Raw genomic sequence first — 126,658 nt, 5'->3', positions numbered from 1 at the left:
CGACTCACAACTTCTGAGGATGCCCACAGAAAGAGGGCTCTCGTCACCATCTTGCCAACACCTCCATCAAACAGACCTGTAGCCACGGGCCAGGTCAGCCCGGCTGCTCCCCTTGAGGCTCGGGGTGTGTGTGTGTGTGTGTGTGTGTGTGTGTGCGCGCGCACATAAACTAGGGGACGAGGTCAAGAATGGTAACCATGGATAATGTTGGGGTGAGTGGGGAGAAGGCAGCAGAAACCATTCAAAAGCCTAAAGCCTTGAAATGGCAAGGTCGAGAGTCTTCTTGGCTGAGTGTGCTCGGGGCAGCATCTTTATTCTCCATGTTCACCTTTGAGCTCTGCAGAGGAGAATTAGCTCTCCTCTTCCCCGCTTCCCCAACCCTCACCCGCATCCTGCTGGGCCCCCAGAGCCCAGCCCTCCACGGCTAGCAGCCACCGCGCACCCTCCCCTCTGCCCCACCTCTGCCACGCACGCACAACTCCGCCACGCACACGCGTATTTCCCAGCCTCACTCACCGGCCCATCGACTCACTCTCAGGCGCCTCTGTGCACCACGCTCCCTGCGAGGCCCTGGGGCTATGGCGGGGACCGGACTCTGCATTCCCAGGCTGGTGGGGCAGACGCACACGAAGGAGGACACTGGAGTATGAATAACTAACTGCAGGAGTGATGACAGGAAAACCAGGAGAGACGGCTCTGGGGGCCGCGACCAGAAACTCAGTGCTTCTGGAAAGTCTCCTGGAGAAAATGACACCTGAGCCTGAAGGAAGAGCAGCAATGAACCAGGAAGAGTGGAGGAGAAAGGCAGGGAGGCGCGCTCAGGAAGACCAAGGGCAGCGGAGCTCAGTGTATTTCAAGAACCAGCATCGGCCCGTGGGGCTGGAAGTGAGGAAGAGGAGGGTGGACAGGTAGCCAGGGGCCAAGCTATTGCAAGATCCCTGGGCCAGGTGAGGAGCTCGCGTTTTAGTCCAAGCCCCAGGGGAAGCCTGTGAAGGATTTTAGCTGGGCAGGCCGGGGCTCGGGGGAGGGGAGCGCAGCCGTGGGAACGTGGGAACACAAGGAAGGAGGCTGCTCCAGGCGTGCAGGCCTGGAGGAGGTGACAACAGCCGGGCATGAGACACGCTGGTAGGATCAGCAGGGCCCACCGAGGTCTGGCTGAGGGGAGGGGAGTGCCCAGGATCTCTGGCCCGAGCAAGAGAGTGGATGGTAGTGACATCATGGGGTGGGGCGGTGGGGGGCAAATCTCGGGAGGAAGGCAGTGATCTCCATTTCCAGCGGGCTAAGTTCAAGGCCATGGGACAGGCGGTCAGGGAGGCAGGGGGGTTTCCGAGGAGCCAGACTCAGGAAGTCTGAGCTGGAGGTGCTGCCGGGGTGTAAGGTGGGAGTGGGTGGGATCCCCTTGGAAGAGGAATAAGTTAAGGGGTTTCTGGGGGTCCCGGTGTGTAAGAGCAGGCAAAGGGGCCAACGAGGTGAGGCCAGAGGACGGGGGGGAGGCCAGAAGAGTGGGCTCCCGCGGCAGCCGAGAACCGGAGAGCGTTTGGAGGCAGGAATAAAACCAACCAGGTCGCATGCTGCCGAAAAGTCAATGATGTTCAGAACTGAACGGGTTTCAGTGTAGTTGTTAACTCTTCTCCCACTAAAATAAGCGGTCAGCAACTAGAGAACAGGAAGCATGACTGAGACATATTTGTGTCCACTACCCTCCCGGGGGAAGGGGCAAGAAACTGACACTGACCTGGGGAATGCACTCGCCCTCTGACTGTCGGGGAACCCGCCACGGCCGTAGGGAAATGAAATCCATCCCTCCATTCCTTGATCCCCCTACCAGCTATCTGGAGGCACCCCCGTGGCCTCTCGATGGTTGTCAATAGCGCCACGGCAAGGCAAGCGTGTGACAGACACACGCTTAGGGGACACAGACATGAAGCCTCAACCCAAGCCGAACCCTTTCTAAATACCGTTGCAGTGAACAGGGCCTTCGTCCACAAATTACACGTCAGGCTCCTCCACCCCGGCTCCTGAGAACCCTTTCTACTGCCTAAGATCTCAGTACAGTTCCCACACCTTGTCTGCATCTGTCTGGCCTGTTGCAGCCTATTCTCGTCCCCAGACCTGAAGCCCACCAGGAGGTTCCAGAGAACGAGCAGGCTCCAGAGAGGGGGTGGAGAAGTAAGGGGGAACAGACCTGCCCTCGCCCGGGTCTAGATAGAGGCAGGATCCAGGACTCCCCACCATCTCAGCCTCACCCTTAACACTCACATCTCCAGAGCGAAGAGCACAGAGAGCCTGGGATTTGCATCCAAGGCTCTGCATTCAAATCCTGACTCTCCCACCCGCCAGCTACGTGACCACAGGCAAGTTACTTAAGTTCTCTGCACTCTGTAGCCTGGTAGGCTCGTCGGGAAAATCGGAAAATGATGATACATACTTGACGGGTGTGAGAGAAATGCTTCTATACACTGCTCAGCTAGTAATTAGTTAAGGAATTAATATGCTCTGGCTCAGGGTCGCCCATACTCCAACCCCCAGACACTTCCTCTGAGACTTTGGAAAGAGGTGGTATAAATAAATCCTGCTGTTTGTACTACTAAATAAAGAAGTCACACACACACACACACACACACACACACACACACACACACACACACACACACACACACACACACACAGCCTTGACCAGAACCACTTCAAATACACCCAGGAGGGAAGCCGGTACCATTGTGTTTCCCCTACAGATAAATTTCAAACCAGACAAGAGTGCCAGCCCCTCCCAACCCTTTGTTCCGAGCGAGCGACTCGGCCTGGAGCCCCTACCTTCCTCCCAGCCCCGTATTAAGACCCAGCATACACCCTGCTCCCCTGGCCCACTTCACCAACCCCCCCACACAACCCAACTCAAGGTGCCCCAAAAAGCATCCAAATGTGCTCCTCCTTCCCCTACCAAACAGAGGGACCAGAATGAACACCCAATTTCTCAGACCCTTGCCTGCTGTCCCCTCAAGTACCTGGGGAACTAACCAGAATCTGGAGAGGCTGGGGGAGGGACGGGAGGTGAGTGCAGACAAGGGGAGAAGTGGCCCTTGTTTCATCAGCTCAGGAATCAGGGGTCTGGAGGGTCTCCTGGGTGGGCGGGTTCCCAAGGAAGAGGGTGGGGGAGGGGAACACTGGATGAGACCAACAAGTGGAAATGTCAGAGGCGGACCTCCAGGGCAGCAGGACCCGGTGTGGACCGGGGGGTGGGGGGGGGCCCTGGTTTGCGGGCGGGAGGCTGGGAAAAGTAATGTGTCCCATTGCATACACCTTGCCCCCACCTCCAAGACACACAAACACACTCACTCAGTCCCCTGCTCAAACCAACCATGGATTATCTGGGGTTAAAAGGAGGCCAGAGAGGAGAGAGAGAAGGAAGGGAGCCTGTCACAAAAACAAGACCCTTCTCCCCCCAAAGGCCTTTCAGAAATAAAATTAATGGAATGTGTCTCAGTACCATCCCAAGGGGACTGGGGGGGAGGGGTGGGGGGGAATGTGGGGGCTTTTGTCCCGGCTGCCCAGCTTCTCCCACATTGATCACCATGGCAACCAAAGCCCCCTGTTGCCTAGGTGATGGCAGCCGGGTCCTGGAACCCGTACCCAGCATCCAAAGCGAGGGAGGTTGTGAAGGTGGGGGGGGGGGTTAGGGACAGAGGGGGAGAGAATGGGGTTTCTCCTCTGGCAGCCCCAGCTTTTGTCTGAGCCCTGGGATCAGGTTTCTTCAGGAAACAATCAGAGGCCTCTGGAAAAAATACACTCAGAACCTGGCAACAGGCAGAGGGAACAAGGCCTTGGGGGGGTGGGGTGGGGTTACAGAGGGGAAGGCTGGTGTTGGCCAAAATGCAGACTGAGACTGGACCCTTCCCCATGGCCCCCCTCGGAGGCGCGGCTCAGGTGGACAAGGCGTTGGACAGAGACACGGGCACCCCAGTGTGGGGCAGGTGCTGGGGACCGAAGGCCAGCCAGCAAGTGGCGAGGATCACAACCTCCTTCGCCTGCTCTCTGGACCGGGGCCACCCCACCACCCAGTCCCAGCTCCTTCAGGCCCGGGATGGGGACAGGAGGCGGGGCAGAGGTGAGGGTGGGGCTGGGGGAGTGACTCAGCCAGGAAAGCAAAGGTGCAGAGGGGACCGGACACAAACATGTACCTAAAAAGAGCACCTGTTATTCCTCATCTCTATGGAAGACGGGGCTGGGGGCAGCAGACCAGCTGCGCTGCGGAAGGCACTTGGGTTGGATCTTCCGGCTGCGGGGAGAGGACGAGACACCAATAGCTTTCCTGACTCTGACGGGGCAGAGCTCTTGATAGGCCCACTCTTGAAACAAACGGCCCCCTCTTCTCAGTCCGAGATGGGGAAGGCTGGTGCTGCCGGACACAAGGGAAGGGGCACGGTCCCCTCCGCGGACCCCTCCTGCAGAGCCATCTGTGGACACCTGCCATTTAAAGGTCTGTGATTCCTACGCAAGAGCCCGGGTCCACCTGCCGCTGCCTCCGGGTCCCCACTCCTGCCCACAGAGCGGCGTGGGCGTGTGAGCGCCCCTGGCCCAAGGCCCCTGAGCTTCACCCACCACAGCCCCGACGTCCAAGGACATCGATGTGAGTCCACGCACCATGCTGGTTGGCCACCCTCCTCGGTGCCACCGGGGGTCCCACCTCCCCGCCCGGTGTCCAAAGAACTAGAAATCTGCCCAGCAAAACAGAGCGCCCTACCACGTCATCAGGCTGGTGGGAGGAGGGCAGAGACTCAAAGTCACAGCTATGCTTCTCCAGACCGGTGGTTTTCCCTCTTTGCCATGTGCTCAAGCCAGGCCCTTACAGCCACCGCTGGTGGCGAGAGGTGTCCAGTGTGGGAGCAGATGCAGACACCTAACCGGCTGCCTGCCGAGGCCAGGAAGGTGCCAGAACCTCTACCTGTGCCCACGTATTCCCCGAGCTCCCCCTTCTCTCCCCACCTCCTGGGAGGAAACTGCATGGACCCACCCAGTTCTCGGCAGGTCCCAGCACTCCCCTGGAAGAGGCCTTTGAGGTGCAACCCTATGTTTTCCAGATAAAAACATGCACCCCAGAGAAAGACGCCATGGTCGCGTCTCAGGCACGCCTTTCTGGCCTCCACTGTTGGACCTGACTGACGCTCTGGCTTTGAGGTGTGCTCCTCTCAAGAGCGAGACCAGGTTCCTCCATGAGACTCTCGGGCCTCGGAGCAGCCAAGACTATCAGGCCAGGATGGAGAAAGCTCACGTGGAGCCCTGCTCCAGCCCCTCTTCTCACCAGTGTCAAGGGACACACTAGACAGGCCCAAGCTGAGACAGTCGAGACCAGAGCCCTTCCCCTCCCAGGGATGGTTTCTGCCCCACCCCTCCCCCACCCAGCTGAGGCTCTCGATGCTTCCTGATCGTCCCCATCCGGCCTCCCCATCCGGCCTCAGCGGTGGACAAGCCATCCGTCCCAGGAGGCCAATCTGGGTTTCCCCACCACAAAAAGAATTAAGGTGAGAAAGGCCGGGGACAGCCCCAGGCCCTAGACCAAAAATGGGCTGGAGATTTGCTCCCGCCCTCACTCCTGCACCCTGAAAAAGGTCCCAGTGTCCTTGGCTGAGACCAGAGCTAGCAGCTGGATCTCAGGGCGCTGAGGTGGAGGAAAGGGCCGGCCTGGGGAGCCCGGGAGCCCCCGCCCTGCTAACCAGGCACACTCCCAGGACAGCCCCAGACATGAGCTCACCATCCTTCGAGCCCCAGGGCAGGGGCAGGATCCTTCTCTTCCCTGGGCTGAGAAGCAGGGGACGGCCGGGCTTGGGTCACCTTGGTGACTGAGCTTCCAGAGCAGCTGCTCACGGCCAGACCCCGGTGCAGGGAGCACCACTGGGGAGAGAGCCCGCACACTGGGCTGCCGGCCAGGATACCTGAGCCTGCGTTCTCACAGAAAACGAGCTGGGGGAGCCAGAGCCAAGCCCTGCTCCTCTACTTCCTCAACTTCCCTCCATCTAAAGCGGGGGTGATGTGGGTACCCTCCAAAATCCACAGACACACCGAAGCGCAGACACACACATACACCCACACTCCTATCCCCCTCTGAAACCTGGAATGGCTCCTGCCCGCCCCACCCAGCTCCACCCACCCTGGCCGGGCAGGTTCTGTAGAGACCTGCTCTGCTTTCTCTCTGGCACCCCCACCCCCACACCAGCTCGCAGAAAGTCTCTGTCCCCCAACACACCATACACCAGTGCGCACGCATGCACCCCCACCACGGCGCCTCATTCCCTAGCCTCCCCCAGACCCCATTCCCAGCCAGGGGAGAAGGGAACCCTGGGCAGGGGGAGGGTAGACAGCAGTAAGGGTGAGTAATCTCTTTGGCAGCTGTCCCAGGTGGGGGCCAGAGGGGAGACAGGGTGCGAGGCGGGTGAGAAGGTAACCAGGGCTTCTAGATGCCTGGATGCCCTGTTTAATTTCCACCAATGGGCTGGCCCCACAATTCCCACCCACCAGGCTCTGAACTTCTTCCTCCCTCAGCTGGGGCAAAGGACTGGCCCCTACCTGCCCATCAGGTGAGCTGTGGAAGAGCCAAGAAGGAAAACAGGTACCTCGAGTTGTCCTCAGGGACAGGAGAAGGTGGACCATGGGAGGTGTGCAGGCGGCTCACAGATCAATTCCTGTGCACTCCACACTCCCAGCTTCGAGGAACACAAAAATGCCTCCCTCTTCGTAGCCTACCGTCTCAGGGAGGCGCCAAGTGACCCTGACTCCAGGAGGCCCTCCCAGCCTGCTTGCCTAGCCTCTGCCATGGAGTAGGAGGTGGCAAGTGGCTACTTGGGGAGGGGAACTCAGCCACCCTTGGGCTCACATGCGCTGGGGGAGCTGGGGACACGGGGCATGAAAGCCGGTTTATACGGGAAAAGTAGCAGGGTGGGCCTAAGGACGTGACGCAGCATGACCGAGGGTGCGGGTGGCAGGCCTGGTTCTCCCCACTCTGGAAACCTTCCCCTCACGCTTCAGCCCAGGGCCCCAGATCTGGCAAGTGACCCAGCTCCTGTACAGGAAAACCGGGCCAGCTGAAAGGCCCACGGTACCCACCGACCTCCACCACCTTGACTAAGTCACCACCCGAGGTTTCACTCTTCCGAAGAAGTCCCGACATCCTCCGGCCCTTATATCTGCCACCTCCAGTCCTGGAGTATAAAGCAGGTGACAAAACAAGTATCTCTGTTCACACTTGGTTGTTTTTTAAGTTACCGCATTCACACCTTCCTTGGGTTCAGCACCTGTTCCCGTCCAAACCCCACTTACCCTAAAAAGCCAGAGGCCCCTCCCCAGACACACACACAAACACACACTCTCTTCTGGCTGGGGTCGGGGAGCCAGGAGCCCCCTGGTGAAAGTGGGGGGTCTGAGGAATATTTTGGGGGTCACTGGAAAACACTACAGACAATGAGGGCCAGGCCCCTTCCAATCACAAACAAGACCCCATGGGCTGGAGTGGCCAGAGCCCCCCCATGTGTGAAGGAGCCCACAGAGAGGTTCTGCCCAGGGCGCAGCCCTGCCCCAGGCTTGTGACCAGGGGGTGCTCCTCTTGGAAGACCCCCTTCTCCCAGGAGATTCCCCCTGGCCCCACCCTCAGAGGTAGATGTCTCTACTCAGGCTGACGTGGAAACTCACGTCCGCCTTTCAGGAGACCGGGCAGTGATTCAAGTTCAAGATTAAAGGCAATAATGAGCAAATCGGATTCAACAGGAAGGAGGCAGTGGCAGGCGGAAGGAGCATTATGGAAAATGGAAGATCAATGCAGTCATGGGATCTCAGGTGAGCTGCTTACCTTCTCCAAACCTCAGTTTCTGGGCCTGTAAAATGGAGTAACAGTGCCTACTTCAGGAGGTTAAGAGTTTCCAACAAAATAACGTACGTGGAACGTCACGGAGTCAGGCACATAACAGATGCACAATACGACGTTAGCTCCCACATATTTGTCCTTCAGGGGGTGCGCCTCCAATCCTCCCACTTCCAGTTCCCATCCTCTCCTTGTGAGAAGACCCCACCCAGAATGAGATGGAATCACCTCGAGCTACAGTGCTGGCCCCAGCCCCCCAGACGACGACCCCACCCTAACTTCCACCACAGCCGAGCCCTGCCTGGGAGAGCAGCCTCAAGCCCCCTTCCCATTCTCTGCCTCGTTCCTGGGTTGGGGGTGGGGGGCTGGCCCCAGGGGCCCCACCCCTCTCTTCCCCTCCCTCCTTCCACACTTACAGAGGCAGGACCTGGGTGCCCCCCCTCCTGCAGGTGTTAAGCCCAGCTGTGTGTGCAGTAGCTGGGGAAGGGGACCCCCCATCTGCCATCCCACCCCAGCCCCCAGCTTCTCCCCCTCTGCCCTCACCGCCCCACCCCGACCACCAGGAGGTCCTTGGCTCTGCTGATTCCAAGCCTGCTTCTCCCAAACCCGTTCCCAGCTGTCACGTAATTACCAGCCTTGCCGGGAGCACCAGACAAGCACAGCAACACCTCATTTCCAAAGGGCCCCACCAGACAAGGCCTCTGCCTCCTTCTCCGCACCAAGCAGTGCGGAGGAAGGGATGGAAAGATTCTCCCTGACCCACCTCATTTCTCTCCAGATCACAGGAAGGCTGCCCAGGTCAGATCACCAGGAGGCAGGCTAGAGAAGGGAAGGCTGCGGGGGGCGGGGGAGGGGGGGAGGTTTGAGCAGGATTCACGCCCAGGCTTTTCCCTCATCTGCTACTAAAACCTCCCCGTGAAGAAAGCTACCAACCTGGAGAGAGTGAGAGAAGAAATGTCAGGTCAATTCAGAGACAGGGGAAGTTGAAAGACAGGTACCCGCAGGAACGAGGATAGACACATACAAGAGGGAACCACCAGAGAAAGATGAGGAAAGGGCAAGTTAAAGTCCCATCCTCCACCCAGACCCTGAGAAGAAGCAATAGGATGCCAGCCTCTCCCTCCCTATTACCCACCAACCTCATGGGACTTCCTTTTACAGGCAGGGAAACTGAGGCCAGATCCCCCACCTTATTCTAAGATCCAACAGTACCACGCTGCATGCAGCTCACCAACACCCCCAATCCTTCTGGCACGCTCAGCCGGTACCTGCAGAGCCCTCCGCAGGCCCTCCCTGTCTGCCTAGCTCATCCTCTACATCCCGCTAAAGTCCATCCACACAGTGGAACACAATTCGGCCATGAGAAGGAATGCGGTTCCGATGCCTGCTCCCATGGGGAGGAACCTTGAAGGGATGGTGCTCCGGGAAGGCAGACAAGACAGAAGAGGTCACGCGTCGTATAATTTCATTTCTATGAAACATCCGGAACAGGTAAATCCACAGAGACAGAATGAAGACCGGTGGTTGCCAGAGGAAGAAGCAGGGGATGGGGAGCGCTGCTTTGTAGACACGGGTTTCCTTTCGGGGCGGGGAAAAGGCTTTCAGAGGCCATGGCTGCACAACGCTGCCAACTACCAAATGCCAACGCACACTTTAAAGTGGTTAATTCCAGGGGCGCCTGGGGGGCTCAGTCGGTGAGGCGTCTGCCTTCGGCTCAGGTCATGATCCCAGGGTCCTGGGATCGAGCCCCGCATCTGGCTCCCTGCTCAGCAGGGAGCTGCTTCTCCCTCTCCTTCTGCTTCTCCCCACTGCTTGTGCACTCTCGCTTTCTCTAGCAAATAAACAAAATCTTTTTTTTAAACGGTTAATTTTATATTATGTGAATTTCACCTCCGTTTAAAAAAACTCAGCCAGCGAAGGGCACATCTCCTCCCTGTGCCTTCCCTGACACCCCCCCAGGGCCAAGCACTCCGGCTCCAGGCTTAGGTGGCCTCCTGAGCATACCTCCATACAGCATTCACTGGGCTACAGAGAATCGACGTGTTTCTGCATGTCTCCCTGGGAAAGCCCGCCTCATCCGCCCCTCCCGCCCCGGTGCTTCACACGGCCCCCCGGGCAAACAGCAGGCAGTGCCCAACGTGGTCCGCCAGGAGAGCAGAACCAACACCAAGCTCCGCTCCCCAACCCAGAGCTGCCTCCCATCACAGTACCAGGGAGAAGCCGAAGCACTCCGCTCACGTGGACCGAGCGCTCCCCGCGTGCCAGGCGCCGGGTGGGGGGCTCATGCTCTGTTCCTTCACTTAACCCTCATAAACCGAAGCGGTAGGGCGTACTATTAACTCCGTTTTACAGGTGAGGCTTCAAAAAGTTCTCTCTTCTGTCTGAGGTCTTGGAACTAGGAAGTGGCAAAACGAGAAGGTAGGAGCAAGTTGAAACCCAGGCAAGGAGGCCACTGGGGGGACCTGGGGTTCCTGGAGAAACTTCCCATCGGGGTTGGAGGTTGGAGGAAGACACTCAAGAGGCTAAAGAATGGGGTTTAAGAACTTGCCCCACGTCATGCCACTATGAAGTACTAATTCCAGCCGATGCTGTCAGGGTGTGGGGAGCTGTCAAGGGCAGAATGTGCAAAAAGGCAGACAGGAGTTCCTAAAACTCAGAGGCGAGGAGGAGAGTCCCAGAGCTCATCCCTCTGCCCCCCCCAAAGTTTCTGTTAGCCAAGTACATGCCCCCCCCACCGGAAGGGCCTCTTGGAAACCAGACAAACAGATAAAAGTCTGTCCTGCTCTAGGGCCAGCAAAGGGAGCCCCTCCTCAGACTCTGAAGGAGCAGAAGGAGCCGAGAGCCACACCGGACAGCACCGTCTTGGAGGAACCAGAGGAATGACCAGGCAGAAGCAAGATAATGGGGCAGGAGGAGCCGATGTGTCCACTGGTTCCAGACTAGAAGTACTTCCAGAGATGGCACCTCCCATCCTCTGAGCACAACACGTCCTCCTTGGAAGAATGCCCCCACCAGCATGGTGTAGCAGGTATGCACGAGGGCCAGAGCGCCCCCATCCTCGATTCAAGAGCCTCGCTCGCCACAGGAGCCCTACCCATCAGACAGTGTCTGGCTTGGGGGAATCATGCATCTGGTCCTTCCTGCTCTGCCCCCAGCCCTAGTCCCAACATGTTCTAACTTCCACTACCCTTATTCCCCCAGTCTTAGGAAAGCCAGGGAGCCCTGGAGACTAAAGAGGGAACGTTCCAATTGCACATGCCCTTTAGGCACTCAGACATTGCAATTCCAGTTCCTCAGAGACCCTGATAAACCTGTGCTGTCACAACCTCAGCCCCTAAAACTGGGCAGCTCACCCTAACCCCTGGCAGCAACAGGAAAGCGTCCGAGAGGGTGACGGAGAATAAAGCGTGCATCCTAAACAAGGAGACGATCAGCCCCTTCCCTTCACCCCAAAAGAGAAAGCACGAGAGGAGAGGCCAAGGGGGTAACCACCGCTTCTGTGGGGAGAGATACACCCACTTCCCCGACAGTGGTGACCTCCCGCCAACCTATCAGGATGGTGAGGATGGCCTTCGAGGGATGCCCACGCTCTCCCCAACACATGGACTCATTTGCCCCCTCACTGGCTCAGCTCCTGCTCCTCACCCTCAGACCCGGCCCCAGACCACAGCTCCGCCCCAGCCATGCTCCTCACCAGGGAAAAAGGAAACTAAGGGATCCGCACAGACACACCTGCAGAAACTCTTGAGGAACCCCCCACCCCCCACCCCACCAGCCTCCCCAGAGCTCCCACGCCACCTTCTCAACCCCATGGACAGACCCCGTTGTACCACACCCCATTGTTCATCCCTCCAGCAGACTGCCTCCTCTGGCCTCCGCCCCATACCAAAATCCCAACTCCTCAGGAACTGTAGGGTCCTGGAGGAAGAGCAGGGTTCGTGGGCTCATAAGTCAAAGACTCCAAGGCGCTTTCCAAGACAACGGTGGCCTGAGGGGGCTGAGCCTGGGCCTGAAAGCCAAGAATGTGGCCTCTCCATGCACCGGAACCCAATCTATGATGGTGGGGGAGGCCCCTCTTCGTTCTCTCCCTGACTCCTCCAGGGCCTCCGATTCCTCTAGGACTACAGCCAGAACCCCTGTCCTCTATTCCCCACAGCACACGCCCTTTTCTAGAAAAACCCACCTCCCAAACAGGCATCTCTTAAGATGGCCCACTCACTCCTACATGTAGGTCTCAGATACTTAAAGCACTTCCCTTGCACCCTGAGAGAGCCACATCCAAGAAGCTGCAGAATCATCCAGACAGCTGTCCTTTAGGCTTTCTACCAGGAAAATCTGCCTGCAGAGGCAAGAGATAGTACCCCCAACACACACTCAGAAACACACGCACCACCTAAGGCAGCGCACACACTGGTACGTACCCATCAACGCAGGTTGCACACAAGAGAACAGATTCGCTCACCCCCTTTCCACCACACAGGCGCACGCACAACTATCCAGGTATGCCCCATTCTGTTCTTACACACCCACCTTCTTCAATACCTACACCCTTCTTTCCCAGAAACCCCTCCACAGTTCGCACACGTAGACACACACCCCTTCCCCCGACTATACACGTAAATGCACATCCTAGCACACAACAGATACAGGGTCAGCTGCTCCCTGGGTGCACACACCTCCAAAGAAAAACCCCTACACCTCCAAACCCTGGGGTCCACCTGCAGGAACACGCAGCACATCACGGCGCGCGCGCGCGCACACACACACACACATACACACACACACACACACACACACACAAAGAATCACACACACTGAGCCTCCACTGATGCTTTAAAACTCACTAATGCAGAGCCCCCAGCCGCCCAAATGGGTAAATCTGAGTGGGGAGAGAGATGCCGGCGCCTGTCCCTGGGCCCCCATACACAGTGCCCGGGTACCCGGCCCACCAGCCCCGTCCTCGAGCAGCGCACACACACCCTCTACTCTCCTCGATCGGTCCCCAGACTCCACACTACACCCGGAATGCATACCTGCCCCGTCCCTCCCCACACTCCTGAAGGTGTGTCTGCACCCCTAAACACCTCCCCCCTTCCAATACCTCCAGACTCCGATCCTTGCACTGCCTCTCCCCCACCCCACCCCCCCGACCTCCAACACACACTCCCGGTCTCCGGCTTCAACCGGCTCCCCCGGGATGGGCCCCGGGCCCAGGAAAGTCCCTGGCTCTCCAGGCCCGGGCTCCGCCCCCTCCCCAGGAGCCCCCCGGCCCTCCGCAAAGTTGGGGGGGCACTCCGCCGTGCAGAGGGAAAACGGACCGGAAGGGGGGTGCCCCGAGCCCCCCTTCCCCCAGCAGCCATCCCGCCCGCCCCGGGGGCCGGGCACCCCCTGGCCCCCTGCACGATTGTCCTCCTTTCCTGTTTCTTGTCCTCCTTTCTTTTTCTGGCAAACTTTGCCCGCGCCCCCGCGGCCCGGCACTCACCGCCGCCGCGAAGTGCCGGTGGGCTCGGCCCGGCGCCTTTGTATCCGCAGCGCTCCGGGTCGCGGCGAACTCGGCGCTCGCGGACGGGCAGCGCGGGCGAGGGCGGCGCGGAGGGGGCTCCGGAGCCGGCCACCCCCTCTGCGTCCCAGACCGCTGCCTGTCCCCCCCTCGGGGCCCCGGGGGCAGGGGCCGGGGGATGGGGGCGCTCAGGCTCCCATGGCGGGGCCCAGGAGCACGGAACCGGGGGCCGGGAATCGCACCGGAGCCGGCGGCGGAGCGGGGAGGGGACGCGCAGGGGAGCGGGCGAGGGGCGGGGGGACGGGGGGGCGGGGGGCGCGCGCTCCCGGGCACCGCCTCCCGGCTGTTCCCGCCGTCGCGCCCCTCCCGCCGCCGCGCCCATTGTCTGCGGCCCGGCTCTTCCCGGAGCCGCCGCTCCCCGGCCGGCGGGCCTCCCCAGACGCGCGGGGCCCTCCCAAGCCTGGAAGAAGGCCGCGCCCCGGCGACCCCGGCCCCGAGCGGTGACCGGGGAGGCCTCGATCCCCGGCCAGGGCCCAGCCCGCAGCCCCTCCCTCCTGGGGCGCCTTTTCCCGAGCCGCCGGTGAGAGACGGAGCCCCCGGACCCCCGGGGATGGAGGTGTGCGTTCTTGCGGGCCACAGACCCGGCTACACAGAGTCCAATCTGGGACGTGGAAAGATTGATTTCCTCCCCCACCCCCCCAGGGCTGCGAGAAGGGAGAGTCGTTTCTGATTTTAATTAGTGGCAGGAGACGCTCCGCGCCTCCCGTGCATACGGGGATTTCCCTGACACCAGCACCACCGCATCCCCCCTCCCCCCCGCTTCCAAAAATAATTTAATTACTCGGTGTTCTAGCTGCGAGCGGCGACCGCCCAGTCAGTATGGGACGCTCCCTCATTAACACTTTTCCTCCACTCGGGTTTGAGCGTTGGGATTAATTACAAAGGGAGCCCTGCCCTGGGGGAGTGAGGGCGGGGGAGGCGCAGGGGCAGGGAATCTGGATGTAGGGGAGAGGGGCGCTTCTCCCAGGAAACCTCCAAAGGCCTATCAGGTCCTTAACCCCAATCACACAGACTCTTGGCCCTAGGGGCTTCAGATACCTCGGAGTTGGGGGTACTAGACGGGATGTAGGTATCCCAAAACATCCCACACAATTGGGGCAATTCTGCCTTGGAGCATTCCAAGGAACCAGCTGGGCTTCCTGAAGTGGGGCAATAGCTCTGAACCCACCAAGAGTCTCCCCCATCATAAAAGCCTGGGTTGTGGGAAGTCCCTATACCCTTTGGAGTGCGCAAAAGCTTAAAGTATTATTATATTATCTTCTTATTGCCGCGCAACCTTGCACTTACCTAGAATAGTAATACTTCAAAAACACCTTCGCATACTTCTCCCTTGCAGGTCCTCTCACCATCTCAACATCTTCGGGCTTTCAGTCCTGATACCTTCTCACCCAACCCTGTGATTAAAAAGTCCCAAGGGAAAGAGGTTCTCAGCTTGCTTGGGATTTCTGCTCCTCCCTAATGAAATTTTTTCTCTGAGACTGCAGCTTATCCTTCACAGTTGTCCATTCTAACCTAACCAACCACGAGGACAGAGCCACGTTCTTCTGCATGGTTAACACTCAAAAATGGAAAATCTTAGGCAACACTTCCCTTCTCCTTAGCCCTTGCCTCTCCTCACCACCCCCCGCCCCCATCCCACATGAGGAGTGAGCAAGTGACTCAGTACCAAGACTGCATGTGATATGCAGAATCATTATTTCCGGTACCCAAGTCCCTGTGTACTGAGTCCCGGTGCTTGGTGCCTGTCACGTGCCCGGCACCAGGCTGCACCCACCATCCTGGCGGTATATGAGGGACACGTGGCAGAAGAGCTGGGAAAGGGAAAGGGAGGAAGAGCAGGCTTAGGTGTTCCCAACCCTGCCCCGAGCACACCCCACCCCGTGCCAGGCAGCGAGTGTATAATTTGACCCCCTGTTGGGGCACTAGCTTCAGCATGAAGTATGTTCACATGATGCTAGCCTGTTTCACAAGACTCAGAAAGGCCCAAAGAATCAGAATTACAGGTATTTGGAATAACAGACAGTTCTGTAGACTGGCCCCACCCAAACCCAAAACCTAAGTCAGGATGTCAACAGATAAAGCTTCAGGATTAACAGATATGGGGCATCGAGCTGGGAATAAACTCAAGCTCTCCTTTCTCCTCTCAGGGTGTGATTGAAGGCTTTCTATTCTACCTCTGCAGCAAAAGCACTGGATTACAGAGGAGAGGTCCAACATTCGTTCTAACCGGTGTGATGAGTCCCATGCAGCAATTCTCTGGGCTACCTTCCATGCTCACCCCTAGAATGGAAACCCGTCTGGATTCACAGAGTGAAGAAATGGAGATCCAAAGAGCAGGTCCGTGTATCCTAGGGCCCAAGGGACCTAGCCTAACGCTGGTAGGGGAGAGGACACTGAGGTGACATCCAACGGGGATTTTCCCAAGGGGTTCAACCCACAGTGACAGAGGGAGGTCAGGAGCCTGAAGGACAATAGAATGGAACAGATTATTATATTTATTATTATTTATTAATTTCGAAAACACAGCTTTGAGGACATGGGCAAGTTTCTTCATTTCTTAATTTCTTCCAGGCTCGATTCCTGTTTATATAAAATGGGACTAATAAGGTAAGTCCACATACACATCATGCCCCAGTCAATTCTCAATCAAACTTCCCCTCTTTGTTAGATACCTTACAAGATTCCTAGTGCTTTCTAGAACCTCACGGGCCTCAGGCAGTAGGGATAGAACAGGCTGACCAGAGGCCTCTCAGGAGCCGTGGAGGTTGCACCTCCAGGGAGGATGCAAAAGGCTCATGAAGTGGCGATGGACACTCTCTAAAGGAAGATCCCAGCTGAGAGGAGGGCCTGCTTCCGGTGCAGATGAGGCTGTTCCCGGAAGTCAGGCCCAGACCCCAGTGGCAAATGTGAGGCCTTCCACTTTGGTGGAAAGTAGAGCCGTTTCCCAGCACCACTGTTGAGAAAGGGGTATCCTTAGGACTTTGCTTAACCACAGAAGCTTCACCCCCTAGCAGGATGGCCATCAAAGTCTTTCAATGTTTAGTGATGGGCAATTTCAGCCAACTGCCAGGTACAGGTGACCCCAGTCCTGCCCACATCCCAGCCACAACCACCATCTTCTTAGAGCCCTGCTGATAAAACTGGGCACGGTTCTTTTTTTTTTTTTTTTTTAAGATTTTATTTATTTATTTGAGAGAGAGAGAATGAGAGATAGAGAGCACGAGAGGGAAGAGAGTCAGAGGGAGAAGCAGACTCCCTGCTGAGCAGGGAGCCCGATGTGGGACTCGATCCCGTGACTCCAGGATCATGACCTGAGCTGAAGGCAGTCGCTTAACCAACTGAGCCACCCAGGCGCCCGTTTTTTTTTTTTTTTTTTTTAAGATTTTATTTATTTGACAGAGAGAGACACAGCAAGAGAGGGAACACAAGCAGAGGGAGAGGGAGAAGCAGACTTCCCGCGGAGCAGGGATCCCAATGCAGGGCTCGATCCCAGGACCCCGGGATCATGACCTGAGCCGAAGGCAGGTGCTTAACGACTGAGCCACCCAGGCGCCCCAAAACTGGGCACAGTTCTATCTCCCAGGATAATTAGAGCTCTTTCGCTAGTACCCAGCTTTCCTAGAAAGGCACCTCGCGATGCTTACAAAAGTATTTCCGGATCCAGTCTACACTGTGAAACAGCTGGATTTTTTTTCCTTCATTTTTAGTGAGAAAGGGAATAAAATAGCAAACCGTCTTAACTGGTTAAGAACGCTGTGTATCATAAGGTTGTTGGGAGGTGTCTCTCTCTTCACTAAGCTCCTGGTCTCTTTGAGAACAAGGACAGAGCCTCATTCATTTCTACATTAATGGCACATAAGTCATTAAATTGGTGTTAGCTCCCTTCTAACTTCCTTCTCTTTCTCTAGTCCTCACCTGTCCCAAACTTTTACCATCCCCTGTCATCCAACCTTTATCAGGTGCGAGGTTCCTCAAACCCCATCCTGTTATCACCAGTCTAAAGAGTTCCCTACAATTAAACCAGTGGTTCTCAAACCTTGACTGCAGATTTTAATCACCTGGGAAGCTCTGACAACATACCAATGCCCAGGACCCATCCCAGAGTAATTAAACCAGAAATTTCCGAGGTGCACCCAACTATTGGCGCTTTTTAAAAGTTATCTCAGTGATTCTAATGTGAGAACCACTAAATCAAACTCTTTCCGATTTCCTTCCTCCCTCCTCACCAGAATAAATGCCCCACGTCCCTTGCCAAGGATACTTCCTCCAGGTTTGCCTTAGATACTGTCCTTCTCTCTCGTGCCTTCCATCAGCGCTTACTTATTCATGCTCCTAAATCCAGATCCCTCTTCTCAGCATCAGACTCCTATTTCCAGCATCCTGCTGGACATTTTAACTTGGCTCTTCTTTGGGTGTAATAGGTTTAAAGGGAACACATTACCTTCCCTCCACCCCCCGCTCCCTTGGCTTATTCAGACCTTTCTCACTTCCAAACTTGTATCATACCCTTCCAATGTATCTTCCCCTCCACGGCCAGTGTGCTTTTTCCGAGAAAGAGAAATCAGACGGTCACTCACTTGCCTAAAACAATCCAATGGTTCCCCACTGTCAAGGGGTGAAGTCAAGACTTCTTGGCACTCTGTGTGAGGGCCTTGAGTAACTGACTCACCCTCCCCTACAGCCCTCTCTCCTGTTACTTCCTGCGCATTCAAAGCCCCAGTCTTCAACATGCATACATTCAAACTATCCTCAGGTATGGGCTGTTCTGCCAAGTTGGGACTCTGTTACTGCCTCCCTCTACCTTCATATGGTGTTTCCCTTGCCTGAAATGTCATCCCTCTCCTTCTCTGCTCAGAAAGTTCTGTTCATCCCTCCAGACTCAGCTGTGGTCTCCTCTTTGAGGCCTCCCCAACTTGCCCAAGCAAAGTTAGATGCCCCTCCCTCCCCCAGAGGGCCTCCTTTGTGCTTCCAGATCTCTGCATTTTATGACATTGTATGGTAATTTCTCATTTACATATCTGTCTGCCCAGCTGGTCTGTGAGTTTCTGAAGTGGGAGAAACAGTGCTTTATTTATTTTCTAAAGGCAGAGCTTCGCTCAGTGAACGGCACACAACAGCAAATGTTTGTCTAGTGGAACAGAACAGAGAAGAGCCTGAGAGGAAATAAACTGGAATAGTTGATGTTAAAAGAATCTACTTGTAATTAATAAAAGAATGACATTTTGAGACTGGAAGTGATCATTCTCTATTTTACAGATGAGGAAAAGGTACAGAGCAGGTAACACATTGCCCCCGATCATACAGCAAGTTTGTGGCAGCACCAGAGCTCGAACCTAGGTCTCCTGATTTTTTTTTTCCCTTGGGGGGTGGGGAGAGGCAGAGGGAGAGGGAGAGAGAGAATCTTAAGCAGGCTCCACACCCAGCGTGGAGCCTGATGCAGGGCTTGAGCTCACGACCCTGAGATTATGACCTGAGCCAGAATCAAGAGTTGGACCCTTAACTGACTGAGCCACCCAGGCACCCTAGGTCTCTTGACTTCTTGTTCAGTAGTCTGTCAACTGCACTACATTAACTGAACATCCGATGTCTCGTTTGAAATAAAGATACAAGGCAGCCACTCTTAGCTTTTTGTGGACTGTTGCTGTCTTTGAGACTTTAATGAAAGCTACAGGTTTCCCCAAGAAAAAACACACATAGAATTTCACATCCATTTTCAGGGGGTACAGGGAGTTAGTCCCTGTGTGAAAGATGGTGTGAAGGAAGACGAATCTAGAAATGGAGAGACCAGTGAGAAGGCTAATGCAGTAGTTGAGGGGAGAGAGAGAGAGAAAAAGAGAGAGAGAGCACAAGAATGAGAGCAAGCAAATGCTGGCTCCAAGACCAGGGGGATAGAAAGGAAAGTTCAAATTGGAGAGGTGACCTGGGGCGGGGGGGGATGGATAGAGTTGAGGAACAAAGAGGCACTTAAGATGACTCAGAGGCTTCTGGTATAGATATTAAGGAAAATGGTGATGCCACACATCAAATTATGGGCTTCTGAGAGAGAGTAGGTTTGAAGGCAAATAATGTGTTTGATTTGACAGGTGGCTTAGATATCTGCAGGCCATCAGGGTGGGGGTGTCCATAGGAAGCTGGCAACAGCATACGTACCCTCCACATCTTCTCCTGCCACTTTTCTTCTGACCATCTGCATAATCCATTTTCTGCTGAACCACACACATACTTTCCTGTCTCCATCCCCTTTGCTCATCTTATTCCGTCAAGATGGCGTGCCTCCCATCCACCATCACCCTGATCCAAAATATTTCAAGGTCCAGATCAAATGACATTTTCTCTATCTTTTTTAAAAGAGAAGGTGGTCAATTTAATAACATAGAACAAAACAAAACAGAAAAAAAACAATCACCCTGAAGCCCCTCTTACTGGTCAAGGTATTAATTCCCACCACAGCTTCTTACCCTATCATCTGGCTCTTTTACACATAGACAGTCTTACACTTTTCCAACAAGTATTTATTATTATTTAAGCCATGATTCAAGATCACGGGGTGGGGATCACCATGTGCCCAGGTCCCCCTTTGCCACCCTGGGAGAAGGATGGAGGATAGGGGAGGGGGGGTGGAGCCAGTTCAGATCTTCCCAGGAAATATGCTTTCAGCCCAGCAGTCGTCCCAGGCTGACACCCAGGGTATGGGGTAGAGGGACTTGTATTCACACACAGAGACATCACCCGTTTAGCAATCGCTGCCTTCTCATGGTGGTGGAAGTCCAGGTAGTTCTGCCAGCAGTTCCTAGTCTGGTTCTGGTTGGGGAAGTGGCTGTCAAAAGGGGCAGTCTGGTAGTTCTTGATTTTGGTCTTGAGGTCTTCTGCCATGGTGCTGACTCTAAAGACATCCCTGCAGCACCTCAGAGCTCAATGTGACCCTCAGCAAAGATGCCAGAGTTGGACGACAAGCAGAATTAAGACCTGATATTTTCTCTATCAAGCCATTCCTGACACCACCAGTTTAATCTGCAAAATCCCAAGTCTTTCTCCATATTTTCTATTTTGAATTTCAGTTATTTACATTATTGAGAAAAAGGCAGAAAAGAAGGGAGAAAAAAAGGACAGATGGTACAAATAGATGACAAATAGCAAGATGGAAAATTTAAACCCAACTATGTCAATAATCACATTAAATGTAAATAATCTAAACACACCAATTAGGAGCGCCTGGGTGGCTCAGTTGGTTAAGTGTCTGCCTTTGGCTCAGGTCATGATCCCAGGGTCCTGGGATTGAGCCCCACATTGGGCTCGTCTGCTTCTCCCTCTGCCTCTCCCCCTGGCTGTGCTCTCCCTCTCACTCACTCACTCTCTCAAATAAATAAATAAAATCTTAAAAAAATAAACACACCAATTAAAGGACAGAGCTTGTCAGATTGGATTGTAAAAGCAATACCTAACTATATGCTGCCTACAAGAAATCCCTTTCACTATATAAAGACATGAATAAGTTAAAGGTAAAAGGATGGCAAAATATATATCATGCTAACACTAATAAAAATAAAGTTGGGGGCGCCTGGGTGGCTCAGTTGGTTAGGCGACTGCCTTCGGCTCAGGTCATGATCCTGGAGTTCCAGAATCGAGTCCCACATCGGGCTCCCTGCTCAGCAGGGAGTCTGCTTCTCCTTCTAACCCTCTTCCCTCTCATGCTCTCTATCTCTCATTCTCTCTCTCTCAAATAAATGAATAAAATCTTTAAAAAAAAATGTTGCTGTGCACTTTAAAAAAAATAAAGTTGGAATGGCTATATTAAAACTAGATAGAGTAGATTTAAGGGCAAAGAGTATTACTAGGAATAAAGAAGGTCATTTCATAATGATAAACCTGTCAATTCATCAGGAAAACATAACAATCTGAGGGGCACCTAGCTGGCTGAGTTGGTAGAGCATGGGACTCTTGATCTTGAGGTTGTGAGTTCAAGCCCCACATTGGATGTAGAGATTGCTTTAAAATAAAATCTTTAAAAAAAAAAAAGACATAACACATTTTGAGTATTTATGTACCCAATAACAGAGATGCAAAGTACACAAAGCAAAAATTGATAGAACTATAAGGAGAAATGGATGAATCTGTGATTATAACCAGAAATGACAATACTTATATCTCAGTAATTGATAGGACAAGTGAACAAAAAATCAGTAAAGGTATTTAAGGACTTGACCAATACTATCAATTAACTTGACCAAAATTGACATTTATGGAACATTCCACTCAATAATGGCAGGATACACATTCTTTTCAAGTGTGCATGGAACATTTGCCAAGATAGACCATATCTTAGGCCATAAAAAGAAGTCTTGGTAAATTTATTTATTTATTTATTTATTTATTTATTTATTTATTTATTCATGAGAGAGAGAGAGAGAGAGGCAGAGGGAGAAGCAGGCTCCCAAGGAGCAGGGAGCCCGATGCGGGACTCGATCCCAGGACCCTGGGATCATGACCTGAGCCGAAGGCAGATGCTTAACCATCTGAGCCACCCAGGCGCCCAAGTCTTGGTAAATTTAAAAGGGATGCGATCTGGGGTGCCTGACTGGCTCAGTCGGTAGAGCGTGTAATTCTTGATCTCAGAGTTGTGAGTTTGAACCCCATGTTGGATGTAGAGATTACTTAAAAATAAAATCTTTTAAAAATAAATAAGTAAGTAAATAAATAAATAAATGGAATGAAATCATACAAAATATATTCTCTGACCACAGTGGTATTAAATTGTATGTCAATAATAGAAGGGTATCTGGAAAATCCCCCAAATACTTGGAAACTAAACAACACTGTTCTAAATAATTCATGGGTAAAAGAAGAAATCAAAGAGAACATTTAAATTTTTGAACTGAATGAAAATTAAGAACCAAAAGCTGGTTCTGTGAGAAGAGAAGAAAAATAGATAAATCTAGCCAGACTTATCAAACAAGCAAGAAAAAACCATAAGTGATTAATATCAGGAATAAGAGAGACTACATCACTACAGATTCTAAAGATACTAAAAGAATAAAAGGAGAATTTATGCAAAACATTTGACAGCTTAGGTTGATTGTAAAAGCCCCTTGAAAATAATAAAATAGGGGTGCCTGGGTAGCTCAGATGGTTAAGTGTCTGCCTTTGGCTCAGGTCATGATCCCAGGGTCCTGGGATCGAGCCCTGCATTGGGCTCCCTGCTCAGCGGGCAGTCTGCTTCTCCCCCTCCCTCTGCTGCTCCCCTTGCTCATGCTCTCTCTCTCTCTCTCTCTCTGTATCTCTGTGTCTCGAATGAATAAATAAATAAAATCTTTTAAAAAAAGAAAATAATAAAATATCAAACTCACTCAAGAAGAAATAGATCACCTATATTACCCTATAGCTATTAAGCAGATTGAATTGTAGTTAAAAATCTTCCCACAAAGGGGTGCCTGGATGGCTCAGTTGGCCTTTGGCTCAGGCCATGAGCTCAGGGTCCTGGGATCAAGCCCTGTATCGGGCTTCCCTGCTCAGCAGCGAATCTGCTTCTCCCTCTCCCTCTGCCTCTCCACTCCCGCCGCTTGTGTTCTCGCTGGTGCTTTCTCAAATAAATAAATAAAACCTTAAAAAACAAAATGAAACAAACAAACACTTTCCCACAAAGGAAACACCAGACCTAAATAGCTTTACTGGTGAATTCTACTAAACATTTAAGAAAAAAAGATATAATACCAATTTCACACAAACTCTTTCAGAAAATTGAAGCATAGGGAATACGTCCCAACTCATTATACATAGCCGACATTACTCTAACGCCAGAATGAGACAAAGACATTACAAGAAAACTATAGACCAATGCTGCATATGAATATAGATGCAAAAACCCTTAATAACATTTTAGTAAATCAAATCCAACATTATATAAAAAGGATAGTACATCATGACCAAAAATGCAAAGTGGAGTAAACATCTGAAACACTGAAAACATTTCTAACAATCAAAAAAGAAAAGACAAAAAGAAAAGAAAACATGATCATCTTAACATCTATCAAAAACACATTTGACAAAAATCCAATATAAGTTGCTGATTAAAAAAAGTCTCAAGAAATTTGGAATAGAAGGAAACTTCTTCAACCACATAAAGGCATCTACACACACACACACAAATACAATAACATCATGTAAAAACATCATAGTAAAAGATTGAATGCTTTCCTCCTAAAATCAGGAATAAGGCAAGGATATCTGCTCTCACCACTGTTCTTCAGCATTATACTGGAGGCTTTAGCCTGTGCAATAAGGCAAGAAAGATAAATAATGGCATCCAGATTGGAAAGGAGGAAGTAAAATTGTTTTTTTACTTTATTTTTTTTAAAGATTTTTATTTATTTATTTGACAGAGAGCAGGAGAGAGAGCTGGAAAGAGCACAAGCAGGGGGAGCAACAGAGGGAGAGGGAGAAGAAGCAGGCTCCCACCCAGGTGGCCTGAAGTAAAATTGTTTTTATTCAGAGATGACATAATCATCTATACAGAAAATTCAATGAGATCTACAAAAAAGTTACTAGATCTAACAGCTGAGGTTAGCACGCTTTCAGGATATAAGATCAATATGCAGAAATCAATTGTGTTCCTACCTACTAGTTGCATTAGTTTCCCTTGGCTGCCATAACAGTCTCACAGACTGGGATGGCTTAAAAACAGCAGAAATTTATTCTTTCACGTTCTGGTTGCTGGAAGTCTGGTACCAAGATATTGGTAGGGCATGCTCTCACTGAAGGATCTAGGGGAGAATCCCTCCTTGCCTCTTTTAGCTTCCAGTGTCTTCTGGCAATCCAAGTGTTCCTTGGCTTGTAAATGCATCACTCCAATTTCTACCTCCATTGTCTTTTCCCTGTGGGTTGTTTTTTTTTTAAGATTTTATTTATTTGACAGAGAGAGTTAACACAGAGAGTGGGAGAAGCAGGCTTCCCGTGGAGCAGGGAGTCCGATGTGGGGCTCGATCCCAGGACCCTGGGATCATGACCTGAGCTGAAGGTAGATGTTTTAACAACTGAGCCACCCAGGCACCCCTCCCTGTGGGTTTTTATATCATTTTCCCTCTGTGCATGTCTGTGTCCAAGTTTTCTTATAAGGACACCAATCTTAGTGGATTGAGGGCCCACCCTACTCCAGTATGACCTCATCTTAACTTGGATTATATCTGCAAAGACCCTACTTCCAAATAAGATTACATTCATGGGTACCACAGATTAGGACTTCAATATATATCTTGGGGGCCCACAATTTAATCCAAAACACTAGCAATGAACACTCAAAAGTTAAATTTAAAAATATTATTGATTATAGCATCAAAAAAACCATAAAATACTTAGGGATAAATCTGACAAAAGATGTGCACTGAAAACTCCAAAACATTGCTCAGATAAGTGAAAAAAGACCTAAATAGGGGAGCCTGGGTGCTCAGTCAGTTGAGCATCGGACTTTTGATTTCAGCTCAGGTCATGCTATCAGGGTCGTGAGACTGAGCCCTGCCTCTGGCTCTGTGCTGAGCAGGGAGTCTGGTTGGGATTGTCTCTCTGCCTCTCCTTCTCCCTCTGCCCCTCCCCATGCCTGCTTGTGCTCTTTCAAAAAAAAAAAAAAAAAACGAAAGAAAGAAAGAAAAAGACCTAAATAAATGGCAAGATATATATTACCCATGGATTGGAAGACTCAGTATTATTAAGACTTCAATTTCCCCAAATTGATCTAAACATTTAATGTAGTCCCAAACAAAATCACAGCAATGTTGATTGAAAATGGCGATCTGATTCTAAGCATCATATGGAAATGCAAAGGGCCTAGAGCAGCCAAAACAACTTTGAAAAAGAAGAATACAGCAGAAAGGCTTGTATAAATTCAAGATTTATTTCAAAGCTACTGTAATTAAGATAGTATGGTATAGACATAAAAAAAAGACAAATAGAGCAGTGGAGCAGAATAGAGAGTTCATAAGTACATCCACATACATATGGTCAGTCGATTTTTGACAACCGTGCAAAGGCAATGCAGCAGAGAAGGGACAGTTTTTTCAATATAGGACAGTTGGGTAACTACATGCCAAAAAAATAAAAGAAGAGGAAGAGGAGGGCATCAATCCCTACCTGGCATCACACACAAAAATTAACTCAAAATTGATCACAAAATTAAATGTAAGACATAACTTCCGGAAGAAAACATAGGAGAAAATCTTTGCAACTTTCAGCTAAGCAAAGATTTCTCAAATATGACACTAAAAGCATGATCCACAAAAGATGGTTAATCTTAAAAATAAAAGTCAGTTATACCACCAGCCCCCCAAAAATGGGTTTATTCAATAACAGAGAATTGAAATTCAGGACATGCAAACATGGCAAAATCATAGGCAAACCCAACAAAGAGGAAAGTCATTTTATGGAGAAGAAGGAAGTTGAGGGGTGCCTGGGTGGCTCAGATGGGTTGAGTGTCTCCTCAGCTCATGATCTCAGGGTCCTGGGATTGAGCTCCGTGTCCTGCATTGGGCTCCCAGCTCAGCCGGGAGCCTGCTTCTCCCTCTCCCTCTCCCGACCGTCCACCCCTCCTTCGTGAATGCTCTTTCTCTGCTTCAAATGAATAAATAAAATCTTTTTTAAAAGAGAGAGAGAGAAGGGCGCCTGGGTGGCTCAGATGGTTAAGCGTCTGCCTTTGGCTCAGGTCATGATCCCAGGGTCCTGGGATTGAGTCCCGCATCGGGCTCCCTGCTCCTTGGGAGCCTGCTTCTCCCTCTGCTTCTCTCTCTCTCTCTCCCCCCGCCCCCGTCTCTCATGAATAAATGAATAAAATCTTAAAAAAAAGAGAGAGAGAGAGAGAGAAGAGGGAAGTTGGGAGAGGTGGTTTTGAATCAAAGTCTGTGGAAGGAAAGAAAGAGTTGAGGGTGATGAGGGTCACACATTGGCTGCGTCGCAGGGATGGCTGATTTCTTGTAGAAGATTCAATGTACATCTTTTCCTGTTGGGACTTGTCATTGATAATTCTTTCCCATTGATGATTCTTCTGCTGGGATCTGTAATTGTCAATTCTTCCAGCATTTGACATTGAGTAATATGGCTCCCCCTTCTAGCCTCTGGATTCCACTCTAATAAAGTTTCCCTTTATTAATTTTCACAAAATATAAAATGATAAATTCGACTTTACCAAAATTGAGAACTTCTGTTTTCAAAAGACACTTTTAAGAAGTGAAAAGACAAGTCACAGACTGGGGGAAATATTTGCATATTGCATATTGCATAAAGAACTTGTATTAGATTATATAAAGAACTCTCAAAACTAAAAAAAGAAAAGAAAGAAAAAGAAATAATATATAACTATGTTGCAAATGAAAGAAAATTGTTCTTTCAATAAAGAAAAGACAGACTGTTCCATAAATGGTATTAGGATAACTGGGTAACTATTTGGGAAAAATAAACTTGGATTCTTATCTCATTTAAGGTAAACAACATTACCACCAAAGCAATAATAATACTTTAAGTATTAGAGGACAGTGTGAAAGAAGATTCCTAAGTGAAGTAAGCATTGCTAAGAGTCATTCAAAGGTAAGGAAGATACTGAGAAAGCAGGGCCTGTGGCTTCTCCTGTCTCAATTCTTGGAGCATCACAAATTCTTGGTTTTGGTCAATTGCAACTTGTCATTTGCACTTGGACCACCTCCTGGAGCACACCCTTCTCCTTCTGACAGAGATGGAGATAATGCAACACCTGTTGGCTGAACAGCCATTCATGCATTAGGTAGTTTCATCTCTGCAGCACCAGTCATAATTATTTCAAAACAAGTTTTGTGGCTTTTGTCTTTATAAGCCTGCACTCCCCTCTCAAAATTAGGAGCACGATTACAATTTCGGTCAACTCCCAGCTTTGTGCCTTGGGAATTACAATCCCTAAGACCCCAAATGCATGCTTTTGGTTGCTTTATAGACTCTCCACTTGGTTGACAAAAGCCATGGAGTTTTTTCTTCTTTTTCTTTCTTTCTTTTATGATCTTGAAGCAGGGAAGTCCAAGGCCCAAAATACAGAAGCCATAGAAGAAAAGATTATAAATTTGACCCAATAAAAATGTCTGCATGGCAAAAGACTCACTATCCATAATCCTACAGATCCTACAATGCTATAATGCTAGAGATCATACAATCAGTTGGAAAATTCCCCCAAAATCAGACCAAACAGGAAACAAATACCTATCGCTACAACTACATCAGCAGCAAAATTTAGAAGTTGGTGAGTGTCAAGTGCTCATGAGGTGGTGGGAAACAGGATAATCCTGGGCTGCTGCTGTAGTCTAAACTATTAGTTTCTGTAGCACATTTTAGAAGTGTCTAATAAACTGAATATGTGTATAGTCTCTAATCTGGTTCCATTCCTAGGATAACGTTACAAAAATAACCCTACAAAGGATACATAAAATGACATATTCAAGGAAATTCATTGCAGCAAAAAAAAAATTGGGAAACAACCTTGTATATTAAATACATGGTAGAGTGTGCACAAGATATATGTAGATAAAAAGAATAACCGAGGGGCGCCTGGGTGGCTCAGTCGGTTAAGTGTCTGCCTTCAGCTCAGGTCATGATCCCAGGGTCCTGGGATCCAGTCCCAGGTCCCTCCATCCCTCCTTCCAGGCTCCTTGCTCAGCGGGGAGCCTGCTTCTCCCTCCCTCTCTGCTGCTCCCCTTGCTTGTACTCGGTCTCTCTCTGTCAAATAAATAAAATCTTTTTTAAAAAAATTCAAAGGTATATTCTTTTTAATACAGCAGTTCCATTTCTAAGACTACCCTCCAAAAATGCTCACATAAGTGCACAAATATGTATGCATAGAAAGATGGGGTACACTGCAGCATATTATTCATAACAAAAGATTGGAATTACCCTAAATGTCCATCAGCAGGAGGATGGTTATATGAATTACAATACATATGTCCTAGTGAGAAGTTTAAAAAGTGAAGTTATTCGGGCGCCTGGGTGGCTCAGATGGTTAAGCGTCTGCCTTCGGCTCAGGTCATGGTCCCAGGGGCCTGGGATCGAGTCCCGCGTCGGGCTCCCTGCTTAGTGGGGAAGCCTCCTTCTCCCTCTGCTTCCTGTCTCTGTCTCTCATGAATAAATAAAGAAAAAATTTTTTAAAAAAGTGAAGTTATTCTATATGTACAGATATAAAAAGATGTTTATAATGTATTAAAGAAACAGTAAGTAGCAGTACATATTAAGTTAAACTAAGTCTAATGGTCAATGTACAATATAATTTTAAATGCATGCATTTATACATTTCTATATATTTGCAAAAACTGAAGAAGTCTGAAAGGATACAGACCAAATGGTTAATATGAATTACTTTTGGGGAGGGATGTGCAATTCATACCTATACAATTGGTATGTAGGGGTCATACATTTACTTTTTTTTTTTTTTAAGTAGGTTCTACACCCAGCATGGAGCCCAATGTAGGGCTTGAACTCACGACCCTGAGATCAAGACCTGAGCTGAGATCAAGAGTTAGATGCTTAACTGACTGAGCCACTCAGGGTGCCCACCCTTTAACTCTGTGTAATTTAGTATTATTTGAATTTGTTATGATAGGCATATCTTACTTTGGTACTTTCTGAAACACTTTTTCAAAATGAGAAATCCGGGGCTCGCTCTCTCTCCATCTCAAAATAGATCGATAGATGATAGATCGCTAGATGAATAGATAGAGAGATAGAATAAGAAATCCTACGGTTTCCAGTGAAGTGAAAAGATAAGACAAAGCTTCTGGAGGGAAATAACTTATGAGAAACCCATCTGAAATGTCAAACGGACTAGAATATATGAACAAATACGTATTCTCAAGGCAAAACGGTAACAGGTGGTGGGGCGCCTGGCAAGCTTAGCCGGTACAGCGTGTGACTCTTGATCTTCGAGTTGTGAGTTCCAGCCTCACGTCGGGTGTAGAGATTACTTAAAAATAAAATCTTTTAAAAAATTTTTAAAAATAAAAATAAAACGGCAACAGGTGGATGTTGGGAGGACAGTTCAGCAAATTGAAGAGGAAGGTAATAAAAACAATAATTTCCTAATATAACCACCATTTATTGAACATTGTTATGCACTAGCATTGGGGTAAGGGCTTTGCATGCTATCTCTGATGAGGAAACAGATGCTCAGAGACATTTCAAGTAATTCAACCCCACGTCACACTAAAACCCACATGAGAGTTGATAGATGATTTCAGTAGACCTCAATGTGGGGAGGGCAATCACAGAGATATGCATGGAAAGCTAAGGGGCACAGGAGGTGCCGAACTTGGGGCTATAGGAAGGCACACCACGTCAGGAGGTGTCCCGGAGGAGAAGACGTCTGCATTGTGTTGAAGGATGATTAGTACTTACATAGGTGAAGTAGGAGGAGGAACCATATGGAGTGTGCCAGAGAGTTTGGGACTCGGACTCGTTAGAGCACAAAGTGAGAAGGTGGGGCCGACAGACTAGCAGGAGCTGCACCCTGAAAGGACTTCCATGCCATGTTGAGGAATTTGGATTTTATTTGAGAAATAATGGGGAGCCATTAAAAGAATTTGAGTATAGACCTGTTCCGATTAGACTTGCCTTTTGGGTGGGCCACTCTGATGGCAGTCTGGAGGGCAGATTTAAGGGGAGGAAGCCAAGAGGCAAGGAGGCCAGTGCAGGAAAGTGGGGGTAGACTGGTGGAAATAGAGAAACAGCTCAGAGACATGATTAGAAGTTAGGATGGATAGGGCGCCTGGGTGGCTCAGTTGGTTAAGCGACTGCCTTCGGCTCAGGTCATGATCCTGGAGTCCTGGGATCGAGTCCCGCATCGGGCTCCCTGCTCGGCGGGGAGTCTGCTTCTCCCTCTGACCCTCCCTCCTCTCATGTGCTCGCTCTCTCTCATTCTCTCTCTCAAATAAATAAATAAAATCTTAAAAAAAAAGTTAGGATGGACAGACGATGATGGATCGGCGATGGCAGGGGAGGGACAGAAGCATGACAGCCAGGGCAACTGACTGCGGAGGGTGCCATTTATTCATGTGAGGAACACCCAGGGAAAGGTGGGGTTGAGAGAGGAGAGGAGAGGGAGGCCTGTTTGGGGTTACGGAGTCGCAGATTTCTGGGAGACGTCCCAGTAAAAAGGTCCAGCTGTTCGACGAAAACCCAGAGCAACTTCCTTCCGGACTACACCACGGAAAGCTCCTCCATGCGTTTGTCCCACTCTCCCTGGGATGTCCCCACTATGGCCACCGTGCCCCCACAGTTCCCTGCACGTCTCTCCTCCTCTGTGGTCTATTTTGGAAGGGAGCACCTCTGTCCATCCAGGCTCCCATGCCGGACCCCTGGGCGCCCATCTCTAGCCCACTGTGTTTAACCCATCACCCAGCCCTACTGAATCTAGTTTAAGTAGCTTTCCCCAGTCTGTCTTCTCTTCTCCATTCCCTCTGCCACTGCTTCAGTACAGACTCTTGTCTGCCCTGGCTGACCTTGCCCTAGCCTTGCCTATGACCTTGCCTATGAACTTGCCATAGCTTCCTAAAACTGTTCCCGCACAGATCTGAGCCCTAGCTCGTCTCTCTCCACAACTACTCCCACAGTGACGTGTCTACAATGTCCATTTGATGGCGTGTATCTGCCCTACTAGGGAACGGCCGTCCCCTCTGCTACGTGGCCACATAGGGAGCGTGACACCCGGGACCTGTCCTGACCCACCCCGGCTTACCTCTCCAGGACGCTCTCCTCCACTCTTGTGCCCCACTAGCCCCTTGCGTCTTACATGCCAACAAAGCACACTGCTTAGAGAACCTCTTGTTCCGTGCCTTGTACTTACAGTGCTTCCTACTCGGAATATCAGGGCTTCGCTGGGGTTCTCTGGGAAACGGATTCTCAGGCAGGAGAGCCCTCTCAGGTGCGCTCTTGGGAACACCTGTGAGGTGTAAGAGAGGCTGCAGGGAGCAGAGGGGGGAGCTGAAATGCGATGCTCTGGGCATCACGGGGCGGGGGGGGGGGCGGTCTCAAGCAGAGCCGGCCCTTCTTGGCTGCCGGGCACAGGGACTCTGTAACCCCACAACCAGTCCTTGCACGCAGACTGCCCTAGGGAGGGAGCACGACCTCACACAAGGCAGCTGTCTTCCTCCAGAGGCAGCTCCTGAGGAGCGACTCCGCTGCAGCTTGGGAAGTGAGTGCCCCTGTCCAGAGAAGGAGGAGATTTGTGAAGGGGGTTCCTGGCAGCCCACCACAGAATTGTCTGCAAGCACCTATGCAGACCCGGCCAGCCCCCGCTGTTTTCAAAGCCCGGCTCGGATGTGACCTGCTCCCGCCCTCAGCAGCACGGCCCCTGAGCCCATCCTTCTCCTTGGCGGGACTGCAGTCCTTGCATGTGCTTTCCCCTCTCAGGGGGGTGGTGTGTTTACACATCTGTCTCCCTACACGCCCTCCCTGTCGGACAGCCTGGTATTTCAGCACCTAGAACGGTGTCTGGCCCACCCTGGCTATTAGTAAATGTATAGTGCATTGAATAAAAGGGGATTGACTCATGAAGGAGGTTAGCCACAAGGTAATAAAAGAAGGTGGGAGGTTCCATGCCAGTAAGGACGAGAGGGAGGTAGGTGGCTCTGGGTTCAGGGCCACCCCAGTCATCTCCAGCCACTTGGGCGTCAAGCCCGAGGCCCCACTTAGGAGGCTTAAGAATCCCGCGTAAAGCCGGAGCGAGGCTCTCAGCTTGGTCCAAATGAGGCAAGAGCCACCAAAAGACTGTCGCCTGCAGGTGGCCACGTGGCTGGTGGAAGGGAGAGGTGTACGGTGGAGGGAAGGAGAGGAAATGAAGCCACTTCTAGCGCTCCCCCATACGTGAAAGCCAGCACTCAGACTCCCACATAAAAAAGGACATAGAGGGCGCCTGGGTGGCTCAGATGGTTAAGCGTCTGCCTTCGGCTCAGGTCATGATCCCAGGGTCCTGGGATCGAGTCCCGCATCGGGCTCCCTGCTCCTTGGGAGCCTGCTTCTCCCTCTGCTTCTCTCTCTCTCTCTCTCTCTCTCTCCCCACCTCTGTCGCTCATGAATAAATAAATAAAATCATTAAAAAAAAAAAAAGACTGCAACATCCTTTAAAAAAAAAAAAAAAAGGACATAGAAACAAGCACACATACGTTCTCCTGGACAGCGGCACAGAAGCAGGCGAGCACCCCAGAGACAGAATACACACACACACACACACACACACACACACGGACACACACACACACGGACACACACACACACGGACACACACACACATACACACGGACACACACACACGGACACACACACACGGACACACACACACACGGACACACAGCAAATGAAATGGACACAGGCAGGAAAACAATCCATCTGGAAATGATACAGCATTAACATACATAAATGAAACACCCACGAGTTCTAGACCGTAGTCATCCCCAGTCAGCAAACCCCCCCCATGCACCTTCCAGAAACTCTGACAAGAACAGAATTCTGGATCGCAGCTCCCACCACATCTCCCTCACCTTTTGTCCCCCTCTGGAGGGACCTCTCCCAGTTTGGTGGCGGCTCCCGCCCGAGAGGGAAGTGAGACGGCTCCGCCGGGCGCCGGCAGGGGGCAGTGTTCAACAAGCGATCATCAGAGCGGCTCCGCGAACCTTGCTTAAGTGCGGACCCGGGAGGAGGACCGAGAGCCAGAGGTCCTTCCACCCACACCGCGTTCTCATCTCTACCCACCGACCCTCCCAGGCTCTCCCTCCTCTCCTGCTTCTAAGCTCCCCACCCCTTCTCAGCTGCAGGGTCTCCTTGATGGGTGTAGCAGATCTCATAGTTCAGCTTTTCCCCACTTTCCAGGGAAGACGGAGGTAAGGGACCTCCCTTTCGGGGCTCGCCATAGCCTCTCGTCCCCTTCCACTCTGTCTTGGTTTCCAAGGTTGTCAGGACTCTGAGTTTTCGGTTGGACCCCTGTAAGTTCATGCCTGGGAACCCACCTGAGGGGTTGGCTCCAGGGCCCCCTCTTGGGGGATGCTGCACCCTCACTGGCACCACTGGCATGGCCAGTGGCTCTGGTTAGGTGTCAGGCCCCTTCACTGCCTTGGCCTGGCACCTTGTACAGTGCACAGACTGTACAACAGTATGGGTTGGCCCTGCTACTAACTGCTCCTCACTGTGCCATTTAGCGGGCATTCATCATGCTGAGCACTGCCGGCATGATCTCATTTCATGCTCAGAACACCATTATGAGGCAGGTCTTGATCCTGAGACCCAGGGAGCGCGTGTGGTTTGCTTGTTATGGCGCCACGAGTGAAGGTGAATATGGAACTTGGACTCAGGTCCTCTGGCTGCCAGCCGCCGGCTCTCTGTCCCCTCCATCCCAAAACTGCCTCCCTTCTCCCCCACTCCCGCTCCACTTGCTTCCTTCTTCTCTCCCCGAACCAGCCTTCGAGGGCTGTGGCCTTCTGTCCACTTCTTTCTTCTCTACACAGGCTTCGCCCAGACTTCGGGGGCTCAGGAAAGGACGCAAGCAAGTGAGCAAACAAGAGGCAGAAAGATGGAGGGAGGGGAGGTCCAGCTAGAGGCAGAAGAGGAGGCACAGGCAGACCCTGCGTGGGGGATGGAGAAGGAAGGGAGGTGAGCAAGAGGAGGGAGAGGAAGCCCCGTGCCCAGCCTGGAAAGGGGCATGGCAGGGCCTCCATTGTGTGGCACAAAGGGGCCATATGCCTGGCAGCCTACACAGAGTGTATGTGTGTGTGTGTGCATGTGTGTGTGTGTATGTGTGTGTGTGTGTGTGTGTGTGTGTGAAGGCAGGAGGAGTGGCTAAGAGCTTCCCCTCCACTCTCAAGCCCCTGGGGCCTGCTGGGGGCTCTGCCACCAGGGGTGGGCTGTGCTGAGAAAGGGGCATGGACAGTTGGAAGGGGCTGGCAGGGGTGAGGAGGAAGTTGGAGGAGGAAAGGGGGTTGGAGGAGGAAGGGGGGGTGAGGTGCTCAAGTCCGACTCGTGCCAGGTGCCCCCCCCCAGCCGGTCGCCCAGCCCACTGGCCCACCTGGTGGGTTTTGGAGGACATAGAATGAGGGCCCCAGATGCCTCCTCTCCTGACATTCTGTCCCTCCCTCCCTTGGTGTTAGCTCCGAGCTCCCACTTTCCCTCAGTCCTCAGCCTGGGGACTTGGGTCTCCCAGACGGTCCCCTCTCCCAGCGCCCTGCCCCCTGTCCCCTCCCCTCCTCCTCCCCACCTCCAGCTTCTCCAGTCCTGGTCCTGTGGTGCAGAGCGGCAGCCGAGGCCAATTGATTATCTGAAGAAATTTGGAGCTAGCAGAACAGCTGCGGCTGGCCCCCCCTCCCCACCCCCAGGCCCTGAGGGATCCCTGAGCAGAGGGGCCCAGTAACCCCTTCTGCTTTCCAGCAGGGCAAAGTGACAAGGGGGGAGGCAGGGAGCTCCGAGGGCCAGGGCTGCTGTGCAGGGGAAGGCACCGAGCTCCAGGGTCAGGAATGGAGAACACGGTTCTAACCCCAGTCCACCAACGTGGGTGAGTCACATGCCCTTTGTGGACGGTGGCTTACCTGCCTTCAGAACAAAGGTGTTGGATCCGGTGACGGCCATGCTCCCTTCCAGCTCCAGCCCTATAGTCCTCAGGTTCTCCCTGGTCTCTGTGCAGCCCTCCCTCCTGCCAGGCTCTGGGCAGAGCACATTTCCTCTAACGCAGATGGGGAAGGGAAGATGTGTGTGGGTTTCTCCCTGTCTAACTTGAACCCCCCTTGCCGCTGATGTCAGGGATGAAAACAGCACCTTCAGAGTCCAGACATGTCTCAGCATTTCCCTCCCACTGCTTGCCTGCAGACTTCCCAGAGGGCCTCCAGTTTGGAAAGGATCTTTGAGTTTACCTAGCCAGTGTTCCAGGGAGGCAGGAATGGACTCGCTGGTTTCTGTCTGTGGTCCATGCTCCAGCCCATCTATTCGGATTCCTCCTCCTCGAGGCAGGCACTTCCGTTGCTGGACAGCTCCAGGTGTTGAAAGGTTTTCCTTAGAGTTAAAATCTGTTGCCTGTAACTTCCCCCTACTGGTCCTGGTTCTGCTTCCCCGGGGCCGCGCAGCGTGTCTTGTTTTTGTTTCTTCTCTCAGTATTTGAAGCTAAGGACCATATCGCCCCCCGAGCTTGCTCTTGTGAAGACACATAGCCTCAGTTTTTCAGCTATTCCTTCTGCAAAGTTGTCTCCAGACCTTTTGCCTTCTTGGCCACAAAACTGAATACTCTCTGGTTTACTGGGGTTCTTGTTAAAATAAGAAGAGTCCCACAGAGTCTCACCTGGCAGGCTGGGTCATTTCAGGGAAGTGGGGTGTTGGCATTACAGGATGTAAAGGACCTAGGTTTGAACTTTACTTCTGCCCCCCGACTAGCTGTGTGACCTTGGGCAAGGCCCCCCTCATCGCTGGGCTTTAGTGTCCTCATCTATAAATTGACTGTAGGGTCTCTTCCAGGAGTCCTTGGATATTCTTTCAGAGCTCCTTTTTATCCCTTTCCCTTTCCTGAGTCCCAGGTTGTCCATCATGTTCTCCCCCATATCCTCAGGTTGCGGAACACAAAGTGGGCCAAGAACAAACTGCAATGAATGCTGACCCAGCTCAGAGACAACAATGAGGAGAGACAGACTGTATGTCATGGCTTTTCCCAGCAGCATGGACCTACAGACACATGTGTTACTTGGGTTCCCCTGGGAACTCAAGCTCTTCCTCAGGCCCAGAGAGAGCAGAGCAGAAGCACAATGCCAGAGGGGTCAGAAAGTGTCGCTCAATGAACACCAAGATGGAGGTACCTGGGACTCTCGGTGGGCAGGTCTGGGACCGGTGTGTTACACCTTTCCCTGCGCCTCTTTACTCTGTGGCCCCTCCCTCTCTCTCTTTGGGTACCCACCACACTGAGCTCTCATAGCCCCATCAGAAGAGCCTTCAAAGCCTAGGACCCTCCATGCCTAGGCCAGCTTCTCAACCCAACCGAATGATCCACAGCCATACCTGGTGCTAGAACGAGGTCACTTTAATTTTTCTTTTCGTATGAAATCAGAAATGCAATGGGAGGGGATCACACACAGGACACAGGACACAGACGCCGGGGGGCCCGCTGTTGGGGCTATTAGGAAGAAGTGCGAGGTCATGGGAGAGGGCTAGAGAGAGAAAAGAGGCAGGCAGGACTGGGGTGCGACTGTCTGGGGGTGGAGAGAGCTACAGAAGGGTCCAGGAGCCCTGGAGCTGGGGGAAGGGCACCATCCCAGAGGACTGGGTGTCCGGACAGATGGATCTAAGGAAGGGATATGGGTATGGTGAGCAGGGAGGATCTCCCCACACACCTGGAGCTTGCAGAAGGAGTAAGAAAGGGAAAGGAGTAACCGGGGAGGAAGCAAGAGAGACCCAGCTAGGACTGCCAGGAGCCCCCTCGCTCTACCCCAAAGTGCACAACTAGGCAATAAATAGTAATATTTATAAATAAATAAGTAAATAAATAGATGAATAAATAAATAAATACGTAAATAAATAATATCCTTGTAGAGCGCGGAGTCTGGTGTCGGGGAGGAGGGAGCATGGGAAGGGCCGTGAGCTCACTTCTGCACCTGCCCTCTGGCCCTTCATTCCACTGCTGACCCTGGGCTGCCGTCAGCAGAGGGGGGCTAAGCAACATGTGGGGGGAAGTGCAGAGAGCCTGGGAGTCGGGAGCGGGGTGGCGGTTGTCTTCCCTTGCTGAAGCCAAGCTTAAGGAAGGAGAAAAAAAATCTATCTATAATGAACTGGCCCTAGGTCCAAGAGAGCTGAGCATTCCCAGAGGGTAGGAATAGAGCCTCCCCGCTGCATCTGAGGGAGGAAGGCGGGTGGGTTTTGCACATTTTCCCAGTGGGCTGGGATGGAGGAAGCAGATGTGCGATCTGGCTCACCCACTGCCTGGGCCCTCTGCTGATTCTCTGGGCTGGGTCTGGGGCCATCATCCCCTCCTCCAGGATCTAGATCGATTACCCTTTCAACAGCTGCACACAGAGAGGGAGAAAACTGGGATGCTGGGTGGGAGGGGGCGGGGAGCTTAGAGAGGGCAAGGCACTCACTACCAAGTAAGATCGAGGTCCGTCTGTGCTGAGCCTCAGGAACGAGAGAAAACAGGTAGCGTTTTTCCCGGATTCCCGCTGCTAGGACTCCCCTGGCAGGAGCTGTCTCAGGAGCCCCGTGCCTGGCCGCGCCTGGCCCTCGGGCCACCGGTGCTGGGCCGAGATGTCTGAGAAGAAGCCCCCCTTGCACTCGGAGCCCAGGCTTCCCCCTTCCCCTGACGATGCCCCCTCCCCCCCCGGGGGGGGGGCAGGAGACGCTGGAAACAGGATGGGAGACAGACAGGATCTGGGGTCTCCGAAAATTTGGTCTTGGGGGTAGAAGAGGCAGCAGCCCTTGAGAGAGCTAGGGGGGCCGCTTAGGAACCCCCGCAAGAACTGTACACCGACCACCCAGGCAAACATTTCTGACCAGCTGGGCCCCAACCACAAACGGTGGGAGGCACATGAGATTCGCCCGGGGCGGGGGTGCGGGGTCGGTAAGAAGAGGTGGGGCTCCCGCTATAGCCGCCAGCCAGCAAGCACCTGCGGAGGGCAGCCTGCCTGCGCCCCGGGGCCTGCGCGACTCCGTGCGGGGGTGCAGGGGCGGGGGAGAGGGGCCGGGGGACTCCCGCGAGGCCGGAGGCAGGCCCCGTCAGACGTCCAGCACGTGGTTCAGGTAGGAGATGTAGCAGATGGCCAGGCGCAGGATCTCGATCTTGGACAGCTTCTTGTCGGGGGGCAGCGTGGGCAGCAGCTTGCGCAGCTCGGCGAAGGCCAGGTTGAAGGCTTCCACGCGGATTCGCTCTCGCGTGGCGTGGGCCGTGCGGTACTTGGCCGTGGCCCGGCGCCGGCGCCGCCGCTCCTCCCGGCTCAGGTGCTGCAGGTCTTTCCGGCCGGGCTCTCCGGGCTCCAGGCCCCGGGCCTGGCCCCCTCCGGGACCCCCAGGCCCAGCCCCGTCGGGGCCCGCCCCGCCCCCGCAGTCGCTGAAGCCTGACTCGGTCTCGGAGTGGGTGGGAGGTATGTCCAGCTCCACCGTGTCTGAGTTGAGCATCATGATGGAAGCCCCGTGCCCTGCGAGATCAGGATCTCCTCCCCACCCCTCCCTCTGGGAGCCGGCAAGCTGTTGGTGGGAGGGGCAGGAAGGGCCTGGGGGAGTGGGGTCTGCCACTGAGCTGAGGAGGTCAGAGCCACTTCAAGGTCCCATGGTCAGGGTTCCAGTGCGGAGCCTGGAGGAGAGAAGAAGAAATTGATTGGGGCGGAGGGAGGAATTAGGGGACAGCTCGGAGATGGGGAGGGCAAGAGGAAGGTCGGAGATGCGTTGGGAGCAGGGAGGTGCTATGGGGGGGGAGAACAGCAGAAACATGGGGAGGGGTGGCGGTCTGGGAGAGACAGGCAGGCGGACAGGCGGACAGGAAGGAGTAGGGGGAAAGACGGAGCATCAGGAAAGGAGGAGGGGGGCGGGACGTAACCCAGCCGCAGGATTAAAGACCTGAAACTAGACAGCTCCTAGAAGAGAACACAGGGGAAGTCTTCCCGACGCTGGACTTGGCAGTCAGTGGTTTCTTGGATATGAGGCCAAAAGGAAGGCAACAAAGCAAAAAGGGACAAACGGGACTAGTCGAACTTGGAAACGTTTGTAAGTCAAAGACCACAATCAGAAGAGTGAAAAGGCAAGCCGTGGGGGAAGATACAGGCGAATCATATATCTGATGAGCGGTGAATATCCAGAATATTATACAGAACCCCCACAACAACGAAACATCGGATCCCTCAATTAAAAAATGGGCCAAGAACTTGAACAGACATTTCTCCAAGGATGATACACAGATGGCCAGCAGGCATGAAAAGATGCCCCCCATCACTCATCACCAGAGAAAAGCAAGTCAAAACCACAATGAGCTAAAACCTCACCCCCCCCCCCCCCCCCCCCGGTGAGGATGGCCACTGTCAAAACAAAAACAACACCAAATAACAGGTGTTGGTGAGGATGTGGAGTCCCTTGTGCCATGTTGGTGTGTTGGTGGGATTGCAAAATGGTGCAGTCACCATGGAAAGCCTAACGGAGGTCCCCCCAAATTTAAAAATAGAACGACCAGATGATCTAGCCATCCCACTTCTGGGTGGTATCCCCCCAAAATGGAAATCAGGACCTCAAAGAGATATCTGCACTTCCATGTTCAAAGAAGATATGGACACAAGCCAGACGTCCATCGACAGATGGCTGGATAAAGATTTGGCACATACAGTCGGGGGAATATTATTCAGCCTTAAAAAGGAAGGAAATCTTACCACGTGCTGCAGCATAGACGAAACTTGAGGACATTACACATAAATGAAATACAAGCCTGTCACAAAAAGACCCATATTGTATGATCCCACTTATATGAGGGATCTAAGCGGTCAACTTTAGAGAAACAAAGTACAATGGCAGTTGGGGGAAGTGGGGGGAAAGGGGAAGTGTTGTTCAAAGGGTGTAGAGTTTCAGATTTGAAAGAGGAAAAAGTTCTGCAGATCTGTTGCATCACTGTGTGAATATACTTAACGCTACTGAACCGTATGCTTAAAATGGTAAATTTTATGTTTGTGTTTTTTTAACCATAATAAAAATATCTTGTAATAATACAAAGAAAGAAAAAGAAAGCTGAGCAACACTGCAGTCACAGCTTCAAGAGAGGTTGGCCGTGCCTCAAAACCTTCCCCAGTTGTGATGGGACAGCCGCAAGCCCTGGCCCTGCCCTCTCCTCCCTCTCAGGGCCCCGCTCCAGCCTTACTGCCTCTCTTGGGGGGAGGGGGTGCACACGCGGGTTGCCCATTGCAGACTGGGCTGGGACATATGGAGCTCGGCACAGCTGCCCCGGCTCAGTCCCTGCCGGCCCCCCACCCCCCCAACACGACCACTGCAGACACCTGATCCTACCGCCCCGTCCACTAGAGTCAGGGCATGGTACCTCTTCTGGCCATGATGACCCTCCTCGGGGCCAGGGCCTTCCTCTAGCTCTATCCCCAACACCCTCAGCCGCGGGGCGCCATTCCCTGGTGCTTTGGGTGGCTCCACAAAGAAGAAGAGGGACAGGGGTCATCATCGGTTTCCCACTCGGGGTCCTCCCCCAACCGCCCATCTGCTCAGATACGGCCTGCAGGGGCAGGGACGTGGACAGCTTCTTGGGGACACCATTATGGGACTTGGCTAAGGGTGGTTTGTCCCCGGGACCAGAGGAGGTCAGGGTGAGGCAGCAAGGAAAGGTCTGGGAAAGGCTTGGCTTCGGAGGAGTGTTAGGGGGGAAGAGGGGACCGCTCCCCGGGAGCTCAGCGGGACCGAACCGCCTGAAACAGAACCACCGAGGCTCGCGTCCCTTCCTCACCAGCCTGGTTCTCCTGCCTGAGGGCCCCCCTCCCAGGGGTCACGACCCCCCCCCCACCTTGCCCCACCCCACTGCAGAGGAGGCAGGCTCAGAGGTAGTTGACAGATAGTTACTAATTGCTGGGGGGTGGCGGGTGCAAGGGTGTCCACATCTAACAGACACACACGCACAACCACCACACAAAACAGAAGGTGGTCAGTGCTGAAATTCAGAACACGCTCCACGTTCCGGACTCCGGAGGGACAAGAGGGGTGGCAACAGCGTGGGAGGCCCCGAAGTCGGCACCTTCCAGGACCAGGTTCCCACCCCTGGGCTTCAGGAGTTCAGCTGCACGTTCCTCCGAGCCCATCTATCAGCCCGCCGTCCCTCTGCCCCGTGTCCGTGTTCCTTCACCCCTGACGGCTCTGCCATACCCTCCCCTCCCCTCCCCTCCCCTCCCCTCCATGTGCTCCCAATCTGACCCCCGTCCCACCTCCACCGGGACCCGCCGTCCACCCCAGCTCCAGTCCTGGCAGCAGCTTCTATTTACCCGTGCAGTCCTCACCCCCAATCCACTTCTGGTCCCAAAGTTCCAGGCTCCAAGGATGAGGGAGAACAGCAATCCCAAGCATCGGGGGGTGGGACCTCCAGCCCCACTTCTGCCATGCTCCACCCGATGGAGAACAGACAGGCACAAAGAGTCCAAGGGGAGGAATGGGGAAGAGGGAAGGGCAGGGACACAGGAGGGAGGCTCGGGGAGGGGACCCAGCCGGAGTGCAAGGGACACACCCACCCCTCCCCAGCCCACGGTTCTCCCTTTACCTAGGAAGACCCTGTGAGGGGATCCACGCTGGCAGGACAGGGGGCCGCGCTGACAGCCCCAGTCTCCTCTGGCTGCTCAGAGCTCATCCGTCTGCAAAGTTAGGGACCAGCTTTCTAGAGCCCTCGGGGGCAGCAGTGCGGCGTGGCTGCCCAGGCTCCAGGGCGGATGAGAGGGGTACACATGGTGAGGATATAGGGCCCAGGTGGAGGGGGTGGGCTTGGGGAGGTACGGCGGGCCAGCGGCTCGCACGCACACACATACACACACACCCCCACAGACACATACACACCTGAGCTGGCCCAGCCCTGTGTATATATATATATATATACATGGAGATACGCACGCACACCCCCAGCTCTCCATTGGCTGGCCCAGGCCCCCCCCCTCATCAATATTAAACAGCCAGGCCAGGCAGCCATTGGCAGAGGGAACTGGGAACACCCCCCCACCCCACCTCCCGGGAGCTGGGGGTGGGGGCTGGCCCTGGGGGGGGGGCAGGGAGTAGGGGAGCAGGGACATCTGTTCTCCATGCATATTTCATAAGCAAGAAATGGAGAGCCGGGGGAAGGGGTGGGGCTGGGGCGAGAGCCAGGGCAGGACCACAGATGAACCCCTCAGTCTTCCACACCAGGGGCGGCTGGGACAGCGGCCCCCAGCACTCCAGGTTTAAGTGCCATGGTCCTATTCCGAGTCCCGGTGTGACTTTGACGGCCCCTTCCCCCGTGTCCTTTCTCCTGGGAAGAAGGCTCTCCGAGGTACTAACAGGGAAATCTAGAAAAGTGCAAGTGGACAGCGCTAAAACTCGGGAGACGGCCCCAGAGTCCTTGCCGTCCCCAAGCTCTCGTCCTTCATGAAGCCGCGGCCGAGCGGCCCCCGTGGCAGGCTGTCTGTGGCTCTTGTCCAGGCCTCTGCCCCTCGTCACCCTGGGACCCCGTCACCCCACAGCCTCTATTCCAGCCCTCGTCCTCCTACCTACCTCATCACCAGGAGGAGCGGGGTCAGACTCCTGACACAGAGCCCACGAGGAGTTTCTCTAGGCTGACCCACTGGGAATTAGGGGCCCTTGGGAGGAAAGGAAGGGCTGAAGGCGGAGGAAGGACGTGGGAGAAGGCAGGGCAGCCTGGGCGGCTGGGAGCGTGCCGGGGCAGCAAATGAGCAGTGAGAAAACCAGATACAGAAGTACATGCAAACAGGCATTGATTAAGTTCACACGGGCAGCTCAGCTGCCTCCAGCCCCAGTGTGCGTGTGCATGTGCATGTGTGTCTGAGTGCGCGCCAGCGTGTGTGTGTGTGCGTGCGTGCAGGGTGGCAGGGGCCGGGACCAAGGGAAGCACAGAGAGGACGTGGGCTGGGTTTCTGTGTCTAGTCCTCTCCTCCAGCACAGAGAGGATGTGGGCTGGGTTTCTGTGTCTAGTCCTCTCCTCCAGCCAGCGGCTGGGTATCTTCATGGAACCTTTGTGCGTATCCAGAATGAACCGTGGCCGGGAGCCCTGCAGAGACAGGGTGCTACGGTGAAGAAAGCCCTGGCAGCTGTGTGACCTCGGACAAGTCACTTAACCTCTTGAGCCTCAACTGTCCTTTTCTGTAAAATGGGGTTCATTGTAGCTGCTTCTTAGGTTGCCATGGAGATTGAGCTATTGCATAAAGGGCCCAGACCTTAGGAGGAGCACACCCCACCTGCAGGTTGTTGGAGGCATTTGCCATTTCCCCGGTGCCAGATCGACCTTTTTCTGGGCTTTCTCCAGGGTGAGGCATTCCCTAAGGGGAGTCCTATAATCCCTCCCCAAGCTCCCCCACCCCTCCTCACCCCCAGGTCTGGGAGGTGCCAACTCCCACCTGGGCAGGCCCAGACAGGTGCCCGGGCGCCAGCAGATGGGCTGAGCTGGAGGGGAAAGGAGGCTTGAGGAGGGGGGCTGGGGGGCAGGGGATCAGGTGGCATCTTAGTTCTTGCATCATCATTGCCATGGTGCTGATTAAAAACCAATCTCCACCTAATGAGCCCCCAGCAACAGCAATGCTACCTCCCCCACCCTCCTGCCCTCCACCCTGTCCAAGAAACTGGGAGACAGAGAGACCCAGGAGAGAGTGCCGTGGGGAGAGGAGAGATGCCCACCAATGGGGGCTGAAGAGGAAGGGGAGACAGGCGGAGATGTGGGGCCAGCGAGAACACTGTCAGTGGGTAACAGATATGGGGCAGGCACGGGGAGACGGACGTGCGGGGGACAGAGAGATGAGAGACACAAGAGAGATGCTGCCAGGATGGGGAGGCTCTGCGGAGACTCAGAGATACAAGATGGGGGGGCGGGGGGGGAGACACACAGACTCGAAGATACACGGGAATTCTGGGGTGATACTGCGTGGTACTCGAGAGCCCTGGGGGAGGCCCCAAGACAGGGTGGAGACACAGACGTGGAGGAGGCAGGGAGCCAGGGATGGGGAGACCAGATTCACAGAACTCTAGGGATGAGGGACTGTGACTGAAGCGGGGAGGCCCGGATCGCACAAGGGGAGATGTTCGAGGGAAACAGGAGCAGAACCTAGAGAGAACCCAGAAGCAGAAGCACCCCATGCGGGGGGTGGGGTGGGGAAGGCAGGGAGGAGCAGGGTCCCTGTCCTCAGCTTCTCTCCTTGTAGGCTGTTTGGCTCCGAGAATTCAGGCCTCTGATGCCATCCTTGTACCCAGCCCCAGCTGTCCCCACAAACTGGGGTTTGATCGTGAGGGGGCTGAGAGGCTGCACTAGGGCCTCCTCCTCCTCTGCATCTTTCACCCAGGACCCTGGACTCTGGGGCCCCCCCGGCCCCAGTCTTCACTCAGGGATTCAATTTTTGTTCTTCAGGGGAGTAGCCAAGAACACAAGCCTGTGATAAAGAGGAGCCAAAAGCATGGCGTATCAGAAAGAATGAGTAATTCCACTGAACCGGGAGCCCGTGGACCAAGTCCCGGTGACCTTGGCCAGGTCATTAATCTTGACTGAGGCTGTTTTGTCCTCTGTGAAATGGGGATCATGCTGCCTTCCTCATAGGGCGCTTGTCACACAATGCGTGGGGGAGCGCGAGGCCGAGCGCTCACCCCACGCCCTGACTTTTGTGCACGGCGATTTGAAGGTGGCAAGACCTTCATGCATGCCTGTATTTGAGGCATTATAGTTGAGGGAGCAGGGAGAACTCTGGGGTCAGCCCAGGCTGCCCGCAGCCCCAGCCTGAGGGGGCAGGAGACCCCCCCCCCACAAGCTGTGTGAGGGTCTCTGCCGCAGGGAGGGCAGGAAGGGCAGGAAGGGGGATGAGCATGGCCCTATGGCTTGTTGTCATTAGCTTGTGTGTTATAGGTGTTCACTTTCTCGGGTTGTCACCATGTGTTCATGTCTACACAGCCTTCAAGGTGCATTGCTGGGGTGGGAGGTTGGAGTGTGGGGAGGACACAGGGGGCCGGGGCCTAGTCCTTAAGGGTGGGGGGAGGCCTGGAGGAGCTGGGAGGCAGTGGGTTTGGCAGGAGAGGGGGTGACATATGTGGGGAGCCCTGGGGACCCAACCAGGCGAGCGGCTGGCAGGGAGAGCAGACGGCATTAACCCTCGCGGTGCCACGCCGCCTGACCCTTTCCCGGGAGTGGCCCCGGCTGGGCTGTTATGCGGGGAGACACTGGTTCGCGCCCTGGCTCACGGGAGCAAGGCCGGCAGGAGGAGCCTGGGCCGGGGCCTCGGTGTGGCTGGGAAGCCTTGGCCCTTCCTCCACCTCCGTGTCTGCTCCCACGCTGGCTCTGTCAGTCGGTCTTTCTCCGTCTCCCCTCTCGGTGCCTCTAGAAGGTGACAGCGGGTCTCCACTCTGGTGAACTACGCAATCTGTCACCCCCTTCGCTGCCAGCCCGGCTGCAAGCCCCCCTCTCCAGCGGCCGGCCGGGCCCTCTCCCGCCCCGGGCCCGGGCCTCGCTGCCTTTGTCCTCCCGGGCGGCCTCGGCTTTCTTCTCTCCTCTCCGCTCACCTCTCCGCAGCCCGAGCCCAGCCCCAATCTCATTAAGGCCTCCAACCACTGCCCCTCCAGCCTCCCCTCCTCCCTCCCCCATCCATCTGTCTTCCCCGCAGCTCTGCTCTTTGTGTCCACCCATCTGTCACCGGCAGCTCCGGGCCCACTCCCCTCCCAGCCACACCCGCCGGGCTCCCCCCCACCCCCGCCGCCTCCCCCGCAGGGCTGCCGGGCTCCTCACTCCCCCTCCTCCCCCCTTCGGCCCCCAGGCTTCCCTACTTCCTGTTTCCCTGTACTAGTTTATTCGTTTCAGGACGCCCGCTTTCCTCTCCGTTTCCCCTTCTCTCCGAGACCCCGCTTGAGGTGTGGGCGGAAGGGGACCCCAGGGCCCCAGCCCCAGCCCACGCGGCCGCCTGCAGGAGCCGGAGCCTGGAGGCTTACTCGCAGTTGCATCATCCTAGGCCTCCTGAGGTGGCCCCTGCGCTCCTGCCCGTGTTTTCCCGACTCGGGGTCGGGGTTTCCGGCCGCCTGTCTCCACCGCAGGACGGTGGGGCCCCTGTAGCTTCTGCGTGTGGATTCAGGAAGGAATACAGATCAGACCTGAGGCTCGTTTGAACCCCGACCTTGAAGGGGCTCTGCTTCCCAAGCTCAGCTTCGGGGAGGCCTGCCAGGCTCTGTCTCAGGACGGAAGGCTGAGTCTCCGAGTGGCTTTGCAACGACTTGATGCTGCAATCCCACCCCCCACCCCCAGACTCCCAGGGTCCTGGGGTTCCATGACAGTAAGTGCCTCCCAGGCCTCCCTCTCTGGGAGGAAAACTTCCTAATGACCTTAGAAAGTTCAAGAATTGATCAACTTTTTTTTTAAATTTTATTTATTTATTAGAGAGAGAGAGAGAGAGAGAGAGAGAGACCGCATGGGGAGGGAGAAGGACAAGCACACTTCATGCTGAGCTTGGAGCCAGAGCGACGGGGGGCTCCATCTCACGACCCTGACATCACGACCCTGAGATCATGACCTGAGCCAAAACCAAGAGTCTGCCGCTGAACCGACTGAGCTGCCCTGGTGCCCCAAGAATTGATCAGCCTTTTAATCTCCCCTGCCCTGAGGAGTTTAATATGGACGGGGAGGCCACCTGGAGGGCGGCTTTGAGAGCCAGCAGGGCCCCGGGAGAGCAGCCCCTTGTCTGACTCCACTTCGGGCAGGCAACGCGGGGGCCCGGGGCTGGGATGCCCTTTCCGGAGCCACACAGACCATTCATGGCACGCCAGACAATCTGGTCCTGAGCTCTTTCCACAACAACGGCCCCGCCCAGCGCCAACCTTCTGTGCTCGGAGCACAGGTAGAACCTGTTCCTAGCACTGATTCATGTGCTGCCCTGCCTGGGTATTTGTGTTCTGTGCCATCCTACCGTCTAGACTCTGGATCCTAAGTCTCTAAGGGAAGGCGCCGTATCTCACCACAGCCTTTTATGATGCCAGGCCAGAGCGCCTTGCCCACAGCCATGCTCAATAAATGTTTATTACTGCCATGGCTGCCAGGGCAGATACAAGACTTGTTCTAGTCTCAGCTCAGCTCAAATTTGCCGTGACCTTGGGCGAGCCACTCACTCCTCTGGGCGACTGTTTCCCCCATGTATTGAGTGAGTTAGACCCTACATACAATTTTTAAAGGTCTTATTATCTGGTTCCATGGAGAAACAGAGTCCTACTGAATAAGGTGGGATCTTGGTACAGACCAGACTCTGGATGAAAATACCTCTTTCCAGGATGGCCTTTGGGAGCAGTTCCCACACTCTCTGTGTGGGAAACACAAGAGTAGACCCTTCACTCAGAGAAGTAGGGGCAGAAATAGCAGCCGTCAGGAAAGCCCTCAGTGCTGAGACACAAGGGGGCTGCAGGACACAGAGCCGGGCTGGGTCCTGGGGCAGAGTGGTCAGCTATCCAAGCCCGGCCTGGGTAGCAGTAGGGAGGGGAAGCGACGCATCCCCAGGGGCACGGGGGTGAGCAGGGCCCGAAGCAAGGGTGGGGGAGGCAGGCTGAGGAGTTGAGGTCTGTGGTCCCTAACCTGTTGCCAGCCAGTCCCGTGAGGCCTCCGGGTACAGCGGGTGCCTGGGGAGGAGCCAGACCAAGGTCTCAGAGAAGGGGCCCCAGAAGGGGCCGGCCGGGGGTCTGTGCCCCTTCTACGGAGCTTGGCCTCCCCAAGAGCCATGGAAAGAGCCCGTTTTTGCTTTTGTGTTTGGGGGTGGGAGGGTTGTGGGGTCGGGGTGGCAAGGGAGGCGGAACACAAGCTGGTGTGGAGGAGTCGTCCCCAGGCTGAGGAGACTGGGCCCCTGCGTCTTGCACCGGTGCCCGCCCCGCTCAGCCCCCTCGCTGGTACCCAGCCACTTCTCTGCTTCCCGAAGCTGCCAGCAGGCCGCGGGAGCTTACTGCCCTGTCCGCCGGGAGACCCTGTTGGCCAAGGGAGGCGTGCAGAGTCGGCCCAGCGACGAGGCAGCTGCGCCCGCCTCCCGCCAGCACAGCGTGCGGGCCAGGAGGGGCGCGGGGGTGGGGGGTGGGGAGCAGGGCTCATTTCCACATCCCAGAACCCCAAACGTGTCCCCTTCTCTCAGGCAGAGAGAAGCCTGAAGGAAAATCAGCCCCTGGGCGGGAGATGCAGGATGCGAGGCGAACAGCCCAGCCCCGGGGACTGGGAGCAGGTCCTTCCCCAGCTCAGCAGTGGGGGGCCTCAGGGCCGCAGTGAGGGGAGAAGGCTGGCCTCAGGCGCCGCTCCTGAGGTGTCGTCCCCTCCCCTGCACTGCCGCCCCCCCCCACCATCATTTAGCAGTGCGGCCATATGCTGCAATTTTGCTCCCAGGAAGGACCCAGGGAATTAGAGTATTTCCAAAGAGCCAAGGTTCTGTTTCTAGGAGAGTCCAAAGCCACTCTTGTTTCGGTCTACAAAATGCCCACGAGCAGAAGGCCCGATGCCTCAGCATGCCACTGCAGGCCCCGTATGACCCGGCCCCAGCCTCGTCTCCTCCTCAGCTGCGCCCTGAATAACTTGCCCTTCCCAGTGTGACCTGTGCCTTCATGGCTCCGTGCTTCCACGGCTGAGCTCCAGACCAAAACTCAGAAGCCTCCTCCGCTGGGCAGCCTTTCCAGGTCCACCCCCAGCGCCCCGGATCCTTCCATGTGCTATCAGAGCACTCTAGATACGCAGCACGCGACCGCACTGGCTCGCCCCCGTTCCTCCCCTCACCCCAACTGTGAGCCCCTCAGGGTCAGGGCCGGTTCCCTTCGTTTCTGCACCCTAGCCGGTGTCTCAGAGTGGACAAAGGCGCGCCTGTCGATGCTAATGTGGTTCTTACAAGAGGGAAGCCAGAGCTCCGGGGTTCCACAGGAGCCCTGCTTGGGGGACTTCCACCGTTTCTGACAGAGCCTTCCTTACTCCTGGGGCCCCCGGGGACCCAGACAGAGCACGTGAGGTAACAATTTTGTGACTTCCAGTCGGGGGTCACCAAACGCGAGGGTGCGGAAGAACATGAACAAGTCACGTGGGACAGTCTGTTTTAATGAAACTTGCTATTTATATATTTACATACACACACAGACTCACACACACAAAAGGAAAAAAGAAAACAAAAATAGACATTACAGCTCAGTAAAATTACAACCGAGCACTGTGGGCCGGAGGTGGGACACCCGCCCAGCAGCCCGCCCCACTGCTGTGCCAGCTAAGCGTCTGGGGACAGGGCAGCAGGAGGGAGACAGGGGGCATGGCCCCCAGAGGGCCCGGCCTGCTCCCCCGGGCTTCCTCGTAGTTTGTCCCTGGCATCCGGCCTTCCTGTCCTTCTTCCCGGTCAGGAAACGGGAAATGGCTGGGTACGGGCTGCGGTGGGGTGGGGAGGGTGGTCCTGGGCAGGATGGAGAGAAGGGGCACCCCGAAGAAGGTAAGTGAGGGGGCGCAGCTAGGAGTCGAACAGGAGTAAGAAGCTTCTGTTTCCCATCCCAGAATCTGGCAGGGGTGAGGATGAACCATGGAGGGGGAGACGGGCAGGGGGAGCTGGAGAGGACAGGTGACTTCTCCCCGTCTCTCTTGGGCGGTTCCACTTCTTTACATTAATTCCAGTCTGAGCAGGCCCAGAGAGGTCGCAGTGACAAACTAGTGGTTTATGTCCCCGTGGGACACGCGGTCGAGGACATGAACGGTAGAGCTGGTGGGGAAAGCTGGGCGCCTCTTCAGTAAGACACGGCTCCCGGCTCCCGGGGGGCAATGAAGAGGACGTCGGCCTTGGCGTTGATGCAGTAGGTGACGACCAGAGAGAAGATGAGGGTGCCGAAGCCCACCGTCAGGGTGATGAACTGCAGGAGGGGGGCAGGGAAGGACAGAGGTGCTCTCAGAACTCAGCCCAGCTTCATCACAGTTCTGGAGCTGGCTCCGAGCGCCGAGTCCTGAGCAACCGGAGGCAACACCTTCCCACTTGGGAGACCGAGTCTCTCCATTTAGAAAGAGGAGTAAAGGATCTCTGTTCTTCCTTCCACCTTGTCTTACTTAAGGCTTTAAGCGCCTTGAAGTTAGGATCCATGACATTTGACTCTGGTGGCAATTATATCACTGACCTACTTGTGACACGTACTCAATAAACGGTGGATCCCACACACATCCCAGGAGCAGCGGGCGGGGGACTGCTGGCTGGGAGTGGAGCTGGGGGGGGGGGCGGTCCCAGGCGGAGGAGCACCTCCTTGGGTCTCCATGGGTGCCTATCTCCAGCATGCACATAGACTCAAACTCTCAGTGCAGATAGGCGTCCTAACAGGGCATGCCAGCTGACAAGGGACAGAGCTGTAGAAGCTTTCTGTGGCACATCTGGGGCCAAGGGGAGATGGGAGGGGTGTGAGGGCAGGGGCAGCAGAGCAAGGGCAAGGCCATCTCTGGCCCCATCCCTCCAGGCTCACCTCCAGCTCTCTGCTGGCTATCAGAAATATGCGGGCTCGGATGTCTTTCCAGCGGCTCTCAGTCCACGTGGAGTACTCAGTAGAGCCCCACTGCCTCAGTTCAAAGGCGGGGGACAGGGCCCGGGCCAGTCGTGCCGTGGAACGCACACAGCGTGGCAGCCGGTCCGTCTCACTGGAATTCAGAGGGCCCTGGACCCACACGTACTCATACAGCTGCACGGGAAGACGGGCCACGGTGTGGGGCTGAGGCGGTCCTCTCTCACCCCGGACATGGTCTGCTTTCACCCGGGCTTCTGCGTCTCCAACACTCCAGTCCAAGGGGCTGCATCCCTCCGCCTCTCCATCCCAACCCCTTGGGTCCAACTGGGCCTAGGACACTCTCCAACTTCCCCAGGGGAAGGGGGCCCTTGGGGCTCTCCCACACCCACTACCACTCACATCCTTGTTTTCAGTGGGGACTTTACTTGGATCCTGGCACTGCTCTCGGGTAAGGTCGACCAGCTGGCCGGTCAGATTCGCCAAGGCGTACTGTACCACGTAAGTGGTGTTGGTGGGGCTGGAGACAGCGATGTAATGCTGAAGGGGCCCGTCACCTGAGTGGAGACCGTAGGGAGGGAGGGGAGGATTTGGAGGGTGGAAGGTGGGTGCGGGTAGGCAACAAAGAAGAGCCCGAGGTTGGCAGGAGCCAGAGAAAAGAAGGTTAAGAGAATGGATCCCACACGTATCAGGAGAAAGAGTGGGAAACAGGGGAGAAGAAAAGGAGAGGAGAAGGAAAAAAGAGAACGGATTAAGCCGAGATGGTCTTTCTCTATCCCTTGCCTAAGCCAAGGGTACCACTCCCACAGCAGGTGCTTACCCAAGTAGGACCTTAGGTCCTGCCTGAGGATAGACTGGAACCAGGAGTTGTTGGCTCTGACCAGGAACCCATAGAGCAGGCGGGTAACCTAGGATCAGGGCAGGGAGAAGCAACAACCTAGTGACCCGGAGCCCAGGGAGAGTTCTCCGTGGAAACCCTGTTGTGGGCCCGGAGCCGGGGAGGCAGAGGCCAGCTCACGAGGATGCGGGGGAGGCCCACCCGGGAGTGCCCTGGGGCATCGGTATCCTCGCTGGCACGCCGGGCTCCCAGGTTTGGGAGAAGAGACAAGTGACAGAGAGGACGGGGCAGGCTGCGGTGGGAACAGGGCTGGCGAGGAGGCAGGGTCCGCCTGTTCTTACCGTGTGGGCATCGGCCTGGATGCTGTCGCTGAAGTTGGTTCCCCCTGCGAGCTGGTACAGCGCTCGTCCCAGCACTGTGGCCACACCTGCCAGGGCCTGCGGCAGTGAGGAGGGGGCTGAACGGCCCACCTCTTCTAACCTCCAAGCAGCTTCACCATGCTCCCTGCGCTGCACACCCCCCCCCCCCAGCCCAGGTGATTGCTACCTTGGCAGTGTCGGTCACAAAGTTCAGGTCCTCCTCAGGGCTCTGCCACTCAGGGTAGCTGACGTTAATGTTCTCCGCAGTGTCGTAAATGCTCTGGTAGTAGCTGCCAGGAGAGCCGGCATGAGCCTCGGCCACACTGGGCCCGCGCCCTGCCCCAGCCTCCCTCACAGGCCCTTCCTGCAGGAGACTCTAACTCTTCTCCTCCTCTGGGGGGGGGGGGCGGGGGAAGGAAGAGACCATGAGGGTCCCATACTGAAGATGGTGTGGGGACCGGGAGATGGGAGAGGAGTGGTTAAATACAAGGATCTTTCTGACAGACAAGGGAGAAAAGGCAAATGAGATCAGAATGCAGGAGTCTCCCTTCCCGGGAGAGCTTCAAACGGAAGAGACGCTCTCCCCACTGTTTGGGCAGGAGACACACAGGACGGCTGGGAGGACTTTCAGGGAGCATGCCCGCCATCACCAGAGCTCTTGTGTGGTGGTTCCAACAAACGTTAGCACTGAGGGTGGCTGGGGGCAGAGGGAGATGAGCGGGTCTGCTCCCAGACACACAACACTGCACTGGGTCCAACCACCCTCTGCTCCCTGGGGAGCCCCGTGGAGGCACATCTGAGAAGCCCAGAGGAGCGCTCCTAGCCTTCAGCACCGATATACGCTGGCCCCACACAGAAGCAAGGCTGGATGACCATCCCTCACCCCAAAGTGGTGCAGAAGTCAGACATGGAGGAGAAGGCTGACCTGAGGCACTGGAAGTGTCCCTGCCCGAAATAAACGAAAAGGTGCTCCTTGGCTGGGGTCAGAGAACTGGAGCTTGAGTATTTTTACTCAGACACCCATTTGGCCTCATGGCAGAGGGAAGGAAAGCGGGGGGCCTAGCAATCCAGCCTGAGTGAGAAGTTCCCTGCTAGCCTAGGGCTTCAGTTAGGGGCAGTCTGGGGTGCCCAGGAGCAGGAGAGAGGTGACTAACAGGGCCTCACCCCTTCTCTCTGGAGTCCCTTCATCTGTAGGGGACACTTTTACCCCAACGGCAGGAACAGGTTACATTTCAGAGCACAAGTACTGTCTGCATGCAGCACAGCACCCCTGAGCGGCCCCCCACCGGCCAGCTCCCGGTCCTCCAGCCGTGGGCGCTCCTGCTGGAGATGCTGCCCTCTGCTGGCGGCTCTGGGGACCCAGGCCTCGGGAGAGCTGGGCGAGGCAGGCCAAGTAAGGACGCTCTGTGCCAGGGAAGGCTGCACGGGGCCTGTTCTCTAAGGTGACACCAAGTCAGATGAGGCGACCGGCCTGGATGTGAGCAGGCTACTGAGCAAAGAACACAGATTGACCTGAGATCTGGAGCGGGTACTGTGGGGACAGAGGAGAGTGGTGATCTTTCTTGATACAGGAGACACTCCCCTCCATGGACCCCAGACTGCAGAACAGATTTTCTCCCAGAACCAGGATGCAGTCTAGGTGACTCTTACTGGTTATGGAAGACAGTGGAGTGGTCCGCGAGAACAACGCCGGAGATGTTCCGAGCCCGAAGAAAGCGCTGCAGGGAAGACGGTGGGAGGGGCTGGGACTGGTTCAGCCTCCGGAGGGCCACAGCGGGGACGCCAGCGCCGCTCCTCTCCAGCGTGCTCAGCAGGGCCTCCACCTGCGGGACTGGGTCAGCTCAGGGTGGCTGGGCACAGGGCAGCCGGAGGTCTCTTCCAGGCCCTCTCCCTCAAGTCCCCAGCTTGGGAGCTGCCCCCAGCCCTCCTGCAGCCCAATTCCTCAAGCCTTTGGGGACCGTGGCTGAGTGTCCTGCAGCTCACACTGTCTCATCCTCACTAGATGCTCAACTTCCTACTTGTGCAGAATTAGAGGAGCAAGTTGCTCCCACAAAACTGCACCGGATGCCACACAGGAGCCCAGAGCAGGGGGAGGGGTTTGAAATGGAATGGCAGGAAGACCACCTCATGAGAAAAACAGGCCTAAAGCTGGGCCCTGAGAGGAGGGAGGGTCTTGAACAAGTGGTAAGGAACGTGGAAGAGAACTTGGGTAGAGAGTCTGATGCAGCCAGCAGTCGGGCAGGGCAGCCCGGACAACTGGGTCAGTGCGGCAGCACAGAGAAAGGGAGCTAGTCATTTCCCTGTCCTCCGCTAGGCACCGAGTCAGCGAACTACCCGTCCCGGGAAACCAGACAACCGAGCTGTGCTCGTGGTTCTTCCTGGGGAGCTGAAACGGCCATGCTGTTCATCCTTTAGCTGGCACCTGACCCGAGGTCCTGTCTCACAGGCCCTGGGAGCCGGTGCGGGGCTAAGGCCTGGGCAAGGGGGGGCGGGGGGCCCGTATTCGGAGCATTGAAACAGCAAGTGAGGAGGAAAGATGCTCGTATTACCTGATTCTGTACGGACCCATTTTTCTGAGACATGGGGTCTGTGTGCATCCAAAGCTCTAGTGAATTTCTTAAGGCCACCTGGGGGAGGATGAAGAGGCAACACGTATCAACGGTGTCCGCTGTGGCCCATACCCAGGAGAAAGGCGTAAGGTCGGAGAAAAGTCAAGGGGAGAGGCGGTGGCACCAGGAGCGAGGACAACGGGACACGGAGGCGGCGGCAGGAAGTAGGAGGGAAGGGGGTGAGGACCGGCGCTGCACACCTGTCCCAGCTCCACGAACGACTCGATGTTCTCTAACTGCACAGGGAACTTGCCCTTCTCCATGTCGTAGACCATTCTTGAGCTGCCAATGTAGTCAAAAGTTTCCTGAAGGTGAAGATGGGTGGGCAAGGGAGCAGAGATTCCCAAGGGTCAGGGCAGGCTCCGTCCCGGAGGCCAGATCGCCATGGCTCAAAGCACGAAGGCTACAGCCTCCTGTTGTCGCAACTGCCACCGGCTCAGGAAGTCATGTGACTCCAGCCTCCTCCCCGCCCGGCCTCCCAGCTGTGACTAGCCCTCACATGTGTGTATCACAGGACTTCTCGAGCCCAGAAATGGGGGGAGCAGCCTCGGCAAAGGCCCGAGGCGAACATCAGCTGCTATGTGCCTGCTCCTTGCCTCTCCCTCCCCGCTGCCGACTCAGCCACGGCTGCTATTCCCTGATTCCAGGGCCAGGCTGTGGTGCCAGGGGGTAGGCAGGAGCCTCAGGGCCCTGGGGTGGGAGTGGCAGTAAAAGGCTCCAGAGAATAAAAGTAAAAGGATGCCTCCAAAAGATCGCATCAGTGGGGAGCAAGGGGACTGGCAGCACAGCGATTCCAGGTCAGGGTGCAAAGGCTTCTGAAAATGTGTGACTCCACAGGGGAGACACACGGAGGCACATCCAGAAGCTCTCGGCCGAATAACAACTTAGGTCAAGTGCCCAGATCTTCCCCAAACGACAGCCACGCCCACACTGATCCTGCCCGCCGGCCTCCCATCCCTCCCCAGCCAAAGAGCCCGTACCCCTTGGAAGAAGACGAACATGACATTGCGGGGGAGGGTGGCCACATCAGGGGCCTTCTGCAAAGCTTCAGCAGCAGCCAGCTGGGTAACGAAGGAGGCCACGGCACTTTCAGCCCCTGGGGCCACATTCCAGAAAAAGGAACGACTGTCCAGCTGGGCACAGCAGAAAAAGCAGGGGAGGTGGCTTTGAAAACGGCAATCAGGACCAGGCCCCAGGTCCCCAAACCTATTCCAGCCAAGAGAATGTTCATATCCTGGCATAATGGCTAAGCCGGGGAGCCCCAGAGCCCAGACCCCGCTCCACGGAGGCTCCCCATCATAGCAACTTGGAAATCTGATATGCCCGCGAGAGGCCTGCCAGCCCGTTCTATGCCAGTCCCGTCTACCCTGATCAGGGGCCAACACTCACCCGGGTCGCAGCAACCACAACCTTGTCGTCAGGCTCTAATGTCCCAGATATATTTATAGGCTTAAGCATGCTCCATACGTTGTAGTCGGACAGGGGGTCACAGACGATTTCTGGGCAGGACACATGGAGAGAGCAACAGAAGTAAGGGAGAGCACAGCCCCAGACAACGCCTGGAAGACTCCTCTGCCCACTGCCCCGTGGACCCTGTAATCATTTCCTGTCTCTGCTGCTCTACATTGGTTTTTCTGCCCCGTCCATTTCAGGGACAAGCAGGCTCAATTGTGCAGAATCGTTTCCGCTTCTCCCACCGCACGCTCCCTGCCTGTAGTTGTCCCTCCAACACTCCTCGGTGCCCCAGTACACCCGGCAAGCCTCGGACCTGTCCTACCTGGGTTGATGCTGAAGGTGCTCTGGATGGAGCTGCGCCGCATGCAGGTGACAGTGCTGATGACGGCGTGCATGTGGGAGAAGAGCTGCATGGCGCACAGCGGGAAGGCAGGCGCTGAGCCGTTTGGACTCAGGTTGTGATCCCGGTAGCACTAGGGAGGGAGAGGGAAGCACTGAGGCAGTTCTTGTGGAGTCCCGCCCAGACTTCCCAGAAAGAGGGCCCAGCCCCATCGGGAAGCCACTCTCACATCTGTCCCTGAGCTAGAGTTATCCTGGTACAGGCCCAGGGTGTCCAAGGTCCAAGAGAAAACCTCACCAAGGGGTGCAAAGAGCCACAGGCTCAATGACTTAGTTGGGGTGGACAAGACGACCCCATCGCAAAGGGCCTGGCCCAAGTTTTTAATGTGATCTGATGTACAGAGCACTGAACCAAGGATCACAAATCAAATTCAAGACCACTTAGACATCAACTCACCATGTAACTATGGAACAAATCTCTTAATCGCTCTGCATGTCAACACAAAGAAGCTAGACCACAATTAGCGATTTACTGGAACTACAAAAGAACGTCAGGGGTCTCTAAACTGAATCTCTCAATTCCTAGTCTGACGTTCCTAACCAGGGCTCTACACCGTATTTCACATCAAAGAACGTTTCTATTTTCTTCCAGCCTGAAATCCGTCAATGCTGTAAGAGCCGGCAGGACAGAAATGGGAAGGGAAACGTGAGAAAAATAAGGGAAACGTGAGAAAAATAAAGGTGTTGGCTCTTCTTGGAGCAACTGGTCTTTCAGGGGGCGCGCTGGTAGATGAGGTCCCTCCAAACAGGCAGAGGGCCTTCAAAACTTCTCTTTGCAACTGGAGTTGCTAGGAGCTGGCTGTCATTACCTGCTTGATGACCTTAGTTTCATTTTCATCTTCAAGAAGGAAGATGGGGAAACTGAAGTCTTCATAAGCCAAGCCATCACCCAGGGGGTTCCACTGGATTTCTCTGCAGTGAGCAAATTCTGGCCCGTAGGAGTTGGAGTAGATGCCTGAAGGGGTGGACGGGGGACAGACTGTTGGGACACTAAGCATTTAGGGACCGAGCGCAGGAGGGAGGCTGGGATAGGACAGGGTTGGGACCAAGAGTTCCAAAGGGAAGGGTGACTCAGAGAAGCAAGCATCAACCTGTCACCACCTACAGTAAAACAGACAGGGGTAGCAGGGAGCCTGAGGCTGGCTGATGAGGGATCCGAGCGTGTGACGGGAAGTGGAAGAAGGGGAAGCAGCAGACGGAAGGGATGAACGGCACAAAGACACAAAAAACACGATCCGCTCCTTGGGAGTCGGCTGCTCCCCCTACACACAGACAGATACACAGACCGACGCATCCCCCCGACCCCTTCAAAGACACGAGGCCGAAGCAACAGTGAGCTCTGGGTGACAGGAGGTCCCCCGATCCTCTGGGGCTCTTACCAAACCCATCATTGGGACACTGCACGCTAGGAGAGAAGCCTGAGGTGGGGCTGGGCTTGGCCAAGGACACGGCCAGGCCAGCAATGCGGTTGGTTCTCCCCTTCAGCTTCTCCATCAGATTCCTGGAGTAGGGAGGGCAGGCCAGGAAGGAAGACGGGAAGGTTATTAGTGGCCCAATATCCTGCCAAGGACGGAAACAAACGGGGAACTAATGGAACCCGACCTGTTGACTCCTTGCTATGCCCCTGAAACTAATGTAGTGTGTCAACTATATACTTCTAAAAATTGGAACAAAGCCCCCCACGACTGTTGACCCATTTCTTGCTTCTCCATCTCTAACTCCTAAGTGAGGACGATGACCCAGGCTGAGCTCAGGGCTTCATCTCATCTACCCTGTCCCTGAGGGACCCCAGGGCCCCTCCTTCCTCCCGGAGCTCTATTTATGAGGTCACCACGATGATTCCACTGATGGTGCATGTTTTCTTCTGAGACTCACTCCCCCCCCCCCCCCCCCGATCAGACCAGGACAGCCAAGGGCATTTTTTTATTCACAGGTGTGAGGGCAGTCCCCCAAGCCTTCCCCTCTCTGGCTGTGGTTTCCCAGCAGACACACACAGCCCTCACCTGGTGAAGAGCGTGCCCTCCAGCAGAACCACATAAGGGGGGTTGGGGCCATCAGCCAACACCCACTGCAGGTCCTCTTCCTTCTCCACTACGTGGATGACTCCTGTGTCCCCACTGACGGAAGCTGCCGGGACAGAGGGGGTCACATTAAAGCTCCCACAGTTGGGGCACCTGGGTGGCTCTTGTGGGTTAAGCAGCTGCCTTCGGCTCGGGTCCTGATCCCGGGGTCCTGGGATCGAGCCCCACGTCCGGCTCCCTGCTCAGCGGGGAGCCTGCTTCTCCCTCTCCCTCTGCCTGCCTGTATGCTTACTTGTGCTATCTCTCTGTCCAATAAATAAATAAAATCTTTAAAAAACAAAAACAAAGACCTCCCACAGTTGACAATTCTGAGTTTGCCTCACTGATTCTGCAGATCATTTATCCCCCAAACACGGCACAGGACATTGGGTGAATGCTGCCAGCTCCAGGCTTAGACTTGAACTGAAGGCTGAGTCGCCCGGCTCCATCTGAAGGCCACCAGCTGGTGGGCCTGACTGGAGAACAAGAGAGCCCAACAAGTCTCCTCACTAGAGGCCTTAGTCATTAAATCTCAGAAAGGTTTACGGTCATTTTCTTGCCCTCTTGCCTCAACCTCATTTAGCCATACATACAAATTTCCAGAACAGCAGACAGCAGAGTTTTCAAACCTGTATTTTCTCCAGAAAATGGCTGGTTCTAGATCTCTAGCTCAGAGTTCTAGCACTGAATCTTCCTTTGTGAGAACACATGTGCAGACTCCCTCGGGTTTAGGAGAATTCCTGGGTCTCCACTCCTATGCCCTACTTGGGAATGAGTTTACTTGCTTTTAGCCAGTTTTAGGTAAGGTTAATCAAGAACCTTGGGTCTCTAGAAGACAGCTTCCCAACTGATGGGCCTTGCTGGATTAACGATGAGCTGACATTCACCCCCCCTCATTTCTGGGGACCTAGGGTTTCCAAAGACCCTAGGCTGGTCACTCCCAGCTACGAGCAAACTCATCCATTACCCCAGGATGCCCTGCAAATATCATCCATTTCAATATATGCTAGGATGCCACACAACTAACATTTTCTGTGTGTCTCATGAATGACAAAGATTGGGAAGCACTGCAGTAGAGGATGGACAGTTCATCATCCCAAATGCCCGTCAAGTCCCTAGTGATCCATGTAGAGACATCCTACGGTCTCCCCGTGAGCCTTCTCCCCAGGGAAAATTGGATGTGTTATTCGTATATTGTTTTAGGGTAGTAGTTCTTGACCCTGGTTGTGCATCCCTCTGGAGTTTTAAAAAATACAGATACTTGGGCCTTATTTCAGATCTACTAAATGAAAGTCTCTAAAGGTGAGGCCCAGGTATGTGTACTTTCCAAACTTGCCACATATGGTTTGTTTTTTTTTAAGATTTATTTTAGAGAGAGAGAGAGAGAGAGAGAGAGAGAGAGAGAGCACGTGCATGAGTGGGAGGGGCAGAGGGAGAGACCCTCAAGCAGACTCTGCGCTGGGCTCGGACATGGGACTTGATCTCATGACCCTGAGATCACAACCTGAGGCAAAATCAAGAGTTGGACGCTTAACCAACTGTGCCATCCAGGTGCCCCCCTCATATGGTTCTTTATTATACATAGCCAGTCATGAGAATTAGGGTTCTAGGTCAAGTCAGTGAAATATTTTTTTTTTTAAAGATTTTATTTATTTATTTGAGAAAGAGGGAGAGAGAGAAACAGCATGAGAGGGGAGAGGGTCAGAGGGAGAAGCAGGCTCCCCGCTGAGCCGGGAACCCGATGTGGGACTCGATCCCAGGACTCCGGGATCATGACCTGAGCCGAAGGCAGTCGCTTAACCAACTGAGCCACCCAGGCGCCCATGTCAGTGAAATATTTCTAACTTGTGCAAAACCTTAAGCACATTCTGACTGCCAGCCAAGTAGAAAGTTTCTTCCATGGGATTTGGTAAAATCTGGACATAGAAGCAAGTCCCCAACCTTCAGCTATGTCTTATACTAAGTAATAAGTTCATGGTGATGGTGATAATAATAAACTTTAGAGGAATATCAGAATCTGGAATAACTTTAATAAAGATCTAGCTACCAATGGCAGTTCTCAGTCCAGTGAAAGGCAGTAGTCCTTGCCACATAAAACACAGAAAAAGGAAAAGCTTTTCTGGGGAACAGAACATGATTCACTGCAGCTCCAAGGAGCACAGGGAGGAGCCAAGCCAGGACACTGGAATAAAACACCCGGATTCTAATCTGGACTCCAGCTGGTGACTGTGTAGTCTGGAGTAGCTTGCTCACTTTCTCTGGGTCTTCAGTGAGGAGAAACATTTTCACCCTTATTCACCTCATATTTTGGAGACAGATTAAAAAAGGAAAGGAAGGAAGGAAAGGCAAGAAACCTACACATAGCCCCCTTTGAGCACTTTAAAAGGGGCCAATGGGGCGCCTGGCTGGCTCAGTCGCTTGAGTGTGTGACTCTTGATCTCTTGCTTAAAAATAAAATCTTAAAAAAAATAAAAAACTAAAAGGGGCCAATAGAAGCAGAGACTCAAACCTACATCTTTTTCTCCTTAAGTTTATCATGCTAGCAATCCTAATTAAAGAGGGGGTAGCTTGCTCAGCACGGACAAATATGAAGTAAGACTCAGAGATAAGCAGAAAAGGAGCCAAGCTTTTCACGAGGAAGTGGTCAGAGTCCAACCCCTCTCCTCTCGTTTCTCTGCACTCGCACTTGGCTTATTTCTACAGGCTATTGCTTTGCTTCCCACAGAGCTGCTCTAAGAACATGAAGCAGAATGACTCATTCCCAAAGAGGGTACCTGAGAGCACACACTCCCAGGAGGATGGGGGCCTTGGCCTTCTGGCGCTAGAGTGGAGTCCCAGCAACACCAGCAGTCTGCTCTCAGCCCACACTGGCCCTGGCTCTCTTCTACCTACAAACTCAGTTGAAGAACTAAGTCTGCAAATTTTATTTGGAACTGTTTGGAGCCAGTTAACCTACCTCCAGAACTTCCTGAAGCAAGGACATGGCACAATTAACACAGAGTATAGCTCAGGGAAGGATGGGTGGAAAAGGAGTACCTACCACCTTGAGCAAGCCCTTCACTTGCCGGTGTGTGTGTCCTCCTGCCAATCTGGAAGGTTTCAGGCAATCCCACAGTACTCCTGAGACTATGCTGCTCACTCAGCATCATCAATAAGAGTCTACAGAAGGTAGCTTGACTTTCAGCTTTGTGCACCCGTATTCTAGGCATTTTTAGAGGTGTAAACTGAAATTCAGACGTGACCAATTTGATGATGAAGAAACAAAGATCTGGAGCACCTGGGTGGCTCAGTCAGTTAATCATCTGCCTTCGGGTGAGGTCATGGTCTCAGGGTCCTGGGATCAAGCCCTGCACCAGGCTCCCTGTTCAGCGGGGAGTCTGCCACCCCTCTCGCTCAGCCCCTCCCTCCCTCTCCCTGCCCCCCAACTCGTGCGCACACACACTCTCTCTCTTTAAATAAAATTTAAAAAAAGAAGCAGCCAAGATCTGACTCTAAGTTTCCTGCTTACTGCCCAACTGCATTCTGACAGAACTATTCACAGAAGAACGAAATCTGAAGACAGCAGATGAAGCAGCAGAGGAACTGGGGTTCAGTCTTCACATCGCTGCTTTCTCCCCTTGCATGGTTTTATAACCATTCTGTCCTGGCACGCTGTTTTGGAACACATTTACAAAGCATAAAGACAAATCCAAATGCTCTACTAATTCTTCCTGCAACTGTTTGGCTTTCTCATATGCCTTCTCTTCAAATAGTTCACTGCCTTAACAAAGCCCATTTCGGTTCCAAAAAGATTGTTCAGAGTGCAAGTGATGGTGGGCTCCATAGAATACGAGGCTTCCTTCTCCCTACAAAACAGTTGTTTTCTACTTAAACTATTGGATGGTTAAGAGTCCAGGCTTAGGGGGCGCCTGGGTGGCTCAGTCGTTAAGGATCTGCCTTCGGCTCAGGTCATGGTCCCAGGGTCCTGGGATTGAGCCCCGCATCAGGCTCCCTGCTCCGCGAGAAACCTGCTTCTCCCTCTCCCACTCCCCCTGCTTGTGTTCCCTCCCTCGCTGTGTCTTTCTCTGTCAAATAAATAAATAAAATCTTAAAAAAAAAAAAAAAGTCCCAGGCTTAGAACTTGGACCATGGGGCTCGATTCCTAGCTTCATCACTTAATAGCATGATGATCTTGGAAAAGTTACTCAACTTCTTCAGTCTCAGTTTTGTCATTTGTAAAACAGATAAGAGAATCTACTCCATGGGGCTGTTGTGGTGGTTAAAGAAGATGCATTAGAAGAAGCTTAAGAATGCAGCATTTAGGGGCGCCTGAGTGGCTCAGTTGTTAAGCATCTGCCTTCGGCTCAGGTCATGATCCCAGGGTCCTGGGATCGAGTCCCATATCGGGCTCACTGCTTGGCGAGGAGTCTGCTTCTCCCTCTCCCACTCCCCCTGCTTGTGTTCCCTCTCTTGTTGTTATCTCTCTCTGTCAAATAAATAAATAAAATCTTAAAAAAAAAAAAGAGAATGCAGCATTTATAATTATCTTGCTTGGTTTGACAAATGGTTCTCTATCACCTCCTACCCACACAGCCTAATTTGTGTGCTGGGACTCCCAAGCAGAACCTGGGTCTTTATATTGAGGGCACAGACTGAAATATCAATGGCCACAAACACAAATCCCAACCTCAACTCACACTGGCAGCCAATCTGATGAGTGGCATTGAGCAAACGGACACAAGGAGCTGTTTTATTTAAGGAGATGTAGATCTTCCTCTCCACTGAATTCCCCCTGCAGAAACCTGATCAGAAGATAAAAAGTGTTAGAAAAAATTGAGAGAGATTGGCACTATGGAGTCATTTCCTCGCCGTATGGCTTGGGTATATCATACTTTCTAAGATGGGACTAATGGCCATTCTCCTCACTTCCTGGACACATTACTGGATTGGACGAATGCACCCAGCTAGGTGCCACAGAGAGTTACTACAAATTTCACTTAGAGGAACTTACATCAACACTGAAAGAAAGAAAACTTCACTTCCTAAAGGAAAAGCATGTAACCTCAGATGCACCTGCTCCTGGCTGCATGGGTGAGCACACTTCTGCTTCCTACCTTTTATGTATATACCTACCTACTTAATAAAAGGGTGCTAGTCTAAGAATAGAGATTGCAATAAAAAGTCTTTGAGACGTTTGTACAGGAACCTGAACAGAACTGGGAGAAACCTTTTGCCCCAGATCGGTCAGTTAATCTAACATCCATAGGTCATTTGTGTGCGACCACAGTGTGGCGCGACTGTAGTTTCTCTGTTGGGAATCTTTAAAGACAACATGAATTTGGGGAAAGGACTGGTCATAGTTATACCTAGGCATGTTTGCATTTTAGGGCTTGACCGACTAGAAAGATCTATACCAGGACATAAATGCATGTAAGCAAACATTTCTGTGCACTGTCAGTGCCTCGAGTTCCTTGAATCATTATTTCACGGTCTAAACAGTTACGAGTACCCAGAGCCCACCTTTGTCTCCCTTCACTGATAAGACAAACTGAGGCAAAGCACAGGGACGCGGGTTTATGGTGGAATCAACAGAGGAAGGAACGAGGAATCTCCTCTCTGAAGCGCCGCACTGCACCCACAGAACGAGGCCGCTTTCATCTTCAACAGTCCACACGCACCGGCAAGTGGAACTGACAGGGGTCTTTTCGGACAAGCGGGTGCGGGGGCTGGGGCCGCGGGGAAAACGAGGCGGCCGGACAAAGTGGGCGGGCCAGGCTGGAAGTCCAGGAAGAGGCCCGGAGGAGGAAACGGGGAGACACGATGTGTCGCGGGGGAGAAGGGACCCTCAAGTCAAGTCCAGGCAAAAGGGGGAACTTCTGTCGCGGGAACGAAAGAGAAAGAGGATTTACAGCGTGCGGGGACCCAGGGGCAGAGGGGACCAGAAGGGGGACGGCGGCGCCCGCGGCCCGGCCGATCCGGACGGTTCCCCTGACACGCCGGAGCTCACGGGCGGGGAAGGCCTCACCTGCCAGCAGGACGCAGAAAGACACAAGGCGAAGAAGCCTCCGACTCCCCGGGTCGGCCACAGAGCTGCCCCCAGCCGTGGCCATCTTGCTTCTCGGCTGAGCGGAAGCTACCCCTCCCCTCCTGTCCGGCAGTGGCTTCTCTAGGCCAACACTGGTGCCGTCTCTGTGGTCCAGGGCTCCTGGGACCGGAAGTTCGTGTCCGGGGAGCTTCCGGGAGGTGCCCTGGAGCGGCGCTGACGTGGAGGGAGCCGAAGGGCGGCAGGGAGTGGCGGGGCTCGGATCGCTACCTCGGAGCCCCAGGCCTGAAGGATGCTAACCAAATTCGAGACCAAGAGCGCGCGGGTCAAAGGTAGTGGAGAAAACCAGGGGGAGCTCGGGGTCTGGGTGTCGGCGCGGCGCTGTCGCGGGGGGCGAGAGAGGCCGAGTGGGGCCCACCGAGCGAGCCCGGAGGAAGAGGGGAGGAGGGCGGGTCGGCCTGGCGGCGGGTCTGCAGCGTTCTCTTCTCCGCAGCGCCTTCGGGATGGGGCTGACCTGTGGCGGCTCCCGCGGCGTAGGAGGCCCGGTAGGCCAGCTCCCAGTGCCTTCCGTTCCCTCTGCTCCTGGGGCCACTGCTCCCGACTTTGTTCCCGTCCCGGGGCCGTGTGACCCGTTGGCTTTTTGATGACCGTGTTGTAGGGAGTGGCCCTGGGGATCGAGTCTCGACCTGTGCCATTCATACCGAAGTCTAGCATTTTCGGAAATGAGCACTGGCTACCTCTCTTAAGGGGGCGTTGGCTGCACGTTAGCAACGACCAGTGCCTCCGTTGGGCTATATTTCCTACCTGCAAACAGGACACTGAGGCCCGTAACCCCATTGAAGTCTGAACTTGGTGAGCTTGCCAGGTAAAATCCAGGACGCCTAGTTAAATTTGAATTTCAGATAAACAACGAAATAAGTTTCAAGTATTGTTCGCTTTATATCTGAAGTTCAGATTTAACGGGGCGTCTTCATTCTTATTTCCTAAATATGGCAACTCCAGAGCTTGAGTATGAGTGGATGGGGGTGGAGGGCAAATGATTGAAATAGCGGTAGTCGTCTCAGAATGTTAGAATGGGAAGGGCAGAGAAGTACGATCTCGTGAGACTTCGAAAACTATATGTACACGTCCCTTGAATATTTATTTAGTAAGGTGCATTAGAACAAGGTGTTTGGGAACTTGGTGTTTGGAGTCACATGGGCTTTGCTTTGGAATCCTGAAACATCCCCTAACAAGGTGTATGATTTTGGGCGACTTACTTATGGTTTCTAAATCTCTACTTTCTCATCCCTAAAATGCAAATAATTAACATTTTTCCTTAGAATTAGAATGAGATAGTGTATGAGAATGCTTATTACAGTGCCTGGTGTACACTCAGTAGCTGAGAAATTGGAGGCCATTGTTCATGTGGGAATAGATTCTGAGCAGTTTCTAAGTCTTGTGGGAGTCTTGATGGAATTTATGGATGGCTGAAATGGGTCTTCATGATCCTTGAACTTTCCCTTCTCCTGATTTCTCACTGGGCAGTAGAGAAGGAAAGTGGGTGAAAAGATGTTAGAATATATGCGAGTTACTCTCTGTTAATGAGCATTACTACATATCACGAAGGAAAAAAACAACTTTTAACGGGGAAGTAGACAACTTAGAAGAAGAAATGTAAGTGTTCAGTATATAAATGAAACTATTCTCCAACTCACTAATAATGAAAGAAATGTAAAAAAATAAAATAAAAAAGGACGCCTGGGTGGCTCAGTTGGTTAAGCGTCTGCCTTCAGCTCGGACCAGGATCCCAGGGTGCTGGGGTGGAATCCTACTTCGGGGGGGGGGGTCCTTGTTCAGTGGGGAGCCTGCTTCTCCCTCTGTGCGCGCTCTCTCTCTCTCTCTGACAGATAAGTTAAAAAAAAAGAATCTTTAAAAGTTAAATACCCTTTTTAAAAAATTTTAGATTAGTAAAACAAAACAAAAAACCAATAACATCCGTATTGGGCGCGGTGTGCAAAACTGCTATCTTCAGAAACCTAATGAGACTGTATACCCCTAGTCTTTTTGCAATCAGGTAGTATCTATGAAAATGTTAAATACACATACCCTATTCCTGAGCAATTCTACTTCCAGCCTAAAGCAGTAATAATGCAAATAGACTAGATTATGTGTAGAAGTATTTTCTTTTTTTTAAAAGATTTTATTTTTTTGAGATAGAGGGAAAGAGAGAGACAGAGCACAAGCAGGGGCAGAGGCAGGGGGAGAAGCAGGCTCCCCGCTGAGCAAGGAGCCCGATGTGGGACTTCATCCCAGGACCCTGGGGTCATGACCTGAGCTGAAGGCAGACGCTTAACTGAGTGAGCCACCCAGGCGCCCTAGAAGTATTTTCTTTAAGCTCTATTTTCTGATAGATTAAAGTCAGGGAAAAAAACTTAAATGCTCATCACTATAATAATTTTAAAATATGGTATATTTGTATTTTGCTGTTGTTAAAAAGAATGAGGTTGTGTTTGTATGTACCTAATGAGATCCATGGTATATAGCTAAGCGAGAAAAGAAGTTTGCATAACATATTTCCATTTTCATAAAATGATATGATCTGCATGACAAATCTGAAAGGATACACTCCAGACTGTTAGCAGTTGTTACTTCTGTGGACTTCCATTTACAGTCATGATGGAGTAACAGAGACCAGAGTTACCTTTCCACCTTAAAACAGCTGCACAACTAAACAGGATGTGTGAAACAAAAATTTTCAGACCCTGGATGACAGGCAGTGTAGGAGAGTGATTCAGGGAAATAAATAAGGTGAGTCCTATGATTGTTTCAGCTTACTACCTGGAGAGTTTCCAGGCTGTGGTATAGGGAAGGGGAAAGAGCCCTGTGGTCTCACTGAAGACAGAATTTGCTGGACAAAATACCAAAGAGAGAACTGCACAGGGAACACTGGAGTTCTCCAGGGGATGCTGTCAGGCCTTTGTCTGAGTCCTAGTCTGCATATGCATGTGAGGAAATGACCTAGAGCCTGGGAAAGAACCTCTAGAGAGAAGGCAGAATAATCCCTGGAGCTCACTTAGAGCTGGGAATAGTTTTGTGTTCCTGCTAGCCAGAATCGAAGGCCTCCTAATACCGCAGGGCATCATCTAGAGACCTCAGGTGGTATTGCCTTAATAGTGATGCCAAATTAGATCTAGACTAAAGGCTGTTGTGGACCCACACTAACAAAAGCAAAAGCAAACTTCAAAACAAGTAACCTCACAACATCCTAAAACAAAGTCTAGCAATATTTAAAGCAATGTAACAAAATCCAGCACCTAACAGCATAAAATTCATAATGTCTGGCATTCAGTGAATGAGTGTATGAACCTAGGGTTAACTTAGCTCTTTGTTTTTCCTGTCCGAATTGACGGGGTGCCATTGTGGGCCATGCTTAGCTCATTGGATCATTCCCTGTTTGTTTGTTTTTTCTCCCTAGGGCTCAGTTTTCACCCCAAAAGACCCTGGATCCTGACCAGTTTACACAATGGGGTCATCCAGTTATGGGACTATCGGATGTGTACCCTTATTGACAAGTTTGATGAACATGATGGTAAGATAACAATTTCTAGGAGGAAATTAAAGAGATATAAGTATTTATTGTCTTCTGGAGGAGTTTAAGCTTTCTTTAGGGTTAGAGAACAAGGATGGGCTGGATCCTGAATAAGAATCACCTCAGAGATGAGGAAGTACGGCTTTCTTTAACGTATACTGCCTGCTTTTCTCCCCAGGTCCAGTGCGAGGCATTGACTTCCATAAGCAGCAGCCATTGTTTGTCTCTGGAGGAGATGACTATAAGATTAAGGTATAAAGAGGGTCTGTTATGATTAGGAGTAAAGGATAGGATTTGGGGTTTGGCAGTTGTGGAAAGGACTAAAAACAGAACATCGCATTCATACAGAGCTCAGGCTTCTGATGTTATCAGGGGCACTTATCCAGCAAACGTTTATTGAATACTTACAGTGGTAGCATCAGACACTTTCATTTTTTTGGGAATTCAAAAATAAATAAGAAATGATCTCTGTTCTCAAGGAGCTTTGATTTTAATGGAGGAGATACATATACACCCCAAATAATAGCATGTACAGTTTGTTTAGTGATACAATAGAGAGATAACCAAAGTGAAAGCAGGAAGGACAGTCCAAGTCAGAGGCAGAAAGGCATGACACAGCTGGATACATCTGAGAAATGTAATTAGTTTTACGTGAATAAACTCTGGAGAGAAGGTGAGAGAAGAGCCAGAAGATGAGAGGGGCCGGATCCTGGAGGACTTATTTGCAGTGCTCAGAAGCGTGGATGTCATCATACAGATAACAAGGAACCGTTACAAGGGTTTGCGTAGAGGAGTGACATCAGGTTCACTTTTTTTTTTTTTTTTTTTAAGATTACTTTGGTGGTAGTCTAGAGAAAGGACTGGCTAAAGCGGGCAAGCCTGGATGTAGAGATGCCAGTTAGGAGACTGTTGCAAAAGCCCGAGTGGTAGTGGGCAGAGCCTGACCTCAGGCAGTAGAATTTCAGAATGGAGACAGAGATGGAATTGAGAGCTTAAGGAAGGGCATCAGTGAGTCTGCTGGAGGGACGGTAAGGGGAAACAAATGAGATGACATTTATTGCAGGCTTTTAGCCTAGGTCACTGGGTACCATTCACGGGGAAAGGAAAAATGAGGAGGTGCAAGTTTTCTGGAGTGCTGGGGGAGGATGGTGTCTTGGTCTGTTGGGGCTACTATAACAAAATATCATCACAGCTTGGGTGGCTTATATACAACAGAAACTTCTCCCAGTTTGGAGGCTGCAAGTGCAAGATTAGTCAGCTTCTGGTGAGGTTCCTCTTCTAGGCTGTAGATGGCTGCCTTCTCTCTGTGTGTCTTCAAATGGTGGAAGGGTGAGGGATTTCTGGAGTCTCTCTTATAAGGACACTAATCCCGTTCAGGAGGGCTCTACCCTCATGACCTAAGCACCCCTCAAAGGCCCCGCCTCCTAATGCTTTCACATTGGGCATTAGGATTTCGACGTATAAACTGGGGGGAGAACACAGACATTCAGTCCACAGCAGACGGGTAATGAAGACCATCTTGATACTGATGAGTCTGAGGTACCTAAGGGGCAGTTTGTGGAGATGTGTCTGCACTGGAGTCATATTTGGGAGTTGTCCTCATGAAGGAGGGAGCCAAAGCAGAGGTGGTAGAAGGTGTCCCTCTGGGATTATGTTGAATGAGAGTTAATATAGGAAAGAATGATTTTAGAGGTTGGAGATGAACCAAGGGGAAGAAGCAGAAGCCTATTGGATGCCAAGGAAGGAGAGAATTTGGGGAAAGAGAAACTGGTTGGAATATATAAGGATCAGGTAACCTTTGGATTGCTTAATTAGGAAGATGTTAGTGATCCTAGCACCTTAATATAAAGGGAGGCAGCAGAATATAGGCAACTCTTTGAAGAAGCTTGACTGATAAAAGCAAAACTGGAGCCAGAGGCTTTGAACCTATAAAATAAAAAATAAAAAATTTCTCTTTACTTCCACAGGTTTTCATTAAGCATGTGTATCCAATCAAACCAGTGAAATTTACTTCATAAAAAAGATAACTTTTTCAGAAGCTAGCTCAGAAAGTTCTGTTTTAGATCACACAGCATAACTTAGGTGACAGGCGTGACAAGTGATGGCTTCCCACAGAGAAAAGAGACCTTAGAATTGTAGGAAGGACCGTTCTTTCTGTTTTTTTAGATTTTCGCACTGCATCCTAGGGGCGGCTTGTGGAAGCTCAAACCACGTGATAGACCTCAAAGGCTCCTAGGGATATCACTTCATATAATATTTTTAGTAAAGTATTTGTCACTTATATTGATGACCATCGACTATCAAGAATGGTTAACTTGGGTTCCTTATAATCTGTTTAAGAAAGGAAAGACTAGGTGACATTTGAGAAAAAAGATTTATTCCCCAAATCATTAATACTTTAAAAAGGACTATTTTCCATTTATATGAAATGTCCAGATAGGCAGATCAGTAGATGAGTGGTTGTCTGAGGTTGGAGGGGTTGGAAGGAAATGGGGAGTCGCAGCTATTGGGTATAGTTTTGGGGGAGTGTGATACAATGTTCTAAAATTGGTGGTGGTGATGGTTGCACAGCTCTGAAAGTACTAAAAACATTGAATTCTGTGTTTTTTAGTGGATAAATTTTGGGGGGATTTGAGTTGTATTTCAATAAATGCATTAAATAAAGGAATTAGCTAGCTCGGTGTGCAGTGTTACCACAGGGAGCCACAGATAGCCAGAGTCTAGAAACCCTGCAGGTCTTTAAGGATTCACAGTTCTGGAGTTTGGTGGAGGACTATAAAGGAGTCAAGAGAGTTTGGAGCTGGAAATGTGGAAGTTTAAAACACTGAACTCTGTAAGGGGGAAAAAATTAGTTAAAGAGTGGTATTTATGGTATGATCTAATTTTTGTGTGACACTCAAACTCCATTGTGTACATGTATTTTATTTATAGATAATTCAACAGATGACAGTGAAAGTATTGGGATACTTTCACGTTTCACTTTCACGTTTCATGTCGTTTACCTTTTCTCATTTCTGCACATACTTGTTGAGCATCTCCTAAGTGTTAGCGGCTGTTTTAGATGCTAGGGGTATAGTGTTGAGCATGGTGGACAAGGACCCCGCCTTGAGGGAGCTTGCATTCTTGTTTGGACAATCATACTTTCCAGTTGTTTGAATTTGTTACAGGAAATGGTGTTACCTTTTGTAATTTACAAAAGAAAATTAAATTTTTTTCAGTAAAAAAGGAATAGTAACTGGTTGGCTTGGGGGTAGATTATAAAAAAATTTTTAAATGTTAAAGTGTTTAAAAAAAGCCAAGTGACCTCATCATAATTTTGCACTTTTTGGGAGGTTTTCTGGATGGGAGTGTGTGCTTACATTTCTGGTCCTGGTTTAGTGTCTTCCTTAGTTATGTTTATTGATACCTGGTACTTTGGTAGTTAGCTCAACTTTATATCTGAATATGATGTTTTTCTGCTTAGCTCACCCTAACGGTGAGCAATGTAGTATTTTCCATAGTGATGAATTAAAGTCTGCTGAGTACACACCGTGAATGTATGGGCATCGTTTGCCACCAAGTTAGCAGTCTAAGAGAAGATGATACCATATGTTATATTATTGTTTCCTTTAGAGTCATGGTATCTGTCCAGCTTTTTTTATCTTGAGTTAAGGTAGTAGGTGACGCACTGTGGGTCAGTGTTCAAGCTAAGAACACAATTATGCAGTAGAAAGAAGAGTTAAGCCCCGGATAAACCTCTTGTCTCCCGTTACTAAATTGAGATGATTTCTCCCCAAAGAAAGGAAAAACCTTTCCGTAATCGTCCCTAGCCTTGCCTTTTTTCCCCTCTCCATATGTTTAGTTGACCTACATTTTCATTTTTGATCTTTTTACCTCCAACCTTAAACAGGTCTTAAACAAGACTTCCTATCAAGGTTCCTACTTATTTAGAAATGCCAAAATACCAAATGTATTTATTGAGAAGCCTGAACTTCTTTGAGGCTCAGGACCCTTATGTCCTATTGCTTAGTTGGATTTCTCTTTGCAGGTGTGGAATTACAAGCTTCGGCGCTGTCTCTTCACATTGCTTGGGCATTTAGACTACATTCGCACCACATTTTTCCATCACGTAAGTGCCCATGGTGGCTCTAGTTGTAGAGCATTCTTCAGTTTCTCTGGGAATCTTCTACTTGCTTCTCAAGAACCCATGCTTTGATAACAGAATTATTGGAGTTCTTGGAGTAGCTCTTCTAGAATCTGTGTGGTGTTGACCTTTCTGCTTTGTTTCCTTCTGCAAAAGGAAGCACTCAGGGTTATATTGAATTTAATTTAATTGGATTCAGTGGGCTGTATAAAGAAGGCATTGATTCTCTATAGGGAAAAGTAGAGATTTGATTTCAGGTTGGCTGAGCTCGTGAACAAAAGTGTGCAGACTAATCCCATGTGGGGTGTTTTTAAGTAAGTGTGTCTGGAGGGAGGTCAAGGTTAGATGCCATTTTGATGAGCTAATAAATGTTTTGAAGCATTAACATAATCAAGCACTTCTATCCTAGGATTTTAGGGTACAGTAGAGGCTGTTTCTTTAGTCAGGCTTTCTACCTTTGATCTGTCAGGTATCCTAGAAGACAGACTTAAACGTAGATTGGAGACTCCCAGCCTCTTAACCAGTCTCAGCCTGGCTGGATCTTTCTATAATTCTATGCTATTAGATTTAATTTGTACTGTTTCTTGACTAAGTTTCTTGAATTAAGTTAGAATATAATGAAATAAGAGTTTCCTGGCTAAGTATAGTTTTATTTCTTTCTGTAAAATTAAAAAAAATTTAGAATGATTGCAAAAATTATAGCGAAAACATTTGAGAATTATTAACCAAAGAAGTGAAAGACGTGTACTCGAAAACTACAGAACACTGATGAAAGAAATTGGAGATGAGACAAAGAAATGGAAAGACATTCCATGCTCATGGTTTGGAAGAACAAATATTGTTAAAATGTCTATACTCCCCAAAGCAATCTACAGATTTAATGCAACCCCTTTAAAAATACCAACATCATTTTTCACAGAATTAGAACGAACAATCCTAAAATTTATGGAACCACAAAAGACCCCCGAATAGCCAAAGCAGTCTTGAAAAGGGAAAACAAAACTGGAGGTATCACAGTTTCAGACTTTAAGTTATATTACAAAGCAGTGGTAATTAAAACAGTATGGTACTGGCATAAAAATAGACACACAGATCATTGGAACAGAATAGAGAGCCCAGAAGTAAAACCACAGTTATATGGTCAGTTAATCTTGGACAAAGGAGGAATGAATACACAATGGAACAGATTCTTCAACAAATGGTGTTGGAAAAACCGGACAGATACATGGCAAAAGAACGAAACTGGACCAATTTCTTTCACTGTACACAAAAATAAACTCAAAATGGATTAAAGACCTAAATATGTGACCTGAAAGCATAAAAATCCTAGAGGAGTGTCTGGGTGGCTCAGTCGGTTAAGCGGCGACTCTTGATCTCAGCTCAGGTCTTGATCTCATGCTGGGCATGGAGCTTACTTAAAAAAAAAAAAAAATCCTTGAAGAGAGCACAGGCAGTAATTTCTTTGACATTGACCATAGCAACATTTTTCAAGGTAATGTCTCCTGAGGCAAGGGAAATTGAAGCAAAAATAAACTGTTGGGATTGCATCAAAATGGAAGGCTTCTGTATAGCAAAGGAAACAGTTAACAAAACTAAAAGGCAACCTGCGGAATGGGAGAAGATATGTGTAAATGACATATCCGATAAAGGTTTAGTATCGAAAATATATATAAAGAACTTAAAAAACTTAATACCCAGGGGTGCCTGGTGGCTCAGTCAGTTAAGCGTCTGACACTTGATCTCCTCAGGTCTTGATCTCAGGGTTCTGAGTTCAAGCCCCGTGTTGGGCTCCATGCTGGGTTTGGAGCCTGCTTGAAAACAACAACAAAAAACTGAACACCCAAAACCAAATAATCCAGTTAAAAAATGTGCAGAAGACATGAACAGACATTTCTCCAAAGATATGCAGGTGGCCAGCAGACACCTGAAAAGACGCTCAACATCACTCAGCATCAAGGAGATACAAATCAAAGCTACAGTGAGATACCATGTCACACCTGTCAGAATGGCTAAAAACACCACCAGAAACGACAAGTGTTGGTGAGGATGAAGAAAGGGGAACTCTCGTGCACTGTTGGTGGGAATGCAAAATGGTACAGCCACTCTGGAAAATAATATGGAAATTCTTCAAAAAAATAAAAATAGAGCTACCCTATGATCCAGTAATCACACTACTGGATATTTACCCCCAAAATACAAAAACACTAATTCAGACAGATACATGCACTCCTGTGTCTATTGCCACATTAATTACAATAGCCAAATTTGGAAGCAGCCTAAGTGTCCATTGATAGATGAATGGATATAGAAGTGTGTGGGATATTCAGTGTTAAATAAGAATAAAATGTTGACATTTACAGTGACACGGATGGAGCTAGAGAGTATAATGCTAAGCAGAATAAGAGGAAGAGAAATGCCATATGATCTCACTCGTGGAATTTAAGAAATACGACAAATGAGCGAAGGGAAAAAAAGACAAATCAAGAAACAGACTCTTAACTATAGAAAACAAGCTGATGGTTACCAAGAGGGAGGTGGGTGGGGGCGTAGGTGAAATAGAGCATGGGGATCAAAGAGTACACTTATCATGATGAAAAAGAAAATTCTTAGACGGTGCACGCTTTGCTGTGAGCTCATGGCTGGTGTTGACAAGGCCATCCTGCTGGTACTTAGTCCTGGAGGACCTACTTCACTTTATGAGAAATGAAGCCAAGCGTGCTCTCTGTTTGATGCCTGAAACTTCTCTCAATGCACAAAACAAAATGGAGGAAATACATTTTATTAAGGCCGTTCTCCAGGTCCTTTCATCCTAAATTTTTACCTACAACACTACTGGGACTTTGAAGAAATCATGTGCAGTGTAAGACCCTGTGGTGTTTGCTTTTATTTTAAGTCTAGAATGATTGGAGGAGGAGGTGGCCCAGTGTGAATGGAATGCTTGCTGAATTGCCAGAATGGTTTTAGGTACCTCTTCCATGGTTCTCAACCACTGGGGATTTTGCCGCCCAGAGGACGTGGTAGTGTCCGGACACATTTTTGTTGTCACGGCTTAGGGAATGAAGGCTGCTGACATCTGGTGCATGGAATCCAGGTATGCTGCTAAACATCCTTGCATGTACAGGATGATTCAAAGAATCATTCGACTCAGAAATGTCTATAATAACCCCATTTTATGGATGGAAAAAACTGGGTTTCAGTGATGTTAAGTAATTAATAGAAATATATGTGATTAATTAAAAAAAAAGAAAAACCATTTGAGAATGATAACCGCTCAATAAGATGCCCTGTGAAGCAGGAATTGTTTGTCGTCGGCATAAGGGACGTGCTGAAGACCTGCCTAACAAGTTGCCATCCAGTTGGAAAGTTAGAAAAACTTTCTTTTATTTTTTTGGTTCAGTAAGTATACGTGTGCCTTGTACTTATTAAGTTCTTTGCTAAGCACTGAAGATACAACCGTGAATAGGAAATACCTTCTTTTCTCAATGAGCTTACAGACTCTAAAATAGCTACGTTGTTTCTCCATGTTATTTTTTTTTAAGACTTTTTATTTGTTTAATAGAGAGAGAGAGAGGGAACACAAGTGGGGGGAGTAGGAGAGGGAGAAGTAGGCTTCCCGCCGAGCAGGGAGCCCGATGCGGGGCTCGATCCCAGGACTCTGGGATCATGACCTGAGCCGAAGGCAGTCGCTTAACCAACTGAACCACCCAGGCACCCCTCTCCATGTTGTTTTTTGCTTTGGTTCCTGGGATGGGAATTTTTTGAGACTGGATGGTCTGACAAGGAGTCAGACCATAAAACAGTGTTCTAATCCTAGAGTGAAAGAGAGAAGACCCTTTCATAGGATCTTAATTTACAGGACTAGCTGTGTATAAATAGAAATACACATATGCACATACATACACAGAAAAGTAAGTATGGTATATATTTTTTGTCTCTCAGAATCCTTTATGCCTTTTTCTGGCTTCTGTTCTAAAATCTCCAGGTGGAAGTGCCGGTGTGGAAAAGCTGGTAGAATGGTGGGGAGGAGACCGCGAGGCTGCGGATCAGAAGCTGTGGTCCCTTTGCTAGTACAGCTGAGATGCCCGGCAGTGGGGGGTTTCCTCCAAAGAGAGGAATGGTTACAGAGCCCGAAAGAACACATTTGTTTAGTGTCGAAACCCTTTGTCTGGATTGTCTTTCAGGAATATCCCTGGATTCTGAGCGCCTCAGATGACCAGACCATCCGGGTGTGGAACTGGCAGTCTAGAACCTGTGTCTGGTAAAGCAGGAGATGCGGCTGAGAGAGAGGCTTCGTTCTGCCTAGTGTTTGCCTTATGAGCTTCCCTTCAGAGCAATCTTTTCCCTTCCCTAGTGGGCCCTGCCGGCTGATTAATTACTGATTGTATTTGTGAGATGCTTTCACATGCAAAATGATAAATACAGAGGCAATCTTGTTAGTAATGTATCGATCTGGATTTTCTGATCATTTCTTGCCAGGGAAGGGAGGTCCTATCACTAGGTTTTAGAACAAAGCTTTTAGCTGCTTCTCAGTTCTGTTCTCGTGAAACATGAGTCAAGGTCTAGACCTCCATCCTGCTTTGTGTTTGGGTCTTGAACTTCTCATGAAGATGTAAGGACCATTGAAAAATGAGGCCGTTTAAGAGGGATTATCCCACCAAAATCTAACGTAGTTTCCAGTATAAATTACTAGGACTCCATTTATTTTGATATATGAACATTTTTAATATGAGAGGACAGCTGTCTCCTGCAGTTAGTAATATTTAAATGCTGAAGCATCAGAGGAAAGAAGGGGACTATTGTTAAAGCATCTGACCTTGCTTATTGTTACTAGTTAAGAATTGTTAGGTTGACTTGCCTTTGCCTCCAAAAAGAATACTTGGGTCTGTTATCTGTTAAAAATGGAGAGTAGTATTTAGTGTGTAGGAGTCTGTTGAGTCCTGCCTCTAATTTGGTATTGTCTTTTTCTTTTCTTCTTGCAGCGTGTTAACAGGACACAACCATTATGTAATGTGTGCTCAGTTTCACCCCTCAGAAGACCTGGTTGTGTCAGCCAGCCTGGACCAGACTGTGCGTGTTTGGGATATTTCTGGTGAGCTGCCCAAGTTCAGGGGACAGCCTCATCATGTCTGGCGCAAAACTGCAATTGCTTAGAATAGTGAGGGTAGTTGGCTTAGACCAGAAAAAGTTAGAATATTCTGTTCTTATGTAATGGCATCTCTGCTTATGAGGGTATTAAATCCGCTTTTGAGGGTTCTTTGAGTTAGCGGTACTCTTGAGAGAAGTGGCTGCTCTGGAAAGTGTATTTAACTTGAAGGAAATATCACTTTGTAGGTAGAAGAGTATCTATCTAGTTAAAATCTAGATACTGGTATATAGTATAGTATATAGAATCTGTATATTTGGGAGTATTTGATTAAGAATCATGCCGTCCAGGGGTGCCTGGGTGGCTCAGCTGTTAAACATCTGCCTTCGGCTCAGGTCATGATCCCAGGGTCCTGGGATCGAGCCCTGCATCGGGCTCCCTGCTCCATGGGAAGCCTGCTTCTCCCTCTCCCTCTCCCCTGCTTGTGTTCCCTTTCTTGCTGTGTCTCTCTCTGTCAAATAAATAAATAAAATCTTAAAAAAAAAAAATCATGCCTTCCAGTAAAGTAAAACAAGAAATAACATCTTCCACCAAAACGAATTTTGGGAATAGATTAATGCGGGGCAGCAGGACTCTGGGATCCTGTGGCCTCATTTAGAAATAGGAAAATCCCTCCATTTCTTCTAATGTGGGGAGCACAGGAGAGGGTGGGATTTTTATGTCCAGAACACCTTTCAGTGGGCAGACTTCTAGAAATTAAAATGACCAGAAATTGAAACAGATTTGTAGATTTTGGATAGTTGGAATAATCCCTCCTTTCACAGTTTATGTGTCTTGATTTGGGGATAAGGATTTAAATGGTTGGCGCTGTGTGGAGGAAACATGAGAAGTTGCGAAGCCGAGAGGGTAAATGTGGGGAAAGACAGCCCCTGTGAGGTGGGCAGGCCAGTAGGCCAGCAGGCTGGCTGGCTGGAAGTGCTTTGTGGACGGTTAGAATATGGAAAAGGAACTCTAAATGCTATGGTGCCCTGCCCAGTAGAATTTACTTATCACTTGCTGAATTGTCTCTCTTTGTTTGTTGCCTTCGGAATTCTTAGAGATTGGGGTTCTGGGGAAGGTCAGGGGCTAGACTGCACAACACTTGTTTCGTTCTATAAAAGGAAGGCCCCTCAGAGGTCCTTGGCTTGGTTCTTTTTGGTGGTAAAGGCATCACCCGTCTGAATCGTGGGGCCGAGGTGGTAGCCCTTCCCAGCTCCCTTGTGACATGGTGGGCTAGAGCAGTATGGCACTTGCTCTTCTTACAAGCCACCAATGAATAGCAAGTCCGAAGTTTGGATTTCTGGGTGCAGCACCTGGAATATTGTAGTAGCAGTTGGTTAGGGTTCGTGCAGCATAGAGGGCAGCTGGGGGAGGGTGAAGCCAGTGGGAGAGCAGAACCTTTGGGTTCTTTGTTTTTTCTTTTTAACTCTTTGACTTTCTAATGTATACGTATTTTGGTGTGGCAGAGACCTGAAGGGCTAAAAACTAATTTAGGTGACACAGATGCTCTTATCTCTCTCTCCAGCCCCTTTCCCTTCCCAACCAGGAGAAAGGTTTTTGACAGAAACTCAGCGTATGTTATGTATTGTCTTTACCTCAGGGATGACAGTCTGAGTCCTGTGTCATGGTGAACCGTTGTGATGACTGTCACCTTAGAACTTCTAGAATCATCTGCAGTTTTCAGAGGGTCGGAATTAGAAGGGAATGGCATCAACGAGACTGTTGGAGATAGGCAAGTTGTACTCCTTTCCCCTAGGGCTTCTGCTATTGCAGTTTTTCGTCAGACTGATGAGGCTTTTTGAAGTACACCCAGAATTGACCAGCCTTGCCGACAGGAGTTGAGCACAAGCATCATGAGCCTGTGCTCCCTCCTCACCGCTAGTGCCAGGAAGTTCCTTATTTACTCTCTCAGTAACCTAGCTATGGCTTTCCATGGTTTTTCACTGTGCACACATTCAAAGCCCCCTCTCTGTCTCTGGATATAGGAGCCTGATTGGCTTGGGTCTGGCTCATGCTGTTCCTGCTGATCAGCAGCCATTATTTAGAATTGTGTTTCCCAGCCAGAGCTCTGTGACAGGATTGAGCACTACTCAAATACTTTGAGTGACTGTTTTCTCACTTCTTAGGAGAATGGCGTATAGCTAATGACATTGTAGATCATAAAGAAGTTAATTCGTTACATGCATAAAGGGATGCTTTGGCCATTAGGGCTTAATTCCAAGAGGGCAGGGCCTCTTACTGCCCTGCTCTGAGAGTGCTGGTCACGCCCCCTGAGGCTCTCGCAGCAGGTGCCTGTGGCCTAGCCATAGTGATTGGGGCAGTTAGGCGGATGGATTCTCACTGATAGCCTGAACTGCCCAAGGCAAGAAATCCTTTTCTTCACTTCTGTAGGTTGAAGATCATTTTTTGCATCAGAATTAAGGACCTTAAATCCAAGAAGAGAGGGAGAGAGTGTGACCCCAGTTGGGGTTTCTACTTGCTCTTGAATGTGTGCGGTACATGGGTCACTATCTAATAACACTGCAATCGCTGTACTTCCTTAGCATATGTGATACTGAGAATTTTGTGCTGACTCGCTCTACTAAAGTGAACGCTCTCTTTACTGTTTCTAAATGTGTTTCTCTACTCAGAACTCTCTTGACTTCCAGTAACCCCTTAACCAGAGTGAAAGGAGATGCTTTGGTCTTTAACCAAATGGAGCTTTGAGTTAGACTTTTACATTTAGTCTTTCCTTTTCTGGAAATCAGCACACTCTTTTTAGCAGAATTATTTTTGCCTGGGTTCAAATAAGTCTGAACACAGGAAGAGGAATTAGCTTTCAGGTCTGTTAGGGACCAGAGGTAGTAATTCTGAGAGAGGAAAAGTTAGTTCTGAGTCAGAGAATGAATACCCTCACATTTAAAGGGCTGCTGAAAATTCTAATTGTTTGGAATGTCTACCTCTCTGAGCTCAATATGCAATAAGAAAATGGAGATCTTTTAAAGGAAAACCTGTCTTCTTGTTACCTGTCCCATGAGAATTGAGCCCCATGGGGCTTACTTAACCTGAATCTCTTCTGTTAGTCTGGCAAAGTATGTTTAAAAGAGAAATATTTACAATCTAGATATAGAAGATAGGTTATTTTTATAGCTTGATCTTCCAAGTAAACTGACAGTTAAATTATCTTAATGTGCTTACACCTTTGCATGTCAAGCCCATGTAATTCAGGCTTAATCTTTGAAATGACAACTAAAAAAGTATTAATTTGCTGCCAGTTCCTGTCCTTTTTCCTCTCTTTTTACTACTTCCCCTGGCCCCCATTGGGAAGCGTGCGTCAAACTGGTCCAGTCTGAGAGTGAACTCCCTTCCCTCTGGATTTGAGTAGCTGCTGTAGAAATTTTCCATCTGTCGTTCAGTCGTAGTGAGTGGCTTGTCAAACGCTTAAATACTTTTCTAAGTATCTTTTCACTGCCTGTCCCTATTCATCTGTCTGTCTTTGCTCTTCCCCCTTTCCTGGGTCATGACAGCAAAGGCTCGCATTCTGTCATATGGCTTTCCTTTTAATGTGTTCGTTGAAGCTTATTGGAGGTGAAGTTCCTCACAGCTGTCTGTCTCTGTGTCTTCCTCTGAATCTGTTCCATACACCAGACTCATTAGAAGTTGACAGATTCCATTAAAGAGACAAGCGATGTAAGTGAGAAGAGACATCCCTTTGATAATGTATTTATGAAGCCTTGGAAAGTGCATTTTTGTTAAAGCGTCAGCTTTATTTCTCTCGCCTATTGACTAAATGCTCATCTTGGACAGGGGATGAGATGATTGACACCGTCGGGCCCTCTTAAGCACTTGCCTCCCCAGTGCTGACGTCTACGTGTCACTGGAAGAGAAGAGATTACGTTAATATTGTAATTTTAAAACAACAAAGAGAAATATAATCATTAAACTTAAATGTTTATATTTTCCGACAGAGGCCAACATTTAGGCTTAAAGTGACTTAGGTTTTATTTTCAGTAATGGCTTTTATTTTCCCCCTAATTATGGATACTTGCTTTTTATTTTACAAGTGCCAGTAGTTTGAATTTCCTCTTTCCCCCACAAATACTTCAAAAGATAGAATTTTAGTCCCAATTCTGTTTTCTTATTTATATATAATTATACCTGCTTTCCTGTCTCAAAGGTTATCAGGATCAAATTACAGAACTTATGTTAGAGAGTGCTTTGAAAATCACGAAGTGCTTTTCAAATGTAAAGTAGTTGTTAGCATAGCTTTTGTTGTGACTGTACCACAGTTTATAAAGATAGGTGTAGTTGAGCCGTGAGTTTGGGTCGTATACACGTAAGACTCTTCTTATCCTGGTGTCTTTTTTCTGTTGTTTTCAAATTGTGGGCAATTCCTCCCAGTAAAACTAGCCTCCAGAAGTTTTTTGTTTTTTTTTTTTTTTTAATTTTATTTTATTATGTTAATCACCATACGTTACATTATTAGTTTTTGATGTAGTGTTCCATGATCCATTGTTTGCGTGTAACACCCAGTGCTCCATTCAGTACATGCCCTCTTTAATACCCATCATCAGGCTAACCCATTCCCCCTACCCCCCCAGCCTTCAGAAGTTTTAATGGCAAAATACACGTATTCAGGTCTATAACCAGCCTTTTTAAGTAAGAGCTTAAAAGGACGTGACAGTTTTATTTTTATTTACGTATTTATTTTGACCCTAACTAGATTTTATTAGTCATGATCTAAAGGAAAGAAATTACACTGATCTGGCAATCTTTTTGTTGAGAATACATTTATAAAGTTCTGTTGTGCATAAGGACATGACAGTTGAAATTATTTTGTTCACTGCCCAAGAGTCACATAGAAGAGTACACTTTCGGCATAGTTGTACTTTTTTTACTCTCTGCTACCAAATAACTGTTTGGTATTTAATGGGCCTTGTTTCCTTAGCTGCTCTGGAACTGCCCTGTGAGTTGCCCAGCAGCTTCCCGTTTGAGAAGCACGCAGCTGTGGCTTCCCCAAATGGCTTTTCTTTCAAAAGTTTTTGAGATGATGGAAGAAGAGTTGCTATAGTTGTCACAAAGTTGAAAGTGGAAATGGGAGGCTTACCATTTTAGGCCTCATTTCAAGAACAGTCAAGACTAGAAATGACCTCAGGTAGACAGCTCTTGAGGTGAGGCTCGCTGAGGAAGGTAGCCATGTCAGAAGTTTGGATCTCGTCCTCGGGGAGGAGATCCCAGTAGCGGGGCTGTTAAGTGTTCAGGGAGGAAAAGAGAGGCTGGGCAAAGTGCCTCAATATCTTGAACATTTCTAGAAAGAGATAGATAGGAGCTTTTGACATCTTTCTTCAGTCTCTCTAGATTTCTTTTTCCCTTTTTTGTCTTTAACGTTAGTCTCTCCCTGTACCTTCCTGTGCCTGTTACTGGGCTCTTTTTGGTAATATTATTTTGTGTCTTCCATTCCACTCCTCATCCCTTCAAAGGTCTAAGGAAAAAAAACTTGTCCCCTGGTGCCGTGGAGTCCGATGTGCGAGGAATAACTGGGGTTGATCTGTTTGGAACGACAGATGCGGTGGTGAAGCACGTGCTGGAGGTACTTATCTTCACAGCCAGCGGCTTGTCTGGGCTCTCGTCTGGGAGGCAGGAACAGGACGCCGCTCGTTTGTTCGTTCCTGCAACAAAGATTTGTGCAGTGCTTATTAAATGCCGGGCATTGTTTGAAGACACTGGAAACAGAATAGTCCGTGAGCCAGGAGAAATGAGGCTTCTGTGCCACCTAAGGGAGAGTCACATGACCTCCCAAACCCAGTAGGGAGAGAGGGAAAAGGCTGGTATGGGCTCTGTCACCATCCCAAAGCAGAGTCTGTTCGCACACCTGTTGTGAGAGTTGGGATCGGGGGGTTTGTGATTTAATCGGAGTTATTAAGGGCCAGCCATGTGTGAGTAATTTGTGTGCATGGTGAGAAAATAGAAAAGCATTAGAGAAAGAAACTAGATTTTTAAAAATATCTAATTTAATCCTTACAGTTCTCCTCTGAGGTAGATATTAGTAACCTCATTTTACAGATGAAAAAAATTGAGACTTAGAGAAATTGAGCAGTTTACCAAAATCCACATGTGTCTAGTAATTGAAAGAACTAGGATTTGAACTTGGATCGGACTCCAAAACCGAAGGGATTTTCGCCACACATGAAGTCTCTCTATAGTGGTACTGAGTACAACTGTATGAATAAAGTACGAGATATCTTAAATTCAGCAGTTCTTAAACTTTGTGTTCTGAGAATCTCTTTATACCTTTAAGACTTATTGAGGACCCCAAAGAGTTCTTGTTTATGTGGTTTATATCTTTCAGTTTTTACCGTATCTGAAATTAAAACTACAAACTTTTTAAAATATAAAATATATAAGCACACATTCCGTTAGCCATCAAAGCAATGACATCATGTCACGTAGCCGCTGGAAAACTTTATCCTCAGGAGAGAATGAAAGTGAAAAAGGCAAATAATGCCTTAACATTATTAGGAAAATAGTTTTGACCTCGCACGTTTCCTAAAAAAGTATCGGGACTCATCCGAGAGTTTCCCAACATTTCCTCATTAAGTTATAAAATTGGTTTTTATTCTTGTAATGTTAATAATTAGTTGGGGAAATAATATATAAGTAGACAATAAAACAAGGCAGTGTATCCTAAATGCAAATGACACTGAATTTGGAAGTAGAAAGATTTGGGAATTGGCATGAGAACTTGGGTGTAATACTGGGTGGGTTGACATGGTAACTCTCATGTTTATACCTTAGAATAGCATAATCCCTTGAGTCTTTTCACAGGAAGAGTAAAAATCAGAGACATTTTTAATAACCATTAGCGTGGCCCTTTAGTTTGCTTTCAGTAATAGTTATAAAGCCATTTTAGAAGAACCACTTCTTTTTTTCCCCAGGGTCATGATCGTGGAGTAAACTGGGCTGCCTTCCACCCCACTATGCCCCTTATTGTATCTGGGGCAGATGACCGTCAAGTGAAGATCTGGCGCATGAATGGTGAGTAGACCACTGACAGTATCACTGTGTCTAAAAAATCGACTGCTGGCCAGCCACGTGGAAGCAGCCAGGTCTCCTGGACTTAGTGACCCATTTTCCTACCTTAGGTTCTTACGCTAATCTTAGCAGCATAAAAATTGCCCCATTCTCTTTTTTCCTGTTTTTGAGGCATCCTGATTTTGAGGATTCTGAACAGTTAAGAATAAACATTCATTCAGAAAACATTTATTGGGTACCTGCTTTGTACTGATCTTTGTTCAAGGCTCTGGAGATACGATGGTGACTAAAACATAGGGAGCTTACATTTATTCTATCATGACACCCAGTGACAAAACAGGGTGAGAGGATAAAGAATGACGGAGAAGAGGTGCTGCCTTTGATAGGTGGGTCCGAGTGAAAGAGCAAAGAAACATATACAGAGATTCAGAGGCTTAAATGAAAAAATTGCCCTGTTAGAAGTTGCTTATATAGCATTTTGGAGTAGCACCTAGCATTCGGTTAGAGATGCCATAATTTTAAATCCCGAACTGGTAGTAGTAGAGGGTTGTGATCTAATTCTTTCTGGTCCTTCAGAGTCGAAGGCATGGGAGGTTGACACCTGCCGCGGTCATTACAACAACGTGTCTTGTGCTGTCTTCCACCCTCGCCAAGAGCTGATCCTCAGCAATTCTGAGGACAAGAGTATCCGTGTCTGGGATATGTCCAAACGGTAAGAGGGTTCTGACGGTGTGTGAGCCAAGCCAGGGGGAAGCCCTCCTCTCTCATTCTCTCTCCTCAGAGTTCGATTAGACTGCTTCTGTGTGTCTCTCCACCTTCAGCATATGGAGAAGTCAGATCTGATGTTATGAAAACCTCAAGGGGCCTAGAGATCACCCAGCATTTACTGATCTCCCAGCAATACAACTTCCACGTGCATTTTTTTCTCCCCCAAATTTAAAACATGTTCTTCGGTAGTTAGGGAAATAAGAAATATGGAACGAAGGTAGTATAACAGGAAATCATGATGAAAAAGGGGAAATTGAAATACCAAAATATTAGGGTCAGAGAGGTTTCCTCTTTCTCTTGGTAGACTTTATCAAGACTCCCTTTACTTAGTGTATGCAATTTGCTGTCCCTAATTTAATCTTTAATCAGTGTGCTGGCTTACATTCAGTGTTCAGTGCTGTTGTATGTGATAGACTGAGGATTACTCTGAAATTAGTATTTTCCTTTGTGTACCTTTCGCTTTCCTAGGACTGGGGTTCAGACCTTCCGCAGGGACCACGATCGTTTCTGGGTCCTAGCTGCCCACCCCAATCTGAACCTCTTTGCAGCAGGTAAGGGCCATTTCTTCTCTTTTTCTCTTGTTTGAGTTCAAAGTTTGTAAGATATGAGAGTGAGTCTCCATTAGCTTTCTCTCCAGTTGATGCATAGCAGGGTGGTGGGGAGAAATAGGGTTCTCAGAGCCGAGCAGTTGAAGCTTCTCTCCTTTGCTCTCCGTCACCGTCCTGAAGAACCAGTCGTTCAGTGTTTGTTCTCCAGCCAGGTCCATTTGACAAGAAAACCCCTTCCCTCTGATTAGTTAGGAAGCTAATCGTGGGCACTCAGGGTTCTCAGATGGAGGAATTGAGGAGCTCGAGGCTGAGTTTCCGTCATCCTTTTAGCAGATACATGCTGCGCCTCAGGCCCTAGTCTGGGTGCCACTGTGAGAGCAGTGCCTCAAGCAGTGTCCCCGACCCTGTGGAACTCTTATGTGTAGTGAGTGGGGGAGACCGTAAAACAATAAGTATATAAAATAACATGTGGAAGATGCTTTGAAGTAAAGGGGCATGGGGAGGGACATGTGGGCACTGCTGCTTCATGCTGGGTGTTGAGGACAGTGAGGGATGACACACACAATGCTGGCGGTGCTTTGAGAGGTGCTGGGCACGTGTGAGCGGCATCGGAGGCCAGGAGGGGCACAGCGAGTAGGGGTGGAGTCGTGGGAGGGAAGAGCAGGCCCGGCTGTGCTCCACCTTGCAGGCCAGGGTTAGAGTCCAGATTTTACTCTGAATGGGCGGAGAGCCATTGGAAGGTGCTGGGTAGGCAAGTGAATGATCGGGTTTATGTGTGGAGAGCTGACCAGGAGGACAAAGGTCGGAGGTTTCTCTGAGAGATGGTTGATGCTAGTAGGGAAAAAGCAAAACATTTTTTAGAACAACTGGAAAGGCTTTTTAAACTAGCATCCCCGTTTAGCAAAACCTCTTATGTTCTTGCTGTATGCTAGGGATGGGGGAAGGACGGAAGTGATTGTAATTTCTGTCTTCAGGGAGCTGATGGTATAGTGCAGCTGATGGACTTAAACAGTTACAGTGCAGGCTGTTAAGTGCTGTACTGGAGGGTTTAGCATAGTGGACATACTACTATATCCTGTTAGTTTCAGGTGAACATCATAGTGATTCGATCTTTTTGTATATTACAAGATAATCCCCATGATTAAGTCTAGTTACCATCTGTCACCACATGAAGTTATTATAATGTCATTGACTATATTCCTTATGCTGTACATTATAGCCCCATGACTTATTTGTTTTGTAACTGGATATTTATACCTCTTAATCCCCTTTGCCTATTTTGATCACTCCACCACCTCCAACCTCTGCTAACTACCAGTTTGTTCTCTATATCTGTGGTCTGTTTCTGTTGTGGTGGCATTCATTTTTGTTTCTTTTGTTTTTTAGATTCCACATATAAGTGAAATCTTAACAGTATTTGTCATTCTCTGTCTGACTTAGCGTAATTCCTCTAAGTCCATTTGTGTTGTAAATGGCAAGAGTCCATTCTTTTTTATGGCTGAGTACTATGCCACTGTGTGTGTGTGTGTGTGTGTGTGTGTGTGTGTGTGTGTGTGTGTGTATAACCCAATTCTTTATCTATTTATCAGTGGACATTTACGTAGCTTCCATATCTTGGCTACTAGAGATAATGTTGCAATGTACGTGGAAGTGCATATATCTCTTCAAATTGGTGTTTTCATTTTCTTCAGATAGATATCCAGTAGTGGAATTGCTGGATCATATGGTATTTCTGTTTTTAAATTTTTGAGAAATCTCCATACTGTTTTATATAGTAGCTGCAACGAATTTACATTCCCACCATCAGTGCATGAGGGTTCTCTTTTCTCCATATCCTCATCAACACTTGTTATTTCTTGTCTTTTTGACACCAGCCACTCTGACATGTGTGAGCTCATACCTCATTGTGGTTTTGATTTGCATTTCCCTGATGATCAGTGATGTTGAGCATCTTTTCATGTCGGCCATCTGAATGTCTTCTAGAAATGTCCTTTCAAGTCTTCTGCCCGTCTTTTAATTGGGTTGTTTGTGTGTGGTTTTCTTTTTTTATATTGAGTTGTGTTCTTTATATATTTTGGCTATTAACTCCTTATTGGTTATGTGATTTACAAATATGTTCTCCCATTCAGTAGGTTGCCCTTTCATCCCTTTCATCTTGTTGATGATTTCCTTTGCTGTGCTGAAGCCTTTCAGTTTGATGCAAATCCATTTGTTTATTTTAGGTATAATGGAACTTTGTACGAAGTGTTAGGAGAACACAGAGGAGGGTGTGTCTAAATGTGATGGTGTGATATGGAGGATTAGGAAGGGATTCACAGAAATTTATTTGAATAAAGATTCTAAGAACTGTGAGAATTTAGACAAGTAAAGGATACATTTAGGTATCTTGGTTTTTAGCATGCATATGCAATCCTCGTCCTTGTGTATTTCCTTTTTCCAGCTTTCTTTCTTGCCTGCAGCTGACTCTTTCCTCCTCTCCCTTTGCCCCAGGCCATGATGGTGGCATGATTGTGTTTAAACTGGAACGGGAACGGCCAGCCTATGCTGTTCATGGCAATATGCTCCATTATGTCAAGGACCGATTCTTACGTCAGTTGGATTTCAACAGCTCCAAAGATGTAGCTGTGATGCAGTTGCGGAGGTAAGTCAGACCTGTTCCCTCCCTCCAGACCCTCTCGTCTGTCACCAGAGCTGATACCCACAAACTGGACTCTCTTCTTCCAACGACATTTTGGATCTCATCTCCTCTCACAGATTGAATCCCTCTTGGGGAGGCTGCTCAGTTTAAACCCCAAGAGGATGGTGGGCAAGGAGGATGCCCTGAGGAGAATGGGAGTTTCCCTAAGGAGAATGCTAGTGACCCTGTGCAGAGGAGACCATAACTGCCACAGTCCGCTGGGTCTCTTGCAAACCAGAGTCTCCGGTAGAGAGCAGCCCAACTTGGTGACAGGCCTTTTTCCCTCTGTTTGGCATTTCTGTAACTCTTCTTTGCTTTCCAGCAAAATGCACACATCTCTAAACTAGAATATATGTCTCTGGAAGCTCTTAACTCTGAAGATACGATAACCTCTGGGATGTCTGGCAGAAAGAACTGTCCTCTTGGAAAGCCAGCTGCATCAGCATGCTGAAACATTCATGGTGGCAGACTCTGGCATGAGGGTGTGATAACCACCCTCCGGCATTACTGCAATAAAAAGATGGGTTTATGTGAACACTCCAAGGGACAGGAGAAATTAGCCAGAGACGGAGCATGTCAGTGTTACTCTGTGGTGTCTCCTGCAATTATGTGTAGGAATTTGTACCCAAGAAGAACCAGTCTCACTCACTACAGTGAGTGCTAACCCTACCTTCTGTTGAATAATTGGGCTTGTACCAGGGTTTGTCTTTTTTAAACTGTTTGTCAAAGCTGAATTAGGGATGTGCCCAAGCCTTAAAGGAAGGAAGAGAGTAGATGCAATATTTATTTTTATTCCTGATTATAAAAGTGATGAGTATATGTGTAAAGACTGGATAAGTAGGAGGTGTGGGAGTGATTCTGTTCTTCCATCCTTATTCCTCTTCCGTATTTTCTCTTCTTTTCCATGTATAACCCCAGTGGTTCCAAGTTTCCGGTGTTCAATATGTCATACAATCCAGCAGAAAATGCAGTACTGCTGTGTACGGTACGTAAGCCATGGAGTCCTCCTAGGATCTTCCCATTTCCCATAGGTCTCTTTCTCATGCCCTTAGGGAACCTCTAGTGGCTCCTTAGAAGCCACTTAATGGTCTTTTTGAGAGAGCTTACCCAGTAAACAGGCTCAAATCAGGTCCACTCCAGTGATGATAAACATGTTAGGGTTTGTGCACTTCTCTTGCATAAGGCTGACGATCTCTAAACTTAACGGAGCATCAAGATGAATGCCCCAAATCACTACACGTATATATATCCTATGCAAAGAGGCTGCTTATCTTGATTCCCCCATGTGGATAAAAATTGTAGAGCTGACTTGGACGAGGGTTCCTGTCAGTAGAGTTGCCTTCAGGGTCAGCAAGTAGCTCCCACATTTCTTGCCATATAATTTGGGGGAAAAAGAAATGACATTCTAGTTTTAGTCCCCTGTTTGCCAATTAAAAAGAATGAAAACCTGTCTTTCCCCATATGTCTTTGAGTGTCTAATCCAGTCCTTGTTCAGCATCTAAGAACATTTTTCTGACAGTTGTCTTTGCTATCTTTCCTTTGATTTTTTTTTTTTTCCTCCCCTTTGAACAGACTTTAAAGGTGATGGGTTGTGTGCAAATAGAGCAACCAGAATATTGGGGATTTGGTTCGTTAATTTTTGGAGCCAAGAGCAACCCTTGCTTCCTTTCAAATACAATCTGCATCTTTGGAGGATACAAAAAATAAAGTGCTGTGAATTCTGAGCTCTTGGGCAATGAGCCTGAGAATTTTTATTTTTTATTTATTTATTTTTTTAAAAGATTTTATTTATTTATTTGACAGAGAGACAGTGAAAGCAGGAACACAGCAGGGGGAGTGGGAGAGGGAGAGGCAGGCTTCCCGTGGAGCAGGGAGCCCGATGTGGGGCTTGACCCCAGGACCCTGGGATCATGACCTGAGCCGAAGGCAGATGCCTAACGACTGAGCCACCCAGGCGCCCCGAGCCTGAGAATTTTTAGCTGTAGAAACATTCGCTTGCCCGCTGGGTGAAGAGTGAGGAAGGGATACCTTTGAATTGTTGTACGATGGCACGGTTTTCTGTCGGAATAAACTGCCGCCTTGGGTTCCTCTCACGATTTGACCTCTCTCTGTCGTTCACAGAGAGCCAGCAATTTAGAGAACAGTACCTATGACCTGTACACCATTCCCAAGGACGCAGACTCCCAGAATCCTGACGGTAGGTGCTCCCTGTGTGTGCCGGGCTTTGCACACAGTTCTTCTCTCCTGTGCAGTCGCGCCTCTTCGGGGTTTTCACGTTCCATCCCCAGGCTGCGGCCACATCACTCATGTCTGTTGGCAGGGGCCGCTGACAGTTGCATCACAGGCGACCATGGTGTGAAATATTCATGTTCCTCCTTCATTTTATTACTCCAGCTAGATATATATATTTTATAATTTGGTTATTAGAAACTCTCCATTTTCTCTTTCAGCACAGCATGTTATCCTAGTTTATTGTCAGCTGATACGACTTTCACCCCGGTAGTTTCATTTATTTAAGAATGTGGTTCCAATCTTGCAGTGTCTCATCCTGGGACTAGGGATTTATGCTTTCCCATCCACATCCAGATCCGAATCGGCTTCCTTTTGCATGTCAAAGAGATAAGGCTGCTCACAGCCCCACACCCCACCAGGGATCCCAGGATCCAGCTGAGACCCCCATCTACCTCTTCCATCACCACCAGCCCTTGTTGAGTCCTTCCTGTTAGAATTCATAGACAGCCTTCTCAGAGGCTCCTTGCAGTCCACTTCCTCCCGTTGCTTCACAGAGTGTGTTCCTTGGGTCCCCACCTTACTAGCACGCTTCCAGGGCACTTTAGACCCCCGTGAGCAGATTGTGAGAAGTGGTTTTGCTATAGCCCGGGCCCTGTTGTGGGCGCTACTGTGTCGTTAGCATTGCCGATGCGATTCACTGTGGTCCTGGTGAGAAGAGAGGAAACCTGTATGTCTTTGGCATCCATAAATCAGTCTTCCCTATAAATTAAACAGTGAAGCCATTTCTGACCAAACTTTATGATTGTGTCCCTCCCTACCCACCGCCTTACTCTTTTTCCCCCTCTGTTTTTCAGTTAATAGCATTTAAAATACCTTAGCTTTGTTTTATTACCACTTTTGTTTTCTCCATCTTTCGAGGGAGAGAATAATTAGTAAAGGAGTACAGTGGTGCAGCCCGGTGACAAGCAACAGAGAGGAAAAGAAAGAGCAAAAGCTTGACGAGTGTGGCTCCCCAGCCCCCGGAGCGTGGGGGTGTCGGCTGTGATAAGAATTGCCTGTCATGCACAGGTGCTGGAGAAGTGCAGAGCAAGGCTGGCCAGCACGTTCTGTCCACTTTTCTGCCGATGCTAATAGATAAAAGTATTTTGGGGCAGCCTTCTGTGTATGACCCTTGAGGTGTCCCCGAGAGTGGAGAGCCCATTCAGAGTTCTAATCAGCCAGTGAAATGTTGGGGATCCGAGGAACATTTATAACTTTCTTCAGGGTAATAAGAATGATTGACATTTATGGAGCAACAGCTTGGTGCTAAACACTGCGCGCACAGAGCTCATCTGCCTGTCAAGATTTAGTTGGGAGCGCTCTGCCCCACCCTGCTCTACCCTGAGGTCTGCATTTGCATGTTAAAAGCAGCAGAGCAGCTGCGTCCTGGGGAGGGGGCCCTCTCTACTCCAGCTTGTGGAGCTAGGAGGTCCTAGACGCTGACAAGCTGCATGCAGCGCTAGGCAGCTTGGCCAGCCAGGCCCTGCTCGTTAGCTTGATGGAGTGTGCTGTCTCCCAAGATGGGCGGTCCTTCTGCCAGTACATGGTGTTGGCTGAAATGCAGCCACTTGGCCTAGAGAAAAGAGGCTTGGCAGGGGTGGAGGTTGGAGTTTGGAGGGGACTGGTGGGGAAAAGTCACTGACAATAGCCTCAGGTTACAGCTGAATTAGTTAGGAAGCAGCTGAACTGGCAAAGCCAACATGGCAGCCAGCAAGACTGGCAGCTCGGTGGCACCTGACTCTGTCACCTGCCAGTGGCTCGTCACATGCTCCCGCCCTTTGCTTTTGTTCTCAGCTCCTGAAGGGAAACGATCCTCAGGCCTGACAGCCGTTTGGGTTGCTAGAAATCGGTTTGCTGTCCTAGATCGGATGCATTCGGTGAGTTAAGCCTAAACGGGGAAACTGATTTCGGCGGTGTGGTGGCAGTGGTGTAAGTATTGCACAAAGAGAGAGCATGTTTTATCTCTGCTCACCGCCAGGGGAGTTGTGATCGTCATGCAGATACCCCAATTGCCCCATCAAGCAGAGAAACCTGAAAATTGACTTGATTGGGTTGATGATCACTGTGGGTCTGAGCTTGAGAACCAAGCTAACGTCACTCTTGACAACACAGAAGCCAGAAAACATCAAATCTGAAATAGGTGGGCGGGATAAGGAGTAAATCTTCCTCCTTATGCTAACTACCGCCACTGGTACTTAAAAATGTAAGCAGTCCTAAATAAGACAGACAAAGCTCTCTCAAGAAAATATGTTAACAAAAATTTAAGCCCAGAAGTGCTGTCCTCTCTCTGGTTGAGGGAGGAATTCAGACTTCAGTTGGATTTCTCAGGATGTTTCAGTCGAGGGGGACAAAACAAAAGCTCTCTAGGCCCCTGGAGAGGGTTTGGGTTGGAGTGGGCTGCCGGGAGTGGTGACTGGCCTGGACAGGAACAACCCAAACTTGATTTCTTGAAGCTAAGAAACCCTTGCTGAGGCACGTTGTCAACTGTCGTCATCTGACAAACACACATTTCTGATAACCCCACCTTTGGTCATTATTTCAGCTCCTGATCAAGAATCTGAAGAATGAGATCACCAAAAAGGTGCAGGTGCCCAACTGTGATGAGATCTTTTATGCTGGCACGGGCAACCTCCTGCTTCGAGACGCAGAATCCATTACGCTCTTTGATGTTCAGCAGAAGCGGTAACATGTCAGGTGCCCCCAAGCAGACAGGCATATAGTGCATGAGGGTGGACCTCTGTAGTGGGAGCTTTTCTCCCATTGAGTGTGCCTCAGGCTTGGCCACTTTTGTGCTGTAACCCTAAGACTTTCTCGCCACTTTTCCCTCTGGGGTCACTTTCCATTCTCTCCATACTAGCGTCGCAAGGAGGGGCTTATTTATTGGTTTTTGGAGCACCTGAACGAAGAATGCTTTTGGGACTTAGAACTATGGGCACGAAGGGATGAATAGCATGGTTCTTGTACTTAGAGGAACTTACAGTCCACTGATGAGATCAGACATACACAGATTCCCTAATAATACATGTGAATGAGGGGCAGGGAGTGAGGGAAGGGAAAGTGCATGGTGTGAGCCAAAATGTTTCTGTCACTCAGCTACAATACAGAGAGTGTTTATTTGGTATTATTTTAAGAAACTGGGGCTTACATTAATTTGGAGATGAGAAGGATGTAGGTCTTAACCTGGGACGAGGGAGTCAGGTCCACTCAGGTTCACCTTTCTCTCTCTGTCCCAGGACTCTGGCCTCTGTGAAGATTTCTAAGGTGAAATATGTTATCTGGTCAGCAGACATGTCCCACGTAGCACTACTGGCCAAACATGGTAAGTCTTCATTATATCCGCCCTGATTTAGAGACCAGCCCTTCCCTCCCCATCCCTGCCAGTCTGCTTCACTCACCCTGTCCAGCAGAGCACTCATGCCCTTTGCCTCTTACAGCCATTGTGATCTGTAACCGCAAACTGGAGGCTCTGTGTAACATTCATGAGAACATTCGTGTCAAGAGTGGGGCCTGGGATGAGAGTGGGGTATTTATCTATACCACAAGCAACCACATCAAATATGCCGTCACCACTGGGTAAGTGAATCATCTGATAACACAGAGTGGGAGAAGGTAGCTCTTGAAATCACTGTCCTGTCTCAAGGGATGTAACTGAGTCCTCCTTGAACCTTCTTCGTGGGAAATCTTTTTTTGGGCACATATGTGCTAGGCACAGCTGAACATTGTTTTTCAACTCTTTAAAAAATCGTGACATATGACCTGAATGCAGACAAATGCACGGAGTCCATACAGAGAGAATAGCAGATTGTCACGTAGTGGACGTCCGTGTCCCTGCCACCCAGGTCAGGAGCTACAGCAGAGCTGGCAGCCAGAAGCCCTCAGCCTTGATCACAGGCACCTCTACTTCCCACCCAAAGATCACATTATTCCGACTAATATGGAAATTTCGTCCTAGCTATTCTTTGTAATTTTACTGCCCAATATGTGTCTTCAAATAGCATGTTTTAATATTGCCTGGTTTTGAACTTCATGTAAATCATATTGAATATATTGTTTCATATTTTGCTTACTTTGCTCAATATTTTGTTTGTAAGATGCATCCATGTCGTAGCTGTAATTTATTTATTTTCATTGTTGTATAATATTCTATTATATGAATATACTGCAGTTTATCAGTTCTACTCTAGAGGGATGTTTGAGTGATTTCTAGGATTTGGCTACTGTAATGAACAATGTTCTTTTAAACATTCTTTTACATGTGTTCTGGTGCAAATGCACATAATGTTTCTCTAGAGTGTCCACCCAGAGTGGAATTGCTGGATCATAGAGTATGCATATCTTCGCGTTTACTAGGTAATGTGAAACTGCTCTCCAGAGTGGCAGTCCTGATTTGCAGGTCCACCAGCATGGTAGAAAAGCTTCCTTGCTTATCATCCTTCTCAGCCCTTGCCTTTGCCAGACTTACTTTTGTCTATCTGGTGGGTGTGTAATGGCATCTCATTGTCATTTTACTTTGCTACTCTGATTCCTAATGACATTGAGCAACTTTTCAGTTGACCATCAGGATTTCCTCTTCTGTGAATTCTGTTCAGGTCTTTTATCTCTTTTTTTTAATGAGTTATCCTTGTTAATTTTAGGAGTTCTTCATGTATTTGAGTGTGCATCCTTTGTCAGGGCTACGTGTTACAAATCTTAATGTTTCTTCCCATTCTGTAGCTTGTCTTCTGATTCTCTTTATGATGCCCTTTAACGAACAGATGTTCTTACTTTAATGTTAGTTGAATTTATGAATCTTACCTTTTATGGGTATTGGGTTTTGTATCTTCTTGAATAAATCTTTATCGACTCCAAGATTATAAAGGCATTCTTTTATATTCTCTTGTAGAAACTTTATAGTTTTGTTTTTCATATCTAGGACTGTGATCTGCTGAAGCTGATTTTTGTGTATAGTGTGAGGTGCAGGGGGCTCAGTTTCACAGTTTTCCTTACGGACACTCAGCTGTCCCAAAGTCATTTACTGAAAAGACCAACCTTTACCCCCTCGTTCTGCAGTGCCTTCTTCGTCACATATGAATCATGTTTCCAAAAATGCAGGGACCTATTTTCTATGGGCTGTGTGTTGATCTCTGATCTCATTCTGTCTTAAAGTTATTACGGCTTTAGGAGTTTTCACATCTGCTAAAGCACGTCCTCAGATCTTTCCCACTTATTTTTTTAAATAATTTTTTATTGTTATGTTAATCACCATACATTACATCATTAGTTTTGGATGTAGTGTTCCATGATTCATTGTTTGTGCATAACACCCAGTGCTCCATGCAGAATGTGCCCTTTTAATACCCATCACCAGGCTAACCCATCCCCCCACCCCCCTCCCCTCTAGAACCCTCAGTTTGTTTTTCAGAGTCCATCGTCTCTCATGGTTCGTCTCCCCCTCCGACTTATTCCCCTTCATTCTTCCCCTTCTGCTATCTTCTTCTTTTTTTTTTTTAACATATATTGCATTATTTGTTTCAGAAGTACAGATCCGTGATTCATCAGTCTTGTACAACTCACAGCGCTCACCATAGCACATACCCTCCCCAAGGTCTATCACCCAGCCACCCCATCCCTCCCACCCCCCACCACTCCAGCAACCCTCAGTTTGTTTCCTGAGGTTAAAAATTCCTCATATCAGCGAGGTCATATGATACATGTCTTTCTCTGATTGACTTATTTCACTTAGCATAACACTCTCCAGTTCCATCCACGTCGTTGCAAATGGCAAGATCTCATTCCTTTTGATGGCTGCATACTATTCCATTGTGTATATATACCACCTCTTCTTTATCCGTTCATCTGTAGATGGACATCTGGGCTCTTTCCACAGTTTGGCTATTGTGGACATTGCTGCTATAAACATCGGGGTGCACATACCCCTTCGGATCCCTACATTTGTATCTTTGGGGTAAATACCCAGTAGTGCAATTGCTGGATCGGATGGTAGCTCTATTTTCGACTGTTTGAGGAACCTCCATACTGTTTTCCAGAGTGGCTGCACCAGCTTGCATTCCCACCAACAGTGTAGGAGGGTTCCCCTTTCTCCACATCCCCGCCAACATCTGTCGTTTCCTGACTTGCTAATTCTAGCCATTCTGACTGGTGTGAGGTGGTATCTCATTGAGGTTTTGATTTGGATTTCCCTGATGCCGAGCGATATTGAGCACTTTTTCATGTGTCTGTTGGCCATTTGGATGTCTTCTTTGGAAAAACGTCTGTTCATGTCTTCTGCCCATTTCTTGATTGGATTATTTGTTCTTTGGGTGTTGAGTTTGATAAGTTCTTTATAGATTTTGGATACTAGCCCTTTATCTGATATGTCATTTGCAAATATTTTCTCCCATTCTGTCGGTTGTCTTTTGGTTTTGTGAACTGTTTCTTTTGCTGTGCAAAAGCTTTTTATCTTGATGAAATCCCAATAGTTCCTTTTTGCCCTGGCTTCCCTTGCCTTTGGTGATGTTTCTAGGAAGAAGTTGCTGTGGCTGAGGTTGAAGAGGTTGCTGCCTGTGTTCTCCTTTAGTATATTGATGGACTCCTGTCTCACGTTTAGGTCTTTCAGCCGTTTGGAGGCTATTTTTTTTGTGTGTGGTGTAAGGAAATGGTCCAGTTTCATTCTTCTGCATGTGGCTGTCCAGTTTTCCCAACACCATTTGTTGAAGAGACTGTCATTTTTCCATTGGACATTCTTTCCTGCTTTGTCAAAGATGAGTTGACCATAGAGTTGAGGGTCCATTTCTGGGCTCTCTATTCTGTTCCATTGATCTATGTGTCTGTTTTTGTGCCAGTACCATACTGTCTTGATGATGACAGCTGTGTAATAGAGCTGGAAATCCGGAATTGTGATGCCACCAGCTTTGCTTTTCTTTTTCAATATTCCTCTGGCTATTCGGGGTCTCTTCTGGTTCCATACAAATTTTAGGATTCTTTCTTCCATTTCTTTGAAAAAAGTGGATGGTATTTTGATGGGGATTGCATTGAATGTGTAGATTGCTCTAGGTAGCACTGACATCTTCACAATGTTTGTTCTTCCAATCCATGAGCATGGAACGTTTTTCCATTTCTTTGTGTCTTCCTCAATTTCTTTCCTGAGTATTTTATAGTTTTCTGAGTACAGATCCTTTGCCTCTTTGGTTAAATTTATTCCTAGGTATCTTATGGTTTTGGGTGCAATTGTAAATGGGATCGACTCCTTGATTTGTCTCTCTTCTGTCTTGTTGTTGGTGTATAGGAATGCCACTGATTTCTGTGCATTGATTTTATATCCTGCTACTTGACTGAATTCCTGTATGAGTTCTAGAAGTTTTGGGGTGGAGTCTTTTGGGTTTTCCACATACAGTATCATATCATCTGCAAAGAGTGGGAGTTTGACTTCCTCTTTTCCGATTTGGATGCCTTTGATTTCTTTTTGTTGTCTGATTGCTGTGGCTAGGACTTCTAATACTATGTTGAATAGCAGTGGTGAGAGTGGACATCCCTGCTGCGTTCCTGACCTTAGGAGAAAAGCTCTCAGCTTTTCCCCATTGAGAATGATATTGGCTGTAGGTTTTTCATAGATGGCTTTTATGATATTGAGGTATGTACGCTCTACCCCTATACTCTGAAGAGTTTTGATCAAGAAAGGATGTTGTACTTTGTCAAATGCTTTTTCTGCATCTATTGAGAGGATCATATGATTCTTGTTCTTTCTTTTGTTAATGTATCACATTGATTGATTTGCGGATGTTGAACCAGCCGTGCAGCCCAGGGATAAATCCCACTTGGTCATGGTGAATAATCCTTTTAGTGTACTGTTGGATCCTATTGGCTAGTACTTTGGTGAGAATTTTTGCATCCATGTTCATCAAGGATATTGGTCTGTAATTCTCCTTTTGGATGGGGTCTTTGTCTGGTTTTGGGATCAAGATAATGGTGGCCTCGTAAAATGAGTTTGGAAGTTTTCCTTCCATTTCTATTTTTTGGAACAGTTTCAGGAGAATAGGTATTAATTCTTCTTTAAATGTCTGGTAGAATTCCCCTGGGAAGCCATCTGGCCCTGGGCTTTTGTTTCTTGGGAGATTTTTGATGACTGCTTCAATTTCCTTAGTGGTTATAGGTCTGTTCAGATTTTCTATTTCTTCCTGGTTCAGTTTTGGTAGTTGATACATCTCTAGGAATGCACCCATTTCTTCCAGGTTATCTAATTTGCTGGCATAGAGTTGCTTATAATATGTTCTTATAATTGTTTGTATTTCTTTGGTGTTGGTTGTGATCTCTCCTCTTTCATTCATGATTTTGTTGATTTGGGTCATTTCTCTTTTCTTTTGGATAAGTCTGGCCAGGGGTTTATCAATCTTGTTAATTCTTTCAAAGCACCAGCTCCTAGTTTCATGGATCTGTTCTACTGTTCTTTTGGTTTCTAGTTCATTGATTTCTGCTCTGATCTTTATTATTTCTCTTCTCCTGCTGGATTTAGGCTTTATTTGCTGTTCTTTCTCCAGCTCCTTTAGGTGTAGGATTAGGTTGTGTATTTGAGACCTTTCTTGTTTCTTGAGAAAGGCTTGTATTGCTATATACTTTCCTCTCAGGACTGCCTTTGCTGTATCCCAAAGATTTTGAACAGTTGTGTTTTCATTTTCATTGGTTTCCATGAATTTCTTAAATTCTTCTTTAATTTCCTGGTTGACCCATTCATTCTTTAGTAGGATGCTCTTTAGCCTCCATGTATTTGAGTTCTGTCCGACTTTCCTCTTGTGATTGAGTTCTAGTTTCAAAGCATTGTGGTCTGAAATATGCAGGGAATATTCCCAGTCTTTTGGTACCGGTTGAGACCTGATTTGTGACCTAGGATGTGATCAGTTCTGGAGAATGTTCCATGGGCACTAGAGAAGAATGTGTATTCTGTTGCTTTGGGATGGAATGTTCTGAATATGTATGTAAAGTCCATTTGGTCCAATGTTTCATTTAAAGTCTTTATTTCCTTGTTGATCTTTTGCTTAGATGATCTGTCCATTTCAGTTAGGGGTGTGTTAAAGTCCCCCACTATTATTGTATTGTTGTCAATGTGTTTCTTCGTTTTTGTTATTAATTGCCTTATATAATTGGCTGCTCCCACGTTAGGGGCATAGATATTTACAATTGTTAGATCTTCTTGTTGGATAGACCCTTTAAGTAGGATATAGTGTCCTTCTTCATCTCTTATTACAGTCTTTGTTTTAAAACCTAATTTGTCTGATATAAGGATTGCCACCCCAGCTTTCTTTTGGTGCCCATTAGCATGGTAAATGGTTTTCCACCCCCTCACTTCCAATGTGGGGGTGTCTTTGGGTCTAAAATGAGTCTCTTGCAGACAGCATATAGATGGGTCTTGTTTTTTAATCCAATCTGATAGCCTGTGTCTTTTGATTGGGGCATTTAGTCCATTTACATTCAGGGTAACTATTGAAAGGTATGAATTTAGTGCCATTGTATTGCCTGTAAGGTGACTGTGACTGTATATTGTCTCTATTCCTTTCTGATCTATGCTGCTTTTAGGCTCTCTTTTTGCTTAGAGGACCTCTTTCAATATTTCTTGTAGGGCTGGTTTTGTGTTTGCAAATTCCTTTAGTTTTTGTTTGTCCTGGAAGCTTTTTATCTCTCCTTCTATTTTCAGTGATAGCCTAGCTGGATATAGTATTCTTGGCTGCATATTTTTTTCGTTTAGTGCTCTGAAGATATCATGCCAGTCCTTTCTGGCCTGCCAGGTCTCTGTGGATAGGTCTGTTGCCAATCTAATGTTTCTACCATTGTAGATTACATATCTCTTCTCCCGAGCTGCTTTCAGGATTTTCTCTTTGTCTCTGAGACTCGTAAGTTGTACTATTAGATGTCGGGGTGTTGACCTATTATTATTGATTTTGAGAGGGGTTCTCTGTGCCTCCTGGATTTTGATGCCTGTTTCCTTCCCCACATTAGGGAAGTTCTCTGCTATTATTTGCTCCAATATACCTTCTGCCCCTCTCTCTCTTCTTCTTCTGGGATCCCCATTATTCTAATGTTGTTTCGTCTTACGGTATCGCTTATCTCTCGAATTCTGCCCTCGTGATCCTGTAGTTGTTTCTCTCTCTTTTTCTCAGCCTCTTTATTTTCCATCATTTGGTCTTCTATATCGCTGATTCTCTCTTCTGCCTCATTTATCCTAGCAGTTAATGCCCCCATTTTTGATTGCACCTCATTAATAGCCTTTTTGATTTTGACTTCGTTAGATTTTAGTTCTTTTACTTCTCCAGAAAGGGTTTCTCTAATAACTTCCACACTTTTTTCAAGCCCAGCTAGTATCTTTAAAGTCATGATTCTGAACTCTAGGTTCGACATCATACTAATGTCAGTATTGAGTAGGTCCCTGGCAGACGGTACTACCTCTTGTTGTTTTTGCTGAGGTGATTTTTTTCGTCTTGTCATTTTGTCCAGAGGAGAACAGATGAATGAGAGAACAGAATGCGAACAGGTTAACAACGTCTCTAGCAAATATACTCTATACAAATCAAAAAAGACCTGAAACCAGGGGACAAGAAAGGGAAAGAAAGAAGAGAAAAAAAAGGAAAAAGAAACAGATAAAAACAAACAAAAACAGAACAAAACAAAAAAAAACCAGAATATGATCAAATATGATCAGGCTAGTGCATAGATCAGTGCCACACACTAGCTTTTGGGCATATTTTGGTCTGTCAGAAGAAAGTGCCTGCCAAAATTTTAAAGGAAGAAAGACTTATATATGTACCAAATAAGGGTTGATACAATGAAGGGATGGCAGATGACTGTAAAAATGAAAATTATAAAAGATTTTATAAAAGGACTTGATAAGATAAGAAGTTGTTTTTAAAAAGAAAGAAGAAGATTTAAAAAGAAAAAAAAGGAGAGAATGTGATCCGGCAGGAGACTAGAACAAAGCCATACACTAGTGATTTAGGGCATATTTTGATCTGTTAGAAGAAATTGTATCTCAAAATTCTAAAGAGAGAACAACTTATATATATATGCGAAAAATAAGGGTAACTACTCTGGAGGGATAAAAATATGACTCTAAAAATGAAAAATAAAAAATGTTTTTTTTAAAAAAGGGATTGATAAGATGTTGTTTGAAAAAGGGAAAAAGAAAAATTAAAAAAAAAACAGTTAAAAAAATTAACTTTGAAAAACTAATGAATCATGGTAAAAAAAGCCATGAATTCTATGTGCAGTATTCCCCTAGCGCTGGAGTTCTCCCGTTCTCCTTGATCGGTAAACTTGGTCTTGGCTTCCTGGCTGTTCTGCGGATCTTCTGGGGGAGGGGCCTGTTGCCGTGGTTCCCAAATGTCTTTACCGGAGGCGGAACTGCCCCGCCCTTGTGAGTCCGGGCTAAGCAAGCTGCTCCGGTTTGCTCTCAGGAGCTTTTGTTCCCTGCAAGCTCTCAGTACAGCTTTGTAGGACCAGGGTGAAAATGGTGGCCTCCCAATCTCCACCCGGAGGAGCTGAGAACTCGGGCCCCGTTCCTCAGTGCGCCCCCAGAGAAAAGCAGTCACTCCCGTGTCCCCGGTCTCCGGCCGCACTCCGTGCTCACCCGGCCTGTGACCGAGCGTTTCTATCTCTGGCACCCGACCCCGTGTGGAGTCTCCAAACCCAGCAGATCCCTGCGGTGCGCTCCCGCGCCGCTCCTCCCCGGGGGAGGAAGGGGAGTCTCCCCCGGCTCTGCCGCTTGTTGGGTCCCTGCTGGAGGAGCAGAGGCCCGACTGGGCCGCGGATCACAGTTTATGGCAACCCCGAGCTGAGAGCCCGCGCCTCGGCTCCGTCTCTGCGGCCGGCTTCCCTGCTCGGATACCTGGGAGCTTTGCCGCACTCAGGCACCCCCGGTCTTTCTGTGACCCCGAGGGTCCTGAGACCACACTGTCCCGTGAGGGTTCCACCCCCCCGCTTAGCCACTGGAGCGACATCCCTCAGTGGAGCCGACTTCTAAAAGTTCCAATTTTGTGCTCCGCGGCTCTAGCACTTGCCAGAAGCGGCCGATGGAGGCCCCCCTCTCCCGCCGTCTATCCTCCGGAATATCGCCTCGGATTCACTTCTCCGCACGTCCTACCTTCCAGAAAGTGGTCGCTTTTCTGTTCAGAGTGTTGTTACTCTTCTTATCTTCGATCTCCTGTTGAGTTTGTAGGTGTTCAGAATGGTTTGATCCCTATTCAGCTGAATTCCTGAGACCAGACGAAATCCAGGTCTCCTACTCCTCCGCCATCTTGCTCCTTTCCCACTTTTATTTTTTAAAGTTATTAAGTTCTTTTCTAATTACTTTTGCCTTGAAAAGGCAAATTTTCAATTTTATTTTTGCCTTAAAAAAGTATGTTAGAAACAGCTTGTGAAATTCCATGCAAAATAAAACCAACAACGAAAACACACTGTTGTGATTTTAGTGGGATTGCATTGGTTCTGTTTGTCATTTTGGGCCTTAATGACATCTTTACAATATTAAATTCCTGATCTGTGAACATGATATAGTAACTCTTCATTTATTTAGGTGTTCCTAAATAAATGTTTACTCTTTCAGTAAGGTTTATAATTTTCTCCATAGAGATCTTGCATTTCTTTAGATTATTCTTAGGTCCTTGGTAGTTTTCAATGTGATTTGTAAGTGGATAGTATACATTTAAAAATTTAATTTTCTAACTTTTTATGATACTTAGAAATACAATTACGTTTTTAAATTATTTTATTTCAGAGACCTTGCTAGACTTTTATTATTTTTAGTAATTTGTCTTTTTTTTCACAAATAATCATAGCATCTTTGGGTAATGATGATTTGTTTCTTCTTTTCCAGTACTTATACTTTCATGTGTTTTTCTTGCACTGACCAGAATATCCAGCATAGTGTTGAAAAAACATGGTGATGGCAAACTTTTTTGTCTTGTTCCAATTTAAAGAGTGAGCTTTGGGGAGCCTGGGTGGCTCAGTTGGTTGAGCGTCCGACTTATGGTTTCAGCTTGGGTTGTGATCTTGGGGTTGTGAGATTGAGCCCCACGTTGGGCTCTGCACTCAGTGTGGAGTCTGCTTGAGATTCTGCCCAAGAGTCCCTCTGCCCCTTCCCCTGCTTGCACTCTCTCTCTCTTAAATAAATAAAATCTTTAAGAAAAGAAAAAGAGTCAGCTTTCAGTGTATTGGCGTTATGTTAGCTTGTTGACTTCTTTAGAGATAGCTTTTATTTATTAAGGAATTTCCTTGCTATAGCTCAGATAAATACTGAATTTTATTACTTTTTTTGCATATACTGAGGTAATCATAGGATTTTTCTCTTTATTGATTAGTGTAGTAAATTAAATTGATTTTTAAAAAATGTTAGACCAGTTGGGTGCCTGAGTGGTTCAGTTGGTTGAGCATCTGCCTTTGGCTCAGGTCATGATCCCAGGGTCCTGGGATCCAGCCCTGCATCGGGCTCCCTGCTCATTAGGGGTCCTGCTTCTCCCTCTCCCACTCCCCCTGCTTGTGCATATGCTCTCTCTCTAATAAATAAATAAAATCTTAAAAAAAAATATTAGACCAACATTGTATTCCTGATACAGATCTAACTTGGTCATAATGTTTTACCTGTTTCTGATATTGCTAGTTTCATTTATTTATTTATTTTTAAAGATTTTATTTATTTATTTGACAGAGAGATAGCGAGAGAGGGAACACAAGCAGGGGGAGTGGGAGAGGGAGAAGCAGGCTCTCCACTGAGCAGGGAGCCTGATGCAGGGCTCGATCCCAGGACACTGGGATCATGACCGGAGCCGAAGGCAGACGCTTAACGACTGAGCCACCCAGGCACCCCTTGATATTGCTAGTTTTAGTTTGCTAGTATTTTGCTCAGGATTTTTGCATCCATGTATGTGTGTGTGTGTGTGTGTATATATATATTATATATATATATGAGATTGGCCCATGACTTCCCTTTTTCTTTCTGTCCTTGTCAGGTTTTGGTGTTGAGGTTGTGCTAATTTCATAAAATAAGGAAAGTAATACACCTTCCTCTGTTCTCTCAGTGAGTTTGTAATAAGATTCGGTTTAATTCTTCCTGAAATGTTGGGTAGAATTTGCCAGTGAAGTCATCCAGGCCTGGATTTTTTTTATGATTCAGTTTATCTTGTGTAACAGTTACGGGACTGTAGGGGTTTTCTATCTCTTTTTAGTCAGTTTTGGTAAATTTTCCTTTTCTTGGAATTTGATCATTTAAAAAAACTTTATGCCTATCCTCATCCTGTAGGAGCTAGAGTAATATGCTCTTTTCCATTCCTAATATTGCAGTTCTATCTTTCTGTTTTAATTAGCTTCATGAGAGGTTTATCAATTTTATTTAGCTTTTGCCTTTATTGTTTGAACTTCTGTGTTGTATTTTTGTTTTCTATTTCTTAATTTTATGATTGGCTTCATTATTTTTCCTAAGTATATTCTTTGGTTTAACTTTTAAAAGAACAAAATTTTTTAGTTGGGTGCTTATTAATATTTATTTTTTATATTATATGTATTGTTTAATATATGTACATAGAACTCATTAGTTTTTGGAGTTTCTTCTAATACAGTGTGTACACTTAGCATCCCGGATTATCAATCAAATTTTGTGTTAGCAATGTCCGTAAGTTTGATAAACTTTTAGTTTTTGTTCAGTTTAAAATATTTTTTGCTTTTTATCATTTGTGTGTCAGAACTTCGCCTCTCCCGCTCTTCTCCTTTTGCCTGTAGCTGCAGGGAAGGATTTAACTGGCCCAGTGATTGTATATCAGAACTTTAAGTTTAACTTTTAGGACTGATTCCTGTAGCCATGTCTGTTGGCTCTCAGAGTCATAACTTATGAAGAAAGGTCATACCATGTGCCCCGTGTTTTCCTGCTTCATACAAAAGAAAAAGTAAATGTGGCAATTAGTTCTGCTTTCTTTTGAATTGCTTCCCATCTGTACCATTGTGCAAATGGCACTTGGCCAAAGAGCAGTGAGAAGATAAGAGAAGTTGTGTCCTAAGCTTGTTCCAGGTCCTCACAGGCCGGGTTTTGCCCCTCATTTGCTGAAAGTTGTGCCCTCTAACTCCTATTTGCAGGGACTACGGGATCATCCGGACTCTGGATTTACCCATCTATGTCACGCGCGTGAAGGGCAACAATGTGTATTGCCTGGACAGGGAGTGTCGTCCGCGGGTGCTCACCATTGATCCCACTGAGTTCAAGTTCAAGCTGGCCCTGATCAACAGAAAATATGATGAGGTATGAAACAAGAATGCGCACTAGGGGTGTGAGAGGGCCAGCACTCCTTTTTCCCTCTGAGTGATCTCTCCTTCCTGCCCCACCGCACCCTAAATGTCTAGGTACTGCACATGGTGAGGAATGCCAAGCTAGTAGGACAGTCCATCATTGCTTACCTCCAGAAGAAGGGCTACCCGGAAGTGGCACTGCATTTCGTCAAGGATGAGAAAACTCGCTTTAGTCTGGCACTCGAGTGTGGAAATATTGAGGTGAGGGAGATGTGGTCATGAGTCCCATTTCATTGCAGAGAAGGTGATAGGGTTAGGGTCGCATTGCGAGAATGTTATTCTGGGCTTGCTTCTTCAGCAAGTATGATGGAATTTGAGATTTTTCTAGTTGTTAGGTAGAGCTGTCTTCCTGTTGCTATTGGCCCATCTCTGCCACTTCCTGTCTCTGCTTCTGCCATAGCATTGCTACTGTTGTCATTATCGGTCATTCTGAATTCATTAACTTCTAGAATCGAGCAACATAGCGTGGAATCTGAAAACTCTCTTTATTTCCTTCACCTCTTACTTGCTGATTGGCTGCTTAGATGAAGAAGTACTTATGAAATGTTGGGACCTAGAGGGGTGCCTGGCAGCTCAGTCGGCATCTGACTCTTGATCTCAGCTCAGGTCTGGATCTCAGGGTCGTGATTTCAAGCCCTGTGTTGGGCTCCACACTGGGTATGGAGCCTACTTAAAAATCAAATCAAATAAAATCTTTAAAAAAAATGTTGGGACCTAGAGTGTACAGGCGTTATTTTTAAATGGGGCGAGGGCTTAGGTGAATTGACTTTCTAGTTGTGAACTTCCTTCTTTTATTATTTGTTCTGTCCTTCCTAAAGCCCCTGAAGATCTTCAAACTTAGCAAGTAGAAAAAAGATAGATAAGTAAGAATTGGCCCTACGGAATCAGCAAATGGTAGGAGATGATTTTGTTGTAAAAGTAAATTTCGGAGGAGAAGGATAATGTGATGTGATTCTTTCCATGGAGCCAAAGGGACTCTGTTTGGTGATAGGATTTTCAGTAGAATGAGACTGAACGCTAAGAGTGATTGCAAGTATAGAGTCTGTGGGAGATTTATGTAGAGGCAGATACTTTGACTGTAGTCCCTGGTTTTGAGTCACAGTATCTGCCAACCTGTTAACTCTGACCCTGGGGACTCTTTAGATTGCTCTGGAAGCAGCCAAAGCCCTGGATGACAAGAACTGCTGGGAAAAACTGGGAGAAGTGGCCTTGCTACAAGGGAACCACCAGATTGTGGAAATGTGTTATCAACGCACCAAAAACTTTGACAAACTTTCTTTCTTGTACCTTATCACTGGCAACCTAGAGAAACTTCGCAAGATGATGAAGATTGGTGAGTCCCCAGAAACTAAGGATGGGAAGAGTGGTCCTTGGGAGAAGGAGGAAGGCAGATAGAGGCGAGTGAGAACTTAACTTGGTATCTCTTACTGACTTGCTGCAGCTGAGATCCGAAAGGACATGAGTGGCCATTATCAGAATGCCCTCTACCTGGGTGACGTGTCCGAGCGGGTGCGGATCCTGAAGAACTGTGGGCAGAGTAAGTAAGCACGTGGGACTCACCAGCTCTCTTGGGGCTTAGATAGTATTTTCTCTTCATGGTGAATTACCATGTATAGGGGTGAGATGTTTCCCTTTGTTGTGCATTTTTCCAGAAGAGACAGCATGCTCCTGTCAAGCTCAGGAGACATTCTTCAGAGCCAGGTGGAGGTACAGCCAGAATTTCAGTCTTCACTCCTAGGAAAACAGTTAATAGTCATGGAGGAGCTAGGAGGTTTTAAAATGTCCTGAAGCAGAGAGCCTAGTAAATACACTTGATTGGTTGCCATTAGAACTTTATTCTTTTACTTCAAGCCTGAGGTTTTACTCATTTACTTATTTCTTTGTTTATATATTCAAGGGATATTTTCTTTTCTTTTCCTTTTTTTTAAAGATTTTATTTATTTGACAGAGAGAGACACAGCGAGAGAGGGAACACAAGCAGGGGGAGTGGGAGAGGGAGAAGCAGGCTTCCTGCCGAGCAGGGAGCCCGGGGCGGGGCTCGATCCCAGGACCCTGGGCTCATGACCTGAGCCGAAGGCAGATGCTTAACAACTGAGCCACCCAGACGCCCCTCAAGGGTTATTTTCTGAGAGACCAGTGTGTACCAAGCACAATACTAGCATTTGAGATACGCTAGGAAACAAGAAAGGTGAGAGATGTGGTTTGAGCGAAGGTGCTAAGCAGTAAAGGGGTCAGACTTGCCGTATGTTGTAAAGGTGGAAACAATGTGATTTTTTGAAGGGCTGGATGTGTGACGGGAGGAGAGGAGCCAGGGATGATTCCAAGATTCTTGTCAGCACTGATGAGAGAGCTTGAGGATAAGTGACTGTGTTAGTTACTTACTGCTGTATAGCAAATTACCCCAAAGCTGAGTAGTTTAAAACAACAAATGCTGATTACCTCAGTTTGCAGCATGGCTTAGCCGGATACCTCTGTCTCTCAGGAGTCTGTGATCAGGGCGTTGGCCAAGACTGCAGATATCTCAAGGCTTGAGTGGGGAAGGGTCTCCTCCTACACTCTCTACAGGGCTGCAGGCAGTCCTCAGGTCCTTGTGGGCTGCTGACTGGGAAATGTCAATTTTCTGCCACGTAGGCGTCTCCTTAGGGCACTTTACAGCATGGCAACTGGTTTCCCTCAGAGCAGGCGATGGCATCCAGGTGGAGGCCACAGTCGTATCCTAATCTCAGAAGTGACATCCCATCACTTCTGCCACATCTTGTTCATTAGAAGTGAGTCAACAAGTCCCTTCCACACTGAAGGTGTGGGTGTTGGGGGGATTTTGCACAGACTTGAAGACCAGGAAGCAGGGATCGCTGGGGGACATCTGGAATGCTGTCTACCACAATGTCTGTTTTCTCTGCAGAGTCACTGGCCTATCTCACAGCTGCTACTCATGGCTTAGATGAAGAAGCTGAGAGCCTGAAGGAGACATTTGACCCAGAGAAGGAGACTGTGAGTCTTTGTTTACATGGGTGTCTGATTACAGGATGAACTCTGAGATCTGGGGACAGTTTAAATCTATAGACATTACTCTCCCACCTGGTTACCAGGAGAGGCAGAGAAGCAAAGGAGATCAAAGGAGGCTCTGTAGCCTTCCCTACATGATTCCTTAGAGCTGTTTGCTTTTAACCTTCTTCCACCTTTTAGATCCCAGACATTGATCCTAATGCCAAGCTGCTCCAGCCACCTGCACCTATCATGCCATTGGATACCAACTGGCCCTTACTGACTGTGTCTAAAGGCTTCTTTGAAGGCTCCATTGCCAGCAAGGGTAAGTGCCCACCCCTCTGTAGTGTTTTTGTTGTTGTTTGTTTTGAGGGTATTACAGAGTACCCTCAGCTCCTTTGTCCTTTCTTCTGTGTGAGATCATGGAGCACAGAGACGCCAGTCTGAGCTATGGTGCATGCTTTTAAAAATTAAATAAAAGCATTATGAGATGATTAGAATTTGGAAAATAGGGGGATAAAAGAAAGTTGTGTCTTAGTCCAGGGCTCCGACAACCGCTCTGAACATGTGGGTGCATTTCCTTAGGCTTTTCCATATGTGTGGTTGGTCACTCGGTCCCATTCAGTATTTCATCGTTCACAATGTATGGTCTTTTTTTTTTTTTTAAAGATTTTATTTATTTATTTGAGAGAGAGAGAATGAGAGGTAGAGAGCACGAGAGGGAAGAGGGTCAGAGGGAGAAGCAGACTCCCTGCTGAGGAGGGAGCCCGATGCGGGACTTGATCCCGGGACTCTAGGATCATGACCTGAGCCGAAGGCAGTCACTTAACCAACTGAGCCACCCAGGCGCCCCACGAAGTATGGTCTTAAGGCACAGGGCAGCGACCTCAGACTCTGGCGTGTGGGCGTATGCAGACCTAAGCTACCTCCCGCCACTACTCCCACCCTTGCCCGCTCTGGTTTTCTTGGCTGAGAGCTTAGATAGACCCCTGAGCATCTTGTGCCCAGGCCTGCTCATCCCTCCACCTCTCACCTACCCCGTGCCCCCACGCTGTGCACAAACTGTAGAGGTGGTAGCTCAGCAGAGCTCTCAGCAGGAAACTCTGAGAGTTGCTAAGTAAAAAATGGTTTAAGAGGGGCACCTGAGTGGCTCAGTTGGTTGAGTGTCTGCCTTTGGCTCGGGTCATGATGCTGGAGTCCTGGGATTGAGCCCCACATCAGGCTCCCTGCTCAACGGGGAGTCTGCTTCTCCTGCTCCCCCTGCTTCTTCCCTTCACTTGTTCTAGCGTGGACACGCTCTCTCTCTCTTTCAAATAAATAAATAAAATCTTAAAAAAAAATGGTTTAAGAGGCAGGTTTTAGTAGCAGGAAGGCCTTTCCATCTCTCTTCTATTCCCTCTCCCTTTGAAACCTACTGCAAGTTAGCGTAGCATATATACTACAAAAATAAATAATAAACAAGAACATTGAGTGGACAGGGCCTTGGCACCTGCTTTTGTAAGGATGCAGCTTTCCTGCAGAAGAGGCCAGATCTCAGATTTGCCTGGCTATAACCAGCTCCTTTCTGTTCCTTCTCTCTGTAGGCAAGGGAGGAGCACTGGCTGCTGATATTGACATTGACACTGTTGGCACCGAGGGCTGGGGAGAGGATGCGGAGCTGCAGCTGGACGAAGGTAAGAGTGCACTTCTTGGACTCTCCTGGCAGGATGGTGGCCTCGGTGGGGGCTGGGTTGTGGGGCAGTCCTTCAGGGTTCCAAACCATGGGACCCATAAAAATCCTAGCATTGTGCTTGCTTTGGGCTAAAGATTATGTCACTCTGCAAATCTACTTTGAGCCTGGATTTTCCTTACAGACGGGTTTGTGGAGGCTACAGAAGGTCTGGGGGACGACGCTCTTGGCAAGGGGCAGGAAGAAGGAGGTGGCTGGGATGTCGAAGAGGACCTGGAGCTCCCTCCTGAGCTGGTGCATGGGGTTCTTACCCTTAGAAGGCTCCCTCTGCTTCTCCCTATGCAAGCCATTGTCCTTACTGCTCCCAACCTGTCCTGAGGCTCCTGAAAGGGAGGGGGTCTAGACCGTCCTGGTCTGATGCTTGTCTCCCTTTGAAAGAAAGAAAGAAAGGAGATAATCAGGTTGTGCCATCAGCAGCTCCTGAAAAGGCAGCAGGCTTTGTTGTTTAAATTGGAGCTTTTGGTATATCATTTTGTTACTGGTGAAGCTGCTCCTATTTTGAAGGTCTTCTCCCACAACCATCCCCCTTCCTCCCCAGTCGAGTCTGGGAACAAGGTAAAGGGCTGTGTTTAGATTGATCAGCGCAAAGTGCTTGAATGGCTTACAAAATGACCTGTTTTTCTCCTAGGATATACCCCCTGGGGCAGCTGGGGGTGCTGAGGATGGGTTCTTTGTGCCCCCCACCAAGGGAACCAGCCCAACTCAGGTAAGTAGAGAAGCACAGCCCTGTGGGCATGATTGGTTCTGAGCTGGCTATACTAGCTTAATATATAATGAGTAGTTAATACTCTTCTGCTCTAGATACAGAGTAGGATAGTTTGGGAGGAGAAAGGGCAAAGTTTTACTTGGCTTGGGTTTTCTCTTTCTTGTTAGATCTGGTGCAATAACTCTCAGCTTCCAGTTGATCACATCCTGGCAGGCTCTTTTGAAACAGCCATGCGGGTAAGTCTTAGAGTAGTATAGGTTCTTGTTGAGTGTTCCTCGTTCAGGGTCCCCAGGGAGATGGTTGACTCATCTTAACCAAATGGAAATTAACCTACCCACAAGGGCAGAGGTGTGTCTTTATCATGGAAACCCTGGTCTTGCCTAAGCAAACTTGCCTCATAAGGCCTTCCTCTTACGTGCTTTCCATTTGGCTTAGTAATCTCTTCAGGTGGATCCTACCAGCCACCTCCCCCCCCCCCCATGTATAGTCTGCTTTGTGGTTCACATCAGTGAAGTCAGCGCCCCTTCACGAACAGGTGTGTGTTTTGAACGCTAAACCATATATTATGATGGCAGTAGCAGTAACTACAAATGCAATAACCACGAACATTTCCTCAATGTTGACTGTGTGTCAGGCACTATCCTAAATGCTTTATAGGTATTATTAAATGAGGTAGGTCCTATAATTAAGTGTGATTTACTGATGAGGAAACAAGTACAGAGAAGTACCTTGCCCAAGGTCAGCTAGTTTTTCAGTGGCATGGTCACGGTTTTTGTTTCTTTTCCTATATTCCAGCTCCTTCACGACCAAGTGGGGGTGACCCAGTTTGGCCCCTATAAGCAACTGTTCCTACAGACCTATGCCCGCGGCCGTACCACCTATCAGGCCCTGCCCTGCCTGCCCTCCATGTACGGCTATCCTAATCGCAATTGGTAAGGCCTCTTGCTCCTGACTACTGTCTCTTCCAGCTTGGGGTAGATATTTCAGATGGTAGCCTGGGGGACAGTTAACCCTTGTCCCAGAGCTGAGGTTTCCTGGTAGGAAGAGAACTTCGGCTTGACACTCCATGAGGCTTGGTTTATACATCTGCATCTAGTTCCCCCTCCTGTTTCCCCCGTTGAGTCTAGTGGATTCCCGAATATCCTTTCTTCTTCCTACTTTTCCAAATGTCCAGGAAGGATGCAGGGCTGAAGAATGGTGTACCAGCGGTGGGTCTGAAGCTTAATGACCTCATTCAGCGGCTGCAGCTCTGCTACCAGCTCACCACAGTTGGCAAGTTTGAGGAGGCTGTGGAAAAATTCCGCTCCATTTTGCTCAGTGTGCCTCTTCTCGTTGTGGACAATAAACAGGAGATTGCAGAGGTAGGAGGGGCAGCCGCTTGTTGTAGTCCTGGGCACCCCCACATCCTTGCCTCTGCACTGTGACCTTGGCTTCGCCCCTCTCTGCAGGCCCAGCAGCTCATCACCATCTGCCGTGAGTACATTGTGGGTTTGTCTATGGAGATAGAAAGGAAGAAGCTGCCCAAAGAGACTCTGGACCAGCAGAAGCGCATCTGTGAGGTACTGTCACTGGGCCTCTGTGCAGCACAGAGGTGTCCTCCCCCTTCCCCTGCCAATAGATCTGAATTCTTGACTTCTCAAACCGAGATTTCAGTCTGGGGAGTAAGAGATATTTGGGCCCACTTCTGTGAGGAGAGGGTGTATTTTTCTGCCCTTCTCTGTTCCGTCAGTCCTCCGTCCCCAGGGGGGCAGAAGATCCCTCTGCCATATAATCAGTCCTGTTTTTGTTTGCTTTGTGTGGTGATTAATGCCCCTGCAGCCGCTTATAAATGATCTGTGTCGGCTGTAGCATCAGCCTGGCATGTGTCCCTCCTTCTGTCCACCAGATGGCAGCCTATTTCACCCACTCAAACCTGCAGCCTGTGCACATGATCCTGGTGCTGCGGACGGCCCTCAACCTCTTCTTCAAGCTCAAGAACTTTAAGACAGCTGCCACCTTTGCTCGGCGCCTGTTGGAACTTGGGCCCAAGCCGGAGGTGGCTCAACAGGTAGATGGGGGAACTCCTGTAAGCGTAAAGGAATCAGATCGCTTACATGGAGGGAGTGGACAACCAAGGCCCTTGCCTCTGAAACAAAGCACTGAAGAACAACATTCAACAAAAGGACCCACCAGAACGCCATCCTCTTTACTTAGTGGCGTGGGTGCCTCCTTTTGTTCCGGGAAAGGGAACTTCTAACTCATTCGGCCGTGGTGCAGGTGTAAGAGGGACCTACTCCCTAGAATGGCTCTAGTCTTCCTGTGCCTAAGCTCTGCTACCCATTACCACTACTGCTAACCTGCACACACACGAGCCGCTACTTGCGTTCTCTAGAAGCATTCCTCTCGAGCAGTCGAAGCCAGTCTTAACCCTTTTGAGTCCTGACCCTGATAATTCCCAGACTTGGTGGAGGAATATGGGTCTAGATCCATGGAACCACTTTGGTATTGAGAAGGGGAGATCCTGATACAGCAGGAACGGTGATTGTGACCCCTTTGCATATGTCCTGTACGGAGGACATATTCTGTATTCAACTCAGTATAATTGCATCTTGAATCAAAGAAACTATAAACAATGGTGCTGAAATCATTTGAGTTCTGGTTTGCAGTTTTTGGTCCTCTTGAGTAAAATATTCCTTCCTTCCTTCAGACCCGCAAAATTCTGTCTGCTTGTGAGAAGAACCCCACAGATGCCTACCAGCTCAATTACGACATGCACAACCCTTTTGACATCTGTGCTGCATCCTATCGGCCCATCTACCGTGGAAAGCCTGTAGAGAAATGTCCACTCAGTGGAGCCTGCTATTCCCCTGAGTTCAAGGGTCAAATCTGCAAGGTCACTACAGTAAGTACTGTCCTCTAGAAATGCATCCAGGATATTGAGGGAAGAGGAAAGAGAAGGAAGTATGTTGGTCCTTTTTTCTCCTGTATTTGCCTGTAGCTCCTTGAGGCAGTGATACTGTAAACAATCAATAAACAGATCAGTAACAGATGTTAACAATGTTAACAACATACACTTCTGTCCTCCCTGAAGAGTGGAGGGAGTAAGCTCTCTGGGCTTTTTGCCCACACAAATCCCTAATTTTTCCCTCTTTCCTTTTCCACAGGTGACAGAGATTGGCAAAGACGTCATTGGTTTAAGGATCAGTCCTCTGCAGTTCCGCTAAGGCCCCCTCTGGTGTGTGCAGGTCAATCACCATAGTTCCTCCAGAGAATCAGTCTCTATGTCCTTCTAGCTCCTTCTTCCTCAACTACCCTTCAAATTATTGACATTTAGCTTTCCTGCCCTAAGACGTCGTGTCCCTTTCTCTTCTATGGCGAATCAGAATGTCTACATTTGACTGTTTCTCATCTCAAGGGTGACGACACTTGTGGTTGCAGGTGGCCTTGCCGTCCCAGCTTAGATCGTTCAAGGAACAAATGAAAACTCAGTGATGTGCATGTGCTTACTGAATTCCCTTAATATTTATCCTTTCCCTCCCCACCCTCTTTGGATCTCCTTTTGGAAAGAAGCAGGGTGTAATAAATAAGATCCCATCTTTTACTCAGCCACAGCAAACTCTTAGCCATCCCCCATTTCCCTTGGACATTTAAACTCCCAGGCAGGTACCCTCTGTGTGTGCCCAGAAACTTCAAGTCTGAGAAGAAACTGGTTTTCCAAAAATGCACATCACCTTTTATTGATTTATTCTTTATAGCCATTGTTCTTGTGTTTTGTTTCTCACCCTTAATAAAGTAAATTTCTCTGAGTTTTGTGACCCCATTTGTTTCCTGGACACCCTCATGTTCCTACTGCATGTAGCTGCCTCACCAAAGCAGAGAGCTTTTTTTTTAAATCTTGTAATTAAAATTACTTACTTAAAATTACTTTTGCAAGTAAGAAATGCCCATTGTCCTTAAAAAAAAAGCATATATTCATATATTAAACTGTGAGAATGTAGAAAGCAAGTTTAGCTCCCCTATTCCATTACTGACGACGGCAACCTTACCCCCTTTTCCTAGTTACAGCCAGTACTTACTGAGCACCTACCATGTACCTGTCTCTGTTCTAGATGTTTTACAGGTAATCCACATGTATAAGATGAATTAGTAGTACGTTATATATGTTACAACGATGATATTGGCAACACAGTTTGCTTGTCATGTGCTAAGACTACATTGGATAGAGTGACATCCTTTGCCTGTGATTACAGTTTGTACTTTTTTTCATTTTAAACTCATGTTTTCAATAAACAATACATTCATATAGTTCAAAACTCAGTAAAGGTAAAAAGCTATTCTGTGACATCTTAATACTCTTTTCCTCAGCTACCCAGTTCCTTTCACCTTCCCTCAAACAAGGAGCCACTCTTGGCGTCCTTGTATGCATCAGTGGTTTGTGTGTACACAAGCAGATTCCCTACTCCCCCGCTATACATACATGAAGCGTGCTGCTAAATGATTTTGCACCTTGTTTTATCGTATATACCGCATTTAAGATATTTTTCTGTATTGTATGTTAGCTTCCCTTTTTTTACTTCTCTGCATAATGTGCCATTGAATGATTTAGTTTATGTTAAGTTACCTTCTTTGCTGATGGGTATTTAGATTGTTCTCAATCTTTGACTTATAAAAAATGCTGCAATGAATAACTTGAACATACATTGTACAGTTTGGGGAAGTGTGTCTGTAGGACAAACTCCTTGAGTTGGAATTCCTGCTCAGAGAGCACAGGCCTTGATATTTTTTTTAGCTTTAAGAGCTGCTTGCTTAAACTTAATATCCGCAAACAAAGCCTGCCTTCTCAAAAACTTGCATACTACTTTGATGATACTCTCTCAAGTGGTCAACATTCTTTCTGTAAACATAGGCAAGTTGGTGATAGATTTTGGCAAAAAAAGTTATTTTTATAAGTTTAATAACTTTGCACTTAAACATAAACTTTATTCTGAACTGGGGGATATTAAAAAAAAAGGACAATCCGTGCTTCCTGAAGCTCATGTTATTAGGGAAACAAAATGGATATATATAAAATAATTGTGAATATCAGGCAAGAATTTGAAGTTGGTCAATAAACGGTGGAGAGCCATTAAGTCCTGAAGCAAGAGAGATATAAAGAAAATGCTCTAGGGGTACCTGGGTGGCTCAGTCAGTTAAACGACTCCATCTCAGCTCAGGTCTCCATCTCAGGATCATGAATGAGTTCAAGTGCAGTGTTGGGCTCCACGCTAGGCGTGGAGCCTACTTTAAAAAGAAATGCTGTAAAATATTATTTTGCAACAGCGTGAACTATACATTAGAAAGGTAGGAGGTGAATAAATGTGAAGATGAAGTTTTAGGAATATCACTAGTAAGAAGAAAAAGCAGAAGCAAGTTTAAGAAATGATGCAAAGGAAGAATCATGCTTGTTTTCAACTCCATGTTCTCTCTGTTACCTCCCTATTTTCCTTATTAACATGCTGGTTACCACATTAATATAAAGCCAATAGAAATATCTGTAATGTGCTTGAGAGAACGATAGTCAGTGGTTTGGAGTTGAATGAGGAAGCCTGGAATAGATTCTGTTACAAGTGTTGGGGAGAAAGGGATTAATCAGAGGGGTTTCCATTATAGAAGTTTAGAATTGAAGGAACTATAATGTTACATAGTTGCAGTCTGAGGCCTTGAGTGAAGGGTTTTGAACAAAAGTAATTAGTTACAGAATTGGGACTGGGACTAAAGGTCAGCTGACTTTCAGTTCAGAATGTTTTCTCCTGAGTCACACCACTTGTGCCTGGAACAATACAGTGGGTTTTGCACAGGTAATGATTTTAAGAATCTGTGAAGGAAAGAGTAAGGTACCTAAGCTGGTGCCGGACACAGAACTCAAGTGTGTGTTCAGGAAGCCGAGGATGAAAGCTGTGAAGTGACTTCACATTCTCCCTTTAAGCTCCATCGCACTTTATCCTTCTTTTAGGACCTTTACCTTGTACCATACTTGCTGCATGTCTGTCTGATCCCACCTCCAGCCTGATCCCCAGGCAGCAGGGGCTGGTCCTGACTTGGCTCTCTTCCTCTGTTGTGCCCAGCACAGGATCCTAAACAGTGCATGCCCTCGAAGTGCTAAAGTCGGCTTGCGTCTGAGGCAGTTCTGGCCCATGTGAAGAGGAGGGAAGGGTTGTGTAGAGTTGTCTCTATCCGCGCCTCCTCCCCCAGCTTCTCTGGGTTGGAGGTTGGGTTCCGTCTGGAGGAAAGGAGATCGTCCAGGGAAGGCAGGTCTATCATTACTGCATTTGAATTGTCCCCTGGCTCGGTCCACGGCCCCAGACTGGCTTTTTCTGCCTGAATTGCTTCAGCTGACACTGGGTTCTAGGTTCTAGGCCCGTGTCCTTCAGTCCTGGCAGTCCTGATGGGGAACGGGAGGTGAGAGAGAGCCGCTAGACCCCACGGAGAAGTGTGCCTCGTCGGGGTCTGGGCGGGCAACGGGCGGCCAGGGAGCGCCTACCGACCGCAGGCCCAGTCCAGGAGCTGAGAACCCAGCAGTGAAGGCCACACTAGGAGATCTTTGCCGGCGTGGTGTTTAAATTCGAGGCGGCGGCGGCGGCGGGGAGACAGGAAACCAGGGAAGTAAAATATATCGAATGCCTGAGAGTGTGAAGTGTTGAGGAAAACGATGAAAGAGTTACTTCTCTGGATAATGCGAGAAGTTGAAATGAAGTTAGGCTACTAAGTAACCTGGCAGAAGTTAACAGTAAGACAAGAAGTTCCACTCCGTTAGTTCACCGGTTCCTGGCCAGAAGGGAGAAAAGAGAGAGGGGGGGAAAAAAAAGGCAAACCCCGAAAAAACCCAAAACAAGACCAAAAAAACTCCCACAGTTTCCTGTCCCTTTAAAAATGGCGGCTCCGCACCGACCAGCACTGCTATTGGTTGCACGAGGGGAAGGGGCGGGGCGGGGCGGGGCGCAGGCGCCGCGGAGACCCGCCTCCTACGGCAAGCCGGAGAGAACAAGATGGCCGCCGCTGAGGAGGAGTGTGGTGCTGGGGCCGACGCTGACCGGGAATTGGAAGAGCTCCTGGAAAGTAAGAGCTGGTAGAGGGAGAGACCCGACGGGGGCGGTTGTAAGGGCTCATTCGACGGTAAACTGAACCTGAGATATTGGGGGCGGAGCGGGAGAGGCTTTGTAAAGGTTGACCGGGGGCGGAGGGTCTGCCAGCGACTCCGAAGAAAATCTCTGGGTCACCCTCCCCTTCCTCCGCGGCGGGGGCTCAGGAGCCCACCTTGGGCCCCTGAGCGTGTCAGACCGTTGCTTTCCGGGCCGGAGGGGAAACGGTAACCCACCGGACGGCGTTTCACGGTCCGACCCCGACCTCCACTTGCTCGACGTGAGCAAGTTCTCGGACCTAACTTCCTTCCCGCCAGCAGCCGCATTCGGTCCTTGGGGGCCAAAGACCCCGACGCTCACGGGCCGCTTGCTTTAAGTGTCGACAGGTCCGTGGCGCGGCCGTCTGTGCGCTGTCCTCTCCCTTTTCTTTCCCCAGGCCTCTCACCTTTTCCTCAGCAGGCCCTATTCCAGTTCTTTCACCACGTCAGAGCTCAAGCCAGCTCCCTTCCGCGGTTTTAGAGGGAGACGGTTCTCCCTCCTGAAAGAGGCTGAGCGTTCTTTCTTCCTTAGCCCTGTCCCCCGCTCCTCTGGTTGGGTGCTTGCCCACGGTGGGCCATGCCCTCCCCCTAGGCCTGGCAGGCAGAATGGTGGTGAGGACTCAGGTTTTTCAGGGCAGCGGTGCATATGTTTTGTCTCTTGCCCAGTCACGGAGATGTGGGCTGACGGAAAGATGAACAGAAATGGTGAGGAATGCCAAGTGACTCTGTGTGGATTGGCACATGGTTAGCTGCAGAGATGAGGAGGCCAGAGGGAGCTCTAGGAGCTTTGCCACAGGAGGGCCAAATCCGAGGATAAGAGAAGAGAGTGTGATGCTCTCCAGGGAGTGCAGCGTGCTGTCCCTCAGTTTCTGCTAGTGCCAGGGCCCATGGGAAGCTGGGTGGAACACCACATGGCTTCTGCTTTCTTGCCAAAAATTATTCCCTTGAGGGCTCCAGAGTGAGTTCAGGGGTTTAAGGACATCTGTGCTCTCTGCTCCTGTTGGATATTTGTGGGGGATTTCTGGGGAACCATTAGATGTGGCAAGGAAGGCACTGTGTAGACAGAGATGTCTTTGCAGAACTTTTAACTCTCTCCTCCCGGCTCTGAGAGAGATGCCTCTTCCATCTTAAGGGATTTCTTCTCCTTTGATCACATAAATTGGGTAATGAGGAGAGAAATGGGAAGCTTATTGAGGGGTGGGCCAGGAGAGGGAGACTCAAAAAAAAAAAAATAGGTTGGCACTTTGAAAGATTGTTCTCTTAATGCTTTGCCCAAAACTACCCTCCCCTGACCCCAGCCTTGCATCCTCATCCATCCCCCAACACACACACTATGTCTCTTGTCTCTGAAGGTGCTCTTGATGATTTCGATAAGGCCAAACCCTCCCCAGCACCCCCTCCTACCACCACGGCCCCTGATGCTTCGGGGCCCCAGAAGAGATCGCCAGGAGACACTGCCAAAGTATAAATTCCGCCCTCTTAAGGGAGGGGGAGGGGGTGGGCGTGCATCTCTGAGCAGTGGTGGGGCAAGCCCCTGTGGGTTGGAGTGGACTGGGGGGAGGAGGCCTTGGCCTTACACTGCTGAGTGCTCTTTCAGGCCTCAGTCCTGGTAAACAGGGACTTTTGATGATGGAGTGGTGGGATCTCGAGGAAGTTGTTTGAAAAAAGAGCAGGTTTAAATGGTTGGTTTGGGAATGCCACGCCATACCCTTTCCTCAGTGGTCAGATGCCTTTCTTGCTGTTCTCCTTAAGGAGAGGAGTTAGAATGGCCAGTGGAGGTGGGCAGGAGGGAAGCACTGCATTTCCCAGAGCCACTGCCTGCGGCTTCTGTCTGAGGGTTGCCAAGTAAGAGATGCATCTTGGCCACCTCTTCCCTGCAGGATGCCCTCTTTGCCTCCCAAGAGAAGTTTTTCCAGGAACTGTTTGACAGCGAGCTGGCTTCCCAAGCCACTGCAGAGTTCGAGAAGGCGATGAAGGAGTTGGCTGAGGAAGAGCCCCACCTGGTGGAGCAGTTCCAAAAGCTCTCAGAAGCTGCCGGGAGAGTGGGTGAGGAAGGCCCCGAGGGCTGGAACTGTCTGAACAAACTTCTGTCATCTTCATTGCCTTTACTCTTTACTAAGAGTAAAGCTGATAGCGCTCATTATATCACTGCCGTGGGGTGGGGCCAGGAGATGGGAAGAGGATAGGAACATGGCTTAATGAAAGGGTTGAGGCTGAAAAGTCATTGAAAAGATTATTAAAAACTGACCGTTTTAAAGGTCACAGTGTTGTGGGTGTCATCATGGAGAACAAACTGACACACAGTTCCTGTAGATTTGTGAAAATGGCTATGAAGATAACCACAGAGGATTCAGAGATTTGGAGTGCTAGTGATCCACTAGTAAATGTTCCATATCCAAGCTGATAACCAGGTCAGTCTGGGTAAGCAGACAGATAAAACCTAAAGACCTTGGCTTTCTTGATCTTCCTTAGGCAGTGACGCAACCTCCCAACAAGAATTTACGTCTTGCCTGAAGGAGACACTAAGTGGACTCGCCAAAAATGCCACTGATCTTCAGGTGAGGGAAAGGGGTAGGGGCCATGAGGGACCTCTCAGGCACATCAGCAGCAGAGTCTCAAACGACAGACTATTTGGTAGCATGTGAAGTCTGTTCCTGCCCCACTATTCTGCTGCAGGCAAGTTTAAGTAGTTCTTTCCCACCTGAAAGGGTGCAGCGTTCCAAGAAGGCAATATACAGATCTTCCTCAACTTACGATGGGGTTACACCTTGATAAACCCATCATAAGTTGGAAATATCATAAGTTGAAAATGCATTTAATATACCTACCCTACTGAACATCACAGCGTAGCCTCGTCTACCTTAAACACGTTTAGGACACTGACGTGAGCCTTCAGTTGGGCAAATTCATCCACCACAAAGCCTATTTTCTAATAAGGTATTGAGTATCTTATGTAATTTATTGAATGCTGTGCTGAAAGTGAAAAACAGAGTGGTTGTAAGGGGATGGGATGGTTGTCAGTGCATCAGTTGTTGACCCTGGTGATCACGTGGCTGCCTGGGAGCCATGGCCACTGCCCAGCATTACAAGAGAGTATCATCTGCATATCACTAGCCTGGGAAAAGATCCAAATTCAAAATTTGAAGTACGGTTTCTACTGAATGTGCATCCCTTTCACACCATCATAAAGTTGAAAAGTGGTCCTAAGTCAGGGACCATCTGTATTTGCTCACCTCCTTTCTTTCCTTTCTAGAACTCAGGCATGTCAGAGGAGGAACTGACCAAGGCCATGGAAGGGCTGGGCATGGATGAAGGGGATGGGGAAGGGAACATCCTCCCCATTATGCAGAGCATCATGCAGAACCTCCTATCCAAGGATGTGCTGTACCCATCACTGAAGGAGATTACTGAAAAGGTTTGTGAACTTAACATTTCTGCTTTTCCTCCTTGTTTTCTGTTGTGTCAACCGCTGTGGGCTACTTTGCTTAGAGCCTACAGAGCTAGAGAGTAACTCGAGTGCACAAGCCATCCACTCTTTTCTCCTTTGTGTATTTGGAGCAGGAGGGCTGGGGAGGAGCTATGTCTCTGGGAATAAAGGTACCACACTGAAGATGTTGAAGGTAAAAGGGGAAGTCTTCCTTTAGCTCTGGTTTCTGTAAACTGGTTTGGGGCTGCTGTCTGACCAGCCCTTTCTTTTGCTTGTTTTATGCTATGAACAGTTTAAGAGTAGTGTAAAAGATGGTCCCTGCTGTCAGAGAGCCTACAGAATACAGGAATAGAAGCGTTTCAGTGACACGGTCCAACATGTGGTCGAGTGGGAAGTGAGTAGTTAGACCAGGAGTCAGCAGGCCAAGGTCTAGGTGGACCAAAGCCAACTCTCAAGCTAAGAATTTTTGAAGGTTGTAAAGTCAGAACAGAAGAAAGAAAGACTATGTGACAGATCACGTATGGCCCATAAGGGCTAATATATTACCATGTAGCCCTTCACAGAAGAAGTGCACCATCCTCTGGTGACCATCCGTGCTAGCATAGCCAGGTGATGTGGTTGGAGTCAGTGCCACTTCCTACGCTGAACTCACTTCTTTAGTTTTTCTTTCCTCCATGTCCTCCCCTTTCCCTTCATATTTTATTGTTTTTCATATTTAATTGCCTTTCCTATCCATTGTTCATTAATTCTTCCCCACCCATTCTGTTTTTCCTTAGTATCCAGAATGGTTGCAGAGTCACCGGGAGTCTCTTCCTCCAGAGCAGTTTGAAAAATATCAGGAACAGCATGGTGTCATGGGCAAGATATGTGAGCAGTTTGAGGCAGAGAGCCCCACAGACAGTGAGGCCACTCAGAAGGCTCGTTTTGAGTTAGTGCTGGATCTTATGCAGCAGGTAAGGCCTCCTCGTGCTATGTACCCTGGTGCTGTCTCTTTGGGTGTTCGGTGGAGGAGGTATCTGGGAAGAACGCCACACTGCCAAACCCAGGTGGAGGAGGGAGCACAAGCGAGGTCCCATAGCCTGGTCCCCAGAAGACAGAAGAGAGACCATGGCTCAGATTCTTCTTGGGCTGCTATATTGTTTTCTAGGATTTTCTCTTTCTCAAGTTCCTCTTATTTTCCAGCTACAGGATTTGGGCCATCCTCCAAAAGAACTGGCTGGGGAGATGGTGAGTATATCTTCTAGATTTGAATGTGAGTCCCAGATTTCTGGAATTCTGTAATCTTTAATGATTGCACATGAAGCGATCACTGTGGCTACAGGGGAAGCACCTTCAAAAGCTCTCACTTGAGGTAAGAGGAGTAATCTCAGTCCCTCCATCTCTTCTCCAGCCTCCTGGCCTCAACTTTGACCTGGATGCCCTCAATCTGTCAGGCCCACCAGGTGCCAATGGCGAACAGTGTCTGATCATGTGAAACACCACACGTGTCTGTCCCTGATTCCCAGCCATGGGGAGCATCTGGAGTCAGCAGAACCACTGGGAACTGAGGCAGGAGTGTCGTCTGCAAGAGCAGTCTGCCCACTGCCCTCTGTCGTCCCAGCTGAGATTGTGCCATACCAGCTGAGGCTTTTACTCTGTCTTTCTAGAAATATGGCCTATTGTGCAGGCTGTTTCTGTGAGCCCTATCCATGTGGTTTCTGCTACTAGCAAAGGCCCAGCTACCTTCCAGGTGAAGGAAGGCATCCCTTGTGGGGCGTGTACTTTCTTCCCTCCCAAATAATGTTATATGTGGCCACACTGATGTTCGCTTTTGCATCCAGGGTCTTTGTGCCTTGTCTCTACTCCCTCTTGGACCTGGGGAGCAGAGACAGAGTCCTGGGACTCTGTATTTCTCTAGTTCTTTTGGGCAGGGCCTTTGGGAATGAATGGGGAGAAACAGCCTGGGCTGGTTCTCTAGGTCTATCACCATGTCCTCCTGCCTTTAGACAGACCGTTGTGAATTCTGTGAAGGAAAAGGAAGTGGGGGCTTTTGCATCTAATCACAGTAGGGTTGAAAGAGAAGCCCTGGGATTCTCCTCTCTCGAGGTGCTGAGCCTTCAACTCTCTGTTCCAGCCTGAGAACTAAAGTTGTTACCTTGGTTCTTTGTACAGTGCTGTGTGATCTGGGTGAAACCAGCCCTTGACCTTCCTGCACCCCCTGCCTCTCTTCATCTCTCTTTTTAAATACCTGTTAATTCCAACCCTTCTCTGAACCCAAGCTGTGACAAAGAAGGGCCATCCTATTTCCCCTCATCTGGGCCATCCACCACTCTGATTGGCCCCTCTCCCTGGAAAACACATAGAATTACAGTGTCAGGTCTAGGAAATGAATGACTGTTCTTCCCCAGATACGTTCTGGCTTATCTGAGACCTCCGATTTCTTTGAATCCTGTCCCTTGATTAAGCAGGTGACTTGGGAACTGGAGTGGGTGCAGCCTGGGTCTTTTTTCTTGACTAATAAATATTCTGATTGAGGAGTGTGGCCTGTTTTTCATTCAGGTCTTTCTCTGGTCTTCCTCACCTTCTGTAATCGGCAGTGTGAGGAATGTTTGCATACTAGTTCTGCATAACATTGCAGTGTTGGATTCTACCACCACCCCCCTTCCCCAGCTCGGTCTGCACCTCACTTGGCAAAGGAGACTGGCCATCTTGCCTCATTTTCTCTGGGTGTTTCAACCTGGGAAACCCTTCAATTGGTACTGCTCCTTAACATTTGACATTCTTATTATTGTTAGTAATGTTAACATTTTTTTTTAATTACTATTTTTTTTTTGAGTTGACCTTGCACCTCTCTTTGGGAACCAATGCATCCATGGACCTTGGCTGCCATGTGTTGGTGGGTACTCTGGTCAGGCCAGCTGGCTGTCCCGTTTCAGCACTCAGAAGATGATGCACAGAGCAAGGGTACATTCGGCATCTGAGTCACTTTGTGTTCCTGACATGCCACTTTCCTTGGGTTAAGCTTTTCACCCCTTAAAATGATCCTACATGTTCTGTGGTATTGACAAGGAAGGAAGTGCTCTGAGGGCCTCAGGCTGTTTGGGAGCATCCAGCTACTGTACCTTATCAGAGTATGGCAGATCCCCAGTCTGAATCTGAGACTCTAAGGTAGAGCTGCAGGAGGTGGGAACAGGGCAGGCAGACTTGTGATGGTGGTCACAGAAGGGCCAAAATTCTCTCCATCTAGCTCCGGCCAAAAGCTGGACAAGGAATAGAGAGGAGAAGGGAAGAACAAAGGCCCTGCCCCTTGAACCAAGGGCCTATTAGACTGGCGGCTTTCTCTTACAAATTCTCACTCCCGCTGGCCTAGTCAGGGCTTACTCCAGGAATCTAAACAGATGCCCTAGTCCAATTTAGTTTTGTTCTGAAGTCATTTGTTTTCTTTTTTTTTTTTCATTTGTTTTCATTTTGATTGAACATAAACAAATGGACCTCCAGTTACTCTCTGTTCCAGAAGCACTATTTGAGTGATTCTGTGACTTATGGAAGGATAGAGCAGTCCTCAAACTGTGTGTGGTAAAGGACCAGGCTTTTTGCTTTACAAATATCCAGTCCTTTGTACACTAAGAAGTGTTCCTGTTGCCCATGACAAGTGTGCAGTTCACACAGTATGCTGCCCACTACACAGGCTTCACAACACCTGAACTGACCAGACCCCTTTCAGCAGGGTAAGTCCATGGATCATGCACTTGGATATCACAGCAATGTCAAAATGCTAAAAGGTGTCTAAACACTTTCAGTTTCTAACTCATCATGTTGTAGACTAGTAAAAAAACCTGTTCATGGACCAGTACAAGTCTTTGAACCACCTTGAGTAGCACTGCTGGGGCCCTCCCCGGGCTCCATAGCTCCATCGCTCCATCGGCCACACTGTTACATTTCTATACCTGTTCTCTCTCACATGAGGATTGCGCCCAGTGAACTTTTTTCTTTAGCAAGGAATGTCACTGTAAGGATATTTATAGTATTTTTCTAGTCTTTTCTCTTGCTTAAAAATAACCACAGAATTTAGGTATAAGCTGTACATGGAGTTTTTATGCTGCTCTCAAACTTAAAGGGAGGTGCCCCTTTGTTCCAAAATTCTGTATGTTAGATAATAAATTTGTAGTTGTTTGGATGGTTTCATGAATTAAGACTCAAAGTCATACAGAATTTGTGATAATGAGGACATTTTCCTGTAACTCTGGACCATTCTGGCAAGGGCATGAAGAGATGCTTATGATATGCTATAGAGATGGCTTTGGGGAACTTGGAAAAAAACTGATGGCCCACAGTAAATGAGGTTGAGATGATAGACCATATGAGAAATGATCAAAAGGTTTAGAGGAAGTGGGCATGCAAGAATGAATGTTTATTACACTGGAAAACCCACCGACTGACCATGTTTCTCAGGAAGGCCTGGGGACAACTCTTTTTTATAAAGGAAAGGCACCAATGAATGGGTCACTGGTATCTTTGAGAAGTTTAGAAGTGGCTGTCTCTGTGGGTGGAGGCTGATGGAAGGGGATGTTTAAGAACTGGTTTCCCTTGTAGCCGTGAGGATGATAGGATCCTAGCATAGCAGAGGCCAAGTGGCAACACTTAACTCTCAGAAGAAGGGTGGGTGGACTTCCAAAAGGGCAGTATGTTCAAAGTGGAGTTGGCTAATGGAATGTGGGTGGTCCTAGGGACCAGATAAATGGACAGCCAAGAAAGGTATTGATTTATATTTAATTAAGAGAGATCAAGAATGAACAGAAGAAAGAGGTCAGTAACTTCAACAAAAAGTCAAAATTCCTTGCCAATTTCCTAGGCCTGAGACAGTTCTCAGACTCAACCTATCAATTAAAAGATCCATTTACTTAGTTAACTGTATATTGGGGGAAGATGACCTAAATTTTTTAAGTTGGAAAACCGGGATACTGGGTCTGAACTGACTCTGATACCCAGCGACCTAAAGCACCACC

The 126,658-nt window shown here is 49.0% G+C and overlaps 4 protein-coding genes and 1 pseudogene across 4 annotated transcripts; 2 read left to right on the top strand and 3 right to left on the bottom strand.

The window, feature by feature from the left end:
- Positions 1 to 20,037: 20,037 nt before the first annotated feature.
- On the bottom strand, positions 20,038 to 20,282 carry LOC114199110 (cytochrome c oxidase subunit 6B1 pseudogene; annotated as a pseudogene).
- A 17,841-nt stretch (positions 20,283 to 38,123) lies between these two features.
- Positions 38,124 to 38,531, bottom strand: NHLH1 (nescient helix-loop-helix 1). Its single transcript, XM_028090885.1, has one exon. The coding sequence runs from the start codon at positions 38,523 to 38,525 to the stop codon at positions 38,124 to 38,126; it is 402 nt and encodes a 133-aa protein (XP_027946686.1). The 5' UTR covers positions 38,526 to 38,531.
- Positions 38,532 to 49,122: 10,591 nt separating this feature from the next.
- NCSTN (nicastrin) lies at positions 49,123 to 64,445 on the bottom strand. Its single transcript, XM_028091017.2, has 17 exons — positions 64,289 to 64,445; positions 62,961 to 63,065; positions 58,228 to 58,351; positions 57,604 to 57,725; positions 57,034 to 57,179; positions 56,148 to 56,298; positions 55,760 to 55,869; positions 55,351 to 55,503; positions 54,571 to 54,675; positions 54,311 to 54,388; positions 53,412 to 53,584; positions 51,949 to 52,051; positions 51,744 to 51,839; positions 51,385 to 51,472; positions 50,967 to 51,121; positions 50,529 to 50,741; positions 49,123 to 49,934 (listed from the first exon to the last, which is right to left on the bottom strand). The coding sequence occupies exons 1-17, from the start codon at positions 64,371 to 64,373 to the stop codon at positions 49,812 to 49,814; spliced, it is 2,130 nt and encodes a 709-aa protein (XP_027946818.1). The 5' UTR covers positions 64,374 to 64,445; the 3' UTR covers positions 49,123 to 49,811.
- Positions 64,446 to 64,486: 41 nt separating this feature from the next.
- COPA (coat protein complex I subunit alpha) lies at positions 64,487 to 114,896 on the top strand. Its single transcript, XM_028091016.2, has 33 exons — positions 64,487 to 64,638; positions 67,764 to 67,877; positions 68,056 to 68,129; positions 71,905 to 71,985; positions 76,182 to 76,258; positions 76,980 to 77,089; positions 82,582 to 82,691; positions 84,037 to 84,136; positions 84,710 to 84,845; positions 85,370 to 85,452; positions 87,940 to 88,090; positions 89,045 to 89,111; positions 90,248 to 90,323; positions 92,192 to 92,274; positions 92,940 to 93,079; positions 93,631 to 93,716; positions 93,832 to 93,970; positions 105,482 to 105,644; positions 105,746 to 105,892; positions 106,835 to 107,024; positions 107,133 to 107,228; positions 108,594 to 108,682; positions 108,878 to 109,001; positions 110,260 to 110,349; positions 110,530 to 110,639; positions 111,034 to 111,111; positions 111,279 to 111,347; positions 111,907 to 112,043; positions 112,286 to 112,472; positions 112,560 to 112,670; positions 112,997 to 113,158; positions 113,798 to 113,992; positions 114,255 to 114,896. Exons 1-33 carry the CDS (start codon positions 64,599 to 64,601, stop codon positions 114,312 to 114,314), a joined length of 3,675 nt encoding a protein of 1,224 aa, XP_027946817.1. The 5' UTR covers positions 64,487 to 64,598; the 3' UTR covers positions 114,315 to 114,896.
- A 3,207-nt stretch (positions 114,897 to 118,103) lies between these two features.
- Positions 118,104 to 124,189, top strand: PEX19 (peroxisomal biogenesis factor 19). The gene is made up of 8 exons (XM_028090916.2): positions 118,104 to 118,185; positions 119,599 to 119,708; positions 120,127 to 120,292; positions 120,719 to 120,804; positions 121,500 to 121,661; positions 122,450 to 122,626; positions 122,856 to 122,900; positions 123,064 to 124,189. Exons 1-8 carry the CDS (start codon positions 118,116 to 118,118, stop codon positions 123,145 to 123,147), a joined length of 900 nt encoding a protein of 299 aa, XP_027946717.1. The 5' UTR covers positions 118,104 to 118,115; the 3' UTR covers positions 123,148 to 124,189.
- Positions 124,190 to 126,658: the final 2,469 nt, after the last annotated feature.

This window comes from Eumetopias jubatus, unplaced genomic scaffold, assembly GCF_037043125.1.
Source record: "Eumetopias jubatus isolate StellerSeaLion01/CBP00866 unplaced genomic scaffold, mEumJub1_p1.0 scaffold_12, whole genome shotgun sequence".
Lineage (NCBI taxonomy): Eukaryota > Metazoa > Chordata > Mammalia > Carnivora > Otariidae > Eumetopias > Eumetopias jubatus.
Note: the sequence above shows the minus strand (reverse complement) of the source record. Positions and strands in the feature narration are given on the sequence as shown.

Coding starts and splice junctions, on each gene's coding strand:
- NHLH1 (XM_028090885.1), bottom strand. CDS start 38,525: ATGATGCTCAACTCAGACACGGTGGAGCTGGACATACCTCCCACCCAC.
- NCSTN (XM_028091017.2), bottom strand. CDS start 64,373: ATGGCCACGGCTGGGGGCAGCTCTGTGGCCGACCCGGGGAGTCGGAGG. Junction 54,676..55,350: donor TGTTCGTCTTCTTCCAAGGG/GTACGGGCTCTT, acceptor CTTCACCTTCAG/GAAACTTTTGACTACATTGG. Junction 51,840..51,948: donor TTGTGACCGACACTGCCAAG/GTAGCAATCACC, acceptor TCACTGCCGCAG/GCCCTGGCAGGTGTGGCCAC.
- COPA (XM_028091016.2), top strand. CDS start 64,599: ATGCTAACCAAATTCGAGACCAAGAGCGCGCGGGTCAAAG. Junction 89,112..90,247: donor ATGCAGTACTGCTGTGTACG/GTACGTAAGCCA, acceptor TGTCGTTCACAG/AGAGCCAGCAATTTAGAGAA. Junction 90,324..92,191: donor AGACTCCCAGAATCCTGACG/GTAGGTGCTCCC, acceptor TTTTGTTCTCAG/CTCCTGAAGGGAAACGATCC.
- PEX19 (XM_028090916.2), top strand. CDS start 118,116: ATGGCCGCCGCTGAGGAGGAGTGTGGTGCTGGGGCCGACGCTGACCGG. Junction 121,662..122,449: donor TGAAGGAGATTACTGAAAAG/GTTTGTGAACTT, acceptor GTTTTTCCTTAG/TATCCAGAATGGTTGCAGAG. Junction 122,901..123,063: donor AAGAACTGGCTGGGGAGATG/GTGAGTATATCT, acceptor TCTCTTCTCCAG/CCTCCTGGCCTCAACTTTGA.